Below are 144,179 nucleotides of genomic sequence, written 5' to 3'. Positions count from 1 at the left end.
TAAGATATGATGGCCATTAGGATTTATTTATTTATAATAATATGGGCAATTGAACTGCTGTATGAGTGCCGATTTCTATACAGCCCAAAAGGTTAGAAGATTTAAGGTTAAAATTAAAAGGTAATTGTGACTTCACCATTGGTGCTTTATGTCACATAATTGACTTTTTATGTCTTTTTATGACTTTTTATCTCACAACTTTACTATACAAATATTTATTTATTTAGTGATTTATTTTTTCTCTGAAGTGGAAATATTCTTCTATATTCTAATTTCCTGTGTTGATGTATTTAATATTGAGACAGTAAATTTGGACAGACATCGAAGGGCTTCTCCATTTTTATTTTAAAACTAGATGATGTTACTAAAGCTAAACTAGCTGCTTTCAGTGGTTTAAGGGTGGGGCATTCTCATTCTAGAGAGAATCTGATTGGACAAAAACCTGATTAGTACAGGATTTTATTCACAACAAATCGGCATATTATAATGATTTCTGAAGGATCATGTGACACTGATTATGTTTACATGGACATCAGTAATCTAATTATTTACTTTTTTCTGAATAAGACAATATTTATAATAGTTACTTTTAGAATATGCCTTTCACGTTCCTGTTTTATATGTCATAGTACATGGATCGATTAATGGCTCACATCAGTACGTTCCCACATGATCCCATCAGACGTTCCCTCCAGAATTTCACATGTCAACATACAGTTTATCTTCGGTACAGACAGTTTAGGGTATATGGTGTTTCATTTTAAATTTTATGAATTTGATGAAAATGATTTCGAATTTTATGAAAGCTTCAAGTGCAGTTAATTATCAAGATGACAAAGGATAAAAATGGGCCTTCTTGTTTGAAGTCATGCTCTTTTTTTTTTTCTTTTGCCGTCAGATGGTTGACCACTGCTGTGTGCTGTAATACTGTGATTAAGGTGTGTACATGTCTATTCTGCACTTCAATAATGCGACTAAATCAGGAATACTCCACATTTCTTCATTTGATTTGTGTTTACTTCATGTATGATTTTTTGCCGGATTAAGGTAATAGAAAATCTCTGTTTACTTTCTTATATGGTATAGTATTGTCTTAATCATGTTAATATTGGAATATTGTTATCTATGTTAACGTGCTCACTGTAGACTGAACTTGATTGGAATATAAATTGCATGAAATTGTATAAATTATGACCCCAAACTTCTGAATGTGTATAACTTGTAAAAGTGAATTTTGTCAACACTTTAAGGTCTTTCAACTGCCCTTGGAGATTTTACAAGTGGTGGATGATTTCCAACACAAGAAATTTTCTTTTCAATAATGAGTAGACATCAGAAAGCTCTGTTAAACTATTAAAATCTACACTCAGACTGAATTAATGTTTTCAAACTGCTCTGTGGAGACTCTGAATGACACACTTTAAGATCCAACAATAACAAATCTGCTCATGATTTCCCCGGTGACTTTCTTTCACCTCAGATAACCTCCTCTAGGAGGAAGTTCAGGAGATGAGCTGTGACTGAGGGTCTATTCCCTCTCTTCCCACATCACTGCTCTGTTATATTTATGTATGTATGTATATATATATGTATGTATGAACTAATTCATATGTATGAGGACCATGATGTAAATATGAATCAGCTGTGTTTACATAATTCTTGAATCTTAAACTGTAGTCCTTTCTCATCTCTTTTATGAATCTGATGTAGAGATACAGTAACTCTTTAAAACCTACAGGCCTGGAGACTCATCTCGTCTGTCACTCTCAGTGGGTTTTTCTTTTCGATCGCACAAGGCTAATTTGCAACCACAGCATCACTCTTCCAGCACAATGAGAGAGAGAGAGAGATAGAGAGAGAGAGAGAGCAGCCAGGCCAAACGGTTTGTGTTTGCTGGCCAAAGCTTTTGATGGCTGTCTTCACACACACTGACCCGTGTCCAAAGCTGGTGACTTTGTTAATCAACAGAACACATTAAACTGCTATTTATATAAACACTGCTGATTTATTCATCTTTACCAGTTTGTTTTTGTCTTTGACCTCCTAGTCTACTTTTTCCAAGGTAGAAATTGGAATATATACTTTTGTTCATAGGCTGTGTATAAAACACATGCATAGGTTGTGTCATGCTCTATCGTAGGTTAAGTTAAATGTCCAATAAAACAAACGTTTAGTTTCTCTAGCAGTTGTTTTGTATGCTGGTTTCAAATATCCTCTATATATAGTTCAAAACCCTCTACAACTAGAACAATTATATCTTTTTTTGTATGTAAATCTTATGTACATACAGTAAATGGTAAACAAGTGAACACAATACAATTGATTATTTTAAATTGAAAATTGAATTGTGTTGTCTTATTTGGCCAAACTGTCACATGTGCTTTAAATACATTCAATACTTAATTTAATTAAAATTAATTTTATCAAATATTTGTTGGCCAAAACAGTGTTTTGATGATTGTAATATTTGAATTTGACCCGAAATAATGTGTTATCATGTCCCACTACAATTCCAAACTCGAATATAATATTGCCTAAGAAAGGGGTCACCAGCTTCGGTCCTAGAGGGCCGGTCTCCTGCAAAGTTTAGCTCCAAGCCTAATCAAACACTCCTGAACAGAGCTAATCAAGGACTTAGGTATACTTGTAACTTCCAGGCAGGTGTGTTGAAGCACGTTGGAGTTAAACAATGCAGGGACTGAGTTTGGTGACCCCTGTCTTGGGCGATTTGGGAATTTGGTACCTATTTTACCATTTATTTTATTAATTTGGTTGTTTAAAAAAAAAAAAAAAATCTGTTCCTTTTTCTAATTAAAAAGGTTTGATACTTGTGACGTTCATGTTAAAGGTTTTTTTTTTTTTTTTGGTACAGGATCACAGTGCTGGCCTCAGGGTGGGATGTGGACTTTGTATACAAGCATATGGGGTTAATTAAGAGGGACTTTGCTCCTGGACAAGATTGAGTTGATCCACAATGGAGACCGTCAGAATTGGTGGTCTGTGGTCATTTGGCAAGGCCAGATTAGCCAAGATGTAGGGCTGATAAATGTATCAGGTATTGGCCAGCAAATGATCAAGAACAGAAGAAACAGTGAGACCAGACTGGTTGGTCAAGCTTTTAGTCACCAGGGGATCCTTTGTTTTTTTACTGTGAAACACAAAAAGAGAGATGTAAATGTATGGTTAGTTAGTCACTCTTTTCATACAATTGAATGGAAAAAGAGATTTCCAAGGTTAAAAAAGAACACAAAAGTACAAATAAAATTATCATACAATGGATCACATGACTTGTGTACTTACATCTTCTGAAATTGATGGCATAATGTGGGAAACAGACCAAAGTTGGGTAATTATTGACTGAAATCTTGATATCCGTGCTAGCTCAAGAAAGAAGTTAAATTCTTGAAAGAATAATTAATTTGAGTTCTTTTAAATGATTCAGTGGATCAGGTCTCAATGGTTCTTTTACACAATTTTTGATTCCCTTCTCAAACTTAACGATCCAGTCACAAAGGTTGACATCACACTGGAGGGGAAGATTTTCAGTTAATAAATTACCTAAATTGAATTCTATATGATTGTATGACTGTAAGACATGGGACAAAAAATTGACAACTTTTATGATACTTCCTTGCCACTTTTACATGATTTTCAGGTCTTGAAAGGCCCCAATGGGATACAACTGCCTTCAAAAAAAAATTGTTTTAGGTGAACTTTTCCTTTATGGCCAGACTTTGCAAAACATGTCAGGTCTTGCTGATGCTGTACATTTAAATGTCCCCCCACCCCACCCCATCCCCCGGTGACCCTTTTATTAATTCAACCAGGCTACAGATATTTGCAGTCTTCTTTGTGAGGTCCCCACAGGGAAAGGTCTGCGCAGAATAACTAAAAACATCCCCAGTAGCAGTAAATGTAATTTTTTTCCCCATTTGTGGTGAGCTAAATTCTTTAATCAAAACTCCAAGCTCTAGTCAAACGACCCTACATAATATTCTGCACATGCTAAAAGATCTAGCTCTGGCCTACTAGAGTTGCATTTGAGGTAAACCTAATATATAGTAAAATAGAATAATGTATTCCATGAGACGGTAGTAGAGGATGAGAGCATATTTTTGGACAGGGATCAGTTGGGTGACTGCGGATTGAAATCAAATGCACGGCCGCATGCCATGCTGTATGTAAATATTGCCTTCCACTGAAATGCGCCAGCATCTTTCCAAGTTCACGCAAACAAGGGACTCATGGTCTCTGTGAGTGTGGCATTCTCTTACGGAAGTGTTTAAGAAACAAAACTAATTCAAGAACGACGTGCCACTCGATGAACTGCCAAGCCAAGGGGTCCCCTTTTACAGCTCACTGTCTCTCCTTGCCAACAAATTGTCAGAAAGACAAAAAATAAAATAAAATCACCATTCTCTCTCGCTCGTGTTGCGACAAAACGACCTTTATTTATTTATCTACTTTTTTTTTGCAGCGGTGACCTTTCTCTTCCTCATGCATCTTTCATGCTCCCGCTGAAAACACCTTTGAGAGGAAAAGGGCTTGGGAAGGAAGGAGAGGAAAAGAAAATGTCCCACAGTGTACAGTATTTTCATTATGTGTCCGTACACCGTTTGTGTGCTTGAAAAGAACAGAGCCGCATACACATTTGTGTGTCGGAGGCTTCCGCTGGATCAGGTACAGCTGTCCCTTTCAAGCTTCCGCCATTTATGTCACTGCTGGTCTCCTGTCATCCCAACCCGACCCAGAAAAACGCAATATCCCATAAAAGAATAATGAAAAAGTGGCCCAGCACCTGCAGGTAGAGGTGGACCAGAGAGATATTCTCCTGGACTCGGTGACAATCCCGCAGGCTTACATTCTGGGTAATGTCTCCACTTCCACCCCCACCATCCGCCACGGGCAGCTTTGTCTCAGGATCACACTCTGTTCTAGGTGACCGCTCAGGAGATGCAGGGGAGCGGAAGGCACTGCACTTCCCTGCTGACATTTAGATCTCTTTATTTTCCTCCGGTTTCAGTCCACCAACAACAACTGGCCACAGCAAAGTGGGAAATGCCAGGGAGTCTGGCCTGGACATGGAGGGGGAGGAGGTTCTCGCTTTCTCATAGGGGGTTAGAGTGACAGAAAGTGCAAGAAGTTCCTGGTATATGCTTTTTTGAGCATGTGTTCATCAGTGTCTGTACATAAGTGGCGATGGGAGGGAGCATATGATGCTTGAGTTGGACGCAGTGTCCTCATTTTAGGAATATTTTCAGTTCAGAATGTAACAGCGATTCCTGTTAAGTTCTCTTTTGCTGTTGTTATGCTGGCTCATGGACAGGCAGCACACAGGGATATTTATTTCTATTCCTTTCTTTGCCCTCATCAGAACAATCCTGAACTGTAAATAATGCCGCTCTTATGATCTGCAGCTGTGCCTTCCAGACCAGGACAACTAGGACGAAGAGCAACATCCTGCTCAAAACAAAAGATATACAATGACAGCTATTATGATTTTGTATTAAAAGTAGGGATGTCAATTTAATGTGTTAATGTAGTTAATTTATAGTATAAACAATGCACTCATGCCCTGTGACCCGTAAACAAATTCTGTAATAATGAATTTTCCTACAAGTATACTGTAAGTTGACCTCAGAGATTGATTGCAAAACGGATCATTATGGACTGTCGCCAGTAATAGGCTTATGTTCAATGAAATGGAGATAAACCAAAAATATATTGACTTTTAAAGCCAGTTTTTGTCTGTTCAATGATTTACTCATCTGCTGAATTAATGTAATGTCTTTATCTTCATTTGAGGGTTTTTCTCAGCAAATGCAGCAATATATGTCAGGGTAACCAAAGAAAAACACCCTTAAAACCCTCAAAAGTATCAAGTTTCACAGAAATGTCTCAAATGAGAAAATGTCATTAGAACAAAAAAGTAAGCCGGGTTAATCAGCATACTATCAAATTAATTTAATTACATTTTAGCCAATTGACAGCAACAATCACAATATTTTACCTCATGCACTGGGTTTAATTAGCAAAATGGATCATTGTGAACTGGCGACCAGCAATAGAATTATTTACAATGAAATGGAAACAAAACAAAGCATAATGTGTTTTTGTTTATTTGATGAACTCATCTGCTTTAATAATGTCATATCTTTGAATTATCTTCATTTGAAGGCTTTTCTCACCAACTGCATTAGTATGACTCATTTTGATCATTTTGACAGAACATTATGCTAACGTTTTCATGAACGCTCAAGCAACCAAAGAAAATATTCCTAAAATAAATAAATAAATAAATGAACATAGAACTGTCTCAAATAACGGAATGGGAATGGTAAGAAAATGTAATTAGCAAATAACATTTTAAGCTGGGTTAGTCAGCATTTGATCAAATTAATTTAATTACATTTTTTTTTTGTACAGATTGTGTAGCTTTTTATCCATCTCATATCTTCAGTAAGGACAATAGTGCCAAGACACACAGCATTTTCCTGATAGAACTCTGGTATTAGTAAAGAATGTTCTGAAAGTGGCCATAATTAATAACCAGATGTGTTGATTCATCGCTAATGAACGGAAAGTACACACATGTGATCTTTCATTCCCACATCCATCGCATACTTGTCTTGATGTTGGCTAAGGACTTTACACACAGTCTCTCTCTTTCTCACATAATTTCACACACAAAAAATAATGAGGATTTATGCAATAGATACCTAGAGACTTGTTCTGAAGAACTGCAGTATGAAGATTAAACTAAACACAAACAAATGAGTAAAAGGAGGGAAGAAAACGCCATAAAAACGAACAAGCTGGAAATACCTCATATCCCTTGCCAAATACGCAACATTCAATAAGAATTAAATCATATATATCTTATCTATGGTGACACTTATATCTACATGTATAACTCAAAGAAAGACAATAAAATACATTTTCTTAATGCGTTAATGTAAAACATATCTGTGAGATTTAAATCTTCTGCAGTATTTACAGTTGTGAGCTTCTCAACCCTGTTCCTCCAGGTCCACCCACACAATCCCTCAGACAGAGAAATGAATATGAAACAGACATGAGAGTAACCATAGTCTGAGTGCATTCAAATGAACCAAGCATTGAATTGCACCTCTCTTCTGCTTCGAGGGCAGCTCGGTTGACACAATGGCCTCCCAGGAATGCCTGCCATCTTGAGTGCTATGCTGACTGCCGGATTAGTTCATTCTATGTTTAATGTAAGCGCTGATGGAGCGCCCATTCACATTATCACATGAATCCTTCTCTCCACATATATAGCTGTGTTGATGCTCTACAAGTCATTCTGTTATTTCAGTTGATCAATAAGGAGAAAAATATCAGGGGTGTGAATGACTGTCATGGAATGTCAAAATGACAACGACTGCAGGTCTGGAAGTAGGTCAGATGTTCAGCAGATTGTTCACCTAAAATGTTTCCTCTGAATGAAACTAAGAAGAGTATTATGGTCTACATTAAAAGTCATGAAGATGAGGGTTGATAGACTTTAAAGTTTTGCTTTTAAAGTTTGTTTTTCTTACCCCATTGGCAAAAAATGTTTTTTTTTCCTTGTTTAAAGCATATATCTAACAACATTTTGTACGTTTTATGCTTACAAGAAGAAAAAAGTATTTGCCAACAGAGTAAAAAAAAAAGAAGAAAAAAAATAATAATAATATTTAACTAAATTCAATATATATTTTCGGAAAACAGAATGCTCCTCAAATAAATGTATCCTTTAAATACATAAATAAATACATTAGTAAGATATTTTTAATGGAAAACAAGAAAAAAAATCTGAATGAAAATTCCTGAGAATCCTGAAATAAAGATATTATAATTTCCACAAAAATATTAAGCAGCTGCTGCTTGATTTTTGTGGAAACCACACAACTGTTTTTTTTTTTATTGATGATAATAAAGAAATGTTTCTTCAGCACCAAATCTGCATTTAAGATTCTTTAAGAAAAATATTACAAAATATTTCTGACTGAAAACTTTTGAACAACAGTGCATTATGACAGAGCAGAGCACAATATAGTATGGTATAGTAGGCTATGTTATGGCATAATATAAATGGTAAATGGACAGCATTTACGTAGCGCTTTCAACAGACCACATGGCCATCCAAAGCACTTTACAATTTGCCTCACATTCACCCATTCACACACCAACTGCGGTGTCAGCCATTCAAGACACCATCCAGCTCGTCGGGAACAGCTGCTCAAGGACACCTCGACACTTGGAGCCGGGGATTGAACCAACAACCTGCCAGTTTGTAGACAACCTACATGAACCACTGAGCCACTACTGCCCCACAACATAACATAGCAAAATACAGTACAATATAGTAGTATAGACAAAACTGTTATTACAAATGCTTATTTATAATTAGATGATCAAATATCCACTCCACCTTTACATATAAAGTATTATTATACAGAATTAAAATCATGTTAACTATAAAGGTTAAATTGACCATATAAATGGAGTTACAGCTACTGTTAATCATATGGAGAATTAACCGTACAGTTTTTTTTTTCAAGGACAAAATGTAAGAGAAATCATGTGGAGTTTCTGTATTGGAAACTAAGACAGAATGATGCTCTTGAGGATGACAAGCAGGAATGTGCATAGCTGAAAAGAACTTATACATCTCAATTGCCATCAGCCTGATAAGGCCCCATTTCACGGCCTGTTGAATGTGTGTGCAAAGCAGTAAGCATATCTGTGTGTGTCCAATGTACATAGGTGCTTATTTGTGTGTGTGTGTGTGTGTGTGTGTATCCACTGCTCTCCTCTTTCAGAGCAAAGAAACAGAGCAACTTTTCTGTGGACAGACCCGTGGAGCTGCCGAATGGAGTCTGGTGATAGGATTGGTTTACCTTCACAAGCCTGCCTTTGTTATCCAATCTGCAGCACGCAGGGAGACGAAGCAGAGTCAACCCCACTTTAATTCACACAAGATGTCCAATCAGCACCATCCGTCATTATTATGTTCTTGTGTCCCTGTGCCTGGTCCCTCAATAGCCTTAGATGAGAAGGGATCCGGTTCTCCTTAGAGGAACGTCTGGTCCTGGCTTTATTTATGCAAGTAAACACACACACATACATAGACACATCAGCTTTGTTAAGTGTTTCCTTCGAGCGTAAAGAGCAGCGACAGCATGGGCCAGGCTTGGAGGAAGGTGATATCTGCCATTTGTCTATGCCAAGGCTTGCAGTGCTGAGGCTGTTGAAGAAAGTGAAGATTTTCACTCTGCAGAGGAGGCTCCTTTGTGTCTTTCCCTGCCTTGACGTCCCTCTTCAATTTCTCTCTTTCTGCATTCCCCTCTCCCTGGAGGCTGAGTTGTAATGATTGAAATGTGTGTGGATTCTCAGCATGCTTAGCGCTCATTATCAGACTGGATTCATCAGCGTCCACTCAGCAGACCCACTCGAGCGAAACAGCTGGCCCTCATATATACCTAATAAGTCCACAAATATTCAGCTCAGTCCAAAATTTCGAAGTTCTGCTGTAATCCCGAGAGATGAATACTGGGAGATGAATTTAAAAATGTGTTTCATGAATATTCATTGAATAGTTAAATATAAAAGTCTTAAATATCACATCAAGGCCAGTAAGAAAGATCTTTATAAAATCAAAGACACCACTGACAACTTTTTTCGTTATAAAATAATGAATCTTCCTCTTAAATCTTAAAGCAAGCAAGTTATTGTTTTAAAGTGATTAGGTAAACTGACTGAATGGGATTAAATATGTTCTGTGTTATTCTCTTCTAAAGTAAATTTTAAAAGATGCAAATTAATTTTAAAAAGGGAAATTAACATTAATTAATTGAGCAGCAAATTCAATCATGAAAAAAAAAAAAAACAAATTTCAGTTTTCCAAATTTTTATATTTCCCACTTTTATTATTCAGCTATGAATTGTGATTACATAAAAAATATATATATATATATAGCTCAGTTTTTCTTAATAGGAAGCAGGCTTGCTGAAACAATGAGGATAGATAGATAGATAGATAGATAGATAGATAGATAGATAGATAGATAGATAGATAGATAGATAGATAGATAGATAGATAGATAGATAGATAGATAGATAGATAGATAGATAGATGGATGAACACTTCCACATCAATAAAAAGTGTGTACCACTCTCAGTACACGAGTGCATAAATAACTGGAGTGCATTTCACTGCGAATGAGCCAGATAATATGACACAGTAGCCAACCAAAAAAGGAAAATGACAAAATCACAGGAAGAATAGTGAGCAGTGGAGGGAGGGTGTGCAAATTAACGAAAGAATCAATCACAAACCCACATCTGATTATGTGAAGCAGACCATCAACACAGCTCATGATCTCTCTCTGTCAACTCCATGGCCACATTAATCACGTCAGGCATTGCCAAGCCAAACACGAGAATACTAATGATATTGGATTAGGGTTCAGAGACCGGGTGCCTAGCAGGCTTGATTTCATTCATTGTACGAGAGGGGAAATATAGCGAGACAGAGCCCTGGGCTGGTGCAAGGTTATCCCCTCCTCTCTTCCCTCTGAGTTCCCCCCGGTCTTCTAATTCGGCTAATACCGCGAGTTTCCAGGGATGTTATTAATCAATACAGTCCCTAATGAGACAAACAGCCTGGGGGAAGTCTACACCAGGGGGCCCCACCGCGACCCATCTATTGTGTTTGAACTTCTTTCGTAAGCACTTTTTTTGACACTTTTTTTTTTTTTTGGCTCTCTAATCCACAAATCATTTTTTTTCTCTCATTGGTAAAATTTGAGCCTCTATGCTTTGCTGAGAAGCTCCTGATTACTTTGACTCTCAATTTACATGTACATCTCACCGCAACGATCCGCTTACTGGCATCCTCGCTTCCCTGATTGCTGTTTGCTGGCAGCCACATGACGATTGTGTGCAATGAGTGCTAACGGCCCCCTCAATCCCTTCGTAACGGTGCAATATGTGTTTATTTGATGCCGTGCGGAACACGAAGAACGGCACCTGCAGTTCAAGGAGATACAGTTGCACTTGTGGTTGTATCGGACGTGGGGGAGACGCGCGTGTTCTCTGATGTAGTGGGAGGGCTGAACATTTTCAGAGGGGTTCAAAAGAATAAAGCCCTTTAATGTTAGGAACACAGCTGTGTTTACGTAAATGCCATTAGAGGAAAAAGAGAGAGGGTTAGAGAAAGACAGAAAAAACGACGTGGATGGGATGATGTAATGAGCCTGGGGAAGAAATGCTGGGTGACCTTTGACATCTCAGCTCTTTTCTTGTTAGCGCTGTCCTCATAGCCGTGCAGCATACCTTGAAACTTGGCACACCTGAGCAGGTGAATGAGGTGATGTGAAGTTCAGGTACTCGCTTGTGTACTGTGGATGACGCTGAGGAGATGGAGGGGGACAGAGAGAATAAGCTGGAGGATTTTGACATTGTGTCCAACTGGGGAACAGGAAATATTTCCTCTGGTGTCAGTGCAATCCAGGTATACTGCAACCAAATGTACAGTGCAGATGCTTTTTTGCAGAGATGAAAATGTATGCAAAAATTACTGGTTGCTTAATAGTGAAACATCAGTTACAGCAGGCAAACAACACTGACTATTGTGAATAAGTGAATCTATAATAAGCCTAATTTACATAAAAGGAGGCGTGATTGCTCTGAAAAATTGTAGCGGCTTAACTATTTAAAACCCATGGCACAGTACTAGTTCAGCGCATTTAAAGCATTTGGAACTAGATTATGCCTGCTTATTGAGTAAAACTTAAATATTACATGCAAAAGTAGTTCATTTGCAAAAAAAAAACAAAAAACATGGTAGGTGCATAAAATTACAAAGTATTTAAAAAAAAAAATTCTATACCTATGAACATGAAGCCATGGGGGCAAAAAAACTAAACAAAACAAAACAAACGTGCAAAGCAACTTAATAATCTGTTCCCTCATTTAAGGTAAATAGTGGTAATAGGCTAGTTTTAATATTGTGGCCATGATTTAACTACATTAAATCAAGGGAACAAATTAGTACAACACTGACATAGTTTAACTAAAATAAGAAAACAAGTTAAAGGGTTAGTTCAGCCAAAAATGAAAATTAAGCCATAAATTACTATTCTCCTGAAGTCATCCTAGGTGTTCCTGACTTTCTTCTTTCAGACGAATTCGGTTGGAGTTATTTAAAGAATTGTCGGTTGGATGCTGACATCATACGTCATGCTCCCTGAGCTGCTTCCGTTTTACAACTGTGGGCCCAAGCTAGATTAAAGTGATTATTATATTTTGAATATGGATATTTTTCTTACAAAAACTCATCGATGCACTACAGAAGGCCTTTGTTCACCCCCCAGAGCCATGTGAGACACTTTTTTTCAATGGATGTGCTTTATATTAAACTCATCATGGGCCAATGGAGTGCAACACCCGCTGAGCTTGAAAGATCAAAGACAATTTTTTAAGAAACTCCAACCAAATTCTCTGAAAGATGAAAGTCATCAAGACACCTAGGAAGACATCAGGGTAATTTATGGCTAATTTTCCTTTTTGTCTGAACTAACCCTTTAATAAGACATTGCCACTAATTAATAAGTCATGGGAACAAAATCTTATTTATTTATTTTATTATATATATATATATATATATATATATATATATTATATATATTTTTTTCCTCAAACTGAAGATATGAACTCACAAAAATAGCAATTTTGCAAAGACATTTTTCATCCATTTGAGGGAAATAGTAATATCACAAAATGATTTCGCCTGTTTGTAATTCACAGGTCATTTCACAATTCATAGGTCTTATGGTTAGTTATAAAATTTTTAGTAGGCATAAAAAAACATCTGCACATAAACTTCCACACAGACAGACAGATGACAGTAATTCAATAAAGGACAGCGAGGGCTTTTAAAGATTTTACTGAGGGACCATTATTCTTCTTGAAGAACACAGAGAGAGCACAGGAGAGAGAGTGAGGGAAAAACAGACAGGGACAGAAAGAAAGAGGGAGCTTAAGTCTGGACAAATAGGTAGACTAGAAGGCAAGCGGGTTAGAATCAATAAAAGAGAGAGAGAGAGAGAGAGAGAGAGAAAAGATGAATCTAGGGAGTCTGTAACATGGGCTAAATGATGTGAAGGAATGTTGTTTTAATAAGAAGGACAGAGAAAGAGAGCAAGAATGGATTAAAATAATAGTTGTGTTAACGTGTACGCTGATGCTTATTTTCTGTAGCCCTGTGTTTATTATCTATCCATTATGTCTTGCTGTGTTTGCACTGCTGAACTAAACAGCTTGACCGTCCCCCTGCTGTCTATTGTACTGCTGAGACCACTGTAACCCCCGACCACACACACACACACACACACACGCGCACACATGCACACACAAACAAACACAAAAATGCACGCATGTACACACACACACACACACACACTCAGTGCAGGTGCTATCTGTAGCCCATTCCAGCGGTGAGTGTGTGCCTTCATGTGTTAAATTGGCCGTACACTGTCCTCCCTTTCCTCCCAGAGATCCTGATAAGGCGTATTAACTCACATAAAGGGGGAGACACACCGTTTGATCCACACATACACACTCACAATGCCACTGTGATGTCATATACAGAATGCGCCAAACGACATCTATATTAATGTATTTCAACCTGCACCCACCTTCATTTTATTTGTATTTTTTATTTCTAAGGAAACTTTTGTCTTTTTTGGTTGAATTTACTTTTTTAGTGTTATTTCTAATAATAATAATAATAATCGAACATTAAACCAACATCGCAAATAAATATGTCTGAAAACCTATAGGCCAAGGCTCCAAGGTTCCTTTTAATTATTATTATTATTTTTATTTAATTTATTTATTTTAGAAAAACACAGGAAACAGGAAAACATGAGATGAAGAATTTTAAAATTATGTATGTATTACATAGCTCCAGACAAATAACCAGCCATATACAAAACGGAAGACACCACAAATCTCACTATCTCAAAAATATTTTACTCCTCTTCTCAGTCAAGTACTGACAGCATCTTCCAAACACCTTGATTGTTAGATATCTCTACACTATTACGTCACACATGTACACAAATCTCACACACACAGACAGGCCTCTCACTCAAGGTCGGACTATGGTACTCATCTGTCTAGTTCACATATTTCTTTCGGTTTCTGGAGCTTCCAGTCGAGGCAGACGGCTCGGCGAGGGGCTGAAGTCTCTCCAGTCTGTCTGGGTGTATTTTTAGAGCCTCAGCACCAGAAATTCTCAGAGACTTGACAGTTTGAATGTGCACACAGGCTTTCAGAAAATGTTTATAAATTTCTCTAACAATTTGGCAAGAACGACAGGACGTGACCATGTAGCAAGTCAGAATAAATAAAGAAATAATCCCTCACAAAGCCAGGAACTCCAGACTGTTTCAGAACAGAGTAAAGATTTTCACACTTTGAGCATATAAAGCGCTCTCTGGGGAAGGATAACATTAATATTTTAGATTTCATTGGGGAAAATGGATTTTCTGTGTAGATCTATATAATATCCTTAACCCAGGAACACTTTTTTCAAAATTGCATCAGTAAGCAAAGACGTCCAGGTAACGTTTATCCAAAGAAAGAGCTGAAGATGATGGATTTTTTGTCAGTGGCCAGAGTAAAAATAGTAATAGTAATGTTTAAACTTAGCCTTTCAGCGGTAAACGGCTGGTATGTGCTGCATTGCTTTTCATATGATGTTGAATTGAGACATCATAAACAAAGCGATGCTGTCTGACGGGCCCACAATGGAAGCAGAGAGGCGAAGGATTGGATCAGCCGACTCAAATATTGACTTTGAGACACATAAGCAAAACCATTCACCCTTGCTCTAAAAAACCTCTAATTTAGGGTCTGTCATTTGGATGACCTTTTCCTAATTTGTATTTAAATCCCCTAATTAAAATATCCAGAGTGTTTAACCCTCTGCCACACACCACGGCAGATTAAGACATGGCATGGAAAAGATCTGGGTGTCACACAACAGGTCACTAATTGGATATTATTTATTAAAAATTGCCTCTTAAGTGAAATGTAATGCAAAGTTTAATCAAATAAGACCACTTAATCCATCCCAATTTGGAAGAATTTTCTGCTCAAGAAACATTTATTATTATAAATGTTGAAAACAGTTATGCTACTTATTATTGTGGAAACCATTATCTTTTTTTTTTTTTTTTTTTTTTTTTTTTTTAGGATTCTTTGATGAATAGTTCAAAAGAATAGCATTTATTTGAAATAGAAATCTTTTGTAAGAATGTAAAAATCTTTAGTGTGACTTTTTATAATTTTAATGCATACTTGCTGAATAATTCTTAAAAAAAATAAAATAAAAAAGTAGTATATAATTTAATAATATGTCATTTTTTAAAAGCTGTTTTTAATTAAAATTGTTTGCTTAGCACCATATGTCTTTTTCATCTTTTTTTATTGAAAAATCTATTTTGTCTCATACAGTACTTTGACTTTTGCCAAAAACAGGGTTGTCCCTGAGACACTAACAGCAGCAGTAAAATGCTGTACTCTCACACTCCGGAATGTCGGAGGCCAGTTCTTTCTGGCAATGAGGAGGGCAGAAAGTCACACTCTCCAGGGGTCCTTCCAAGAATAATTTGGCCACAAGGTTGAGTTTCACTGCAGTGGAATCACGGGAGGTTTGGGTCAAAGGGCTGTCTGAAGGGTAATAATCCATTAGAGCCCAAATCACTCATATCTCACATATTTACAACCAACAAGGGTATCTAAAGTGAACGTGGCAACTCCCGGTATACCTGAGCACTGATATGAAATAGCACACCACGAGTGCTATTCTTTTGGGGAATGAATACGAGCAGGCCGAGTTCACAAAGAGCCGAGGCTGGAAGAGAACAAACAGTAGGCTGCAAAAGAGTCGCTTTTATTATAATTGAGAAATGAGCCTCGCCGTCTGGCCTTTACTGCTGGCCTGAGATGACTTACACTCGTGCAGATGTAAAATGGTTTCATTTTGCATGTTTAAATTGCCTCCATTCTAATCTGTTTTCAAAGCCAGTCCCTTTAGCCTATCAGGTGAAATATTAATTGTCTGAGGGGGAGTGTATGCCTATCAGGCTGAAATCAGATCCTGTAGTTACTCCCTTCTGAAACAACAAAGGGGATGGCTTTTTTTGCACAAGCGATTGTTAGGGCAGCGTGATTGTGAGACGACAGAGGAAATGAGAGGGGAGAGATTTATGTGTTTATATGAGTTGTCAGTGACACACCATAATAACACATCATTTCCTCAAAGATCGTATGGATGGTGCCGTTAATTTGATATGTCATTTGTGGAGGTCAGAAATTTTATATTGCGTACGCAGATGATTTAAAAGATACAAGGCACTGAGCTGTAAACATTCAACCATAAATATCTGACCAATCATAAACACCTCATTAGAGCAAGTCATCAAGCTAGAACATTAAATATGAATCTCTGCAATTATGTTACTATATTAAAAGCACATGTGCCGATTTATACAACTGACAATACATTTAAGATTTAGCCAATAAAGGTCACATCTAGATTTTTTACCCTAAACCTGGTTATTATGGCAATGATTTGTATATTATAATACAATTAGCATGCAAGCAACAGTGAATAGGCCACTTAACAATACTACTCAATTTATGCTATGATGGTGACTTGGAAATAAGCACTACTCATCAAATTATGTACACAAACCATAATTGCAAGACACACACACACACACAAAAAAAGCTATTCAATGATTTTGGCATAATTATTTTATTTATTGATTATTATTTTTGTTACACTTAATACTTAAAGCCTTTATATATAATGCATTATAAAAGTAGTTTTAATGCATTAATTATGCCTTATAATGCACCATATGATGCATTGTATGATCTCATGAGTAATTGTAATGAAAGTTTAAACACATAATGACCTGTTCATTTAGAAAGTAAAATGACTTATATGTGATCACACACACACACACACACACACACACACACACACACACACACACACACACACACACACACACACACACACACACACACACACACACACACACACCTATAACTTTGGTATCACTTAAAGGCTTTTTAAAATTGTTTCAATATTTACAAAAGATCAGTGTTTCAATATATATATTTCAAAAATATATCACAATACATACACTGTAGAATATATATTGCAATAATTTTGTCAATGGTTCTGGATTGTAACATTTTAAAAGCTACAGCTGAAGTTATATTCACCATTTGTAACTGAAGTACATGGGCCGTTGTAACTCTTCAAACATAAAATACTCCACAACACATAAATCACAACAAACTAACAAGACAAGCAAAGATACGCTATGAGATGTACATATTATATGCGCGTGTCCCAGCAGATTTGAACTCTATGCCGCAACAGATTTTATCTCTGACATTTGACAAGGTAAAGAACACCCGAGATTAGTCTCTGGTGACCACGGGCAGTAGTACCTGACAGAAAATACCATGCACATCTCATTTCTTAGTGGGTCATCAGCCTGCTCCATCGACGGGCCAGAGAACTCGAAACAACTGGAGATGCCACTCTCATGTCAAAGAAACGGTTCGTGTTTTGCTCTGTCACAACGTGTCTGTAACATCCATTGTTGCAGACTGAAGAAACAGCAGGAATGACAGGAAAGAACTCGGCGGGGCTTCTCCAAACTTACTGCAGCGTATGAAAAATTTTGTGGATTGCCATTGATCGCTAAAATGTTGTGCCTTAGAAATTACTTGGAGAACATTTCCAGGAAGGCGTCCTCGTGAGCGAATCAATCTCACTCACACAGTGAGCCAACCTGGAGCAGTCAGCTTCAATTTCATTCACAATGCTTACCCGCCAACCTAGCGCTGAGTTCCCTACGCTGGTAATTGAGGAACTTGTGTAAATTGCAAACAAAGTTTGCCCTTTTGTCTTTTCATCAAGAGTGAACATAATGGCCTTATCTGAGCCTTTCCTATATAGAAATTCAAAGGCTTCTTTTTCTACTTTCATAGTCACTTATTAACTCCAGAAACCGGCAGCCATTTGTTTTACTAAACCATTTTTAACACTGAGATTGACAGGTTTGACACTGTTATTCTGTGTGGACAACAAAAGCCAAAAATGAGATTCCAGCTCATCTTTATTTTGTTGAGCTGACAGTGTGCAGTGAGAACAATCGTTGAATTGCTGTGAAAGAGGTTGTGTGTGTATGTGTGTGTGTGTATGTGTGTGTGTGAAAAAGAGACAGTGATGTTGTGGTGTGCCCCAGGGCCTGGCTAACTGCAAGGGATGAGGCAGTGAAATTGCTGCACGGGAGATCAACCGTATCTGGTGTGAAACATGAACGTGTCTTCCAGGTTAAACTGAGATTTTCATGTTTCCTGTGGCCTGGGCGAGTAACAGACACACATCACATACGCTCTTCTCCCCTTCAGCTATTGTCAATCAAGAGTAAAGGTAATCGTATAAAAACTGGCTCTGCTCGGGGGAGAATGTAACACAGTTGGTACAACATTAAACAAAATGACAGAAAATGGAAAAGACTTTAAACATCTGTTATTGGAGATCCAGCTACTCCGGGGCGAATTCACTAAATAGTCGTGTCACGGTATTTTGGCACAAAAAAGTACTATAATCCGTAAACACTCACAATCAAGTTTAACCAGATGCTAAACGCACTATAATAGATGTACGCTGGGTATTTACGTCATTATCAATATTATACTGTTTAGTCTAAATAAATGTAAAAAAAAATTAAACATTAAAAACAAAAATCACTGATCAAAACATTTCAAAAGTACAGTATGTATAATCCATTTTTGTGTTTTTAATTAGAGGGTAAGTTCACCCAAAAATGTAAATTATGTCTTAATTTACATGTGATTTCAAAATAATTTGACTAAAATAAAATAAAATAAGTGTTACATTGTTTCTTTCTTTCTTTCTTTCTTTTTTTTTTGATAAAATTACTGAAATTTCAATTTGGAGCAAACTATGACTTTAAATGAATGTTAGATTGATTGTACATGTGCAATTAAATATAAAATATTGATTGATACAGATTAAAAAAAGGTAACAATTACCATGAAGCCAATATTTATAACACATTATAAGATTATTCTTAAGTCATTATAATGACTGCATACTGTATTATAAAAGACCTTATAATATGTTGTATCATCTCATGAGTAATCATAACAATATTTGTAATGCATTATAATATTTACTTACTGTATTTGTGGTTATAGATTTTAGGATTATGATGATTTATAATTTATAAATGTATCACTTAATTTACATTGGATTATATTTCCTATAGTTATAATGCATTATAAGTCTCATATCTTGCCATTGTTAATGTCTAACTTTACTTAAAGCAGACAAAGACTGATAACACTTTAAAATAAGGTTTCATTAATTAATGTTAGTTAACTACTTTAGTTAACATGAACTAAGCAAGAACATTCCTTCTACAGCATTTAGTAATCTTAGTTAATGTTAATTTCAACATTAACCAAGAAAAATTAAAACATTAACTAATGAAGCCTTATTCTAAACTGTTACCCAAAGACTACTTATAAATAATAATAACATCAACAATGACAACAACAATAATAATGATAATAATGATGATAATAATAATAATAATAATAATAATAATACAAATTTTTCTTAAACAGCCATAATTGGATTTGACATGGTGTTTATTATGTTAATGATGAGAATTATCATTCTCATAAAAGTTATAACAACAAATAAGTACTTTTTATAATGTATAATAATGTTGTTATGGTTATTTATGATATTATAAGTGTTTTATAATGCATCATGCATTCACTATAATTCTAAAAGAATAGCGTAATAATGTGTTATAAAAATTGTCTTCATAGAAAGTGTTACCAAAAAAATCTCTAACATCAGCTGATAACCAACATGGTACTGGTATATTGTGCATCTCTACTGATTTGCATTGCTCCTTTTTTCCGACTATGTGCACACATTCCTAATGTCTGTTTTTATTTCACAGTGGCTCAGGGGAAGTGTAATGTGACGGGATAGGCGAGTAAACATACTAATCTTTCCATGATCAATACAGAATTCCAGTGTTTCTCTCTCTAAGTTCTTTTTCTCTCTCTCACCCTCTTCATATGTTTTCTTTCTTGTCTTTCTTTCTGTGGAGACCTGCTGCAGTTCAGTGGCCTTGGGGACTGGATGAAGTGCCAGAGGCTCGTCTCTTTCTGACATCCAGAACAGATGCCTTATACTAACAAACACAAGCGCCAGCCTCAGCCTCCCCAGAAGAACACCCTCACACTCTCTCTCACCTCACCAGCGATACTGACACTCCAGGAAGTCCCCTAAAGCCTCTGAATGTGCAGCTGGCACAGTAGGGAGGACTCATCCCAAAGCTAATCTGGACAGGTGACGTGCAAAACAGCACAGCACCTCTGGACATGTTTCTACTTTATGTTGCTCTTTTCTAAATCCCACACTGAACGGCTGTTCTTTAAGTCTCTTGGCAGATATTCAGGGTATCTGCACATGGATGTCACTCAAAAATGTAATGGCTATTTTTGTCTCTCCTTTATTCTCATTCCTCTCTTTTCAAACAGTACTTTCAAGTGCAAATCTAAATTTTATGTGGGAAGTACAAAGGGGCTACTTGAGTATGTTTAAATATGCTTATCATTAAATTTAGTTGAAAGACCAACGCACACAGCTGATGACTTTGATGTCAATATTTGCAACATGCCGTTTTCTTTTAAGTTGTTTGTCTTTTGTTGTAGTTGTAACTGTTTGACCCTATGTTGTCTTAGAACGTTGCTGGGAGTGTTTACACTTGGGTGCTTTGTGTGTTTTTACTGCTGGGATGCATTCGAGATGGAGAAGACCTCATGAGATGGTTTCGAGACCAGAGAAGCTCAAAATACACTACAGTTCAAAAGATTTGAATGAAATTAAGTCAGCAAAGATGCATTTTGACAGTAAAGACATTTGCTACAAGATTTATATTTCAGATATTCAGAAGTTTTTATTCATCAAAGGATCCTGTGGAAAAAGTATCACAGTTTCCACACACACACACACGTTTGTTTTTGTGAAAAGTGGGGACATCCCATAGGCGTAATGGTTTTTATAATGTAGAAACTGTATATTCTATCGCCCTTCACCAACCCTAACCCTAACCCTCACAGGAAACTTTGTGCATTTTTACTTTCTCAAAAAAACCTCATTCTGTATGATTTATAAGCATTTTGAAAAATGGGGACATGGGTTATGTCCTCATAAGTCACCCTCTCCTTGTAATACCTGTGTCATACTCATGTCATTATACAAAGTTGTGTCCTGATATGTCACAAAAACATGCCCACACACACACACACACACACACACACAAAGAAAAAAAGCATCTTCATTACCACATAGCTTCATATTATAACGGTTTCTAAAGGATCATATGACACTGAAGATTGGAGTAATAGAAGATGGTAAGTAAAATGCAGATTTAATGAGCAAAACAGATTTCGTAAAAAAAAAATAAAAAAAAAAAAAAAAATTAAAACACCTCTAAACACTATATTTCAGACCCCAAAATATAACATTAGTTATAGAGACTGTTATATTAATGTTAACTTTTTTCACATTAAGATTACAGTATACTATTTTTGTCATCTAAAAAGTTCAACTTTTAAAACACCAATAAAATAATTAATAACACTTTTAAATTGACTGAATATACATTTTTCATAGCCTATAATTTTGTGATCCCTATATTCACTTGTAGCATTTAAAATGACTTATGTTAGTTTTTACGGTTTTATTTTTTAGATAAAGTAGTATAGAATATTAATGTCAGCTACTTATTCTCACAACAAAAAATATGCTTATTAGCTCATCTGTATCACACAGACAGATTTCAATATGGCTCCATCCCAGCTGGTGACAGATACAAGATGTAACCCAACCAATTGTAAATGCCTCTGATTGTTCACTCAAACAAAACCAGCTCCCCCATGGAAGTTCAGGAACTCAAAGACAACAGGAAAATAAGGCACATAACAGCTGTTGCCTTTGGTAAAGCAATCATCAAAGCAATTTTTGCAATCTTTGCCACCTCCTGTTCTTAGTTTTGTGAGACACATCAGCACAAACATGTCAACAGCCCAAATACTGCTCACCTGATAATTTACACTCAAAGTATAAAACCTTGAATTTATCAGGTTCGGCCAAAGTTCACAGAACCCTCAGAGGCATTAAAAGAAGCCACAAACACATTTAATTAATCTGCCGTGAATGTGTTACACGTATCCTCCTTTAATGCTGGGTTATTATTTAGTATCTAGCGTTATGGTTAAATTAAGAAGAGAAACAGGCGCAGCTTGTCTGCATTTTAATTATCCCCCTCTGCAGGCAAAACAAACCCACTTCTCATCCTCTGCCAAGTGTTCCATCACCTACAGGAAAGCAGCAATGCTTCAGTTCTGGAGAGAGCTGCTCAGCTCAGCTCAAGCTCCCAGAGTGCCATTGCAAATGTGACCTACAGATGGGCGGGATGGAGTCAGTCGATGGTCCTTGGTGACAGTCGTGATGTTGTTGGCTATCAAAACACACGATGAAAAACACAGAGGATTGAATTAAAGCAACGAATCACGAATCACCTAAATGAGTATGCAGAGACTTTTTGTGCATGTAATATTAAAATGTACTCCAGCATAGCTACACAGCATCATGTGATACAACAAGCTGAGATTTTTTTGGCAACAGTGGTACGTTTAACAGTATAGGAAGACAAAAAACATTGAGATATCATTAAATGGAAAGCTCAGATTCAAGCCTCTGCATATCAGATGTCTATTCTAAAAAAAACAAAACAAGTAATCTTTCACATGTCTCCTAGAATACAACTGTTATGGTCTATGAAATAAAGGCAATGAAGATGAAGATAATCCACAAAATGACTTATAATCCACATGAATACAAGTAACTCTGCATAAACACATTCCATTACACCAAATACTCAAAATAATGTTCTTTTTAGCAGTGTTCATATTACCCCTTTAAGTAATGGCAACTACATTTTTTGTTTTTTTTTGTTTACGTACTATAGTTTCAGGTTCATCAAACATAAACATTGTTGTTTTTAAATTAATACTTGCGAGTTCCTTGAGCCACATATGTTTTATTACTATTATTATTATTATTATTATTATTTAAAAATTTATTCAATCTGTATTTGCATATTTATAGATTTATATATATATATATATATATATATATATATATATATATATATATATATATAAATAAAAAAACTGGGATTCTGTCATAATAACCTTCATGGCTAGAGAAAAATCTGCCCCCCTCCCCCTTTACTTCTTTTATAAAGAAATGAGAATTCCCTTCACCTTGTTTGGAGTCTTTTTTTTAATAAGTTATCAATTGACCCAGCTGCCTGCTTGAGCCCGTGAGCTCTTGCACAAACACGCACCTCGCCATGTCTGAGATTTTCAGGACAAAAGCAGAACTAAAAGGAGCAGCAGAGGTCGGGCCTGAGTACTTGTCTTGTTCCCCTTCTGTTTTAAGCTGATTCACAAGCATTCTAATCAGCTTAAGACCTCAGACTTCTCCCGAAACCTTTGAGAACCAGGCAGGCTCCTTAAATTCCCAGCATCCCTTTACAGATTCTCGGTTCCGCCTGGTTTGATTGAGACGTAAACCCACGAAAGTGTGTGTACGAGTGCTCGCGAGTATCTGCCGTCTGCACTCAGGTCGTCAGGTGTCATGTCAAGTTACACGGCTGGTCAAAATGTCTCTCTGCAGCACTTTCAAGAGTGCCGCGACTCGGTGGAGGTTTAATTGTTGGCTAAGAGGAATCACAAAGGGGTGAGAGTCAAAGAGGGTGAATTATACTATGACTCAGTGCACTGCACAATTATTCCAAATAGCCAACAGTACCACAGTGCTGGAGTATGACCTCGAGCACGAAATATCCAATTCTTGATACTCTGTGAATGAAGTACTGTGACCACAGATGAGCTTTTCACTCACGAGAGTTTATTATCTCATCTTTATTGAATTGAATATCTTAGCGGTTATATCAAAAGATTGTGCTGCTGGTGCTCAGATATTGCTCAGATAGTGAAAGACTAACAGACTTGCGTGTTCTGTAAAACAGGTCCCATCACTTCCGGTTCAGGTCTTTTATATGTGCTTTAAGTATAGAGCTGTTTAACTCGAGATGCCTTCAAAGCATCTATAAGAGATGAGCATGACCGATGTCTATTATTCTTCTCATATTCTTCAATTTCATATAATCAGCTAACAAAAAGGTTAGCTGATTATATGAAAAGTCCAGTCAGTTCATACTGCTGTTCAAGTGCCGGATTGCAGTCCTTTTCGATCCCACCCTCCTCTCTCAACCCACGCCATGTCCACGTCCACTTTCCGTATTGTCCCATTTGGAAAAAGGTCAAATATCCCAAAAATAAACCCACTGAAGACCATAAAAAAATACAACAAGATGATAAAAAGGCAGACAAATGCTATATATATTGCAACCTACTGTATGTGTCAAAAGATGACAGCATTTACTGTAAAACTGTGCACAGAGAGCTAATGTACAAAACGTGCTGGATGTTTCTCAAAAATAGCACCAAAAATTGAAATTTAATAGACTGAAAAACACAGAGATATTAATTTTAGAAAATGCTATATAAAAATAAAACTAGGGCTGTCAAAAATAGCGCGTTAACAACGTTAATTAGTTGTTTGTCGTTAATTACGTTAAATTTTTTAACGCATTTCACGCATGCGCAGTGTGACAAATTATTCAGGTCAGGAAAGTCTCGTTGATCTCTGAATTCTTAAGATAGTAAAAAACATCGGCGAGCGCCGCGACGAAAACACCGAAGAAGCTTAAGGTTTTACCCCAGTTACTCTCAAATACATTCATGCCAAGCTCGATAAACAGAGACGACTCTGGTATCTGATACGCTGGAGCTTCTTCCTGTTATAGCGTCCTGTGTTTCACACTGCGCATGCGCAGAACGCCTACATGTAATGTAGTGAAAATTACAGCTGTTTGGAGAAGCATATGCATTTTTACTTGGTTTTACTGGCACTTGAAACCTTCAGAACGTGAAAATATCGATCCTAAAGTATTGTGGCAGAGCAAATGAACACCTCCCAAAAACAAGAGTGCCCAGAGTGCAGAGGGCGCATGCTTGTGTTTCTGAGTTCATTCTTTCGAGTTTCTCTATGCATAATTTCATAGATATGTGGCTATATTTAACCACTGGTTCACCTAAAACTCTTACACTATCTGTAGTTAAATGGCGTGGTTTGATATAGTGCTCAGGTAAATTTGATCTAAGTAAATGTTAAACTTTTGAAATTCAGAAAAAAAGAACCACATATTGATGAATCAATACATGAAAATTATGTATCTGTGTCCTGTTATTTATCTTTTGGTATGCATTTCAGAAAAAAAATGGTTAGGATTCAGGTGTAATTGCAAATAGTGATTAATCATGATTAATCCACTGAAAATTCTGATTAATTTGATAAAAAATTGTAATCATTTGACAGCCCTAAATAAAACCCAAGAATTGTGTGTAAACCAAGGAATGTGCTTGTAAGAAAGAGAAAAAAAAAAGAAAGAAAAGTAACTGAAATGACTGTATGTCAAATTTAGGATGTACATTGTGAACCACTGGACTAGCATGTATTAAAGTCATGCATTTTTGGCATTTGTCTATTTATACTCTCTTATTGTGTAATTTACAGCTGTAAATTAAAGAACAGTTGCTTTATATTAATCCTCTGCTATAGTTAGATCTACCTGCTTCAAATTATACAAACATTCAATTGTAATCTTGACTGGGAAAACACAGCTTTCTCATTTCCTCCTTTTCTTTCCACTATCAGTTATATCCGGACAAAGAGATACTTATCATGTTGCAGTGTTTTGACTAATGTTGTGGCTGTTTTTTTAACTGGTCATGCTGATCAATCTGCCATCACGTTTTTAAAAAAAACCAGCTTGACCACTTCACTAGCTGCAAGCTTAATCTAGATTTTCCAGCAGGTGAGGCCTCATTTATTAATTAACACCCTATTGTCGTTGTTTATACACATATCCTCATGTAGGCAGTCTCAGTATTCAAGCCTCGGCCTGCTCAGCAATTTATTCCAGTATTCACTGACAGCACACCTTTAAATTACAGCAAGATCCTCCAGTCTCACACACACCAGCATACGACTATGGAATTCTAAGGTGCACTTCTGAGACAGGAAACAGCACTATGCCATGACAACCACAGGCCCAGCGCTTGATGTGATGTCAGCCACAGTGACAGGTGGGTTTCGAAGCTCTACAGGGTACAGACAGGCCAGCCTCAGCCCCTGACAGGATCTGTCTTTAGGGGAAAAGCCGCTTCTGTCCAGACGGTCTGGCAGCCTGACCTCTGTGCCCTTGTGCACGTTGTTTACCTTCAGAACTTGGCACCCGGACAAACACGGGGCTCTGACTGGTCGGCCAGGGCTAGAGGCTGGAATTGACATGGCAGAAGGGGGTTGGAACACCTCTCTTCAGTTCCCCTCGGGTCTGACAAAAACTGGAGGAGAGAAGTGTAGATTTACTGACCACAGAGTCAGCTCAGACTCACTACTGTGCTGCATTTGAGAATAGCAGAAAATACGTTTGGTCTGACTTTGAGCTGGTGAACGTTTTCACTAATTAGATCCATCCCAATGAACAGAGCTGGCTGAGTTTGTCTCATCGGCTGTATAGATATATAGAATTACGAGTCTGAATCGCTAACCATTAGGCCACGAGTTCCCCGACTTCCCCTCTTAAAAAAATTAAATAAAAATAACACGCAAACCCTCTCTGTTTTATGGGTTTATGATCCATGCTTTAGATTCTCATGGGGAACATTAACACATAAATTATTATGCAAAGTTATTCAATAGATCCATTATTATGCAAAGTTATTTCAAATGACATCCAAGTCTTTTGCTTCATGTTCATTGTTTTGCAAATGTGGCTGATGATTCTGTTATCTGTCTCTTGCTTAGCAACACCTGTTAAGTGTAATTAAAACAAACTTTGACATGGGATTTTGACTTGGCAATCAAGACAATCTTAAAGCACACTCAAATCTCGATAATGATGGTGTAATGGCTTCCCTTAGATGAATTTCCAAACATTGCATTTTCAAGCCTCGACAAAGCTTTCATAGCTCCTGCCTCGCAGAGCGAGAGAATGAGCTGTAGAACAATTCACACAACTTTGCTCTAGTTCAGTGATTGAGTCTTGCTTTTACCCGAGGCAGCAAGTTACACAAACTGAACAGTCACAGACAATGAGTCACTGTGAGAATGTTGGATTATGTTGTTTTTAAAGCAAACCTATTGTGATTCACCTTTTTGGCCTTGTCTGGCCATTCTTTGAAAAAGTCAGTGGTAAGTGTTACTGGAATCCAATATTAGTTAGCAAGTCAGAAACTAGCTACAAACATATCTTGATTTTGTCAGTAAAATTATTCATTAACAAAGGGTTTTCTATTATTGTTTTGCAAACAACAAGGATGAGATGAAAATTGTGTATCACATGGAAGCCCATTTCTTCCACAGAATAAAAAAAAAAATGTAATTACGACTTCTCGCGCAATTTATCCTTTTTCTTGCAATTTAATAAATATCTTTTTTTTTTAAGTTAAGTGCTACATTTTATCTCACAATCCTGACTTTTTTCCCTCAGAAATACACTCAAGTCTGAATTCTGAGATAAAAGTTTCCTTAAAAAATAAATATAATTAAAAATAAAAATTATTATTATTATTTTTTTTTTTAAACAGACTTCTATTGTATCATAAAAAAGAAATAATTTTAAATAAAACATTTAATCATAATATATTAACCAAGCTCTAACAATGTTGTTTGAAGAATTTGATTAAAATTGTCTTAAAGCAGTGAACATGACATGATGGAACAGAAAAAAAAATGTTTCTCACAGTGCATTCTGGCACTAAAAAGGCTGGTTTAAATCATATTTATCAAACATGACTTAATATCATACCAGCACACTCCTTTTATTATCATCGGGCATCTGTCTTCATTACTTTTCAAATCCAGTGCTTTCTAATAATCCTTTTGTCAGCTTGAACAGAGTGAAAAATATGATCAGGGATTGTGCCAGTCCTGTATGAATCAGTTAAATTGGTACTTGGTTAGGGAAATGCTTGATGTCCCTTTAATGAACTGCAGCATTTAAACACTGCTCAAATAGCATGCAACCCCATGAACTTTCTTGGCTCTCTCATTTACTGCAAGCTCCAAATGTAGTCCAAGTGTGAAACAGCATCTTTGAGGGTAAACATCTTTGAGGGATATCTCTTTATAGTTTTCTAAGGATGAAGCACAGTAAGCGAGAACAGAAATAAAGTGAAGTTTGATAATCCCACAGGCTAAACGGTAATGTAAGTTAAATCCGACCTAATAGCTCATGCCCAGCTCTCAAAGGGTCAAAGTCAATAACCTATTACATGGATTAAAGGAAACCCTCCCTCTCACATACTGCTCTTCACCAGCCAACAAATAGCTTTTGATTTTTATTCATTAGTTTCTATCACAGGGAGATAGTTGGTAAAGAATGTGTCAGAATCAATCTATGGTCAGATACAGAGACTCCAAAGCATGCCAGTCCCATGCTGTTCTCTTTAACACCGAATCCTCCACACATGCACAGAGAGGCAGACAGAGCAAGAACTGAATGGAAAGAGCAAGAGAATTTCCATTCAGTTTACTATCTTATGTAACTAAGGACAAACCAGCGGTGAACACAATCCCAAGAAGATCAGGCAGTTGGTGAAATGCTGAAAAACACCTAGAGTTTAAAGGTACAGATCACTCAAAAGTAAAAATAAATAAATAATAAATAAATAAATACGATGACATTTAGTAGAATGTACCAGCTGTTCTTTTCTAAATAATGACTACAGCTGTCCTGGTCCTGATTATATGTCAATGTATGGAAAATAGCAGCTTGCACATAATATTTGATTTTTAAGAAAAAATATATTTTATAAATAATATTCTAAGAAAAATACCCCTATAAATTTTATAAAGCCCTATAAATAATATATATATTAAATTTAACAGATAATTATATCTAATTTTTATAAGTTACTGTTTTCAAACTGATGAAGATGTTTTCTTCATTTGCTGGTGTTTTTTAAGTTTGCATGTGTTTTCTTAAGTTGCAGCGTGTTGAGCTCTCTCGGCCACCGTAGTTTCCCCTGGGAATCAAACCCATGACCTTGGCATTTCTAGTGCCATGTTCTACTGTTGACATCACAAAAAATTTTAGAAAATTATCACATTAAACAAGTTGCATCATTGCTTGTAGGCCGAATCTAAAAAACAGAAAGGCATATCACATATCAACAATTATTGAAAAATGCAGTAACGTATTAAAAATCCCCCCAGTAGGACAGTGATCATCAAGATTGCACACTTGTCATTTTTTGGAGTTTAAGCATGCATAATTACAAAAGCCTCTCAGACACAAACACAATATTGGGCTCCTGTAACTGTTTTATTGCACAAACAATATACTTAATTTGTGCAAACAGTTTATTGTCCACTGGGCTTGTAGTGGCCTATAATTGATTCATGTGAGTGATTTTCTTAAATGACTCACTGCTCTTCTGGGAAAGGTGCTACTATGGGCTAATTAAAGGAGGTGATTATTGCATAGCTACAATGGGATAGTCAGGTTGGGAAAGGGTTGCAGCGCATGCAAAGGTTAATGATTATCTTCTCCAACACTATAATGAGATCACTAATCACCTGAGGCAAGGAGAACTTCAATACGCTCTCACAACTAATATAAGTATGCCTTGCTGAATCCAGATATCTTATCGAACAACTAAACTATCAACATCTTGATGTAAACAAGCTCTTTGTCATTCTAAACTCTAAATTTAGGTGTGTTTACCTTCACGAGGGGATTTCGCTCCATGAGGGGTGTAATATATCCTGACATCCTGTTTACTACTGTCTGATGATTTTTGCGAGATGAGTTGGATTAAAGTTTCAGATGAAAGGAGGAAACATAAAGAAGGAAAGTGTTAGATTCTGCAATGCTCCAAGCAGGAACTTCTTGGCAGAGTTCCGTCCACAGGAAAATGAAATACATTGATGTGCTTGAGTGGGCGCCAGGACTTGTGCCTGAAATAACAATCAAGCTTTGCTGACAGCCATCCACTTTTCTACCTGTAAACATGCACATGTCCAGATAGAACGAGCAACAGTGGGGTTCAATGTCTTGACATAGTCAAACCGGCACAGAAAGAAGGAGAGAGCAAAAGAGGTCGAGAGAATGCTAATTTTTGAATTCGGTAATGCTCAGAAATTGATTTTCTTTCATAAAATGTCAGCAAAGAGCAGTCGGATTTGGGCAACCATTAGCGGAACTCGAATACTGGCACAGTTTCTCAACCGCACTCGTATGAGCCAAAGGAAATGACAGGCTCCATTCGCCAACATCCCTTATAAATTGACAAGACAAATAAGCTGGAAAATGAGAATGAAAATTCAGAGCTCAGAGCATTACCCAGGGTCTGAGTCAGAGTAAGAGCGCAAGATTAGAACCATGGGGTTGGGAGATGGATGTAGACCACTGAATGGGAGAATGTACCTTAGCGATTTGTACCTGCTGGGTCATCTGGCAGGAGGAGCTTTGTTTATGCAGTCCACTTCCTCAACAGCCCCACCATGTCTAGAGCAGCAGGACTCTCTAAACTACCAACGGATGCACAGATGGAGCATTGTTATGTTCAGCCTCAGTGCTGTGTGTATGGCTACCAGTGGCCTACTATATGGCCTATGGAGCAGGAGAGGGCTGGAAGATGGGATAATGATTATAAGAAAGTGTTAATCATCAGAATAATAATAAAAAGGAATATTGTTTTTATAAACTAGTTTAAAGTAGTACACATGTAGTATAAAGGTGTACACATGTTTTTTTTTAACTAGAGTTATGATTTTACGAAAGATTTCCATAGCATGTAAATGCTGTTCTTTTGAACATTATATTCATCAGACACCTAAAAAGTATCAAATTTAATTAATAATAAAAAGAGATTGTTCTAGAGCACCAATTGTAATATTACAATAATTTCTGAAGGCACTGAAGACTTGATATATAGTAATATTTAAAAATGTGTATTTTAAAATAGAAAACTTGCATTAACTTTTGTAATAACAGTTCATTAATTTTGCTCAAAAAATTGCAGTCTTGGTAAGCATAAGATAATTCTTAAAAACAAACAAACAACAACAACAACAAAATCTCCCTACCAACCACAAACCTTTGAATAGTAATACAATTAATATTTTACAAAATAAGGAATTCTTAATTCATAATAATGATATACTGTATATATATATATATATATATATATATATATATATATATATATATATATATATATATATATATATATATATATATATATATATATATATATATATATATATATATATATATATATATGTATATATATATATATACAGTGTATATAAGCCATGTCATAAAATTTTCAAAATGATCTGAAATTTCATGGACCTTTAAATAAATTCACGAGGATCTGTTTCTGTCCTATATGACATAATTACCTTTTTTCATGTTTTAGAACTTCCACTTTGTCCATTGTAGAAAAGGCAATACATATCAAGTCAGTGCAAGGTAATACATATTCAAGTCAGTGCATGTATAAATTGCTTTATTTATTTATTTAAATAAATGTTTATAGAGAACAAAAATTGAGCGCTGTGTCACTGATCCTGTATTTACCAGGCTATTCTGGATTGATTACCTGCTAAATACCCTCTTCTCCTTCCTTTTCAGAACCTTATCAGCGTCAGCACCAGTCACAACCTGAAAAACAGTGGCTACTTTTCAACTGGACAGAGTTTCCGCCAAGCCTGAATTATCATATTTGCCAAGAGCGCTGCATATTATTTACTATTTTCATTTGTTTTGCTATAGCCATGTTCTTCAGAGTTTCCAGGGCAAGAAACTAATGAAGAGTTAATAGGTGGGCAACGAATGAGCAGAGTAGACCTTATGCATTGATAAATCTGTGAAGTCTCTCATATCTGTTGGATTGTCGAAACCTTGCCTCCAGCGGTCTGTAATAAAGACACAGGGGAGTTTCATTATAAATAAGATTCTTCCTGACTGCCATATGCCATCACATTTGAGTAGATATAGCTGTTTGGTAGTCAGTGTGCTTTTGTTGTTGTCGCAGAGAAACCCAGCAGGTCATAATTATGTGTTGAACACTTTATTTCCAGGTCTGGAGGTAAGGGCATTATTTTGTTTATAATAAAAATTAAAGGGATACTCCATTGCAAAATAAAAATTTAGTCATTAATCACAATTTAAAATATTTTGGACGAAACCGATAGGCTTGAGATGTAGTGCCAGCTTTTGACAAATCTGAGCAGTACACAGGTGGCGTACGCTCTTCTGTGTCAGCCGCACTATAAAGGATATGTTTTTTTATGTGTATTTACACTTTGGTCTGAATGAAAATCACTCATTGGCCATAATGGCACCACAGAGGAGACACAGAGGAGACAAATTGTTGAATAAAGTCATTATTTTTGTTTCAAAAGTATTCTCGCCGCTTCATAACATTACGGTTGAATCACTGATGGCAGATGGACTATTCTGGCAATGCTTTCCATACTTTCCTGGACCTTCACAGTGGTAAAGCCTACTGTTTTTCATCCAAAATATCTTAAATTGTGTTTTGAAGACGAACTAAGCTTTCATAGGTTTGGAACTATACGGGGGTTAGTGATTAATGACAAAATTTTCATTTTGCGGTGGAGTAACCCTTTAACATTTTATACTAATGGTACAGGTCATCATGTGAAATACAACTGGTGAGAATATTTATGGGTGCATGTCTGTGTTTAACTATTAAAAATTCTTAGGATTTTACACTGATTTTATTTTAAATACTGCAGGCCTTATTTCAAAACTGACAGCAAATCAATTTTAAATGTAAAAGTATTTTCTCAGATGGTAAGAGTAAAATGTGACCGTAGAGCATTTTTTTTTTAAATATTGGTGTGGTGGTATAGCCTTTGAATCTTAATATCAGTCCCACCCCAGTCTGATTTCAAATGTCCTTCACTGTTTTATGGATCAATGCTGGTTGAAAGGCATACTTTCTACTGTTTATGTAGTTTCACATGCCACAAATTCCATGCTTTCACCTCTCTCTTGCACTCTCTTTACATGATACATCCAATTGTATTTGTTCAAAGCAGCATATCTCCAGTCTCTCAACATCATCATAAATACAGTGATCCGGATTCCTGAAATGACAGCAACAGCAATGGTGATGAGTTGATGTTAAAAAGAATAGTTCAACCAAAAATTCTGTCATCATTTGCTCAGCTTAATGTCACTCCAAACCTGTATGACTTTCTTTGTTCCAATGAATATATATATAAAAAAAATAAAAAAAATTAAGAACATTGGGGTCCGAATATTCATTCTGGAATGACATGGGGGTGAGTAAATTAGGACACAATTTTCATTTTTAGGTGAACTATCCCTTAAAAAAAACGTGTATTATTTTGACTGAAAAAGCATGTTTGGTTTAAAACACATGATCTATTGTCACACAGCTTTACAGCGGTTAGTGCAAGTATGTGACTGCAGTGCATCATGGGAAAGAATGAGGTGTCCTCTGGACAGCCTTTGCCTTTTCACAAGCGCAGGCAGAGTAGATAACACAATGAATGTTGACAGAGATTGCTATCAAGATCTGAAAGAACAGAAAAGAAAATCCGAGAGAAAAATTGTTGTTTTATGTTTTCCTTTTTCTTTTTGCATGGCTGCACATGGAACCAGACGCGTGTGAAACTATGCAAACATGAAGAGAACTTTTAAATTGCTTGTTTTCGTAGCAAAACAAAGAACCCAACGATGTAAAACATGACCATGGCTGTATGAGTTTCTAGCATTATTTACAAAGAGTTTTATTCATAAAATTCTTTATCCGTCCTGTAGAAGTGTGACTTTTGCTAAGATTGAGGTCAGATATTCCACTTCATGTCATCAAACGTATCATTCGCTTACAGATCCGGCTTTGATAGGATGTTGTTTAGGGCTCTGTTTCTAAAGCATCCAGGGGAGTAAACACTTATCCAAACAAATCTATTTTCATCCTCTTTTTCCTCACAGCCATCTACAGATATTAACTCAGGGATGCATGGGTGGAAAATGAGGCCTAATACCTGTCTCTGCATGTCAATCAAGTGTCGAGATTTGACAGATGCATTATCCTCCTGGCCTCTCAGGTTCACGATGTCCACGGCCCTAGGACTAAGCTTCCGGAAGGGGAATGACTGATGAGCTGTGAAAATGACTTATTAAGTTTTCAGATGCCATATCTGTTATGTCAGGGGATCTGAATTTAATAGAAAAAAAGAAGGTATTTTATACCTATTCAGAGGCAAAGTGCAAACTTTGAGGACCTACATAGCCGGCAATGTTGAAGAGCTCTCAGAATAAGGAATAATTGCTAATCTTGCCCTCCATGACAACGAGCTCTCTGATTCCTCTGATGCTAAGTTATCCCTGGGAATTAAAATGATTTTTTTCTTTTTTGAGGCTTTGTGTCTCCCAGAGAGACTAAGTCAGAGATGTTAAGAAGACATAAACCACAATTGTTTCTTGATTTAATTATCTGATATCATTGTGCGGCTGATGCTTCTTCAATTAAATTCATGTTTCAAAGCAGCTTTGCCACTCGCTGCCTAAACCGAAATCATTTTACCATCCATATAAATCTCTTCGTCCTCAAGGTCCGGCAGATTATTACTTTGCGGTGACTGTCATTGCATTTCTAGAACATTCTCCTTGTCAGGAAACACAAATCTACTTTTAGATCAGAATCGCACCGAAGGCTAAGCTTTGAACATTTGTGCAATTGGAATGTAAGTTTTAGTATGTTCTACAATGATGTGTTCCAGTACATCACCTGAAGCTCCCTCATGTAAATAGTCAATGTTTGCCTGCATTGCTGCAAGGATAAAAAAAAAAAACCTATTAATAATTTAGCTGTGCAGCACACTCCACTTGCTACATCTATTATGACTCATCATAACTAACTCTCCTAATATTATAAAGAGTTTGAATGATGTGGGGGTTAACACAAGGTTTTAATAATTTAGTTTTATTGACCAAAAGACTCTCTCTTGATTTAACACTGCCCTGTCACTTTGAAAGAACACACACACCTGCTGAATACATTAATTACTGCACACAAATACAGGCCTGGACACCATTTAGAATTTAGGATTCATTTACAAAATGAATCTTATATATATATATATATATATATATATATATATATATATATATATATATATATATATATATATATATATATATATATATGTTGAAAAATTTCAGAGTAGGTTTAGTAAGCACGGACACTTACTGTACAGTATGTGGTACAGGGTCAACACTGCCTATTTGTACACAGCAGTGTGTTTGGAATACGCTTGGGAAAACTAGCTGCCAGCTAACTGGGATGTGGCTCTGGAGTCTTCCTGTCAGCATCAGTATGTTATGCCCCACTGTGATGGAAAGTGGGGTGTAGAGAAGAGCAAACAGTGAAAACAACATGTGAGGTGACAGCAGCAACAAAAACAAGAGAAAGAGTGAAAGAGCACTGCGTTTGGTAATGAGAGAGAAAGTGTGAATGAAAGACTGTCAGAAGGAAGAAGGGGTGAGGGAAGAGTGAAATGAAGGAGAAGGACGAAGCGGAAGAGCACAAATGAAAGAGAAAGAGTATTTTCAGCCGGCAGTCAGCGTTTTCACCTCCTCCTTTACCCTACAAAGAATTAACTGAATCAAAAGATGAAACAAGGCAGAGGAACTGGGATGCATGTGCTCCAATCCCCTCAAAGCTTATGTAATCCCTCTTTTCTTTCCCTCAAGGAAATTTCACCTATGCTTAAAGTCAAAAGTCCATGTGGGTGCCTTAATGATGGAGATGACTCCAAACTTTGCTGAGAGCTGTTGGCATCTCATTATGGGTTCTCAGACTATCAGTAAGGGCTAAAGCAGTTCTCTTCCCCTCTCCCTCGCCTTCCTGCCTTTTTATGTGTTCATTTTCATGTGTTCATCCAAGAAGATACAAAAAAAAAACAAAAACATTATTTTCTATTGCTTTCCTTCTAAAGTGGCATAAAAAAAGAGAAATTATATGGCAGTTGTAAAGATTATGAAAGTTTGTTCAATTGTTTTTTTATGAAAAATGATTAATTAAAAAAAAATGCTCTACACAAAGACGGATTACGGACTAAACTATAGGGGCCATTGCCCCAGGGCATATGACTGCTAGGGGCCTCAAGCTTAGATTGGCACAATGTGAAGTCAATATAGTTGGCACAGTGTGAAATAAACAAAGCTCTTCTGGCAGCTTTGATTTTGCGTACTAGATGTACTCTGTCATCTCTCTCTCTCTCTCTCTCTCTCTCTCTTTTAAGCACACAGTATGTTCATTTTTATGATGAGGATTTTGATCTTGTGATGGTGGTATATATATCATGTATATTATATTATAATAATAATAATTGTTTGTTTTTTAACTGTTGGACTATAGCCTCCATATTGGCTGTTAAGACTTCTCCCATTAATTTTTATATGAACATCTACTTTGTCTCTGGATACAACTAAAGCAATGTGTTGATGTGTAATGAGCTCATGGAAACATAATGGCAGTCTTCAAAACCTGGATTGCTGGGAATCAGTGTTGTTTGCTTTCAACACTACAGATGCTTGAGTGCATGTCATTGAAATGTGTGTACGTGTGTGTGTTTGTGTGTTCAATGGCTTTCCCTGAAGTCAGCTCATTTGGACCTGTGTTTTATGTCATTAGCCTTCTGATTGAACAATAATTGCTGAAGGTTTGTGGATCCCTATTGGTTGTGCTTTTGTGAAATTAAAAATCAATATGCTTCATATTTGCTACACGCCTCAAGGACAGCAAATTCACACCTAAATTTCCCTCTCAGCCTGATAATGACAGCTGTTTTTATTACATTATTTGAAGTTGTTATGTTCATACATAATAAATTTAGCTAATAATTGTAGTCATAAAATGAAACGTATTGTGTTGGTTCGTAAGTCATGGGGGAGATTTTATGAAGCCTTTAATGTCTAATCATACAGCATTTGCACAAACAAATTAGCATTAATTCCAAGGGATAGATGCATGGATAACACACACATGCGGATGGCAGCACTGCGATGTGATGCAACGTGGCTGGTGGGTCACGGATCAGAAAAATTAAGTACTGTCAGCATTTAAGGGCTGCCTGAGGCAGCTGGGGCAACACTGAAACTATACACCTTTCTGCTAGCCATCCTTCACATTCAAACAGGGGCCACCGTCTACTATTTCACACCATGGAATACCCACACAGGCTGTTTTCTCTCTCTCTTTCTCTCATGCCTGGTTGATTTATAAGAGTTGGCTGAGTAATGTTAGACCGTTGCTACATTTGGTTCATGCCTGTCTGCTGTACCTGGGCAGGAGGTTTGTATGAAAGGTAAGCTAAGAGCTGAACAGCTGTGTCCTGTTAAAGATCTAAAGAACATAAGTGCAAGACTGAACTGATTCAAATGAACCCTTGTGTTGATATGTAATTGTGCAATTATATCAATATAATCAATATAACTTGTATAACAGTTGTGATGAGTTGTGATATTTTGATGCTTAAAAAATATCACATAATCTTTTTGGAACATGTGGTCATGGAAGTGACACATAAAAGGCTGTTGGCCAGTTTTCTCCATTATACTATTAAAATGTCTCAGTAAGTACATTTACATGTGCAGTTATAATTGAGCTACATGATTACGTGATTAACAGTATTAAAGCATTGACAGCTAATAATACATAAATTATTTACATATGAACAACTTTATAAATGCACATGAATCCTTAAGAATGCTGAATTCACTGAATTAATCAGTTGATACTATTTTTTAGCTATTATTTTATATTTTTAGCTTTATTTTTTCTAATCTTTATGATTATATTTTCCATTGCATTAGTTTAACACAGTTGACTTGTTTACTTGAATTGAAATTGTAACATTTTATTCTGTTCTGTGTGACTTCTGGTGCCAACTAGTTTCAAACAATTACGTAATGTTGACAAGAATTACCATAAAATACACCAAAAACAAATAAATTAATTTGAACTGTGCATTCAGACATTCAGAATCCATATGATTGCATTATGTGAGGAACAGACCGCAATCAACGTTGAATTAATCAGTCTTTAATCAACAATCTTCATCTCCATTCTCAGTAGTGACTGTAATTGTCAAATCCGAACCTCATAAAGTGTTACAAGGTTTTATGTCAGTGATATCAAATGCTCAATAGCTCTCGTCTGCTTCGACACCAATTGCAACATGTCGATGTATATGTTTTAATGAAATGTGTGCACATTCAAGGAATGGATTAGGAAAAAAAATTGGATGATTTAACAACAAAAATTCTGCTCTAGACCTAGGCATGTTTACATACACTTCAATTTCAGTCCGACTAAATAAATAATTTGGCTTCTTTAAAATATTGTGTAAATGCTTTAGTCTGACTGAAATTGTACCAGTATTTGTTGCAAAAATGTCAAAAAGTAGTACCAAAGTAGTCCAAATAACATTGCATGAAGTCTATTTCAAAGAAATTCTGTTTACAATGCAGCCATATTTGCAGTGCTTTTGGGAAGCCACTTCATTCAAGACCAGTTCTAAGATGAACATTCTTGAATGAGGAAATACCAAAATTTCTAAAAATGCTTGCCAAACTCACATTTGACCAACATGAAATGTTGTTTATTGTATGCTTTCTTAATGCTAATTGAGCATATTTAAGGTTGTTCAAGGTGATTGTTGCAATGAAGTGCATTTACACATAATTTTTTTTTTTACACATAACTTTCTCCCATTCAGAATAATCTGAGTAAACCGTCTTGGTATATAGATGCAATCTTTGGCTCCATGCTTCCTTTAGCACGAGTGCTAGGTTTTACCTTTAAGCTAAAAGGAATTTGTGTTGTAAATCACTCAGGCAGTTTTACTTTTCGTTCCTAGCTTTCATCTCCATTGACTGTGAAGGGAGCAAGACACACGAGTTGGAGTAAAATCTTTTCATACAGTCATCTTGATGAAAGTCCAAATTTCTGCTTGTGATTTTGAAAGCCTGAGCACTATTCATCTCCAGATGTGCGCATCAGACGCCTCCACACTTGCGTTTCAAGATGTGATTTGTCTGTTTATCCTGGGACTAAGTGGTAACGTAGCACGCTAAGCTTGTAGAATGACATGAAAGGCCAAAATAGGCATCATCAAATGGCCATAACCCTGCTTAGTTCTACATGCTGGACTAGCGTAGCAGGCTAGTGTGGCTAGCTCCGCGCAGCCATCTGGATGTCTTCATCTGTCAACTACAAAATCTGTGTACAACTGCGCAAGTGTCCCTGTAGTCCGAACAGACCAGCAAACTGACACATAAGGAAATAGAGATAGTCATGTTGTTGACATGATAATCACGAGAGCAGTGCCTGGGAAATTATATAATTCTGACAATTTTTTAATCTTTTCATAAACAGGCATTTCATTTCAGGGTAAACCGAACAGCTCCCCATAAAGAGTATATTTAAAGACGCAGTTATATATAGCGCTTATACATGCCTGTGACATGAATCCACAGAAACACTGAGGCAGGACACAAGTCTTAAAGTCGCAGGGGAAGCTTCGTCTGACAAGCAAATGTTTTTAAAGACATATATAGAGTATGACAGATGACAGATAAACTCCCCATGTTGTATAAAACCGCAGATTTCACTCTTTCACACATATTTTGAGTGCAATACAAGCTGTGGTTTAAAGCTTTTGTTTGACTAATAATAATGCTCACATAAGAAACAAGAGCAGGCTTTGGTTCTTCACTTGAATGGGCGCAGATCAATCAATGCATGGAGTTTATTGCCGCCTCTGGTGACAGACTCACATAGCTCAAGATACAGTCCCTCTTCTGTCTCTGATTTGTACTGCATGGCGACTGCTTCTCTGTACATAATTCAATTACAGATAAAAAGAGCTTTGTTTTTCATGTTACTCTGACAATTAGTGGAGTTAAACAGCTTTGCTGTCTAAACTGACAGATCACTGCAACATGCTTTCACCGACACAAATGAGGTGTCATTGTCTTTCCTCTAGACAAACACTGTGGGAGTGACCTGCCACAACAGACGCTTGAAATTGATGCACATGTTAAATTTCATTAATTGTTCTTTTTGAAAAGGGTAAAAGGAGATATGATTGAATTCCTTCAGTTCGCTTTAGCCTGAAAAATAATGGTTGCTTTCCGAAAATGTGTACAGTCTAAAGGGCAATCTATAATTGAAAAAGCTGATAGGCCATTTGTGATAGTGGGCCCCAAAAAAATCGGAACTATGCTGTTCAAAAGTTTGTAATATTTAATATTTATGATATCAAATATGATATAAAATGTATTCCTGTAAGGCCAATGTTAGTCAGCATGCAACAATCCATGAGTAAACACCCTTGATTTTGTCTGGATCTGTTGGGACACTATATTATTTACCAATAAAAAGGACCAAAAATTTCCCGCAAAGTGCTCACTAAGCCCATTCGTCCAGCAAGCTTTCAGTTCCTCTGGATATTAAATCTCTGGGTGGTTTTCCCTTCAAGTCCTCAAAGAATCCAGACAGCCCGGCTGTGCTCCGCCCTGAGTGAGTGAAGGGATCAAGCCGACAGCCTTCCGCTCTGAAGGTGTTCCACTCTCGCTATAAACAATTGGAAAATATATATTATCGTATTTAATAGTACTTTTAGCCTGGTCATCCATTTATTTCGGCTCAGTTGTTCAGATGCTGTAGATTGACTGAGAAACTATTAAAAAACATGCAGTCCTGAAGGAAAATAAAGGAATAGAATCGCATGTTATTGCATGCTGATGAATCTAGATCTAGTGTATGTCCTTCGTGCTCTGAAAAACGCCACAAATAAATGCCAAAAAGATCAGACATAATAAGAACACCTTGAACAAGTCATGTCCTAGTTTTTTTTTCACGCCTTTTTTGTTAGTTACAAGCACTTGAGTTTAGACTGACATTTATAAATGTGGTAATTTCGCTCGCTTCAAGTGGTATCCCCTGAGGGTCATCCTGTTTGTCACAGTTTTTGGAATAAAATTGCCCAATAAAGTCCCAAATAAACATTTTTATGACCTCATAGTGGTGCATGATCACCACTTGAGCAATGTAGGTCATTTCTAAAATACTTTAGTAGTCCAGTACACTTGACCAAACATTTTTATTTCAAATTAATTTTGGTAAAATGACAATAATGGTTTGTGTTATCACTGACAGATGGTAATTCTTCTCAGGGAAGACGTACTAAAGACCTACTCAGAATGAAGTACCCTTTAAAATGATTAGCTCTTTGTGAGGGCTCAGCTTAGAGCTCTATGTGGAGTCAGGTATAACATCGCTTACACAAACCATCATCTCCACATGACTACTACAGCCTAATCCCAATTCAAACAAAAGAATTCAATTAACTGATGTCATGGCGACATTAAGCTGATGAGGAGGACTCACCAACGTAGCTTCTAAACGCTTATTCTGAGTTGCAATGTGAAGATTTTTTTTTCTTCAGTGAAACAAAAATGAGGAAAAGTGCAATTAGTTTGTGAACAACCTGGAAAGCTTGGCGCTATCACTCGAGATTCAGCTGAATGACAATGTTAATGCACATTTTGTTAATTATAAATATCCAAACATGAATTCATACATGCATACATGGCTCGTTTCAATCTAGCTCAGATGATGATATTCATATGAGCAAAACAAATGTTGAATATCTCGTCATTTTCAGTCAAGTGGGCTGATTTGAACTATTTTAAGATATTGGCTACTAAATTATGTCCATCCAAAACATTACTAATTTAAGCTAGTTTAATAAGCCAATAATAAGCAACATGGAAATGTGCAACACAGGAGCGTGCACCGAGGGTAAAGAGGATTATAAATAATTTGCATAATAAACAGGCCAAAAAACAAACAAAGAAATAAAAAAGAAAAAAAACAGAGGTAAATAAACCTTGAAATGAGTCCTTGTCTACCTCCATCTTTCCATCAAGTTTATTAATCAATATTTGTGTGGCATAATTACAGATGTTTTACTCATTTTAGGAAATGGAGATTCATAAGTGACCTGTAACAAATGCATTATACGTTGGCGGGGTAATGAGGGCCCTTTCATGCTTTCATTTATCAGTGATTTGGCAAGTCATCTGAGCAGCAGGAAATTAACTTTACACTTCTTAATTGTGTTTTGTGTTTATCTTGATTCCATGGTGCAGCTTAAAACCCCAGCAGCTCAATCTTCACAGTGAACATTTCTTGAGCAGTAACGCATATAATGAATCAATGCGTCTACACCCATCGCCCATCAGCAGGGAACTTCCTTCATCAGGTGGCCTTCTAAAAAACACAGTAGTCAATGTTTATCTGTGTTTGTCTGTTTGGATGTAGACCCCATGCCCTGGGGTGTGTATACAATGTGTATATTTGACAAAGAAATGACACTTGTGAAAAATCCTTGTCTATGAGTTCCAAATGCCTAAACTTGTATGCATACATGCATAAATAAAAAAATTAATGAAGTAATAAAGGACTTAATAACACAAATATTAATTGACTAATTGAATGTATATATGAGATTTATATATATAAATATATAATTTATTTATTTTTATTAGACCATAAACATAACACACAATAAGTACAATAACATGACATCCAAAAAGATAACAATCAACAATATTGATTTTACAATATGATATTTGCTAAGGATTTGTCTGCTGATGATGCAATGACTTCGGGAAAATATAAGCATTTCCTCGGATGTCGTGACATGCTTGGCTGCCCTACCCAAGGTTCAAGTCTTATCTTGATAGGCTTCCGTGCAAGTGGTGTTGCAAGGAAAAGTATCTCACTAACGTTAGTTCTCAAACTTTGTTTTGATGTAGCCTACTTAACTGTTTTCATTTAACCCATAGCTTTTAACTTAGCATAAAACCCTGTACAGTATCTCGAGCCGAAAATTATAATATTATTTATTTTTCAGAATATAAACTATATTCTACATTATCCAATAAAGTTAAATAATATAGTTTGTGGATCCACACGGTCGGTTTCTGACTACATTTGAGGATCCGCCTTCGCATCGAGATGATTCGTCCGCGTTTTTACACCGACAGCCTTTCGCGCGCCAAATGTGGGTGTGTGCTCTGTCAGTCAAGATGAGTGACATGCCGAATGCTCTAAGTCCCGCCTCCCAGCTACCGATGCTATTTGAGTGAGAGACGGCTGTTTTATTCACCCAGAGCTGGTTGCCGGAGCGTCGTCAATGGGAAGGAAACGCCGCGTTGGAAAAAGCGCACATTGTTTAGCCAAATTTCAACTGCACCATGGTTTGCGGCTCAGTTCCGTGTTTGTGGACTATATTTTGCCTTCATCTATGTTTTTATGTGAACACTGGAATAGCACAGAACACAAGAGAGGGTGAGTGCTAAAGTTTCCTTCATTGCATCCTGACAGCGCGAGAACGAGCAAATCAGTAGTTAGGGCAGATACAGTGTCGACAATCTGACAGACAGGATTTGTATTCATGTTATTATTATCATCACATAAGACAACGAAATACGCCTGACTGTTTGATATCATGAGTAGCCTGTGTATTTCCTTGACGCACAGACTTTCGCTAATCACGCACGAAGACGAGTGTTTTATAACTGCACACTAAATACGACCGACACAATTTGATCCTGTTAAGGGTAACCCTCTTAGTCCTCTTTCTTCTCGTTATCACGTTCTTGTTTTATCGGGAAACACTATGTGCTTCATTTTTACTGCAAAGAGACATCAGCAACACCAAACTTGAAAAGATCGCTTGATGTGCCTAGTTAACCCACCGGACAGCAGGTAATTCTGCAACTTGACTGCAACATGTAACAGTTATCACGCTTATTATTTTAAAATAGCCTACTCATGGGATCACCTTCAGTTAGTAGTAGTCAAATTGTCTGGGATGAAAATCTCCAGCAATCATTAAGCAACAGAAGTGCTTCTGTATTAGCTTAAAAAGTTATCCAGTACAGATTTAGCAGAGCAGTGTCTTTCTCTGCACTGCAAGTATGTATATCACACATCAACATCAAATATATTAGCTACAGCCTGAGCCGAAGGTATCCTGCCTCCTCTCTGAAATATGAAATTAAAGGATCAAATCTGTATATGGTACTATAAATACTGCTCTAGCTGATCTTATGCTTGTGTGTTGTAGTTCAATACATTTCTGTAGTTCAGAGATTTATTGATTGAACACACTCAATGACGAATTTATTTAGGCTGTCAAATTGATTTTAATTATTATTATTATTATTTAATTAAGGCACTGATCTCATAATGTCCTTTTGAGAGTTTGTAATTACAATATTTAATCAAGTTAATTATTTTATTATTTAACCAGCTCAATTTAGTCATATGACTACGAAAAAAGAAAAAGAAAAGATAACGCTTCAACGAAATGTATTTAAATAACAAAACAGCGATTAATTTTTGCACGCGACGAAGCCGTTCTGTGCGCGCGCGTGCGTATCCGCGTAATACTCAGCGGTTCAAACAAAGGAACTTTACCGATTTCTCGACGTAGTTACATCAAAAGCGAAAGCGTGCCCGTCGGTTATATTGACTCATGAACAGGTGTCGCGCAGGTTTCAGATGCGCGAGGTGCTTTTTGCCATACATCTCCACCGCTGTCTGCTGAAAAATGGGTCAAACTCGCGCGCTCTCTCTCATTTGGTTTGTATATGCGCTCGCTCACGATGTAAAATGCTTCTGGAATATGAGCGAGATGTGTGCCAAACATTAATCCCAATTAAAGATGCATTATTGTAAGTGTGCTCTTTATGTGTCGTCGGCAGTGATCCTGCTGGATTCAAAGGCGCAGCAGACAGAGCTGGAATGGATATCGTCTCCTCCAAGCGGGGTAAGCTGGACACTTTCCAACTTTTATTTTACAGCAAACATTTATGATTTTCACCTCTTCTGTAATGCGTTTACTGCTCGCAGTATTTTGTGTACCCTAAAATTATGTATGTGTTGTTCTTTTTCCAGTTTTGAGGCTTTGCACCACATCTTAATGTTTCTAAAACGCTAAACAGTGTATACTTTGGTTTTACTTTATGGTTTTGTTTCTCATAAAAGTTGTTTGTCGATCCTAAACTAGTTTTAAAAACTTTTAAGGAAGGCGTGTAAAACACAGACGCGTTTGTTTTGGAGTCGTTCAACTAAGGCCAACAACGTGATTTTCTACTGAATTTAGTGTATTAATTAATTTTCTTAATTATGTTTAGTTTTTTTTATAAGTCTTAGGCATTTAAACAATTAATTAGTACACAAAATAACTTTTAAAAGTAATGACTTAAAAAAAGTAACAGCAATTTAAACGTTTAGAATGCAGATTTTATGTTGTTAGTCATGTGATTTGAGTGCATCCAATCTTATTTAGACTTTAAAAATGTTTTTATCTTTTGTAACAACATGTTTGGTTTTATTCTTTTAACTTGTCATAATTTCTGTCAGTTCTGCCCTCTTTTATTTTTAACTTGCATTCAGTGTGGTAAAAAAAGTAGTATTTTGTGTTTGTATAAATTAAAAACTTTTTAATGAGTTAAAACAAATAATAAAAGACACACAACCATTAAGTGTCCAGCATACATGGAATATAAGTATCCCAAGTTCTTTAAAAGAAGCCCGGAAAATTACTTTTGCCGGTGTAACCTAAAGTAGTCATTCAATCCTGTTCATATTAAATAATGTTTTTGACTGAATTAAGAGCAGTTAAATTTGATGTCATCACATGTTAGCACACTTTTTTTTTTACTTTTTTTTTATACTTTACAAGATATTTTTATAGTGAAGTTTGAAAACATTTTGATTGGTAATGCACATTGTTACTTCTGGGCATAATGCATTTTTTTATTTGTCTATTTTTTAAATGTACTTATTAGTGTTTTCATTGATTGACAGATAACAACAATTATCCGAACTGCACATATAATTCTAGATCACAAATAATGATGTTTTAGGTTAATACTCTCAGCAAGAATTTCAAAGTCTTAATTCATGCAAAAGATGTAAAATAAATAAATAAATAAGCACCTGGTTGCAGATTAATTCATGTAGATCATCTTATATCGAGGAGCATTTGTGCATTTGTTCACACGGAGGCCAGTTTTAACATGCTGCAATATTCTCTCTTGCGTTTATTTCTGAGTATTTTAGTACAGCACATGGTGATAATGATGATCAACTGCATTTTGCTTTTTTCTCAGTGGGAAGAGATCAGCGGCTTAGATGAAAACTACACACCCATTCGCACATACCAGGTCTGCCAGGTCATGGAGCCAAATCAGAACAACTGGCTACGGACTAACTGGGTTGAGAAGGGCGATGCCCAGAGGATTTTTGTGGAGCTGAAGTTTACCTTGAGGGATTGTAACAGCCTTCCAGGGGTGGTAGGCTCTTGCAAGGAGACGTTCAACTTGTACTACCAGGAAACCGACGTGGAGGTGGGCAGGAATATAAGGGAGAGTCAGTATGTGAAAATTGACACTATAGCGGCGGACGAGAGCTTCACTCAGGGTGACCTGGGGGAAAGAAAGATGAAGCTCAACACGGAGCTGCGTATAATCGGGCCCCTATCCCGCCGAGGCTTCTACCTGGCCTTTCAGGATGTAGGTGCCTGCATCGCTTTGGTCTCTGTCAAAGTGTATTACAAGAAGTGTTGGTCGATTATTGAGAACCTGGCCACGTTCCCAGATACAGTGACGGGATCTGAGTTTTCATCGCTGGTGGAAGTGGAGGGCACATGTGTCAATGATGCAGAAGAGGAGGCCGACAACTCTCCCAAAATGCACTGCAGCGCAGAAGGAGAGTGGCTTGTACCCATTGGGAAATGTATATGCAAAGCTGGATTTCACCAGAAGGGAGATGCATGTGAACGTGAGTACTTTATTTTCATTTGCATACATCTGTTGGCATGTACTAGAGCACTGCTGATTAACCTTACATGAGACAGAAGAAAAGACAATGAAGCAATCAATAAGTTATTATTATGTGTAAGACTCGCTTATGTGTCCATTTACCAAGCCATTTCTTGTTCCAATTGTTTGACTGAGAGCATAAAGCATAGAATTACCCCAACGCGAGGTAATTCATCCGAATTACAGCAAAGCAATGCAATAACAAAACAAACCATGCTGAAAAATACAAAGCAGATGAGGAACAGTTAATAAAATGAAAAGCAGAGTAAAAAAAAAAAACAAACAAAAAAATGCGCTTATTGGGCGGAGATAATAATGATGAATTAAATGCGGGAGCAAAAATCCTTGGCACAATAATTGGAATCCCTGTTAGTCGTTTGATTTGTGGGCTCTTAATTTATAACCTTATGCATGTTGACACTAGAATTAAATGATAACTAGCACCCCAGCCTAGTTCTCAGAAGCAGCCCGCTCTCTTTCTTCTTCTCTTTTATTCTCTTTCCATCTGGCGCCGAGCCAAACCATTCGCTCGCAAGCGACACTGTGTCTGGAGGAGGCTCAGCTCGTTGCCCAGTTTCTCTCTGGACCTTTCAAATGACCCTGACAGAGAGAGAGAAAACAAACAGCCAAGGCCTGGGGTTATTTAGGAACTGTCCAAACCGGAAACGGAATTACAGTTGCCTCTGATATACTCTGAAATTAAGACTAAAACACTCCAAGTGCCATCACTGTCACTAATGGTGCTAAGCGTTGTTTTTTGGCCGTCCACCCTTTCTTCTGCCGATCTGGGTCACCTCGCCTCCACCTCTATAGATTATCAAGTGTGCAAACCAGTAATGATTTATCAGTTATCTCTGGAAGGTTTGGATAGCTTTTATGCGGTGCACATACACGTCTGGATTATTAAGTTATCATGTAAAAGGTGCTTCAGAACACTATTATGTTATCAATAGCTAAAATGGGCAAGGCAGCTTCACGCTGAGAGGTTGTTGCAAAGCTGAAAGCCATTTCAAAAGCCAGAAAGGGAGCAAAGGAGAAAGCTGATGGTGCTTCTATGTAATATGGGCTATTTGGCACAGATTAAGCATAATAAAAGGATGCATTTTATGTCTTCTTTTTTAACCTATTAAACATTTAAAAGTTTTTACTCACTCAATTGAAAAATACATAAATAAATAAAAGTGAAATATGCATGCGGTTTGAAGCAATGCCGAACTCTCAGAAAGTCTCGAATGCTTTTCCAGAGAATTAATTGCTGTTCACGAAGCCATCTTACATTCCTCAAAAACAATGTTGCGTTTTTTCTCGGCAAGCCGGCAACAAACAAACCCTGTCGCCCATTTAGATTCCTGACCCCTTCCATTGTCACTTTATGAGTTGTGCGTCGCTCCTGGCATAAGTGGCTGTGATATTACTGCTGTAGTTAATCTAAATAAAATGAGCATGAGACTGCAGCATCAGCACTTCCTTTTAGCGATCCTCCTGTTATTAAATTGCCTGTTCAGTTTTCCCCTGAGCACCAACCAGACTGAAAAATACTGGTGTGTTTTCCCCTTCTGTCAGAGAAACAGCAATGCAGTGCACGGTATCTGGGGCTGAAGGCCTGTGAGTGACAGGGGTCTTTTTAATATGGAGGACTGATCTTTCCAGGTGTATACAGCTCATGTTGCAGCTCTCTCTGTCTTTTTCTTTCTCTTTTCTTTCTCTTTCTCCCCTCAGGAGCTTGGCCAAGGTACTGTGACCCTGTTGCCTTCAAAAGCTCCTGGTTTTACACCACCTTATCGTGTTCTGTTATAAAATCTGCACTATTTATATAAGGATACGTACACAAACAGATGCTCATGCATAGAGGATAAAGTCTAAAATTTCTTGCATTAAAAATTGAGTGGCGAAACTTAAGGAGGGCCATGAAAATGTGTTTTGACCATCTCAGTCATCAGATGCCTGATGGAGGATTGTGTGTCTTTCATTTCTTCCTCCTTTTTCTCATTCCTTTTCCTTTAAGCGGGCATTCGCACAACACACTCTTGCATCTGTTGGTACAGTATTTTAATTGTTTTCTTACATAACACAAATTAAGCAGATGGTTTTGACGAGTCTTGAGCCATGAGTGTGATATGTTTGGGACGCCACCAACTTTTAAACTATCAAAGTTTTTAAAGACCTCTTAAACTGTCTTTTGTGAACAGTAAACTTTTAAAGGGATGGTTCACCCTAAAATGAAAATTTTATCAATTATTTTCTTTCTTCTGTAGAGCACAATATAAGCTATTTTGAAATATATACAATAAATGTCAATGGGTTCCAAAGACCCCACTTACTTCCATTGAATAAACAGAAACCTTCTTCAAAATACCAACTTTTGTGTTCCACAGAAAAAAAGAAAGTCATACAGGTTTGGAATGACATCAAATTTTGTTCATCCCATAACTTTTTTTTCTCCATTCCTTCATGCTTTTCCAGGGATCCGCTCATCACAGTAAAAATAATTAGTGTTACGAATGTTGAAAAAAAAAAAAGCAATTTGAAGTATTCAGCAGCATGCCACAGTTTATTTGCATAGAGCTCAATCAAAAATAGTATCTATTCAATTGCAAAGTTCTGTTCAACAGTGGTTACTCTGAGAAAATGGAGACACTAAGTCCTTTGGAAGCAGAAAAAGACTCCTTGTAGACAGACATTGATCTCTTTGTTTTCGTTAAGCTTTTGCGAACAATCAGTGGAATGTATGTTGCTCAGTCACATCACGTCATGTTAATAACCATATCTTGTCTAAAGAAATGGCAAATATTAACCGATAGTTGACCTACTCTCACAGTTTGCGTTATTTAAAAGGCAAGTCTTTGTTTATTATTCTAAAGGGGAAAAGACGAGCTAGTGTTGGCTAACATGCTAACAGGAGGAGGTACTGGCAACGACAGGCGCTGACACCATCCATCTCCCAGATGTCAAATAGTTGGACAGAAGTTAGTCAAAGCCTGATAGATTGCCAGATCACAGAAGGACGGCACTAGTTGTGGAGACAAGCTGCAGAAGTAGCTGGGGTGGAGGGAAACAAGAGCAAGACCGTGCTTTGCATTTCAAATGATCCTACCAGGAGCTGGGTGCGGGCAGATTGTAGAAAGCCCTGACACACAAGTGATTGATAAGGTGTGAAAGTAAAGGCTGCAAACGGTCATCTGTTAGAGAACTGTAAGTGGGCTTAATTATTCAAACTGAGGCAAGTTCCTCGGGGAAGCCCGTTGGGTCTGAAGCTGTCAGGGTTAGAATCATGCGCTGATGGATAATGGCCTCCTCGCCCGGCCAGGGTCTCGGAGAAGAGCGGCGTGCTCCCGGAGCACTGCTTGATTTCCCCCTACGGTTTAGTCAGATAGAAGGTGGCTTTGAACATGAGCAGAGCTGTTATTTTGTTGTGTCGTCAGTCAGGCCTGTCAGTTGGCGGCAGTCCAGTTATTGATGTGTTGTAGAGGAGCTTCATGTTCTCAATCACATTTCCTGTTGTTTCATTGGATCAAAAAAAGTTCTTAGGTAAAATGCAAAATGGTTATTAAACTGTTATTCATAATTAAAACACTATTCACTAGATTCTCACTAGATTCTTCTAAAAATAATTATATAAAATAATAATATTTAATAACAAACAAACAAACAAATAAATAAAATATAGATGAGATGGCATTCACACCATGTTTGCAAAAAATAAAAATAAAACTAAATAAAAAGCTTAAAAAATAACACTGTGCTGTAATTTCCTATTCTGGAACAAATTACTCTTTTGAACGGGTTCTTTTTTTTTAAACAATCCAAACAATTCATGTAATAGTCTTGTACTTACTGGCAACTTAGTGGTTTAGACTCCCTCGCTCAATGATTCATGCAGCTAGTAGCTACTGGGTTCACTGAATGGGTTAAAAAGGGTTATTTTCTAGCATAAAGAATACAAGGTTGATTTGAATAAAGTGAGTTGAATACACAGAATTTTTGCAACTGTTGTAGACTAACTGATAGTCTAACAATTGTAACCACAGCCTGATCACAGCAGATAATTGTGATTAACCATGAGCATTGACAACAGCAGTTCTGAACAACCATCTATATCGAGCAATTCTGTAATTTGTCAGCAAAGCTACCCAATGAACCATTATTGGAGCCAATGACTCACATGTCAATTTCAGGAATCCAGCTTGTGATATTAGCACAGTAAAAAAGGATTTTTTTTTTAAATACTACAACAAGCATCCTAAGACTTCCTTCCTTCCTTCCTTCCTTCTCTCTATCTCTATCTCTCTCTCCCTCTCTCTGTAAAAGAGAAAAGTGTTCAGTTATGTAATAAGTTATTGATTTAGCTCTTAGGGAGAGATTGAGCTGCTGAGTCTCCTGCTCTGCTGCTCTCCCAGAGGAGAGTCACTCTGACAACAGACCCTCCCTGATGCTCACTGAGTGTTAAGGCCTTCAACCTGGTCACATATCACTTTCACCCGGTCGCCTCGGGCTAAAGCTCCTCTGAACACACACACACACACACACATGCACGCACATGGCTGCTTTGTTGCTTTTAACACAGTGTCCGCTTGTCCAATTGCATCCATTAGTACGGATGAGCAGATAGCAATTCGAAAAGAGAAGTGTGTGTGCCAGCGTTTAGGCAGCTAAAGGGGGTAAGCCTGCCATAGTGTGTGAATGCATGCATAAAAGAGCGTTTGCTTGGGTTTGTCGGGCTAAAAAGACTAAGCCTATCAAAATCTATTTGCGTGTGTGTGCATGCATGCAAGGGTTGATGGAGATGTCGGGACCTGTTAGTGCTGCTGGAGTTGCAAGGCAGGGTGGTTGCTGGTAGGGGGTCTTTGTTCACAGGGGAAAGAAGCCATAGAGCTGGCTCCTCAGGCAAGCCAAGGGTCAACTGCTCGGCTCATCCATCTTCCAGCCTGGCAGTGACCTGTCAGCTCAGCTGCTCACGTTACTAAGCAGAGCAGGCAGGCCTGCATTGTGCAAGCTGCTCTGTTTGCAACCATGTGTAAATGAAGTTAATATTCACTGACCCCATGCCCAGCCCGTGAGCGACCCCGGTGACACCACGAAAATCACAACGTTACAACAAAATGGCAAAGATTCCTGGCTATTCACCTCGACATATTTCACATCGCTTCAGTGTTTTTGTTCTCGCTGTAAAAATATGCGTGCTTGATCTAATGCTGCATTTCCCTGCTGAGTCAAAAAAAAAAAAAAATTTCTCTGCTGACTGAGTCATGTTCAGCTTTATTGTGGTGAACTGAAGTTGTGCATTAAACATAACAGAAATAACTGGTTTTCAACTCTGGTGAATCATGAAGGCCCATGCAAAAGCAAAGCTGAGTTTGTGTACTGTATTTTAAAACAAAAAATGGCTGGATATTTGTTATCTGATGTTTTGTGAATAAGAGAGTAAAATTTACAGAATTTTAAGGCTGTTGGGTAAATCTAATTTAATATGCAAAACTTTGTACACAGGACATTGAAGCAATGTTTTAGAAATTATATTACTATGTAATACCAATGTAAATGTTCTAAATAAAACATAAAAAAGTAAAAAAAAAAAAAAAAAAAAAAAAAAAAAAAAATATATATATATATATATATATATATATATATATATATATATATATATATATATATATATATATATATATATATATATATTATGATTTAAAATCATTTTTGTTTTACATGAATTTAAATGGTTAATTTTATTTGTACTTATACAATTATTTATTTCAGGATATAATTGCAATTTAATTACCAGAAGCACTCGTGGAAAAGGATTAAATTTATTAAGAAATTTTAAAATAAACAAACTATATTTGCATAAAAGGCATCAGTAATTTGACGTTTTTCAGAAGTCACACTAGTGTACTTTTACAGTCGAATCCTCTGTGATCAATGTTTAAACAAATAGCATACTTATTGAAACTTTCCAAATTCACATTCAAAGTCATTCCACATTCACGGTCCTCTGCTGGGGCAGAGATGCTGTTTGTTAATGAGAAGCAGACCAAATTCTCTCCTGCTCATAAAATGAGATTAAAGAGAAGAAATGTCACAGACACAGAGTGATGTCTCTTAGCCAAGTTATTACTAAATGTAACTCGAAGTGAACACATCGTGCCAAAGAAGAATCAATAAAATTAGAATGTAATGCTGTTCTTCTACTTTTGTGGGGACGGCTACGAGCGTCATCAAGACTACATGAAACGATCATTTGTCTGAGGAGATGATTATTGGAAGATAGAAATGTGTGCCACATGTTCGTTTTTCATGGATCACCAGCAGTGATGCTGGGAAGTGATTGAGTGCTGTATCATTCAGTCTGTAGGCAGGGATAGAGGCGAGCGTTAGAGTGAGCGTGGGTGGCTTTGGGTGTGCGTGGATGTGCATGTGTTTAAATGGGTGAGTGTTCGTGCAGATTCGGACAGGTCACGGCTGTGTTTGGCTTCGTAATGAGGGACCTCTGCCGGTTCGCCATTGTGCGTTCACTTTGTCACCTCTGTCAAAGCTGCAAGGTCATCCAGACTGCATGACTCTCCGTGTCTGTGAGAGGGTTGTTCAGGAGATCTTTCACTTTTTATCTTTCAAGAAAAGACCACATTTTGGGGTTGTGACAGCTGTGCTTCACTTCAGAACAAAATCTTTGTTGAAAACAAAAAAAGATGATTATGCAAAACAAGTTTAAGGAGGAGGAATGAAAGTGTCAATATAATTGCTGGAAGCTAAAAGTGTGTATGTTTATACTAATGTTTGTCAATCTGAATGAATACAATCCAATTTCGGATTCTGAAAGTTCTGCTGATGACGTGTGCGGTCATTTCTTTAATATTAAAATCCTCTTTGTTTTCTATTTGCTAATCAATGCAGTAAATCAGGACGAATGACGTAGAAGGACAAGTGCAGTTGCCTCAGGATGTGCTTACATTTTCTATTTTGCAACCAGCTACAAACAAGCAACCAGCATTTACACTTGGAAGGAAGCATTTCATCTGAGGCATTTGAAATTCTGGTGGAAGCCCAAAACCTTATTTCCTAAAAGGCTGCTTTTTTTTTTTTTAAAGCGCTTCTTTTCACTGTAAAAGTGACATTTAATGTTTCCTTCTTTTCTGCTATCACAGAACATATCATATGCCAGGAAAGCCATCTGGGTAGATGCTATAGGGATGCGTTGAGCTGTTGTACAGTATTTAACTGAAATGGATCTCTCCTTCTTTTTTTGGTCTGTTTAACAGCAATAACATTTTACAGATTCCTTCTTTCAGTATTTTGCCATAATTTTATGTCCATTCAGACCGTATTTCCAGTGTAATCACATTTTTTTAGCATTCTGCCTCACATGAGAAATGAGGAGCGTTGAAAGATCTCTTCTTGGCAGTGACGATGTCCACCTCCAGCCAACACAAATGTGACTGTCAAAGCATAATGCATTCAGCAGTAATTGCAGAGATAATATGTTCCTGTCCTATTCTGTTTAAAATATACATGTAAAAGAGAAGCATTGTTGTGCCATTGTGTTATGCACAAAAGATGCTATTAAATATATTTTAAAATGTATTTAGCTTAGCAGCATGCAAATGATTTTAACAGCTGCTTTTCCTGAAGGTTTGTGCCAGATCATTTTCCTCAGTGTTTGTTTTTACCCCCCCCCCCTTCCTCCCAACCCTTTCACATGAAAATTTGTTATCAGTGTTTCATTCATAGACCTAATTTTCGAGAAATCATGTAGTCTGTTTTTGCACTGAAGTGTCTTTTTCAAGCGAACAGCTGTTTTCTGGCACGTTTCATAATGTTAACATTTTAACTATATTTAGGAGAGGACTCTGACAGGCTTTGATCTGTTCTTTCTGCACAAGTCTCTCTTGTGCCTCTCCGAGGGCTTCAGAGGATATCCCGATGTGTCCTTCAGCACAGTGAAAGAAAATGCTAATCTTCTCTTTGTTTCTGATGGAAAGCTACTTATCTCTCCTCGACACAGGTAGCTGCCATGAATGAGATTCTTGTCTGCATGTAAAGGAACACACCCCTAATCCAACCTGTTCACTCCCGGTAATGTGTGGGGCACTGTGCGAATAGCTCCGAACAAGATCCATCTTTTAACATTTTAAACTGACATTTTCACAACCCTCTAATCCAACTTTCATCTTTCTTTCTTTTCTTTAACTGTTACGGCTTCCAGTCTCAGTCTAGCAGTTGTATGAGAAATGCAAAGGCTGCAGGGCCAAAACTAGACTTTTGATTCTTTCCTTTCCTTTGTACCCTCGGCCTGTTTCCTGTAGTTGGGTAGATTTCTAACCCTCTTAGGGGAAAAGATTAAAATGCTTGCCACAAGGGCTGAGAGTTTGAAAGGCTTTAGTTTCTTTCATCAGGGGTGGAAATAACAGTAACTATTGATTACTACTTCTTTTCATAGCCAAAAGTGCGCTATTCAAGAGTAAACATATAATGCTTATCTTGTGTTTGTTTACTTTTTTTACAGCATGAAGCAGAGAAAAGTTTTAATATGATTAATTTTATGACTCCCATAGATGTCAGCAGATAACCTGTAAAATGTATTATTATGGAAATAATACACTTTCTTTTAGAAATTATACACTTTAATATACTTGCTAACTGCAACACTAAATTGCACTAAACTACAGGTTACGTAAAGTAAAACTTAAAACGAAAAATCTACTGACTATTACAAAATGCACGACGTTTTAAAAGTGTACTTAAGTGTGTTCAGAAACACAGTCATGAAGGTGTGTACTGTGTATCCTGTAAGTAGCTGTAACTGTTCCATTCTGAACATAGCCTGAGATCAGAAAATAATATGCTGAGGTCTAAAAAGGGATGTACAGAGGTTTTTAGGAAATTCATCGAAAGAAAGCCAACAAGAGAAAACTACTGACAACACAAGACCAAGAGAAAAAAACTGCACTTTCTTTAGGAAAGCCTGTGATCAGGGCATTTCTTCACCCTCCCTAGAGGGAGAACTGTTAGAGAATTTCGTGGTCAAAACGCTAATTTTAGACAAGTCAGCAGTCTGTGCAGTTCAGCTGGACATTGTCTTGAATTTCACTTCTGAGTTGCTATTACATCTCTCGAATAAGTCTTTAAAAATGAGGAGGGATTTGTTGCCGCAAAGGCCAAAGCTGATTTTGAGGAAATCAGTATCTAAACCCTTCAGAAGTTTCGTTACAAATGTCTAGACATGCTTTTTGTGTGACTGGCTTGTGCAGAATACATATTAGAGATTGAGATATTATAGTGTTAAAGTCTTCCTCTATTATCAGTGCCATGTAAGGAACGCTGAGAGACTTGTTTTTTCCCCTTTAGCTGAACCAGAGGGCTTGACCACTAAAAAAGTAAATTACAGATGCTGGCACCCGCCACCTGCTAAAAACTCTGGGAGGACTGTCAGGCTGTTTTAATCTCTTTCTCTGTTTTTCTGTTTAACCTCAACCTGTGTTTCTAAGGGGCCGACTAATTTCTTTGTGCAGTAAATGAGGTTGCTATTGCCTGCTCTGCGTGCCCATGTCAACAAGCACATCCCATTAGCACGCCTTCATGCTAGTGACAGCTCCAACAAGCCTGTGCTCACCAAGTCCTTCAGCTAACTTTTCAAAACCTGCCTAAGCTATAGTGTTTTTCCTTTCTGCTTCACCATTTAGCAGCCAAGCGTTTATGTTGGCAGGACATGTTTTCAACTCGGAACCGAAATGGGCAGTTAAGTGGAGGATATCGTCTCAGTGTCACGTTCATAGATCGGTTACCATGCTCTCAAGAGCCTCTGGCACACGGGGTCATGTAGCGCTAATTCAGTCATGATTACATGCTAGCAGGCATTATGCAGCGTGGCAGAAGAAGGCATAATTGGGCAAGCCTCATCTTTTTACTCCCGTAGAAATAAAGCTGTCAGGAAGGGGAAAACAAAGCTATCATTTATCTCTGCAGTGGTGGGTTACCACATTAGCACAATGGTAGTGTGTTTCTTTGACTAGTTCAGTGACAGTATTTGCACGTCTGTGTTGGGAGGGCAGGAATTTGGGCTTCAGAAATGACTGTGTTTGTGCATGTCACTCGTAGTAAAACCAGAGAGGTGGAGTGGAGACAGGTTCTCAGGCAGGCCCACATGTCAGCGCTACATTTGATTTGAGGCCTAATTTGCTGGTTGGTTGCTTGTGTAAACAACTCAGGGATACTTGGGCTTCTCAGACACCGTGCTAAACAAATCCTGATCACACGGATGTAAAAATAAACCGTCCCTGCTTCAGAGACGTAAAAAGCCAGTCTAGTCGGCAGTCGAGAGTCCTCCTGTTTTGGTGATTTGCAATGGCACTAATCTTAGTGTGTTCACGAGAGAGCCATTGAGTGCTCGCAGCCAGCTTTTGAGCTCTCTAGCTCAGGCAGGATCTTTTCCCCATACAGATTGGCTCAGAGCTGAAAACTAAAGTTAACAGACACACTGACTTACCAGGAAAATGGTTTCTGTCTTTCTTGTCCTATTTCTTTTTTCTCCTTTCCTTTCCTTTCCTTTCCTTTCCTTTCCTTTCCTTTCCTTTCCTTTCCTTTCCCTTAACTGTCCTGTTTTTTTTAATTCCTCCCCTGTTCATTTTGTTTCCTGGTTTGTCCTTTTACTTAATTTTTGTTCTTTCTCTTGTTTATCTTCCTTACATGTCCTTTTTTTGTTCATATTGCTAGCATTTCCTGTTTCTGGACCTGTCTTTTTCATTTTCCTCTTCCCTTCCCTTTAACAGGTTATTTTACTTGTCTTTCCCTTCCTTTCCCTCCTATATTCAACATTTCATTGTCCTGTTCCTTCTCCTGTTAATTTTACCTCTGCTTCTTTCCTCTCCTTCTTTCCTCTCCTTTCAAATGGTTTGAAACCTTTTGTTCAGTGATAAATGGAAAGAAATCTTAATATGTTTTGACTATACACATGTTGTTGAGTATTTTCATTTACACATTGAAAAATGAGTCAAGACTATTAATTAAATGAACACTACATTGAAAAATTCAAATATACCATTAAACCATGGCTATTTCATGGTAAACTCTGCCAGCACCACCTCCTTTCAACAAGAACTAGACCTGCTGCATTCAATTACAAGTCCTCACTGGTTGAGAAAGATCCCAGATAAAATCACATCCCTTTCCTCCACTTCTCAGCCTCAGAAGGCTCTTGTCCTTTACGTTGCACGGCCACACCATGCCATGCTTCCGAACTAAATACACAGTGACAGAGCTTTCGTGTAGCTGAAATGGGGATACGGTATTCATCAGCCACCCCTCATCTCAACTAGGTGGTGTTTAAAATGAGGAATTCAGCTGCCCTCCTGCGCTACCTCCGTTTTAGTCGTGTCACGGAAAGCTGCAGTATTTCTTTTCCCTTTTTTTGCAGGCCTTGAAACAATAATGCAACTACTTAAATCCAAAAACTGGGTTTGGATTTGAAAATCAGTAGTGTTGTGTCCCTGGTAATAATCATTAAAATGCATAGCTGTGAACAAAGTAATATTTATCCAGGGAATGCGGGTGTGGTTGGGGTTTAAGAAAAATCATGTGGGCCAGATTCCCTCTTTAGGCTGAAGGGGGTTTTAAGCAAACAGCTGCTAAGTGTGGATTAGTGGCTCTCAGCAGTGCCGACCGAAAAGCCAAACCGAAAATAGTTTATTTCTCTTTGCTTACTGATGTGAACCAGAAAAATACCTCAGCCCGTGGAATCACCCCAGACTTGTTCTCTGCTGGTTTTTTTTTTTTCGCTTTTTGAAAGGTTGATTAACACCAAAGTTTGTAGTGATGAATAAAGGGGAAAAATAATTTTATTATGTATTTAATGTTGACTAATTATAATGCAAATAGTAATACATGATGATGGCACTTCATTGGCAGTTCAGCCCGTATGGGCATATGAAAAACAGTTTGGGAGTAAATGACTCGTTGTCATTGGAACGTGTGATGGTGATTCTTGTGCATAGCCTAAAGCGATCTGGCCCTAATTTCTGCTTTGTCTCTGATCCCTGGCTGCCTGTGGGATGTCCTTTTTTCCCCTCATAAAAGGTGAAATACTGAAATAATCCATTTAAGTTTCATATTTTCCACAGTAACCTTGCCTCTAGGACATTTCTAGAGGTGGTGTAACAGCAGGCAAGCTAGTCCTTTTGGGGTGATCAGGAATATTAGACCCCTGCTTGATGCAACATATGAGTGTTGTTAATGATAGTGCTCAGAGATCCATCCTTTTATATTTCTTAATTATTTTCATTCATTTATTTGTATCTAAGTTTTACCTTTCGTCTTAAAACATCTTAGGTGGAAAAAAATGAATAATATGAGAAAATTATTGACAAAATACCTGCTGTAATATTAAATTATATTTAGCTTTATTTTATTTATTTTATAGTAATTTTAATTACAACAATTTAAACTTACTCCAGGTAAATTTCCGAGGAAAAAATTCAAATTTCAGTTTTCAAATTTTATTTTATTTTACAAATATTATTCTCAGTTTTAGTTTTAGTTAACTATCACAACACTGGCTATAAACATCAAACTATCATTTGTTTAGCACATTTGCACCTGAGAAAACTGAATTCATATTAAAAATCAATTTTAAATGCATATGCTGAGATCTGTTCTAATATTAATATCTGAGTTACATATGACCATGGTCTGAGAATCTGAGAAGCTGAAAAGTCTCCATTTGCACTCCACTGAATCCCAAATCCCAGTTGTGTCTATAAGAAACAATTGAAATATTAAAGAGATTGTTTTATTATTTCATTTTTATGAGAGTGCTTAAGGGGCAGTCTGATCCAAACACTTGATGATACAAAATATGAACACATGCTGATTCTCCCTCTCTTTCTCTCCATCACCATACAGCCTGTGGTCGTGGATTCTACAAGTCTTCATCCCAGGATCTTCAGTGTTCCCGTTGTCCCGCGCACAGTTATAACGACAGAGAGGGCTCATGGAGATGTGACTGTGAAGACGGCTATTACAGAGCCCTCTCCGACCCCCCATCAGTCGCCTGCACTAGTGAGTGAGCTGTTTGTGAATCTCTTCCTTTTCTTTTCTTCCCTTATATATGTCTATATATCTGCAAACTGGTGTATCTCATTCCCAATCCCAAGCAATTGTCTGTTTCATGTCAGATGAGATTTTAATTACTAGAGGCACCAGGCACCTCTGTATTTTAGGGGCAATCATGGTCTAATGATTTGTAACCCAAAGGTCGTGGGTTTGAGTCTCGGTATCGGCAGTGATTGTAGGTGGAGAGAGTGAATGACCAGTGCTCTCTTCCACCCTCAATAACACGAATAAGCTGAGACCCTCTAGCAAAGCACAGTACCCCAAACAGCTCCCTGGCACCACTGAAGAAATGGCTGCCCACTGCTCCGGGTGTGTGTTCACTGTGTGTGTTTGTTCACTACTCACTAATGTGTGTGTGTGTGCACTTGGATGGGTTAAATGCAGAGTTCAAATTCTGAGTATGGGACACAATACTTGGCTAAAAGTCACGTTACTTTTATTTTGAGGTGCACTGTGGCAGTCCTGGCACACTTGGCACCAAGGCAAAAAAAAAAAAAAAATATATATATATATATATATATATATATATATATATATATATATATATATATATATATATATATAAAAGAAAAATAATACCTTTTACTTGCTGAGTAGTTTTTACTTAATTTAAGAATCAGACATGATAATCCAGTCTTATTGTTTTAGTGTAACATGATTTTTTTTAAAATAATAAAATCAACTTAGCTCAAACATCTGAGTAGGCAGGTGTTTGGATTCAGTTTGAATAGGCATAATGATTGCGGTAATTACAGTCGGGACGAACGGAAGCAGGTCTCAGCAGTTCTTTCCTCTCCCCTCCCTTCTAATAACCACCTGTCCTCTTCTTTCCTCTCCCCGGCCATCTCTCTTTTTGAATAGCACAGCTATTCCACAGCCATTGATGACTTATTTACACAGGCCAGACAAGGGTGAAGAGAGGCGGGGAGGGAGTTCAGGGCGAGTCGATCTGCCTGGAAATATGCTCAAGGACAGGTTCAATCAGGTAGGATCCCAGGATGTGCTTCACTTCCTGAAGACAAAAAGATAGAGAGAGTGTATTAAAGCAAGGATTAGTGCTGTACAATATAAAAAAAGAAACAAACGAAACAACTTTTTAAAAAGTTATTTTGACAAACATTGTGAATTGAGCTGCAGTATAAACACAAAGCCATAAAATGACATTGAAACAAAAATTACAAACTAACAAGTGCTTTTGACAAAGAAGTAAGTTATATGTTGCCCACACTGTGCTGCCTATAGAAATTACTCTAGCCATCACAATTTACTTTTTTAAATTAATTATTTATTAGTATATTATATTATATTATTGTAATATAATGTTGTCTATTTATTATTATTATTATCTATCCCGAGTCCCTTTTGTATTTTAATCATAGCACAAAGGCATATGGTGATGATTTTAATTTGGTTAATTGTGCTATGATGCTACAAGAGACAACAGAGAATGACTAATGGATTTGTGTAGATGAGAGGAACATATTAGACCCTAGCTGTGCTGTTTCGGATCAGGGCAAATGTGCAGATGACACATATGTCATGCATTAATCATTCAACTACACTTTACCTCTACAGTACTTTCCACTCTTCTTTATTCCATTACAGTAACTCTCCAACATTTGTCTCACCACTGCCTTCCAAAAAGAGATGATCACACTAAAACACGATAGTCTAATTGTTGCCCATTGCCCCCCCTCAGTCAGAGAACAGAAATTCACCACACAATTACTCTCGTCGCCTCTGCCTTCCTCTTTCTCTTTCCCACCAAATACACATCAGAACTGTTACTCGCCTGACCGCGGTCTGGCTGTTGTTACTCTGTCTGGGCATGAAAACATTGCTGAAAAATGAACAAAGAATGCAGGCATCTAGTTTCTCTCGATGGCTTACAGAGGGAAAATTAATGGTGAAGTCATGCGAGTTGTACAATGTGGAAATGAGATAATACACAGGTGTTTTTTTTTTGTGAGAGAGAGATATAAGTTTTTCCACAAAGAACACAAATGTTTCTTGAGCACTAAATCAGCATATGCAAATTATTTCTGAATGATCATGTGACACTAAAGGCTGGAATAATAGCTGCTGAAAATTCAGCTTAGCATTCAATGACATTTTAAAATATATTCAAACAGAAAAAGACCACAAAGATACATAAAGAATTAAGGGAGGATTCTAAATCAGAATGAGTCATAAAGGATGTGGCAGGAGTTTGAGATAATAAGTATGTGAATGGAGGTAAAAAAAAAATGCAGATCAAGGGAGTAAAACAAAAAACTTTTAACAAACAAAAATTGCATCTCTTTTGAAGTGTTGAGCATTCAAAATACTGTCCTCACCAGACTTGTCTTAATTATCTCGGGATTAAGTTATTGTGACCATCTGAATTGTCTGGGCTGAAGATTTCTTCTTCTTTTTTTTGGAGTGGGTTAGGGTGGGGGGGTTTGAAGCCGCATGGAACTGAATGGTAATTGGGGGTGAATTTACATTCGCTGAATAAACACCCTGATGGACAGCTTTTTAAATGAGCGACGTGTAAACCTACCGGATCTTAAGCTCTGTCAATACGCACTCAGCTCTTCAGAATGCGGATTAAGAGTGGCCTAAATTAAATGTAGATTTCCAGAGTGAAAGGAATTAATATTCACTTGAAGAAAGGTCTGTCATTGTTGAAAGGAAGAAGAAAAAATTGCACGACGATTTTCTGAAATATTCACTTTTTTTAGATTTTTAGCTACAGCACAAAATAACGCCAATGGCATAGCATAAATTCACCCAGTTTACCATAACCTGTGAGGCATCAAGATAAATGGGCGATACTTAGGAAAGCCTGCTGCATACTAGAGAAGTTTTTTTATTTTATTTTTTAGATAGAACGAAAGAAGGGAGTTCTTGACAGCTTTCCTAGATAACATCAATCACTCGACAGCTGCGTGTGGTGTCGGCACTAGCAAAGGTCTGGAATGGGCGGTAGGAGGGTGGGACTTTGTGACAGAGAGAAAAAGAGGAAAAGGGAGAGCAGGAGACATTGAAAAAGTGAGAAAGTAAGAGAAAGAGATAAAGCGGGAGCGCATAACCTACATCCTTTCTTTTGAGCTCTCTTCAACCCCATGGAATCATCACCTCTATTCGTTGACATGTCCCTGAGGGTGAGACTTTCTTTTTCTCCCAGTTGCTAAGGGACAGGAGTACAGTAATAAAACCAGCCTCTCTCGACCATCTCTCTCCAGCTCCATCCCTCAATCTTTGGTGCTTGGTACCAGTGAAGCCAAAGGTCAGGTACCATGTTTGTAGATTAAGGTTTAGTGGCGAGACTGTTTAAACACGGTTCATCTGGGACCCTCATCAGAGTGGATAGTCCATCAAAAAATGAAAATTATAATTTACTCACCCTATAACTTAATATAAAGATTTAATATAATGTATGTATTTTAAATAAATGCTGTCATTGTGAACAGTATATACATCAAAGTATTCTGAACACAAAATTTCAGAAATGAAAAAAAAAACAAAACATTTTTTTAACTAGCTGTTGAAAATTCAGCTTTGCCATCACAAGAATAAATTTATTAAATGACATTTCACAATATATTCAAATAGAACAAGTATTTTAAACTGAAGTAATATCTCACAGTATTGCTGTTTTTATTGTATTTTTTATCAAATAAATGCAAAAAAACAAAAACAAAACAAAAACAAAAACAAAAAAACCTTCCAATATCATTTGAATGGAAGAACATATGTTGTTATCTTTTTTTGTAAAAAGCAGACCAAAATTAAAGTCATTATTCACTTCAAAATTGACCACAAAAGACATGTAGTCGACAAAAATGTAACATGAAAACCATTAACTAATTCAATTGAAAATATGATATTTCTAAATTTCACCACCTGTATTCCAGAGAAAGTAATTAAGTCAAACAGGATTGGAACGGCATGTTTGGGAGTAAATAACACAAACTTGGGGTGAATTCTCCTTCACTAGGAGGACCACCAAGACAGCCAAGAGCAGCTCAGTAAGCAGATAAAAACTGGATTCCTGAGCTAAGCTCCAGTGCTGCTTGGCGTGAGACTTCAGGCTTCACACACACATACACAAACAATCAGCAGGTTGACCTAATTAACATTCTCTCACAGGAAAACAGCAAGGGTAAGAATCGTGAACATATTTTCCATCTTTTTTCACATTAATTATCTCAGTTTTTGGATTGAAAGGATATTCAGATCCTTTACGTAGTAAAATCATTGTTAAAAATGTGGCACTTAATCTTATCTGCCGGACTTTTGATTAAAGGCTTAAAGTTTGATCCACATTGCTGCTCATTCTGGCCAAGAACTGCCTACTGAAAATGTCTATCATAAGCTATTATACACTACTGCAAATCAGGATCAAGACATGCATATAAAGGGATCATTGACTTTTTTTTTTACATGCCATTTAAGGGCGGGTTTATCCGAAATAGATTATACCACAACAATAGACCATTGTTGAAAAAAATCATTCAAATGGCACGGCCCTTTCCGTGAACGACTGTACACAGGAAAAAATAGAAGTTAGCCGTTTTGTTTATAATCTTCATCAGATATTCCGTGAACAGACTGTGGGAGGTTTGAGGCTAAACAATCTATAAAGTGTGGGTTTAAAAACACTTGCAAAGAATGCAAAGTGAACGAGTGTAAAAGAGTGTTCCCGGGCTTTAAGCAAACTCTATACCCATTAAAAGAATAGTTTGGTTTGTGGTGTAGAGAATCAAGCTCTCTGTGGCAGATATTTGTCCCAGTTTCCCCCAGACTTCCTCCAGTGTCCCTGCAGAATCAGTCTCAAAGCAGACTGCAGAGGAGGTGACAGATTACATATATAGAAACACATATGCACTTGTGTGTGAAAGAGCAAATGAGAGCAGTAAACTCGGACAGCATTTTGTTGTTAACCAGCAGACGATGATACTGTGTATGAAAAAAAAAATGACTACAGGACTCTCCAGACACCAGATGTACACTCAATAGGAAGGTCTTGCTTCAGCCGTTTTCACTCTATACTCATTGTTTTACCCTGTACTCTAAAGAAGAAAATGAAAGAAAATTTGAAGAAAATTGTTTCATTAATGTCAAATGTTCTATTATGATTCTATTACAGATAAATTGTACTGTTTTAATCATAATAATAATAAAAAAGTTACATTATGCATTTGCAATATGCATTTACAATAGAGAAATGTCTATTGCATTCATTAAATATTTGCTTGGATGTCTAAAACTCGTGGCGTGGTGCCTTGTAAGCCGTTTGAAAACAATTTCCCTTGAAGCTATCGTACCTTCAGGCAAAAAAACATTGTGCATTAAGTGACTGACAGACTGGCAGTTTTGTACAAAGCTTGAAATTATGAAATTAGAACAACATCATGGGTTGTTATTGGATTACAGCAGAGATGGGCACTTGAGTTACATGGTAAATAGGATTTTTAATGATGAGCATTTCTTTGCAACATGTAATGAAATGACTCCAGACTTATGATGAAAGACTTCAGACCTGAGTCTGAGTCCATCTTAAAGATTTCAGACTTGGTGGACATGTCTGGATTATAATGCTTTTATTTAACGTTTTGCGAGAATTAAATCAATAGGACCACTCCATGGTGATCATTGAATAGTGATTCATCTCAGTGCTACCTTGTCACTTAAATTAGTGTCAATACCGTTAACATTAACGAAAACTATGACTATAGCCCTATTCGGACGGGACTAGTTTTACAGGGGGTCGTTAGAGAAATCTGTGTTTCACAGACGTACTTGGTGATTTTAATCCCGTCCGAATCTGCCACATCTGTGTTTTTCTCACACAACCTCTGTGATAATTCCAGAGCAAATTACCTACTGTTTTTCAGCAAACTCAGTGATCCTCTGAGAAAACTAATCCCGTCCGAATGCGAATGTCTGTGATTGCCGGTGATATTTTATTTCACAACGCGGTTCCTTGTGTGTTTTGGCCAACGTGAATTACCGTAGATGTTCTTACCGCGCGGATGTTTGATATATTTGCTTAGTTGCAAATAAATAATAATAAAAAAATAATACAAATAATAAAATCAAGAGCAAGATCGCTTAAACTGTTAATACCGGCTGTTGTAATATCAAATAAAAGATTACTCACGTTCATTTATGTACTCAGTTACATAATGTTTTAATTACATTTAATAAAAAAAAGAAAAAAAAAGAAGGAAAACAAGTTAAACTAAAGGAACCACACATTAATATGGTTTTGTTATACTAGCCATTTAGTATTTATTGTGTAATAATACTAAGGCAGTCATTCTGAATGAATGTAATGCACGCATAAAGAGCGCGTGATCTCTGTGACGCCCAGATGCACAAATCAGACCCTCCCACCTCTGTAATAAACACGGAGATGTTAGTCCCGTCCGAATTGGTACATGAAAATCACAGACGTCAGGTGATAAGAATCGAAACTCAAACGTAGTTTAGAAAACTAGTCCCGTCCGAATAGTGCTTATGTAAATGTTCATTGACAAGCTTTTTTCCCATGACTAAGACGAGACGACAATAAAGTAAATAAATGATAACTAAGACTATATCAACATGCAGTTTTGTTCAGTTCAGACGAAATAAGACGAGACTAAGATGTATTAAAAAAAAGATAAAAACTTTACCAAAAACCTATTTAAATTTTCATTAAAAAAAAGGAGACAAAATGTTGTTGCAGACTACTCTACACGCCTCTACTACGTGAGCTTTCATGAGTGCGGTTTGTTTATTTGTTTATTTATTTGGGTCCCCATTAGCTTCCACAATGTGGTTGCTAGTCTTCCTGGGGCCCATAATTCATACATTTTCTGCCAGATGTGTTTTGCTTATTTTAAGCAATCTGGCAACCATTTGCAAAATTAATACTGCTGTTTGGTTAATTAATAATTATCTTATCATTGAAATGTCAAGTTTTCATTGACTAAAACTAGACTAAAATGTTAAGACTTTTAGTTGACTAAAACTCGACTAAAACTAAATAGGATAAGGTTGACTAAATATGATAAAAACAAACAAGGACATTTTAGCCTTGGAATAAGATTAAGGCTAAAATGAAAATAGCTGACTAAATGAACACTAGCTTGAATAGATATGGTCAATCACAGCTTGACTTGAGGCCCTTCCTGTCTCAGCTGTCCATATAAAGATAAACAATCCCTTGATCTCTTCCACTCAAGAGCAGAATGAGAAGGCCCTGCCAAATGCAGCCATTAGTGTTATTATTGTTATTCTTACAGGTATCCATAGAAATAGAATGATAAGTCCCTGGAGGATGAGTCTCCCCGTGTGTGTGTGTGTGTGAGTGTGTGTGTGTGTGTTGCAGCTTTCCCAGAGGGGAATGGAGTAGGGGGCACATCATTAGCATCAGTATATAGAGTTCTGCTTAGAGCTCGAGAGATGGATGCAGAGAAGAGAGAGATGGAGAGACAGACCACATCTCTTCACCTTCCACAGGTGGCCCTTTCATCTCCTCCGTTCACTCGTTCCCCTCCTACTTTGATGAATATGGATGGATGTGTGTGCCATTAGCTTTAATGAGGAGTAAACTTTAAGTGTCATATTAACCATTCACACAATTCTAATGCTTGCTCTTTCCCCTCATGCATATGTAGCAATTGTTTTGTTAGTAAATGTCCCCTGTTTTGCAGACTGTTGGCACTGGTGACACGACCCAAGGGGGCATTTACACTGGCAGTGTTTTGTAGCGACAAAACAACCCTGACATAAGTTAAAAATTGCAAACTTTATTTCAGAATGCCCAATGCCCCAGTATACTACACAACATAGACAGCATATGCACAATATTCTGGTACAATATTATTTATCAGTCCATATTAGAGATACAGCATTTAATTTATCCGTTTTGGATGATACTTTAAATTTGCTTGCTCATACTCAGTTACACAATTTTTACATTTAGATGACCTTTGCCATCCTCTAACACTCACTTAAAATTAATATTTAAATGAACAATTTTAAAACAACCATTATTAAAAATAATTTAGAAACAGTGCAATGTTATCTTAAAAATCTCTATAATGAAAAAAAACTCAAAATGAATATCAATTTTTGTCCATCATATTTTAAAGTTATTTTTATTCATTAATTGCATTTATTAATATATTATAAATGTATTTAGTCAGAATAGTATAGGAGATATTTTCTATTTTGATAATCCATCAAATATATAAAAAAATGATAGAGTTTAGTTTTAATGTTTCATTTCATGTAAACAAAACAGTATAGTTTTAATGTTTTATAAATTATCTGTAAACTAAAAAAAAAAAAAAACACTCATCAGATGCTCTGTTGCCAATCCCACAATTCCACTCACGAGCCTGTTTCTCAGCTCCCATAGAAAACAGATTGAAAGCACCTATTCAGCTCCCCTTTGAGGTACAAAATCGAACCTCTCCAAAATGGCAAACCCATGATGCAAGACCATCACAAAACAAGTTCTAATAAAAGAGATATTGAACAGGCAGCGGTGCCCGTTATAAAAACATTAGGGTGATAAAAGCAAGGGCTTGGTGGTTGGATAAAAGTAGCAAAGTATAAATCATTGCTTTATGAGACGTGCCAAATTCCTTGGCACTGGCGGGGATTAGGGGATGATGGGTTGTTTTCCACTGTGGTCATCCGTCTGTGAGCTGGTTATTGTAGGCTGAGCGGAATCCTGCGCTGTTGCTATTGTCAGGGCGATAACTCGCTCATGATCTGACTCTTAAATTCCGAAAGTGTCTCAGACTCCCTGTCTTCCATGGCTTAGACTTCAGCCCTGGCAGTCAAAAAAAAAAAAAGTGTAAATTGTTTTGCCAATTGTATCACCTCTTTTTTTTCCACAGGAAACTCATAACTCTCTGGATCAGTAATTAAATGCTACCAAGTAGATGAGTACCAAGTAGGAGGAAGACGGTTTAATCTCAAGATTTTCTACCTTGAAATTGTATCTCATTGTTCTCAATTTCATTGTTTTGCTACATCCCTGGTCTACATCGACCTTGGCAGTGCTCAAGTTCAACTCCCCAGCATTCTTGAGCATAACATCTCTATGTATCTAGGTTACGGTATAATTGAATGTCAGGATTTGCCAAAGGCCCAGATTTCTCAAATTTCCGTTGGGGTTTTGTCTCAAGAAAAGAAAGAGGAAAAATAGTGCTATTAAATATGTTACATGTTCTTCTAAGCATCCCCCTCTTTTCTTACTACAGGGCCACCATCAGCTCCTCAGAACATGCTTTACAACATCAACCACACCACTGTCAGCCTAGAGTGGACCCCGCCAGCCGACACGGGCGGCCGTAATGACGTGACGTACCGGATTATTTGCCGCCGATGTACCTGGGAGCCAGAAGAGTGCTTTCCTTGTGGGAGCAACGTTGGCTACTTGCCACAGCAGAGTGGATTAATGGACACCTACGTCACCATCACCGATCTGTTAGCTCATGCAAACTACACCTTTGAGGTTGAGGCCGTGAACGGCGTGTCCGACCTTAGCCGTACCCAGCGACTGTTTGCAGCCGTCAGCATCGCGACCAGCCAAGCAGGTAAGAGGGTTTGCACTTCTGTGGCAATTCGACTGCAGATCTAAAAGGTTTTTAGATGCAAATCCGCATTATACATATGTATATTTGCATCATTTTGCTTTTTGACTCCATTGTGTTATGCTTTGGATGCATGTTTAACGCTAGAAGGAAGTTCTGGTGTTTTCATGTTGGAAGCCTGTATAATCTCAAGCCTGTGTAATTTCCGAATGCTGCATTTACATTTCTGCACTTACCGCCATCGGAATAATTTAACAAATGATCTGGCAACCGTTTTCCTGCAGTTCATAATTTGTGGTTTTCTGGTGACGGCACTGGTGAACAGCAACAGATGATAAATAATAGAAGTCACGCACAAGAATTCCTCTCCCGTTTCCCCTTCAGTTTTTTTTTATTGTCTGCCAGAGGAACCGCCACCTTTAAATATCACTTACAGTCGCCATGGTTGACATTTCCGCAAGACTCTTTGTTGAATTCCTGATAAATGATTTGAGCTTTCGCTTTATCCCCTGAAATTAAATGGGTGGCAAATGCTTGCACTGGTGCTGAAGTCATGGCCGCAAACATTATTAGCTCGACGAGTGGTTGCCTGTGTTTGGCTCTCCCTCTTTCTCTCATGCTCACTCTCTCGGGAGTTGGCCATAATTTAAGAGCTGTTTCTGAGACTGCACATGCTAGAGAAATGCATATTTTTTAATGAACTTTTTTTTTATGGATCTGCAAAACAAGATTTCTCTTTCATGCCCAAGCATCCATGAAATACAATTTGCCTTCAAATGCATACTGGTTCTGGTCATTAACAAGAGGTTAGTAGACAGTGATAGCTTAGCACCATGCTTTGGAGTGTAGTGTTGTTGTACATGCACACATACAAACAAGTACAGTATTTGACTATATTGTTGTAAGGAAAAAAAATCTAGGGATGGTCACAGTGGGTGAATTTATCTAGACATGTGGTCACTAGTTTAAGACTACATTTTTTATCTAGATGATTTATCTAGAAAATGTATAATTATTTTATCTTGACATGAGAATGCTGACTAGTTTATCTTTTATTGTCTACATAATGTGTACTATTTTTCTATTTTAAAGATACACGTAGTCTATTTTCTCTTTTAGGAGATTATTATATATTATTCTTATCTAGGCACCATTCTAAGTAAAGCACCACCGTTAAGGTCTTTAAAACAGATATTTTTGGCTGTTGCATTGCACCTTGAGGATCCGGCTTCCTGTTTTATTCTGTTGTGCTTAGTTCAGCTGTTTTAGAATGCAGGAACATGTTTTATGTACACACTCTCAAAGAAATACAAAATTTTAATTTTTAATCTAGACCAATTAGTCATCCACTCATTCAGGTAACTTACAGACTAGTTGATTCTGAGAGTGTGTCGTTTTGTACGTCCCTAGTGTTTCACCACCTGCATTCAAAAGTCAAGTTCTTATTTGCATTTTTGTTGTTTTTGTGGTTTGCAAACAAAACAAGGTCAGTGACAGGATAACACAAGCAGCTCATGCATGCACTTGTTCACAGAGAGATGAGGGAAGAGACACAGAGGGAGAGGCGATAATGACCAGCAGGCAGTTAAATGAGAGAGGAACGGAGCCGAGGAGGAAGGGGAGAGGGAATGATGTATGTTTCATGACAGGGATCGTGACAGAGACACTCGCTGGAGTAAGGAGCCACAAGGACGCATAAACACCTTGGTTTGTTGGGGGGAGAAGCTAGATAAGGGACAGCGAGAGGGGGAAAAGACCCTTGTCTCAAAGTGAGAGCCATGCCTAATTATGTCTGGCATACTGACAACAGACAATTAATTACACAAGCAACTCTGGGCAAAATTTAGTCATTAGTTATTGTCAGATTGAGAAAATGTATTATTAAAGTCCTGTTTTCTGTTGTGGCAGTATTATCAGTTTCATTGTCATGTCTTCCAAACTACAGAGTAGGCCATGGATACTAAAAAAAATGGAGTACAGAATAAAATATTCCTTTATGCACTTCATTCAGCTGAATTTTGAACTTGGGAATCTTCTTAGTCCCTGTAAGAATGGCATCTGATTGTGGTCAGGCAAATATGACTTATTATACAGGACTACCAAAGGAACGAATCAACCACACGTCCTTGCTTCTCTCTTTGCACATATCTCCATTAGAATGAAAATGAAATGGATGCCCACTCAAGTACTCATAGATTTAAAGATTCACCTTTAATAAGTAAGAACAGGCTCCATTTGAATACAGTAGGATCGTTGTGGTGGCAAACCGATAGGAGCCCTGGACAATCAGCCCCTTGTTTAGAGCTGAGATGAGAAAATTTAACCCTATCAGAGCATGCTCAATTCTCTGCTCGCTCGAGCCTTACAGGCGCAATTTTACCCCTGGGTTACTACGGCAATGGATGACTACCTCATAAGGGACGAGAATAGAACTTCCTGAAACAGTAAGATGCCAGCCGGTCAGACAGAGCAGGACACTCATTAACACTGATGACTTTATCACAGCCTTCAGAGTAGAAAAAAAAGTTATAAAGAGAGGGAACAGAAAGTGTATAAAGAGAGGGAACAGAAAGATGAAGAGCAGTTGGGGTGAGGAACAAGAATTAAAACTGATCGAATATATATTTTCATGTAATTTCTCAAATATCAGCATCGGACGATGGCAGGACTTTTAGGCAGGACTTTTATTTTGATGCTGCTGAGAGCAGAACACAGTGCTCACACTCTCGTTGTTGTTGTTAACAGTTGTGTCTAATACGGATAGAAGTCTGTCTATTAATCAGATAGAACGGTTAAACAAAGGAATTAATATATACAGTAAATATTATAAGGATTGCTTTTATATTAGGCCTATTAGTAATAGAAAGGCAAACATTATAATACTTTCTCGTTTGCCATCAGCATTAAGCAAATACACATTTATATAATTTGATGCCCCATTGATTGCAGTGTTTACTTCCTTTTTATTATATTTTCATTAAATATTTTTGGGTTTTTATTTGTGAAAAATACCTTGTCATATAAAATATAAGTCATATAAAGTAAAGTATTTTACACATTTATTTTTTTAATTGCCAAATGATAAAAAAGGCCCCCCTGCTCTCCAAGATATTGGCATCGGCTGTCAAAAATCACACGGCGGTCAACCACTAATTAAAAACTGACAGTAAAGACATTTATACATTAAAAAAGATGGATATTTAATATTTTTGAACCTTCTGTTCTTCAAAGAGTCATGAAAGAGTCCACAAAAATATTAAGCAACAGAACAAATGTTTTCTACAGTGATAATAATAAGAAATGTTTCTTGAGCAGCAAATCAACACACACACACACACACACACACACAAAATGCCACCACAGGAATAAATGTCTTTAAATATATTAAAATAGAAAAGTTATTTTAAACTGTAATAATTTTGCTGTGTTAATAATTACTGTTTTTAATGTATTTTGAACAAAAAATGTACCAAACCTGAACTGTTGAACATTCTGTTGTGCTTTAGCATTAACAGCAGAAAAGAACCAAGAAAAGAAAAGGCAGTGAGAAAACAAGGGGGGAATGAGACCCTCTCGTCTCTTCTCCATCTGCATGAGAAAAAGTCGGCGATTCAGGCACCAAGCGTAGGAGTAGAAACAGTAAGGACAGCAGAAAGCTAAGGTGTGGAGCCCGAATCCAGATGGCCAGATATGCAACTGAAGAGGAATTTTGGAATCCTCCCTTTAATTATCATTCCACTACTGAGCGATGTGAGAAAAAAGATATGAGAGAGGGGTTACTTGGAGTACTCCTTGTTCCTTCAAAGCATAATTACTTCCCTGCTCTCCATGAAATGGTTTTAAATAGCGAATGCTCTTGTATCGGAAGGTTGCTCATCATCATCATTTATTTTTTTAATGTTCTTTTTTGCTCCATTGATGCCCCTTGCCATCCCCCCTGCAGACGAATGTGAATTCTCTCTCTCTTTAATGGCAACCCCCTCACACACACTTTCTAGAGGACTGCATGGGAAGTTTGGTGAAGAGCATTTCAATCAGTATTCTTTTGTCACTTGACATCTCCGAAGAGATGCCCTTGGATGCGTCACTCTCTTTTTCCTTCACTCGCTTCATCTCTCTATGTGTGTCTGTCTAAACAACACCCATTGTTCTTCCCAATGCTCTTGAGCGGAAATAGCTCAAAGAATAGCCATTAATATTTATTCAGGAAAGTCTTTCTGAGGAAAACAGTATGGAATCAGGCACCAAACAGCCCTTTCCACGCCGCAGAATTTAGCAGCCAGATGTGAGACGTGCGTTTTAGATGCAAACAGCATGCGCGGTAAACAGAATCAAAGCGAGGGAGGGCGAGAAGCTGTGGAAATGGATTTTTAATGCTTAGGTTACATGTCAGAAGAGCACGATGTGCATGCTGCCCGCTGATAGCTGCCTCTGACTGTGGCCCACTCTGTCTAGGATGTTGCGAAGTTGTTTAAGTGTTTGATAGGGAAGCACATTAACCCTGTACTTCGCTACGCTGCACTTGTTTTCTGCTTTAGAGGGGAAATGGCTTTAAATAAGAAATTCTATTTGTTGAGGCACATGGATTCCATACATAGCCCAGTTTTTCCAATGCTACTAGATTCCAGTTGGGTTATTTCGTCTCATCTCTCGAGGAGAAGCGTTCTGTAGCTCACACCGTACTTTGATCTCAAGAACCTCTGTGTTTCGAGCTGCACGACTGAAGTAAACAACAGAAAATGTGTCTCTTGTTCAGGGCAGTCTGGTCACATTAGCAGGAACTGCTTTGTCACTGCCCGTGTTTTAAAAACGGAGAAAATGTAAACTGTGATCTTTTCTTTCCTAATGCTAGAAAATATTAGGTGATTATTAGGTAAAAAATTAGGTAAGGTGATTGATTTTGTCGATCTGGAATTGATTGGATCGTTGGATCACTCTTGTTTGCTAATTGCTGTGGTCTCAAATAAGTGACTGATGGTATGTTTTTGATTAAAAATTATGAAGACACATGGATTTAAAACAATGTCCACAGATAAATCATTTATAATAAACACAGCAATAAGTTGTAACTTCAAAAGAAGCTGAACTCTGAGAACCCAAACCGAGCTTGTTTTCTTCTGCAAGCTTCAAGCGATGTCCCAATGTGTCGCGCCAAGCATTATAAAGTGCGAAAAAGCATTCCTATGCCCCAGATTGAAAGACGATGCTCCTGGCATTTCTCCTGTAATTAATACGGCCACCTCTTCGACACGTTGTCACTGCAAAATGGATCCCGTTCAATACCCCTGAGAAGAATCACACTTTGGGGAACAATAAGGTCATTGATTGATCTCGGCAAAATCCTAATCTGTGGCAGGGAGGTTAAACAGAATGGATTGTTTGATTCCCAGGATTCCCAGTCGGCCAGTGCTAGGTGGTGTCATTTTCTAGTTAAGCGGATCCCTCAAGCCTCTTTTGTAGCATTTGTATGCTTTTTTTATGTTACCTGAGAGGCCTTCCTCCCTCTCTCTTGCCACTCTCTCTCTCTTTCTGTCTTCCATCTGTGGTAATTTGATAAGAGCTGGACCAGTCGCTACAATTTAACAGCTGTGGTTAAATAGCTGGTGGTCTGGCTCACAGTGGCCTCGGCGGCCTTACTCTGGGCACTTAACCTGTGGCATTGTGCGGAATGCCTCACAATTCGTCCGTCACCCAATCCGTCAGCACTGAATAATTTTCATGGAAGGTGCACTTTAATTACTTTCCCATTTAAGTGGCATTGCGGTGGCCTATCTAGGTCATTAATCTCAGTGAGGATCCTGTTGCAAGCCTTTTATTGCTGGCAAACGAAGCCCCCCAAATCCCCCAGAATCTTTTCTGCTTGACTGACTGCAGACTCCCAGCAGCCACTGCTCCAGTCTGTCCTTCTGAACTGGCCACTGTTGCGGAAGTGAGAGACACAGACAGAGAGAAAAAGAAAGAGAGATCTACACTTGTCTCTCAGCATGAGCGAGAGGGTGGAGGGGAAGTTTGCCAGCCACCTTGAAGGGACCTGTTGGACTCCAAGAAGTAGTGTCCAAGAAGTAGAATCAAGCACGGCTGGCTGTTCAGAGATTTGCCAGATCGACTGTACTTAAGTACTTGTTAATACTAATTAACAACAGCATTATTTTTAGTTTAGGGCTTTAAAATGACATTTTTTATATTAGTTAAATTTAAACAAAAACGTAAAGCGAAGCAAATATTTACTTTGCTGGTCAATTTTTACAGTTAAATTGACAATACTTGTCGTATGCACAGAGAATCTATATTTTTTTGGAGGACATGTTTACAAGAAAAACTATTTTAGTCATTCTTATTCTACATTACAATGTGTAATATAATTTATAGTAAAATTAGGTACATTTTTCATCTTTTTTTTCTGTGAAGGATTAGGGCAGGTATGAAAATCATAACTTGAATCTATTTGGGTTCACTTCATTGTTCTGTGCCTCTGTCACCAACTCGCTCAATTATTTAGATTCCTGTGAGGCAAGCAACAAAGTTTTCAGACAAAGTCCCTCCCCCGACCTCTTCCATCCCCTGTTTTTGACATCAAATGTGTTGTCTCTGTCTGAGCAAAAGAGTATCAGTCTTTCCAAATTACCATCAATATTTTTTGCGAGGTCCAGGTGCCTACCATGCATAAAAGTTGGAGGATTTAGTCCCCTTGTAATTGTCACCACCTTATGAACTCTCCGAGCCTTTTACCCGAATGTCCTCAGATGTGCCGTCAGCAGAGAAATATAAATTGGAACAAAAATGGAAGCATCAAATAATGCTGGTGGCCTTCATGACGTGAGGTTATTAATGGCCAGTTCTAACTGACAGGCGTTAATTGAACATTCTGACTGGATAATTCATAGATGCTTTGAAGAAACTGTTTCAGCTCACAATGTGTCTGATATAAAGAGGTTATGAGGATATTTGAAACCCAGAAGCAGTCCATTGTGTCAGGCACTTCTGTACAGGCTAGCCACATATTTATTTTCTGCGTGAAGATGGAATATAAGAGGTAATCTTATTTTGTTGAAAATATAATCATATATTTATATTTAAAAGTTAAAACACATACTCTAACATGATGGTTGTGACCAAAAACATGGGAAATAAAAATACCAGGTAGCAATATATAATACATTTATTTTATATACATACTTTTTCCCAACTTATGACTCCATTTCTAATTTTTTATTTATTTATTCATTATGCTATTGGACTTTTGGATACAACCAACACATTTGTTTTAACTGCTAGGCCACAGCTTCAGCCTGACATTATTTAGCCAAATATATGTATATATATATAATATGTATATATACATTTTGTCACATATGCAAGTGATTTACTTGCAATTTAGAGGATTGACATAGTCGCACATACAAACAAACGCACCTGTGCCACTCTGTCCTCCTGTTTACATGCAATTGTTTTAGGCTGTTCTGGGGTTAGAGTGTTTCATTTCCTGCTGCAGAAGGGTTAAATCATAGGGGAAGCAGTACTGTGGTAGTGTGCAACTGAATTGAGCTATGTGTCAGCGGTGCCCGAGACCAGCTGCCGCAACCTACCACACTCAAGAACAAACTCATCGCCTTAACAGCTCACACTTGTAATGTGTGACTGTGAGAGAGAAATTGTGTGCATGTGCATTAAAAGTGTGTGTGTGCTTGGATGTGAAATACAGCTGTAGAGCGGCAAATCCTTTAAAACTGTCTGTTGCCTGTGTGATAAGCAGAAATCTGCGTGCCAAACTGAACAGCAGACTGGCACATCTGATATCATACTTCTTTATAACAGCCTTGTCAAGCTTGTCAGACACTTCATACATATACACACCTTTTGCTGGTAAAGTAAAGAAAAGATGGTTATATTACATAATTGTGGTTGGGCTGTTCATTTGATTTTTTTTTTTTTTTTTTTTGTGAGTGACGTGACGTGACATACGGCCAAGTATGGTGACCCTTATTCAGAATTCATGCTCTGCATTTAACCCATCCAAAGTGCACACATACAGCAGTGAGCACACACCCGGAGCAGTGGGCAGCCATTTATGCTGCACACCCGGGGAAAAGTTGTGGGTTCAGGGCTTTGCTGAAGGGCACCTCAGTCGTGGTATTGAAGGTTGAGAGAGCACTGCACATTCACTCCCCCAACTACAACTCCTACAGGCCCGAGACTTGAACTCACAACCTTTGGATTACGAGTCCAAATCTCCAACCGCCACGACTTCCCCGTTATTTAATGATTATTTATTATTTATTGATTTAAAACAGAACAATCGTAATATAATAATCGTAAACATCATAGCATCCCTTTTTTTAGGCACTGACCTTTTTTTTTTACCTGATTAAAGACCAGAAGATGATGGAAAAGTTCGCCTTTTCCTCATTATTCTGTTGTTCATTGTCTCATCAACGCACCGTCTCCTGTGGAGAAAGAAACTAATTATGTCTTCATCCCTTCCTGTTCGCGCCTCCTCCTATTCTCTCCATTAGCCAAAGAACTTCTAATGAGTTTTAGTCTAGCTACTTTTGGCATGGGAATAAGTGAAGTAGAATAAACGTTCACTAGAATACAATAGGAGACAAATCAAAATCATTTGTTCCACGATTGGCACCTGCACAGAATCGTCAACTTTTTTGACATCTTTTAGCTGTTTCCTAAGCGTAACTTGATTTTTTTCCTGTCTCACACCTGCTGGTTTCTGTAAGCTATATGTGACACTAACACATACACACACACACACTGTGCCTCTCAGCCATATTGCTCTGGTGCCTTTTCATCAAAGCTGCAGGACGATATGAGGGCCATCTGCTCTCCTGGCTTTTAATGTTTATAGTATAAAACAACAATAAAAAGATTACAGCATCCACAGACTGAGTGAGAGGAATCTATTCAGAAGACAGATGGAGAACACAGCTGGACTGGACACTGTAAAAAAGGGTAACAGGAAGCAGAGAGGATGCTGGGATGGCGGATAGTGACCATCAGATTTGAAAAACATATTTTTGTCTTATCCAACAGCTGGTGTTCTGTCACTGCATTTGACAGGAAAGGCTTGCTGCTTTTTGTTTAGGACAAGCTTTGTTTTGCCACAATTAAAATCTTCTGTCACTTGTGATATGGGACAGGAGGCTTTTCTTTATCTTTTTGTGTCCATTTATGTCATTTTGGATTAGTTATCATGGCTCTGCAGTAAGAAAGGTCAGATAGCACGGAGCCAGTGTGAGAGTGTTTCGGGCCAGTTGAGGAAATTGTCACGCACCCCCCAAAAGGATGTAAACTTTTTTTATTTATTTAAGATTTATATAGATGTAATCCTCTCTTAAACGTTAATTAATAAATAAAAGTGTGTATTTATTTATTTTTTATTAATTTTAAAATTGTATTACTATTATTATTATTATTTTTAAATAAAGTTTCCTTAGCAAAACAAAAGCAAAAATGTTAATAAATATATATATTTTTAGAACTGTAAATAACATTTAAAAAAGTATTTAAAATGTAAATTAATGTATCTATTTCAGACAATCATATTTTTTTAGTTGTTTGAATTATTCTTATTCTTATTCTTATTCTTATTCTTATTCTTATTCTTATTCTTATTCTTATTCTTATTCTTATTCTTATTCTTATTTTTATTTTATTTTTGCAGTGGGACCATTGAAAATATTGTTTAGGCAAAGACAAATCTTAACTTAAAAAGAAATACAAATCTTCCTTATTGTTGAGCCCTGGTTATGAAAACATAAATATATTTGTTAAATATACACAAAGGTTAAATATTTAACCTCATGCTTGAATTTGTAAATGGTTCCAAACAATGGCATATAGCATAATCATATTCTACTAACAACCACATGCAATGTACCTGATTTGAGCAAAATAATATTTTTAAATGCTCTTTTGTTGCTTTCATACGTTTCCTTCTGGTTTATTTATAGAACACATTCCTTTTATATTTTCCTTTGCCGAGTGGAATGTGATTTTTCATCCCTGACAGTACAGAGGAAAAAACTGAAAATGGGAAAATGTAGAGAATTCCCCCCCCCCCCCCTGCTTCAGCGAAGAGCAGGCTTTAAAACAAAACAAAACAAAACACAAACCGCCACCTTTGTGTTGCTTTGTCTGTTTTTGCTGACCTTTCCTCTGTCTGTAGAAAAGAAAGAACGGGGGATTCCGCATGCTTTTGACAGGTGTGTTTCCTCACAAGTCTTTATTCAGGTTAAACCCCTCACCCGAAGCCTCAGTGACAGATATATTAACTAGCTGAAAAATTATTTAAATGGATCATAAATTATATATTTATTTGAATAATTATTATTAAAAAATACATATTATTAATTTCTATTTTTTTTTATATTGCTCCAAATGCAGGATTAAAATCTGGCAAGCATCTCTCAAATTTCTGGTTGCCAAAATGCCATTGATATCCCCCATTCCAGGAGATATATACATTATTGCAACAGACGCGAGAGAAGTACAACTTATAAACATCTCAATACACTGATTCCATGTTTTCATGAGCCTGGCAGTACATTGTGACCACCCAGTCTGGATATCATTGATAGAAATGTCAGCCACGATGTCTCTTTAGGCAGGTGTGGGAACAGAGCAGGGGCATTGAAATGCTTTTCTTACTCTTTCACCCCTAATTAACGGAAGAGGTGGCTCTCTTTAAATGAAGTGAAAACTTTTCCTATTTGCATAATAGAAAAGCAGCATCCTCCAATTAACTGCTGACAAAGTGGATTTAGTTCCCTTAAGAAAACAAGGCTAGAGCACAAAGAAAGGCCAAAGCTTCGTTCTAACCATCATTGTGCTTGGAAAAGCTAGGGGCGGACTTGACCACAATTTATTCAGCAAGCACTGCTCCTGCCTGGTCCCCCCACTTACGACCAGGCTCATGTTAGATCACCAATTACAGTAAAGCTATTCAGTCCCCACATAGTGCCTGAGGAAAAAGTAACACCAGTTAAGTTCTTATCCGCTAGTGTGGCCTGATCTATGGCTTGTCACATCTGTTTCTCTCTTGGCCCTTTATCTAGGCTGTGTTCATTGTGTTCATACGAGGACCCAGTGTATGTTTAAAAGCCACAGGAGATACAGTGATGGTGGTCTTTGTGTCCTGATTGGCTCAGTCTGACACAGGGGGAGGGATTTTGGATTTGAAAGGCTATTGGTCTGGTTTAATGGTGAGGGATTATAGTAATTTAAGTCAATAAACAGACTAGACTAGAACAGCTTTTTTTTTTTTATTGATTAATGGTGCTTGTGTTAGGCGGACCACTTTTAGAGGCAGCGGCGTTAAGAGTGCTTCACAGCATTGGTTACTGATTAGTTCTGTATGGACGGAGAGTTCATCTGACCGGAAATTCCCAGACATCTTTGTGTGTTGTTCTGCGCTTCTGCATTTTTATGCATTGTCCATCTTTTCCAAGGGGGAAAATGCTGAATTTTTCATCTAAGCTTGAGGTTTTGAATCTGGCTACTCTCCAGACTTTAATCAGACTTCAAAGGATCCGCAAGACCTCTCTACCCCCCTCCACAACTCAATACTTTCCACTTGCCGTCCTCTCCAACTTATAGATGTACAGAAGGAGACAAAGAGAGCGGGAAGGGCAATGATTCATCTCACACGCTGAGCAGCATTTTATTTGACTCGTTTTGAAGAAACCCGCAATAACGTCCTCCACCGGTTGGCAGGGGAGTCTAGCTTTGATCCTAAATTAGAAAACATTATCCATTTAATGGAGCAATTTCGGCAAGTACCCACAATAATTACTTAATGACACAAGGTATGTTATCTAGAGACCACCATATTTATAGGACTATTTGTGGAGTTCTTCAAGTGAAGTAGCTCTAAGCCGACCTGAGCTGCACTGTGTGCTTCTGATGGCCAACCATTTCCTCATGTGATATTTCAACGAATTTTTCAATGGTTCACTATGTTTTTTCTTCACCACAGTAGACATTTTAGGTCTAACATTTCTGTGTTTGAATTGATATTTATTAATTAATTAATTTATGTATAAATTTCCATCTGGAAATACAGCGTTTTAACAATAACTTAATGTGATGCATATTTGTCAGTCATACATAAATGACATTGGATAGATTTCTGCACTCAAACAACAACAACAACAACATCAAAAAATATGGCATAGTTTATTCTTAACAGATTGCATCTATTTGATTTTAAATAATCATACTGTCAAAGTGCATTCTAATTGTGAACGATTGCATTTATTCAAAAGTATGAATGTGAGACTGAAAGATATTGGTTTTATTGATAAATATGTACATTACCAATACTATGTATATATAAATTGTTATTGTGTATTGAAAATACACTTTCTCAGTACTATTAGAGAAATCTTGATTGAAGATAAGTTTTGCATTACGTTTATTAGTGTGCAGTTCAAATACATAAATATTACATTTAGACCTAAATAGTTTATATTGCAGTTAATCATACATCACTGTGGGGTTTTATGAAGTCAGACAGTTTAATAAGGACTCATAAAAACTGCTACTACTAATAATGAATAATATAAATGTACTCAAAACATGGAGTCAGTATCTAGTCCATTAGAGGAGATGGGCTTTAAAAGCTCACTTTTATTGTCTTCACTGACTCTGACTAGTATGTTAATATGACACTGATTTATTAGCGAATAATGACGCTAGTGAAATTCGACACTGAAGGCTTTCACATCCTAGACCTATTAAAAATGTGCTCCACTGCATTACTGAAACAGAGTACGGTGACTGTTTGCAGAAGCCGTGCTAAAACCAGCGATATGGGGAAAATACAGTTCTGTGAGTTAAAGGTGAATGTGAAGATGAGATTTCATATGCAAACTTCTGGTAATATCACATCAGTGCTCACATCAACACACACACACACAAACACACATTGTATATAAATACTAATTTATTGCAGTGATAGCTGATATGTTTTCCTCAGGAATAGCTTTCTACCACACACAGGTCAGAGTTCAGGCCTCCCGGACGAGCCTGGCTTAAAAGAGACCCCTTCCAGCAGCGAGGTGAATGTTGCCACCGCTTTATCCATCAGAATATTGTTATTCTCATTTCATAAAAGGACAGAAAATAGGATAAGGGGCCAGCTATCCTGGGGGATGAGAGTCAACTGGCCCTCTCTTTTATCTCTGGACTGTGCGCTGGGAGCTTGGACTGCTCACAGGCACTTTCAATTGGAGTGATTAAGTTGGCTGAATCTGCAATGTACAGAGCGAGAGATATAGAGATATGAAGGGACACAGGGAAGAGACAGGGGAATATACTTAACTGTCTGTCATCTGAAAGCATGTTTGAGTATAGCGTTTTGACCTAGAAAGCTGAGAATAAAGAAAGACAAAAGAGAGAGGGAAAAAAAAGATTGTTTATATAATGGGATCCAAAGAATATTGAGAATATATGGAAATTTGACATTCCAAATCGAATTTAAACACCAGTAAACAAAAGTTTGAATTACGGGATTATTAAAAACAAATCCAAATTGAATAAGAAATATATAAGCATTTCTACACTGTTTTATGTCACTAATTAAAAAAATTCATATACATTATTGGAATATTATATTTAACATAAATATCAAGTATTTTAATATGTGCGTATGTATTGAATTTATTTCTCTTAATATTTACTTGTATAATATTTAAGATAACATTCAGTAAACTTTACAACATTTTTTTTTATTAAAAACATTATTCATTTTTCAAGGTTGCCTGTGAGATAAAAACTACAAAATGTATATATTTTAATTTGATAATTTTTTAATGTTAAAATATTTATTTATAAATAAAAAAAAGAGTAATTTTCACTAGTTATTTAAACTTTTGGACTTGTTATATTTTCAAGGTTTCCTGTGAGTTAAAATCCAACATGTTTGACTCATGTTTTTTCTGTTTTCGATTTGACTCATTTAATGAGAAAGGGTGTAAGAGCGTTTTGGTTAACCACGGCTGAGTAAGAGAGAGCTTTGTTGTAGCTTGTTGAGGATCCGTCAGCAGCGCTCAGGTTCTCACACTAAAGGGAGCCAGATGGATACTAGAATTCTCTTCTCTTCAGACAGAGAGAATAATCAGCTCTTTCTCACTCTGATCACCCTATTCTCAGGCCAGAGAGAACAAAACCGAAGAGAAGAATAAAAGCACTGAAATCAGCTTGAACTTTCAGCCCCTGTTGCAGAGTACGGTTCCCTCAAACGTCTGTTTCCCTCGAGGCAGAGTTAATTGAGCCATGAATCATCTGATTGAGACTAAAGTAAACATTCTGATCAAAACAGATCTACTGACCAACCACTAAAAACTTACATAGTCATTTTTTTAATAGGAAAGCCTCATTAACAAATCTGTTTGTTTCTGGTTCCATTTCAACTCGACATTAATCACAATCAACACAACTTTCTGTTGCGCTAACAGAACAGAGCAGTGGGTCTTTCTGGGCCTCATTATTTGTAATGTAACAGTAATATCGCAGGCCAACAGAAGCAAGAGCACTTGGAATAGATTTCAGGAGGCAATACATCTGTAAGTACCGACAAGGGCTTTGTCTAAACACGCTAAAAAAGAAAGATGTGGCGGCTTTTTATACACAGCTGCGTGTCATAGAAGGGATTCCTTCATGCTGGGTTCTGTGCGTCTGTAAAGAAGACGTCAAGTCCAGATGAGACATTAAACTGTTAGTGTTGTTCACCTGCGATGACAGATACATGCAAACAAACATGATCCGCACCCGGATGACTCAGAAGTTTTGCGCAACGTTCGCCACTGTGGCTGACGAACAGCTGGTGCTGGTGTACGAGCGTGTCTGGAATTAGTTTAATGTTAGTTAAGATGACCTCCATCAAAGTCTGTTCACTGCAGCACAGATGAGCAAAACCAGACGCATCTCTAAACAAGCCAAATGGAATGTTGAGTCATCCCTTCAGCCTGACTATGATAACAAGGATTCTGCTCACAAGCAATTTGTCTGTTCACACGGATCATGAAAGTAAGGCATGCCGCGACACAGTCAATCTCAAAACACGGCCAATAAGAACGGTTCTGTCTTTGAACACTCTTATACAACTGAAAAATGCAAACTAAGGGCACATACCACACAGGACTGTGTGTTGTGGCTTTTTCCTGTGGGACTGGATGAATTTAAAACATATCTCTCTTCATTCATGTTGGATGTTTTATATACATAAGAAGTATTACAAATTGTGTGATTTATACATGTTCAGTTGAGTTCTAGAGAACCTAATGCTGTATGTGTAAAAATAATAATATAATAATAATAAATTGTTAATCGCAATAACAATAATTTCTTATTTTTATTATTATTCAAATCCTAGTTTACTAATATAGCAAGATCCTATTTTACCGTCAAATTCCTTTAATAGGTTTAATTTAATAATACATTATTGTTATTTACATTGAGAATGATGAATAATCCTCATCATTATTAGAATCATATTAAAGGAATATAATCTTGATAAAAATAATAATGTTATTATTAATAAAAAAATATTAATATATATATATATATATATATATATATATATATAATAGAATATATTATTTAAGTTAATATAATAATACATCAAAATCCTATTTTGTCTTCAAATTATTTTAATATGTGTGTGACTTATATGTTAATATGTTTTTATTAATTCCTTTGACACATTATTTTTTTTATTTTTTTTTTTCAAAAATAAAAAACAGGCATACGTTATTGAAGCTGTACATGATTAAAGAGAGTGTTACTTGAAATAACCAGAACCAATATTAACAAGGTTTGTTGGAGCCCAGCTGAGCACACACACACACACACACTCAGAGCGGAAACATGCACATGTGCGTACACACTGAATGGTATGTATCTGTTTGTTGCCAGGTGTGTTCGGCTGAATGAGTGCCTATATAGCATGTCACTGTGGAGATATGTTAAACACGAAACCTGAGCGAGTGTCCGCGCTTATCTTTGTGGTGTAACAGTGACAACAACCTAAGCAAATGTTCTCTCCATCACTAGCAGGATAACAGAGGTCATTAAAAGGAGAGAGAGGGGCACGAGCAGGGTCGACACTGTAGGTTGCAAAATAAATTTGGCCTCTTTGTGGAAGGAAAAAGTTTTTTCTTTGTTTGGTTTTTAGGCCCAGACAGCCTCCTCTGTTTTTCCTTTCATATTTTCTCAGGCTGCAGGCGGAATTGGAGTGTATGTTGAACAAGAGCAGTTCTCTCTTACCCTTCAATCTCTCATCTGTCTCTCTCTCATTTTCTCTACCTCTCTCACTCGCTTTGATGCCAATTTGGCTGGAGCGGAGCATGTCCAGGCTTTTGCAGATGTGTCCCTCTCCCTGCCTCTGATTGCAGTGTTGAGGCCAAATAAAACATCACATACAAGCCCATCTCTCTCTCTCTCTGCCTTTCTTCTCTTTCTCCTCATCACTCACCGTCTTAGAAAGCAGGGATGCAAAAAAAGAAAGAGCATCCATCAGAATCGGAAGATTAAAATTAATCTAAAAATACAGTTGTTCTGTATTTTTATATAAAAAGAATGGTGTAATATATAAAAATAATTATTACACACACACACACACACACACACACACACACACACACACACACATTCAAAATGAAAGCATCTGTGGGTCTAATCTTACCATATTTGTTTGTGTGATTTTGACTTTGCTCACTTGACTCTGCATGTTCTGCATGTTTTTCTGTTGTTGTTTTTTTAGGAAAGATCAGTGACTGTGATTTTTGGTTTAGTCAGCTCTCGGTGAGTGACTAACCCTTGGCGCTCACACAAGCTTTAATAAGAGCCATGCATGTAACCAGTGAAAATACGGAAAACGGAGCAGTGGATCTGGTTCCACCCATGTGGACGGCATCCAAAGCTGTGATTAAAGAGCATATGATGTCTGATTAATACAGTCGTATTGCTGATGACAGATGCTTTGGGATAATAAATGGCTATTTACGATAGCATCATTTTCAAAAGTGCTCATGGAGTTTTAGTTTGAGATTTTACAATTCCTCAATCAGGTGCAAGATGTATGATTTATTGAGTGGTGAAAAAGGATGAATTCACCAAACATTATCTACTAGCACCATAAAGTCTCATAAAGTGTCTTTCTAATCCAACACCATCTTTTTTCTGTGTTCCACAAAAAAAAAAAAAAGTCATTGGCTACATGTTTGAAATTACACAAGGTTGAGTAAATGATAGGATTTTCACTTATGGGTGAACTTTCTATAAGAAATAGTCAGAGGAACTGAACTGATGGTAAAACTAATATAAGTAGCCTTGAATGCATGCAAAATCTAAAATAATAGCTTTTGCTATATGCCTCTGACCCTGAAAAACCCATCAGTTTAAAGCACAGCTTGTTTCTTGAATAATCTTCGCTTTTCAGTTCCGCTGCGGCTCAGACATGCAATCATCACGGCATGTGAGTGTGAATGTGTTGCACAGGCCTGAGGCATTACTTTGACATTTCACTGAGATGAGAAGGTTGAGGTCCTTCTGCCTGTTTAGTGAGCCCTTCAAATGCGAATTGTCACGCATCCTCCGCTTTATTAAGACAAACGATAAAAAGCATGGCACGTGTTAACACTCAGAGAATTGTCTTGTAGTCGTGTAGTTTCTTGTATAGCCAAAGGTCAGGCTGGCAGCAGATAAACTGGAAGAGTTGGCTGAAATTGGACGCTGTCCCAGGACCTTCATCCCTCATTTGGATTGCATCACTTTTGGGGTCGGCTGTTCGCTCCAACAGGCCGTGTGGTCAGGATCATTGTATGAAACGCCCAGTGAGAGAGGGTCTGTGGCATATTTTTATCATTACATCACAACCCTTAACCCCACCACTGCACTCTGCGTTCCTGAAAAGTCTGTAATTAGAGTGAAGCTTGCGTGTGTGTGTGTGTGTGTGTGTGTTTAGGGCTGCATGATGTGTCGTTTAAGCATCGATATCGCGATGTACGAATCCACGATAGTCACATCGCAGGATGTGCGATGTAGGCTGTCGTAGTTGATCCGTTATTCATTAACTGTATGGGCCAGCTGCTCCCCGGCCCTTGACGAATGCGATTCGCGGAGAGCGCGAGAGAGAGTGTGTGAGAGCGCGCGTGCGCAAGAGAGAGAGAGAGAGAGAGAGAGAGAGAGAGAGCGAGCACGCGCGTGCAAGAGAGAGACAGAGGGAGAGAGAGAGAGAGAGAGCGCTTCAAACATCACGAGCGCTGTCTTGCTCTCTCTCCCTCGCGCATATTAATCAATTGACACGATGGTGTTTAAATCATTTAAAATGAGAATGTAAATCTGCTAACCCCATTTTTGTTTGTAAGAAAAAATTAGATTAGATTTCATATAGCAATATATATAGCAGAAAAATAAAATATCGCAATGTCATTTTTTCCCAATATCGTGCAGCCCTAGTGTGTGTGTGTGTGTGCATATTTAACCATATTTTGGGAACAAATTTGTGAGTATAACCTGACCTTCTTTTAAGGAGATTCTCATTAGTAAAAATGGTATATAATAAAAACAACTTGTTTAGAGTTATGGTGTGGGTTAGGATTAAGTTGCAATATTTATAACTAGCTGTAAATAAAACATTAGGAATTTATGCAGTGTCTAAATTTAGATAACTAAGTCAGTGTGTGTGTGTCTGTGTGTGTTTGTACATGCTGAAAGCAGAGGCCAGTCTAAGCATGTGTGAACTTCCAATGAAGTCCAAAAAAAAACAGCCTCCAAACTCAATTACATATTTTCAAGCATGTCATATCAGCAGAAATCCAGATCAAAGATCAAGATCATCTAAAGCAGTTTTGCATTTATGCAAACTCAGCCATTTGATTTTGATTGGTGATTTGCTGGTAAGTCACATGGGCGGCTCGTGGCGCAGGTGGGGAGTATAATGTCAGAAACACTCTGAGGGTTTCTCCCACAGAAGCTGCGGTGGAGTTGGGAATTGAACGTGGAGCGCTGATGTGTGTATTGTGGAGATGATGAGGTGCTTATGGCTGAGGCCATCACGCTTGAGTGGAGCGGATGCTGGGTTGCCTGTTAAAGTTCGCAGTGCTGTGTTTTCTAACACATGGGAGTCGAGTCATAATCACATGATTTCTATTTCTTCTCTCTTCACCCAGAGTGGAGACTCAGGGATGCACACGGATGTCTCTCATTCTCTCCTTTAACGATTACTCATCTTAGGAAATGAGAACATAATTCTGCTGTTGCATGTTTTGTAACATCTCTGTATTGATAATGGTTTCTCATTGTGTTTATGTACTGTGCTTTATCTTCCAAATCTTTTTTGCTTTCTTATTAAGTCTTATTGATTTATGGATGTTTGTATTACAGGAAATATGAAATAACATTAATAATACATTACAAAGATGAAAAAGTGTGAAACTAGAGGGGAAAACTTTTGATTGTGCTGTACAAATCCTATTTAATATACAGTAAGGCCCAAAAGTCTGAGACCACTTTAAAGTCTGACATTCAAGGTATAAATTAAATTGAAAAGGAAACAAAGTTTGAGGACTTTTATAAATGAGAAAACAAAGAAACATTCTGATGTAAAATGAACACAAAATATTTGAGATTCTATTTCAAGGTTATACAAAGAAGTAAATTTGTGATTGATCATGTGATTATTTGTACTTATTGTCCAGTGTTTACCACTGATCATCTTTGGATTATCAGAACTGACACAGACGTATGTGCTGTTGTCATTAAAGCAAAAAGAGTGTCAAACTAAAGTGCAAACGAAATACTAGGACCGTCTGAAATTCATGTTAATTTTTTTGTATTCAACTCTTAACTAAAATTGCTACGCTGATAATATGAAGCAGGTTAGAAGCATTTTCATTAGTGGTCTTTGACATTTGGACCTCACAGTATATGGAGAGTGTCAGTAATCGTGTATGATTATATATCAGTAAATGAATGGTTCGGATGCGGGTCAGGTGACCCTGTCTGGGGTTAGAAGGAGCAGTGATGGCTGATAATAGGCTGCAACTGCTAGACTCTAATTTATGTAAGGAAGTCTGGAGAGGGACTTCACCAGGTTTGCTTTAGGCATCAGGCATTTCAGCATATGCTACCCGACTTAATGACATTTCAAACTTAGTTTATTTAAAGAACCTTGATTGTCAGATTAGAATTATTTTAGAGATATTAGCGGCTTTGATAAACCTTTGTTTGTTTGTCTGCTATCTTTTGTTTTGCCGATTTCATTTTGACTTAAAAAACAAAAAAGCCTTTGCTGTCTGGGTACAGTAGCTGCTTTTGAACTGGATTCCACTACTCTCTACAGCCCTTTAGGAGAGTTCAAAATCCTGAGATCCAGCTATCCTAATAGCAAAAACACCCCTCTAAAGCAGAGGATGTGTCATAAGGGACTCTCAAAAAGAATTTTTCCCATTAGCATTCAAAAAGAACTGAAAGTGAGGAGGGAGAAGTGGGGAAAATGCTTTCAGCTTTTCAGATATTAAAGCAAATTATTACAGTTGAAAAAGTTTCAGTTACTTACATTTACATCATTTAAAGAAAACACCAAAGCAAACGAAATGTACTTTACTGACCCAATACTGTACTTTATACTTTCAGATTCAGCTGTAAGTGTGAGTTTCAGTGGCCTTTTCACTTCTAAAGCATCTCACGGTTTGCCGAAAAGCTCGGATTTCGATCCCTGAGAGAAATGAAAGTGTTACTTAGCAGCTTGAGCGGTTCCTGTGTGGAGCGCCAAATCGGAGCATCCCCCTGGCCTCGCTCTAACTGAAAGTGACAAAGCTCTTGGTAACGTTGGTTGGGAAAGCACATTTCTGTTTGGTAGTGTGCAGCGGGAGGACGCTGGGCTGGGGGTCAAGGGACAGACAGCGACCGAGCGAAGGAGAGACAGCATAAGACAGCAAAAAGAGAAAACCTTGTCGTGGCAATTCTGCCGGTTGCCTCAACATTCATCAAAAACAGTGGGCCATCAACTTCTACCTACTTTATTTTCTGAGTCACTGAGCCTCTACTGACGGAGTGAATTCTCCTGTCTTTGCTTTCTTTCCCTTTCTGGTTTCTGTCTCTTTATTTTTCTCAGTTTTGTCCTCTCTTTCTCTTTCCCACTCAGTTTTTCTAATGTTTGCACTCAACTATATCCACTGTCTACTGAGTGAGTGAATAACCTTCAGTGTAAGACCAGTCTCAGCATACACAGCCACGAGTGGATTCTTCAGCTGCTTTTACCCAGATTTTATATTTGACTTTACCAAATTAAACAAAGAAGTAAAAATCAATTGACATTATGAATATTATTTATTTATTTATTTATTTATTTTTTATTGTTTATAATAACATAATTTATTAGAATTTAATATTGAATAGTTTTAAAAATCTTTAATATTATTCAGTATTTTTTATTTGATTAATTTCATGTCATTTATTGACTTTTATGTCATTTATCTATTTAAAATTATGGGGCAAACTCTGTTACTTTAAAATGTGCTGAATAAATAATCTCTGACATGCCTTGATTGTCATTGTAATCTGCATAGGCAGTGTGCTTATTTATTTATTTATTTATTTATTTATCTGTTTTTTTTCTCCATCATTTTGGGGTCATAATGCACCATTTGAGACCCTCTGATATAAATTACACACACATACACACAATCTCATGTCTGAGACTCATTATGCAGGTTAGTCTAAATAAGTACGCACAGACACACACACACAGAGAGAGAGAGAGAGAGAGAGAGCATTTTCTTGGACTTGTGAAGCAGTGGCAGACATCAGGAACAAGAGGACATTTTCTCCTTCACTCACACACACACACACACACACACACACACACACACACACACATTGTGGTAGCCAGGGGCAATAATGAGGCAGATCTAACACCTGTGCTTTCTGTCCCCGTTCACATATTAATTTACACACACTCACACATCGGTTCATTCTCTCCTTGAGGTTTTTTTTTATACTGCTCCATCTCTTCTGTGGGCCTTTTTTCTTTTCCGGCTCGGAGTCAAAATGTCAAGCTAAGTAATGCTGATTACGTCAGTCTTCGTTAGTGTTTGTCCGACGAGAACTCTGTCGCCAATCTCAATGTTTTTATAGGGCTCTGGAAAAGCCGTCTGTGGGAGGCCCAGCTCCATTAAAACCTAGCGCTCCAGCTGAGAGAAGACCGTAAATATAAAAAATATCCAACTAATGACAGGAATCGGTAGAGAGGCCGTCTCACCCACCAGGTGCGTCTGCAGCATTTCTTTAGTCACGCGTCAAACTGTCACACATTTAAAGCCATATTGATTATTATAACACTAAAAAAAAACAGTTTAAAAGTCATCCCTGTCACTTTCTTTCATTTTGTTGAGGTTTTTTGCTTTTACTGAAATATAACTAAAAATTAACAGTGTAGCCAGCCACTTAAAATGACATTTATTTGTAAGTTTAGTTTATTTGTTTCAAATTGTACAGTACTTTGCATCAACCTCTGTTAAATTGTACTAAATAAATTACTTGACTCTGTGACTGTAAACTTCATAGGTCCGTCAATATTCTGAAATTTTTAATTTACACATTATTAAACTGCATTACACTTAAAGCCATACTGAATCTTTTTTTGTGCACTAATAATTTAGCCAGCCACCTGAACAGGACAGCTTACAGCCAAGCAGAAGCATCCGCTGAATGTTAGTAGTATCTCAAGACAAACTCAGCACCTACCTGCTTTACAGCAAACCAGTTAGAACTACTGGGCAAACATTACATCGCCTCATTAATATTCATGAGCCAGGCTGATAACGTTATAATGTGCATCTCAGATCGTTCCTACGCCCTTGGCTAAAGCGAAACCTCCATTCTTCCATCTCAGGCTTCTGTCAAAGAATAGGAACTGCAATGCAGCAGTTAAGCACATGTTTGTGGCACGGTTTCAGTTGGTGTCTCTTGATAAGAGCTCAGAGTTGTTCAATAGTTTTGAGGTGGATGAAAAAAAATCGGTGACTTGAGTGTCAGCCTTGACTTAAGTGGCTGGATAATTAAAATACTTCAAAGTTAATACTGTGCAAGCAAACCAGAGAGAGAGAATGATTTCCGTTATATAATTGCATTCTAGTGTGCTTTCAGATACCCTAGAAACGCCACAGCCAGCCAAAAGAGGGAAAGAGAGAAAGGAGCTAAGAGTATATAAAAACATCCATGCATAATGTATTCCTAATGTATTTTAATGCAGAACATGATAGACGCTTGCATCTTTTTGAATTAACTTATGCATTAGGATGTTCAAGAAGGTCACTAATATCTGCTTTTATGTCACCCAACCACTGCACACAAAATGCCCCCCGCACAACCGCTTCAGGACAGGCAGAACAATTATATGATTTTCTTATTCGCTAGGTGTGCGATAAAAGTGGGAGTGGGTTGACTTGCTCTGAGGTAAGCATGTCATTAAGGGTTGTTATAGGGCAGTGAGGGACACATTTCCTCCTTATTAACACTGAACTCAGGGTCTCTCTTCCAGTTTGCAGATTTGACTCGATATGAGTACTGTCACTACGCTCGATTCTCAATTACCCAGTTGGAAATGTACAAAGTATCTTCATGGAACATGATCTTTACGTAATATCCTAATGATTTTTGGCATAAAAGAACATACCCGTACAATGTATTTTTGGCTATTGCTACAAATATAGCCCAGCAACTTAAGACTGCTTTTGTGGTCCAGGGTCACTTTTTTTTATTTGTTTCAGACCCCATAGAAATTAGCTTGATTAGGCCAGTTTCTATCTTTTCTAAAAGCTTCAAAACTCCTGTTTTTTAATAATATTTAATATTTTATTTATTTAAAATGATCAGTTATCAATGAAGGGACACAACATATCTTGGTATCATAAGTTAATGCCCAATATAAGGTTTTTATTTTATTTATTTAAATCAATTACAGCTGATATTGTATAATTATTGTCTTATTTACTTTATTTTTACATTTTGAATATTTTTTTTTATATGTATCAACACTCTTAAGGATAATCTTTAGCAAGATAATTGAATTCACTTGTAGCATTAAAAATCATTATTTTTCTTTTAAATATATATTTATAAACATTTTGAAAAAAATGATAAGTTCACAGACATAACTTTAATGTAATTATCGGTATATAATATCAGTTTATCTCTTCACTATCTTATGGCCTGTAATTTAACAGACTAAAAGCCTTGGACTAAAAGACTATTTGGATTTGAAAGGGTTTTTAAGAACTTCTTTCTTGTCTAGTTTCTCTACAAACACATCTACCCATGTACCATTCTACATTGAGGCTAACATATTTGAAGCCAAACTTACTATTATTTGGCTTTATTCTTAACAAGTGGCCACCAGCTGTTGTCAAAACTAGCAAAATCTTTTTATCTTGGGACCAAAGTTTAGTGCTTTTACAAGTAAATACAAGTGACTTACAGACTGACTTGTCAACGGAAATGTGCCTCGGAGATCCCAAAAGCAGCGTACATGTGTTTGTATAGTGTAACTAAATTCAGAAGTCAAAGGGTGTGCTGGATATGAAAATAGATATACAAAAATAACAAGAAAACACTTCATGTGGGAAAAGTAACTGCAGAGAAACAGTCACAACTTTCATTTCCCAGATCAGGTTAAAAGGATTGAAGCTATTACTCCAAGAGACAGTCAAGCACCTCATACGCACTACTACAAAAGAAGCAGTCAGTTGAAAGGGGCAAAAGATCCAATTACTCCAGTACAACTGGTTCAGTGCTGTACAAGTGTGCTCTTTAAACTGCTATGTCCTGCTTGCATCGCCCCTTTCCTCATGGGTAATTGACACTCTCAGCATACAATGAATGTGGACAGAGAGGAAAAACAAACACAGATTCTGAGACGCTCAGACTGCTTTGACTACAGCTGAAAGTAGGAAATCACTCCGGTTCAAAAAGCCGGTTCAGCACAGTTTCCAACCGAGGGAGTTTTAAACACTTTGAGTATGTAACATCCCTAAATGCATCAGTATGATTACAGGGGTTTGGATTGAATAGCCTCTTAAGGAGAGCGAAGAATTTGGAGACTGTTACAAATGAGCATGTAGGCCGGCACAGTGCGGTGTGCGTTCATGTCTGAGTCAGTCTGGCCAAACTGATCTGGATGGGAAATTAGATTATTTCAGTTTGGATTACACTAGATATGTCAAAACACACTCTGACTGGAGTGGTTTTGGATCTGTGCTGCCATCCATGGTCCTGTAATCAGGGTTTAATCCATGAATAGCTCATTACCACGAGGTCAGCACAAAACAAAATCCCCAGTCAAACGAGGTTGTGACCCTAAACCTCGCTCCTCAGTGGATCACTGGGAACGATACGTATGTGTATGTTGAGAATGGACACTCATTAATGCCGTATGCATGAACACTACTTTTCCATACACTTCTTCTAGAACGTCCTTATCTGAAGGTTAACTTCTAAATTCCGAACAGATCTTATTTCTGAAGTTATTAAAAACAAGGAATTTAATTTGGGTTACCCACCAGCTTCTCATTTAAAATTCACACAGCATTTGCAAATGGTATACCGAATTGTACAAAGTGTGCAATAACTGTGTAATTTATAGACAATTATGGGACACTGGATAAGAAGATGTATAGGAGGCACACGTGGATCTGGAATCGGTGCTAAAGGGAGGGAATAAATGAGACACCGGGAAAGTCAACGGGAGGGTTAGGGTACATTTCTCTAAAATGCACTTCCGCATGTATCGGCAGATTTCATTTGACTTAATTGACATTCATAAGCCAGACGTTGCTGTTTTACTCTGAGTGGGATAAGGCTGTCTTCTGCTGTTTGCTCAGTAATTGAAATTTCCATTATGAGGTGTAAACATTTAGCAGCCACCAAGTGAATATTCATCAGCAGGAGCATTAGTGACACAAGATTCTGTCTGTGTGTATTTGTGCCAACCATGTACTGAATTTGCATTAAAGCAAGGGAATAGGGTACTTTGTATGCATATATGAATATATTAAGTTGCTGTTTGCTCAGTATGAGGTTGATTTGTTTTAAGTTCTTTGATCCAATCCCCATCTAATATTATAAGTAATAATCTTCCCTATTATTTATCATTATTTATATGTTTTTGTTTACAGGTGTTTAACACGTTATCTTAAATGTAGGTAATTACTTGACTTGACAATTAAAAAATTTACGTTAATGTGGTTTTAAATATGAATCAATAAAAATACAAAATACTAAGCTTTGTTGAGATGAACAAATATCAATGAATTACAAAAAAATTAATTAATTAAAATGCATGGCGTGTCAATTTTATTATATAAGATTCTGTTTTGTTTTAAATTGTACTAGTCGAATATGTGGACAGAATTACTAAAACTCAGTATCTTCCCTGTTTTCTTTCTTTCAGCCCCATCGCAAGTGAGTGAGGTGATAAAGGAGCGAGTTCAGCAGCACAGCATTCAGCTCTCCTGGCAGGAACCAGAGCAGCCCAACGGCGTCATCACCGAATATGAGATCAAGTACTATGAGAAAGTGAGTACACACCACCTGCTCCAGAGCATAAGCTATTAATGAATATATGTCTGTGTTTCAGAAAATGAAAGACAAAGCGAGACAATGACTGTGTCTACCTGTCTGTCAGCATCCCAATTCCCATGCAACCCATCCTATCCTGTATTTTTCTTTTTTTTTTTTCTTTTTCATGATTTGCATTCTCTGAGCATGAAGCTCGCAGTCAAATGCTCCGGTCTGAGTGGATCCTTCCCCTCTAATTGCTGTAATGAATGAGACACTCTTAAGATTTTAATTAGACTGAGGTCCTTCACCAATCCCACACAAACATACACAGGACCGTCTCTGTTTACCACAGCCACACTTGTACACGTCTAAGTCCACTTCAGACATGCACACACGAGAGCAGCACACATACGTCTGGTATTGTTCCTGAGCATCTGTTCAGTGAAAAACAACCCAAAGCCAATCCCTTGTAGGCACGCACACGCTGCAACTAAAACATTCATTGGAATTGTACTCCCAAGAAACATGAACACAAACACATACACACAATTAATTTCTTTCACCTCAGCTCCTTCTCTTGACAATCCCACTCCCATCCATTATAAAGCATTGCTTCATAGTGTCTACCTTCAGACTCATATATAGCTAGTCAGGCATTAGCAGAAAGGTCCAGTGTGTTTGATTCTGGTCTCTTAGGCAATGTGAAAGCAGAATTAGTCTCCTGAGCAGTGCTCTCTGGCTGTAGTCCATCCTGTTTGAAAATTAGAAGCAAGCTTGACTTCACTCCTAACAGCCTGTGGCATTCCATTTAAGGTTTTTTTTTCTGTTCTGAAGTCAATGAGAGATAATTTACAGATCAGTGGGAAAATGTTGTGGTTCAGCATTGGTGCAGATGCTTTTCTTATGTTGTAGCTGTGGTGTTCAAACAGGGGATGCAGGTTTGAATCAGTTGCGTGCACAGTATGAAATGCACATTTTCAAGTTATTATTATTATTATTTTTGTTGTTTGATTGTTTTCTCCTTTTAAGTCTCTTATGCTCACCAAGGCTGCATTTATCTGATCAAAAATATAACAAAACAGTGGTATTATAAAATATTGTTACAATTTATATACAATTAATATGTAATTTAAAAATGTGATTTATTCCTGCCATGGCAAAGCTGAATTGTCAGCAGTCATCACGGCAATCTTTAGTGTCACATGATTCTTCAGAAATTATGCTAATTTGGCACTCAAGTAACAAATTGAACTTTTCTGATCATTTGCTGTGTATAACAAATGTGATATATCAATGTGACTATATTGCAATTATCTCTTTATCTCACAATGAATAATTTTTTTCTGTTTTATTGCAACCTTTTTTCTGTAATAGCCACTCTGCATCTTACAATTTCCAGTTTATTTCTCTTAGTTCGTGTCTTTACACCTCACGATTGATTTCTTATTCTTAACATTATCTGAAAATAACTGAATTCATTATCTAATTTCAAACATTTACAAAAGTTGTGGTAGTAGATCCAGTTCAAGCTGCTTTCTTTTTTGTTCCAGTGCACAATATTTATAAAAAAATAAAATAAAATAATATAAAAAATCTACTAAAAATAGGACAGACATTTTCAGCCATCTTTTGCATTCAATTGTGACACACTAGTCTTAATCTCGCCTACTATATACAGTAGGATGGATAGCATGCACATTGGTATCAGCCATAAACTCTGTGTTGGTGTGCATGTGTTTGTGTTTCCTCAAGCTCTCTTTGACGTTCCAATTGTAAATGAAGCACCAGTTCCTTGTGAACAGCTTGCTTCTGGTTACCTAGGTTACGGATGAAATAGTGTGATATTGCCTCTGCTTGAACTCTTTGCGTGTGAAAAAGGCCAAATGCTGCAGTATTAGCTGCCAAACACTTCAGCGTAACAACCCCTCTCTGTAAAGAATTTGTGCAATTTGTGCTTTTGATACCCTGTGACACAATTGTTACTCTGTTTTCTTTTCTTTTTTTGAACCTGAAGGACCAGAAGGATCGCATTTACTCCACCGTGAAGTCAAAGTCTACTTCAGCCACAGTCAATAATCTGAAGCCAAGCACAGCGTACATCTTTCAGATCCGAGCATTCACCGCCGCAGGATATGGCACCTTCGGTCCCAGAGTAGAGGTCACCACCAAGGAAGAATCCACTGGATCTGGTGAGCTAATCAGTATGTGAAACAGCTATTTTAAGGATTTTTTAAAATCTATTTTTTGTTAATTGGCCCACTAATTTATCTCCAGTTTAGCAAGGTTTTTCATTATGATCTATCCAATTACACTTAAAGGCAAGGTCCAGTTTCTTCCAGATAAAATCTCTGACCCAAACTCTACCTAAGACTTTTTTGATAAGATGTTCCGTTTCGGTTCCCTCTGCAGTTTGTCAATGAGCGCAGTATTTTCAATTCAGAGAAACAAACCTAATGAGAAACAGTCTAACCTGAATGTGTCATTGTTTCAAATGCAGGCCACTGTATTACCATCTGGGACTATTAAGCCAAATTTCAGAAACAGTAGAACTGTGCACTCAGCGAGACCCTAAAATAGAGTCAGCCCCTCCCTGCAGCAGAGAGAGGATAAAAAGGGGGTTACAACCGTTCATGCTTTTTCAGTGGAGCTCTGCTTTAAGCTTTTCTGCTGTCTGCTTTTGCCAAATAGTTAATTAGAGATGCACAAATATAACAATGCTAAATGATTATAGTAAGGAAATAATTATATTCATGTTATCATATATGGCTGATTTTAAAACATTTTATTTTGTATAAATGAATTAAAAAAGAACACTAAAATCCACAAAGCACAACACATGACATGCGGGGAAAAAAGTCAAAAATCATGAATTAAGAATGTGTTCCTGTGATTTATTTATTAGTCTAGGTAAACTGTAAACTGGCACGCTATTCATTCACATAAATTATGTTATTATTCACTGGATTTAATTAAATTGTGGCCATCATTTAATTGAATTAAAACAAAGGGAGGAATTAGTACAAAGTGTTCACAATTAAGCTAAAACAAGACTGAATGAAAAAGTCTTGAGAAGAAATTCTGAATTAAAGAAATATATTTTCTATCTAATAATCTTTTACTTCAACAAGTGAATGTATGCATCCCAACTTAATTGTACAGTATGGATATTAATTTTGACATTTGCTAAATATTCCATTCAATAGTTATTTTATTTTATTATTAAATTGTTAGTGTAGTTACAACCTGAGTCTTAGATGACAGAATAGGTAACCCAAATGAAAGAGCATGGAATATTAATACAAAATGATACATTTATAAAAATCTTGAATATTGGCTGTGGACAACTTCATGGTATCAATATATTGTGAATATATTGTTTTTTAATTGCAGCTACAGTTATATCGAGTGAGCAGAATCCAGTCATCATCATCGCTGTGGTGGCGGTAGCCGGTACCATCATCCTGGTCTTCATGGTGTTTGGTTTCATCATAGGGAGAAGGTACGCTCTCGCGGCCCCCATTGACTCTCCACTACTGTGAGTCTCATATGCTCTCTCAGTTTGCCTTTCTGTCCCTCAAAGGCCACCATATCTGTGGAGTTCACACCCTTGCCCACTTGCGTGTGATCACACCCACCCACCATCATGTCATACACTGTGGGAATGTGACCTCTGATACATTTTCCCCCTCACAAGCTCATGCTGCTAGCATACACCCAGAATGGGATTCACAACTGCTGATCCTTCCTCTCAATATCACCTTTTTTACCTGTTTTTCATGATTGAACCAAGAACGCCAGTGTTTTGCCTTCTGAAGACTTCACTCATGATGTTTGTCATATAACTGGAATAAGCTAATTCTCATGAATCCTTCCCGAACACGTATTACTGTCCTGCATGTCCATCAACACTGAATGCTCTGAATGCTTTGGTGTTCCATATCAGTTCAATTCATTATGGAGTTATTTCCAATCAACTGGCAAGATCATTTCCAGATTGCAGATCATTTACTAATTCTTGATGTTTGTTCTTCCTATATCTGTTAATTAAAGCCATTCTGAAAGACAATTTGCCAACACAAACACACACACACACAAATGAATCTAATTGATTAATTTATATCCAAGCTCATTCCTTGGAACAGAACGGAACAGGAATTCCATGCATTTCTGTTTCGTGTCAAGAAAAACATTCTCATTAACATTTACGATTTCACCATTTCTTCAGGTTGTGCTAAGATGTGTTGCCCTCTATAGTCCTACTATGTTTGAAATCGCACATCTGGTCACTGCAGGTCTTTGACTAGTTTCGTTTTGTTCCCTTTGTAGACACTGTGGCTACAGTAAGGCCGATCAGGAAGGGGACGAGGAACTTTACTTTCAATGTGAGTGCTAGCTTTCATCTGCTCATTATACACACGCTCATCAGTGGTGCTCAGCCGCGCTCCTGGAAACCGTCCTGCAGAGTTTAGTTCCAACTCTAATCAAACACCTGAACCAACTTATCAAGGTCTTCAGGCTCACGCTTGAAAATTACAGGCAGGTGTTTTAAAGCAGGACTGGAACTAAACTTAACAGGAGGGGAGGAGCTGGACTGAGCCATGCTGTACATCACTGATCATCTTCTGGTAAACCATTACAGCTGTGCCTTCTTATGAAATGTCTAGAACCTTTCCTTGAAATCCTCATATACAGAGTTCATTTTAGGTTAATGCTTTCAGCTAGCGATAAGAGTAGGGATGCACCAACATTGACATTAAATAATTATTTTCATGTTATGCTCGGTAATTGAGAAATGGCCTGTTGTTAATAGGGCTGAAATGATTAGTTGACATTAGGGACAACGTTGACAATAAAAAATTGTCTACAAATATTTATCTCATATGAGCTAATGTAAGAGACTGCAATAATGCAGTTTGACCAGTGTGGCGCTGTAGCAAAAGACTGCGATTCAGCTCTCCGAATGCAATTCAAGAGAAGACACAGTGGCAATGCTTCAGTGCAAACGCAGCCAAACCTGAGGCTGCTGACCAGTATTTGGATGAATATGTAAATATATACTGTGCACTTTCCTCTCAATAACAAAATAAACACATCAAAAACTGACAGCGGTGAGAAAGCAGCAGTTTAAAACACATCTGAGTAGTGATGTGGATGTTTGCATGAGCTCTGCAGTTCAGTACCCCAGTAAGTCCATTCACAAAATTCATGACAGCATTCATTGGCCAAGGCCCATCCATGAGGCCATTTGACCGACATGTCAAACAACCAATCAGTTTTTTAGTTCATCATCAAGTTTCGATGCGTGCAAATGTCACCACAATAACACACAGGTGTGCAAAACTCTCTGACATATTTTAAAGATTCTATTCCGCAAACTTTAAATATTTTACATACCTTTGAAAAGCCAGCGTTTAGTTGATCCTCATAAGCGCTCATCGTCACAGTTGTAAACACGATAGTTTCCTTCTTTCCTGGTGCCATGGTATCTTTGTTTCCAGGCGGAGCATTAAAGAGAACGACACACACATCTCACGGAAATCCTGTAGAATTCAACCAATCTAATGATGACTTCGACACTCCTGAAGCGTTTCCACTTTTGTGTCCCATATGCATTAAACGTTTAGCCAACAATCCGTGGGTGTGACGTCTGAGGCTGAGACTAGATGGACTGCTATTAAAGAGATGAGAAAGAGAATCCATTACACATTTTTCCCCCCTTAAAACCAGTGTTAACATTTTGTCTAGGCCCACCAATAACTGTATGGTCCTACTGTTGATGCTCTGAACTGTTACATAATCACTAGAATACATGTCTAGCATCGCCTATGGCGTAAAGCTAGGCCATAATCCTACAGAAACATTCCCCCTCAACTCCAGATCTTCATCTAAAGAGAGCTTTCAGAGATGTCAGCATTAAGAGATTCCTCTAGGTGGTTGCCTTCTCTTAAATTCTGAACCCCTGCGCCCAGGCCTCTCGGCCAGTAAGATGTTTTCTCTCAGCAGTCCCTAATGAAGCCCCTGGAGATAGCGCTGGCGACTGCCTCTTTAGACTTGCTCTGCTAATGATCAGTGCTGTAGGCAAACTGCTGATTTGGAAACAAAGGTTCAAGGTGGCACAGCTTGCTTGTACAGGGGCAGCTCAACCTTACTAACGTTCTTGCCCACACGCTAAGGCTTACAGCTTGCCATATTCTCGCCGCTGGGCAGCCTTGCCAAAAACAGCACCAGACGCTACAGACAGCATCTGCTTATAAAAAGAACCTGCTCAGCAATGCAAAAGCACAATATGCTGGCTGGTTTTACAAAAGGCAGATAAGGCATGCACCATACTCGTGTGCCAAATTTGTTGCTCGTGTTGTGCTGGCAACAGTTTTACTGACAGCTTAGATGGACGAAGCAATTACAGCAGGCAAGAAGAAGGGAAATGACTGGAGCACAATGCTGTCCGATTGCTTATGTCAACGTGTAGGCCGACACAACCGTGAAGGAGCTGGGGGATATTAGGAGAAAGTGCTCTCCCTGTTCCTCGGCATTGTTTTTGTTACAAATTAGTTTATTTAATTACTCGTTAGCAACAGTCCATTTTAGTTGTTTTCATCCCAGCGTGATGTAGCTTATTAGTTTTTGCATCTCATTAAATGGAGCTTAATGTTGAAGTTGACAGGTAGCAATGTAATTATAGGATTTGATTAGATACAAAAAATTGGGCGAACACATTAATTGGGCCTAAAGTGTTACATATGTATAAAAGAAAGTTAAATATTGCTAACTGGGCTTTTTTAATATATTAATATAATTAGTGTTTTATCCATAATTTTAATAAATTAGTTATTAACATTGTTAATTTATTATGAACAATAAAATTCATACTTATTACTAATTATTAACAATTAACAATACAATGACTAATTTAGGTATTACTATGAATGATTAATCAGTGTTATTTTTATTCATAATAACAATTATTAAAACTATAATAGAAATAATTCATACTTTTAATAATAATACTATAATTTTTGAATGTTGTTGATTTAAATATTATATATATTTTTTATTATTAATAATAATAATCGTTTTTACAATGAATAATTAATTCCATCAACGCCCTTTTAAAATAATTTATAATAACATTGATAACTATTAACAATATTGATGATGATGATAATAATAATAATAATAATGTAATTGTTAAATGTTGATAATGTTAAATAAATAATAATAATAATAAATATTTACATGTAATATTTAACATTATCAACATTTAACAAATACATTTCTATTAATATTAATAATAATAATAATAATAATTTTATTAATAATAATTAATTCCTTGGAAGACATTAAAAAAACAATAAATCGTAATATTGATAACTGTTAATGTATTAATGTTAAGAAGAAGAGGAAGAATAGAATAGTCTAATTTTGTTTGTTTCATGGTCATATGCAGTGAAATGTTCAGTAATAGTTCAGTCTTGTGAAACCCATTATCCAGTGAGTGACAGCTACGAATGTTGCTGCCATGTTGTACGGCTAATACACCGTCGGCTCCATTGTGAGAAGGTTAACAAGAAAATGTAATAGTGCTTTCATGAAATATGTGGGAAAAAATAAAAGCATAGGTTTTATTGTTTGATGAAAGAGACCTTTTGACATGCTATCTTCCATCACAGTGTGCTGTTTAGCCCACAGCCCCGCGCCTCTACCCTCCAGTAATCGCATCATTCCATCAAGGGCTCTGTGTGAGTGTGGCATGCATATTTAATCGTAACAGTAATCCTCTTACCCTTCTACAGTTAAATTTCCAGGCACCAAAACCTACATTGACCCTGAAACCTACGAAGACCCAAACAGGGCTGTCCATCAGTTCGCAAAGGAGCTGGATGCCTCTTGCATTAAGATTGAGAGGGTTATCGGCGCAGGTGAGCTCTTCCCTTGTCTTCTCCGCTGCCTCGCTTTAGTCACACACCTCTCTCATTTATCACAATGACAACCAAATATTTACACTCTTGATAGCGGCCAGAGCATCTCTCCAACCCCTTGTTATTGATAGCGCTGCTGTAGGATTGGTTTATAATTAATATGTCTTCTCCTAAGGCCAGGATAGTCATAAATACATCGCCATTGATGAATTGCTGCCGCATCTCTTTGAGATACAAACCGTATAAGTGTGTTAGCGTGTCCTCTATATAGCATATCCAATTATCTGCACTCCCCTGTGTACTGATGCATGGCATCATATAATGCTGAATCCTGCTGTTAGTGTGACTGATATGTATTAAGCTGCATAGGTTTAGATAACGGTGTCAAACGTGGCCTGGATCCCTAGAACTCAGCTTGTGGGTGGTTGTGTGCTTCACAGGAGAGTTTGGAGAGGTGTGCAGCGGACGACTGAAGCTGCCCGGAAAGAGGGATGTGCCGGTGGCCATAAAAACACTGAAAGTAGGCTACACTGAAAAACAAAGGCGGGACTTCCTGTGCGAGGCCAGCATAATGGGCCAGTTTGATCACCCGAATGTGGTCCATCTAGAGGGTGTCGTCACCAGAGGTGGGCAAGTCCGATGAACATGACATGACATGACATGATTTAAATCTGTTAGTATGACTTGGCAAAAACCAGACTGGTCCGATTTCAATCAGACTAAAGTGTTTACGTGACATTTAACCAAGACAAATCACTGTTTCAGTCCGACCGATACTGAACTTTTAAAGCGTGCTATAAATCTTCTAAGCTAAGGAGAGTTATGACTTACCGTAAGCTCAGTTGTGAAGTCATATTGTTATGATTTGATCTTGTAATTGGGATAATATTATTTGTGGCTCAGGGTTGTTTATTATTATTTTTGGAGAGCGTACACTATGAAATGCCCGGCCGACAGACTAAAGAGATTCCAGTGTTGTAGAATTATCTGTGAATTGTTTCTCATTACTGCTTTCATACAGTGTGTGTTGGCCACGCTTCACTTTAATGGAGTCTGTTCTTTGCTCTTTCAGGAAAACCAGTCATGATAGTAATTGAATACATGGAAAATGGCTCATTAGATGCATTCCTCAGGGTATGTATAAACCACCCTACACTGTAAAAAAAAACTGTTAATTTACGGAATTTTACTGTTTTATTTTACAGTTTTTTTCACGTAATTTTGAAATACAGTTTAAAATTGTAAAATTACAGAAAAAGACTGTAAATGTACATATCCCATGTAAAATGAAAAACATGTAAATGTGCATAATGGCCCAAAAATATTTTTTGATGATTTTTTCCACATAACACACCAAAATCAGTGTGCTATATATATTTGTATTTGTGTGTGTGACATTAATAATATAATTTCATATTTATTAGAAAATATATATAACAGCTGTACAAAGGTTCACTGAGCTTATCAGGAGGTACTGTATTTAGTACTATTTACTGTAATAAAGCATGTCTTAATGAAGACATTTCTTTATAAATAAACAGATCAGCACATTTATATGTAGCCGAAGGTCTATTTTTTATTTAATCTTTATAAAAAAATAAATAAAAAAAAAGGACATTGCAACGCTGGATTGTCGCGTTTTTAACACAAAGGAACCAAACTGTCCCTGTTGAAATGTAAATATACGTCTGTGGTGTGAGATGTTTCCAAATTGATTGCAAAAGTATGGATCCTGGCAAAAGGCAGTGCAGGCATGTCATCACACTCTCAAATTACGCCTTGAATTTCCATTATTTGTCTCAAGCCAACACAGGTTTTTCTTTTGTCAGCTTATTCTAAGCAGAGTCTCAATAACTCGTTAACCTAGGATTTGTCATCTTCTTAACGTGTTTTCATAGTTTATGAAACTTATAGTTATACAACTCATAGTTGTTGAAAACTTACTTCCCAAAGGAATCAATTCGATCAAAGAATCGTATTTCCATACTTCTGTCAACTGACTGAACACATCTTCTTCCGCTTGTCAAAGTAGTTCTGCTCAGTTTAGTGTTTTACGCATTTATTCTCACAGTATCGTTTCATAATGTGATATAATAATATAATAAGCTGATATTTAATTGTAAAATATATATATATATATTTTAAATATTCGAACTGAAGGAATTCCCGCCCTAGCGCAAGGATACATTCTCATCAGTGGGGCTGCTGCGCGCGCCAAAGGAATCACTCGACCTTCAGTTTCACGCAACGGTCAATCTTCGATGTGAGATGAAAATAAGCAGGTAAAGTTCATGTTTTATCATTTTTGTCATTATTATATGTTATTTTTACTATATCGGAGTTCTAGCATTTAGAATGTTTACCCTTTTGAATCTTTAAACCAGCGTTTCAAACTTTGGCGCTTTGACCAGTGCCCTTAGTCATTTAAAATCTTCAAAAGTTTCAAATATAACGTTGGGTATTGTGTCGTTTTTTATTTTATTTTTTTATTATTATTATTTTTTGCTAGAATTTATCCGAATCTTACCACATACTTTTTGTAGTTGTAGGTTTTGTTAAGCTATATTGTCCCTGAGGGAAAACTGGATGGCTTTGAGGAAAATTAAGTCTTTAACTGTTAAGTTACGATTCATAATCGTAGGCGTCGTCTAAAAGCTCAAAATATTTTATTTTCCTAGGCGAGATTGGATGAAAATTCTGAATTCAAAATCAGATTCATGAGAACAAGCGCTTAAAGTGACTGAACTCCTCCGAGGACGATATGAAGCGTTAGTAATGTTATGTTCTTAGGCACTTTTCCCTCTTCGAGCAGCTTCTGTTTTAAGACACTTTTAATCAACCTTCTATATTAAAGCACTGTTATTGAAGCTGATAGGGATTATTGATAGGGACTCGCTGATAGGAATTCACAGGTGACACAGACAGGGTTCAGAACTATAGATACAGTATTGTTCAAAATAATAGCAGTACAATGTGACTAACCAGAATAATCAAGGTTTTTCGTATATTTTTTTATTGCTACGTGGCAAACAAGTTACCAGTAGGTTCAGTAGATTCTCAGAAAACAAATGAGACCCAGCATTCATGATATGCACGCTCTTAAGGCTGTGCAATTGGGCAATTAGTTGAATTAGTTGAAAGGGGTGTGTTCAAAAAAATAGCAGTGTGGCATTCAATCACTGAGGTCATCAATTTTGTGAAGAAACAGGTGTGAATCAGGTGGCCCCTATTTAAGGATGAAGCCAACACTTGTTGAACATGCATTTGAAAGCTGAGGAAAATGGGTCGTTCAAGACATTGTTCAGAAGAACAGCGTACTTTGATTAAAAAGTTGATTAGAGAGGGGAAAACCTATAAAGAGGTGCAAAAAAATGATAGGCTGTTCAGCTAAAATGATCTCCAATGCCTTAAAATGGAGAGCAAAACCAGAGAGACGTGGAAGAAAACGGAAGACAACCATCAAAATGGATAGAAGAATAACCAGAATGGCAAAGGCTCAGCCAATGATCACCTCCAGGATGATCAAAGACAGTCTGGAGTTACCTGTAAGTACTGTGACAGTTAGAAGACGTCTGTGTGAAGCTAATCTATTTTCAAGAATCCCCCGCAAAGTCCCTCTGTTAAAAAAAAAGGCATGTGCAGAAGAGGTTACAATTTGCCAAAGAACACATCAACTGGCCTAAAGAGAAATGGAGGAACATTTTGTGGACTGATGAGAGTAAAATTGTTCTTTTTGGGTCCAAGGGCCACAGGCAGTTTGTGAGACGACCCCCAAACTCTGAATTCAAGCCACAGTACACAGTGAAGACAGTGAAGCATGGAGGTGCAAGCATCATGATATGGGCATGTTTCTCCTACTATGGTGTTGGGCCTATTTATCGCATACCAGGGATCATGGATCAGTTTGCATATGTTAAAATACTTGAAGAGGTCATGTTGCCCTATGCTGAAGAGGACATGCCCTTGAAATGGTTGTTTCAACAAGACAATGACCCAAAACACACTAGTAAACGGGCAAAGTCTTGGTTCCAAACCAACAAAATTAATGTTATGGAGTGGCCAGCCCAATCTCCAGACCTTAATCCAATTGAGAACTTGTGGGGTGATATCAAAAATGCTGTTTCTGAAGCAAAACCAAGAAATGTGAATGAATTGTGGAATGTTGTTAAAGAATCATGGAGTGGAATAACAGCTGAGAGGTGCCACAAGTTGGTTGACTCCATGCCACACAGATGTCAAGCAGTTTTAAAAAACTGTGGTCATACAACTAAATATTAGTTTAGTGATTCACAGGATTGCTAAATCCCAGAAAAAAAAAATGTTTGTACAAAATAGTTTTGAGTTTGTACAGTCAAAGGTAGACACTGCTATTTTTTTGAACACACCCCTTTCAACTAATTGCCCAATTGCACAGCCTTAAGAGCGTGCATATCATGAATGCTGGGTCTTGTTTGTTTTCTGACAATCTACTGAACCTACTGGTAACTTGTTTGCCACGTAGCAATAAAAAATATACTAAAAACCTTGATTATTCTGGTTAGTCACATTGTACTGCTATTATTTTGAACAATACTGTATAATACATTTGTCAATATTTTTCTTTGTATTTTTGTAGATTGGCTAAAATTTCATATATTTACATGCTTTTTTTTCTCCTTACAGATAACTTCTGTAAGACTGGTAGTGAGTGAAATATTAACAGTATGTCCAACACCTGTTAAAAAACACATCACTGAGATTGCATGGAAGATGGCCATGGCTTATCCTGAAGCATTCAAAGATATTATTGAAGGGGAAGTTGTTGGAAGTGGGTATGATTCAGTCATCAAACAGCTGATTAACAGACTGGACAATGTGAGGAGAGGAAAGACATCACTTTCTTTAAAGAGACAAGCAGCTGGCAACAGTGAAGAAGATACTTTGTGTAGAAAGAAGAGACTAGATAGCTACGGGTGTAAAAACTGGCAACCAGTGCAGCTACCAGCTAATGAAACGCCTGACACCCAGATATCTGTAAAGCAGGAAATGAAGAAAATGAAAAAAGAACAGTTCCATGATGCCAAAATTGTTGAGAATATGATGAGGGCCACCTTCTTTACTCAGCGAAAAGACATCATAAATGGGGTTGAAACCTCTGATCTGTTGCACGAATGGCCATATTTGTTTAAAACATCTGGCATGATGACTCACTTTAAAGAGCTAACTGCGATAGACTTTGAAGACAAAACTATAGCAAGTAAGTGTGCTAGAGTTGTTTCATACTTCAGATGTACTGACAAGACAGCAAAGATGCAGACCATCTTCAGGGAAATGGAAAAATCAAGCAAGAACTTGGATGATATCAACGCTGCTGGATTTCTTCAGCTACTTCTCAAGTACTTCAGCGAGAGAGAGGACCAGATGTTCCATAAAGTGGATCAAACAACCTTGCCATCTGAAGTAGACTGTGCCAAACTTCCGAGTACACCCTGCATAATTGTGTGTGGTATGTTTGAATATTTTTAAAGAAAAACTATTTAATATTTGCAGTAAGTTTATCACAGTGTTACTGATCTCTTCTTTTTCTTATGCATAACAACAGGAAGTTCACCTTTGACCGCAGAGAACTTCATGTTTTCTGTTGACCAAGTCGTCGTTAACGGCCACATCACCATCTTCTGTGATGCTCTGAAGTTGATGTTTGCTTCATATTACTGTTTGAACATTTCATACCCAGTAGACCAAGGAGGAACGCTAGAGTTTGTGCAAAGGTAAAAACACACACTCATACAATCACACTCACACTTGTGTCCTTACACACACACTCACACAAAACACTTTTTTCAACACGCACTGACTCACACATTCTTACATACACACACACACACACACAGTCACATATGCATCCTCACACTCTCACACACACACACACACATCCTTACACTCACACACTATCACATACACATTCTCTCACATGCATTCTCACACACTCGCATACAGTCACACATGCATCCTCACACCCTCACATATACACACTGTCACACACATCCTCACACTCTCCCATACACACTCACACAGGCATCTTCACACTCACTCTCAGATACACACACACACTCTCTCACACACATCCTCACACTCACACACACTCTCTCACACAGGCATCCTCACACACACACACTCTCACACACATCCTCACGCATCCTCACACTCAAATACACACTCTCTCAAACGTATCCTCACACTCACACACTCTCACATACACACTCACACAGGCACACTTACACACTCTCACATACACACTCACACAGGCACACTCACACACTCTCAAATGCATCCTCACACTCACTCTCAGATACACACACACTCTCACACACATCCTCACACTCACATACACACACTCTCTCAAACGCATCCTCATAGACACACAGGCATCCTCACACTCTCACATACACACACTCACACAGGCATCCTCACACTCACACACTCTCACATATACACACTCACACAGGCATCCTCACACTCACTCTCAGATACATACACACACACTCTCACACACATCCTCAGACTCACATACACACACTCTCAAACGCAAACTCACACTCGCACAATCTCACATATACACACACACACAGGCATCCTCACACTCACATACACACTCTTAAACGCAAACTCACACTCGCACACTCTCACATATACACACTCACACAGGCATCCTCACACTCACTCTCAGATACACACACACTCTCGCACACATCCTCACACTCACATACACACACTCTGTCAAACGCATCCTCACACTCACACACTCTCACATATACACACTCACACAGGCATCCTCACACTCACTCTCAGATACATACACACACACTCTCTCACACACATCCTCACACTCACACACACACTCTCTCACACACATCCTCACACTCACACATATACACACTCACACAGGTATCCTCACACTCACACAGGCATCTTCACACTCACACACTCTCACATATACACACTCACACAGGTATCCTCACACTCTCACACACATCCTCACACTCACATACACACACTCTCAAACGCAAACTCACACTCGCACACTCTCACATATACACACTCACACAGGCATCCTCACACACACACACACACACACACACACACATCCTCACACTCACATACACACACTCTTAAACGCAAACTCACACTCACACACTCTCACATATACACACTCACACAGGCATCCTCACACTCACTCTCAGATACACACACACTCTCAAATGCATCCTCACACTCACACACTCTCACATACACACACTCACACAGGCATCCTCACACTCACTCTCAGATACATACACACACACTCTCTCACACACATCCTCACCCTCACACACACACTCTCTCAAACGCATCCTCACACTCACTCTCAGATACATACACACTCTCACACACATCCTCACACTCACACTCTCACATATACACACTCACACAGGCATCTTCACACTCACACAGGCATCCTCACACTCACACACACACACACAGGCATCCTCACTCACATACACACACTCTTAAACGCAAACTCACACTCGCACACTCTCACATATACACACTCACACAGGCATCCTCACACTCACTCTCAGATACACACACACTCTCACACACATCCTCACACTCACATACACACACTCTGTCAAACGCATCCTCACACTCACACAGGCATCCTCACACTCACTCTCAGATACATACACACACACTCTCTCACACACATCCTCACACACACACTCTCTCAAACGCATCCTCACACTCACTCTCAGATACATACACACTCTCACACACATCCTCACACTCACATACACACACTCTGTCAAACGCATCCTCACACTCACACACTCTCACATACACACACTCACACAGGCATCCTCACACTCACTCTCAGATACATACACACACACTCTCTCACACACATCCTCACACTCACACACACACACTCTCTCAAACGCATCCTCACACTCACTCTCAGATACACACACACTCTCACACACATTTTCACACTCACACACACACTCTCTCAAACGCATCCTCACACTCACTCTCAGATACATACACACTCTCACACACATCCTCACACTCACACTCTCACATATACACACTCACACAGGCATCCTCACACTCACACACACACACACAGGCATCCTCACACTCACATACACACACTCTTAAATGCATCCTCACACTCACACACTCTCACATACACACACTCACACAGGCATCCACACACTCACTCTCAGATACATACACACACACTCTCTCACACACATCCTCACACTCACACACACACACACACTCTCTCAAACGCATCCTCACACTCACTCTCAGATACACACACACTCTCACACACATTTTCACACTCACACAAACACTCTCTCAAACGCATCCTCACACTCACTCTCAGATACATACACACTCTCACACACTTCCTCACACTCACACTCTCACATATACACACTCACACAGGCATCCTCACACTCACACAGGTATCCTCACACTCACAGGCATCTTCACACTCACACACTCTCACATATACACACTCACACAGGCATCCTCACACTCACTTTCAGATACATACACACACACACACTCTCACACACATCCTCACACTCACATACACACACTCTCAAACGCAAACTCACACTCGCACACTCACATACACGCACTCTCACATGCATACTCTGTCACACATGCACTCACATACACAAGTACACACACACACATCATCACACTAGCACACTCTCACATGCAGTCAAACACACACACACACACACTTTCACATATACTAAATGATTATGAATGTGATATTGCATAGCTTGTCAGTGAACATACACACTCTCACAAATGCATCCTTACACTCGCACTCTCACATACACATTCTCATACACACATCCTCACACTCACACATGCATCCGCACACTCAAACACTTTCACATACACTCTCAAAAACGCATCCTCACACTCTCACAAGCATACTCTCTCACACAAACACACACACTTAGACATTTTCACATACACTCCCACAAATGCATCATCACCCTCGCACACTCACACACATCCTCATGCAAACATCCTAACATACACACTCACACATACAGTCACGCGTGTATCCTCACACTCACACACTCTCTCAAACTTATCCTCACACACACTCACATACACATTGTCACACATGCATCTAGGGCTGCATGATTAATTGCATGCATTTGTAATGCCTGTCTCATTAGTAAAGCCGGTCCTGTGATTAGTAGTACATATCCATCACTTGTTTTCAAATGGAGAATGATCAAGTTCATAATCGAATGCGATTCATCTGCAGATGCATCTGACAATTGCATGCGATTAATTGTAAAGCCCTAAATGCATCCTCACTCACATCGCCACACAACACACTCTCTTACATAGTCATAACACTCTCAGTCTGCCTCACACACAACCTCTCACGTCTTTATAGCAAAAATCCACCACAAGCAGGCCCTTGGCAAGTTCTTATTATTCTACTTTTATTTTTAATATATTCACAGCATATGTTACAGTCCATGTTATATTACTAAGTAATTTTTTTTTCCATTCAACAGATGCCTTTTTAAGATGAACCCCGAGAAGGGATCAAAAGTGGAGAAGACAACATCAAGAAAGCAATCAGCAGTCAGTCCAAAGGTTCTTTCACTGATTAGCAAAATTGCAAACTATGAATGGATGGATTAAAAACTTTAAGTGTCAGATCTTCCATTGACTTAAAATACTGATAATTTTCTTTCGTGGTTGAATTATTTGTTGCTGTCTGTACACACACACACACACACACACACACACCTACACACACACACACACTCATATGACAGCACATGGTTGAGATCCCTGATGTTAAGATGCCATTCGTCTGGGAGTCGTCTCTTTCTGTTCTGTGTAGAACGGATGCTTCCTGAACTCTACAGCTACACATACACATCTGACTGATGTTATTAGTGCACTGAGGATCAGTCTGAGGATTGAGTTGTGAGCGTCAGAGTGTTACTTTACTATCATCTCTACACTATTAGAGCATATATCTGTTGTCGAGGTGAATAATTTCTTCACAGGTGGTTCAGTTAAATTAAAGGACAATTTTAGTATAAATTGTTGTGTTTACCAAAATTGTTTTTACTGTGTGCTGTTGCATTTATGATTTTTTTTTAAATATTTTTATTCTGTTTTGGCCATGAACAAAATGAATTGTAATATTGTTGAAGTTATGATTATTGGAAAATCATTGAACTTGTGCTATAATAATCTTTATACTTGTATATTGTTGCAGTCTTGAATATAGAATATTAAGAGTAAATTGCAGTTTTGAACAAAATGTATTGGTATGTTCTTGCAGATAGGGCAATAAATTATTAAAACACTATCTTGCACCTATGTCTGATTATTTAAATTAAAGCAGTGTTAAATAATTTTGATTAAAAAAATAACTTCATGATAATTTAATGGTTTCCACAAAATTCATGTAAAACATCTTATTGAACATTAAAAGTGAAGAAAATACAGAAAATCTCATGTAAAATTACAGCAAAAAACTGTATTTTTGAATTACGGAAAATTACTGTTATGTAATGTGCCTGTTATTTTACGGTATTTTTCCGGCACCCCAGCTGCCGGAATTTTACCGTTTTTTTACGGGATTTTTTTTTACAGTGTAGACAATCTGGTCAGTGAATACAATATCTTGTCTGTTCTGTTCATTACACCCACTGCGATTTACCATTTCATTGCTCATTCTCGGGCCGTGTTACTCAGCCCCACCACGTAGTGGTTGGAGTGTGTGTCTGTTGTGCGCTGGTGATGGATAGACAACATTTCTCTGTTTGTGCTTGCACAGAAACATGATGGGCAGTTCACTGTGATTCAGCTGGTGGGAATGCTGCGCGGCATCGCGGCCGGCATGAGATACCTCTCAGACATGGGCTACGTCCATCGCGATCTGGCGGCGCGAAACATCCTTGTCAACAGCAATCTCGTATGTAAAGTGTCCGACTTCGGCCTGTCCAGAGTGATTGACGACGATCCCGAAGCTGTCTACACAACGACGGTGAGTCAATTAAGCCACTGTCTCATCGTACCTGCCTTGGAAGCCCACGGCACTCTCAGAATAAACAAATCAATCCGTGCATCAGATAGGAGTACAAATATAGATACTGTCTGTGCTGCATTGGGATGCTAGAATGTTACTGAACATCAATACAGTGCTCTCTAACTCTTCTCAGAAGTCAGAAGTCAGAAAGAGCTTTGTTACCAAGTATGTTTACACACACCAGGAATTTGAAGGAATTCTCTAGTTGACGGAGAGTGTAGTGATTGTGAATTTTACTCCACAGGGTGGAAAGATCCCAGTTCGGTGGACAGCAATGGAAGCCATCCAGTATCGTAAATTCACATCAGCTAGTGATGTATGGAGCTACGGGATTGTCATGTGGGAGGTCATGTCCTACGGAGAACGACCTTACTGGGACATGTCCAATCAAGATGTAAGTTTCTCTTTTTGTACATTCAAATCAAATGGTTTCTGAATAAAATAAGAAACATAAGAACATAAGAAAATCCATATAAAATTATATATAAAAAAATACAATAGATATGTATTAATTCCATGTATTAGTTTTTTTATTTAATATATTTATTTTTAAATCATGCTTATATCAGTTCAATAAATCAGCAGTAAACCAATCATCATTACAATATCAGTCATCACTGCTCTAATGCATCAAGGCATATGTTGGTTCTGTGATCATCTTGTTTTAAATTCCTTCTACATGAAATCATGTTTTTTTCATTTTTTTTTTTCAACCAGCCATCATCCATATTTGATCAGTTTCAAACGTTTCTCATGTGGGTTAAATTAAAAAGTCGGAAACTAAAATGCTTTCCACGTCCTTTCAACTTCATCAAGGCACTTTTAGTCTCTCATTCGTTCAGCTTACTTTATAGTCTTGTAAAACCACAGCTTGCGCCAAAAGGCCTGTTTTTACTCTGTGAACAGAATTTGTAGGTATTCAAGTATTAGGACAGTTACGCACATCTGACACTTTGAATTTTCAACTGGATATCAACACAGGTGTCAAGAGTGACCTTGTTTTAATGACACATTTTGAGGATAAAAAGGTTTAATGGATCTGCGGAAAGGAATGGAGTGTTTTGCTTGTGGATTTCCTTTTTGTATTCTGCTACACTTTCAACCTTTATAATGAGAAATGATAATGCGAGCCAAATTCATCATTAGCGGAGTTCAATCAATTTAAAGATATCTGCTTAGCCATGCAAAACCTTCTAAACGATCTGCCGAGCCCAGCTTTTCTGACGGGCTGAGCTTTTGTCTCAAAGAAATTGGGACTGCAAAGTGCCTTTCATCATTCTGATCACATGCGTGCATGGTTTTCAAGTTGAAGCGGATTGAAATTCAGATATGGTCACGGCAGTGTTGTTAATCTGCCGCTGTATGTAGGCACTTGTCTTGTATATGCTGCACTGTTAGGCAGATTCTTTGTCAAAATTACACAAGCTTGAACATCCTCAGAGAAGTTAAACAACCTTTATCAGTGAGACTAATGATGACTTATAATTCTCTACTCACTAGTGAACATTAGCTCTCCATGGTAGTGTCTAACTTGTATCAGCCTTTAATGTTATTTTTTGCAAAGGAACATTTGCATCGGTGGAGTCTTGATACTTGTCAGGCATCAGCGTCAGATGTTTTTATACCCTTTTGAGGGGGAGGCGAAAAACTCCTTGAGGGCTGCTAAAAAAGAAGGAAATATTTACATTTCTTCAACTCTTTCTGTTTTGACACTTTCCTTTCTGTATCTCAAGCCTTGTGACAAGAATAGCAGATGAGGATTTGGGGAAAATAAACAGTCTCCTTCTAGACGAGTAGACGATGGGGAAAACCCTAGATCTGGACAAGCCTTTTCTGTCAGTTTAGCTGCTAGTTGTGAATCCACATTTCTGAAAGTTTATTTTGCTCATTATAGCTGCATTTGTTTTTATTAAAATACAGTAAAATCGGTAATATTGTGGAATATTACCATTTCAATTGTTTTCCATTTTAAAATGCATTTTTTTTTTATTGGTTTAGGGTCCCTTTACATCCATAAACCCCGACATGTGGAGCTAGTCATCTGCACAGACACCCAAGTGACAATGCGTTCATGGTTTAGCTAGTTAATTACATAGACTCATGATAGTTTGACAGTCACAAGCAGCTGTTGAGCAGACGGCTTTTAGTGCACTTGCTTCATTCACATCCAGTTTTGGCAGTTCCCTTTTTTATTGCACTCTGGCTCCCTCCAATAACCAGTGCAAGAATAATCACATCTGGTTAGCCTACTTTTCCTCTTTTGTAGTTTATAATGCTGGAGGTAAACCACAACAGATTTATCCAGCAAAGCTGCTGTTTACAGAGTCCTGATTAGAGGATGAGCAAATGGAGAGCTGGAGGTGCAGGCAGGGCTTTGTGTGCATTTCGTTCTGGATGCTAATGGCTAAGCTGCTTGATTTTCCATTGGCTTTTTGTATTTCTGTCTCTAAACCTATTGGTTTCTTTTCAAGCCTTTTTTAATTTTCCATCTCTGACTCTGATCTTGCAGGTCATAAAGGCTATCGAGGAGGGATATCGTCTTCCCGCCCCCATGGACTGCCCTCCTGGCCTCCATCAGCTCATGCTGGACTGCTGGCAGAAAGACCGAGCAGACCGACCCAAATTCGATCAGATCGTCGGCATCCTGGACAAAATGATCCGCAATCCTAACACCTTAAAAACGCCAATGGGAACGTGTACGCGGTGAGGACGCCCATTATTTGTATTTTTTTTTACTGCCCACCGTTATCCATCTCTGCTCAAGGAAAATGATGCCGTTCACAGACCAGCTTTGCTTTTACGACGCATGGAAGTTGCTTGTTATGTTTTATACTCCTGCACCTCCCTGCAATGTCTCTGAGCCCTTTTATAGGTTCACGGGTAAATTTGCGAACAATTCCATCTGTCCGGCATTTGATTTATCCGCTAGGTTTTACTGATGAAAAATAAATCCCGGGGAATCATTAAAGTGAAACAGCCTCCATGCCTTCATGTTCGATAACAAGGACTTTAAATCAATTGTCATAATGAGTGTTTGAGACTTTAAAGCCTTGTGGGAACTCCATTCCCCAGTGTGGTTTTAGACAGAGGAAGTGTGTTTACAATCATAACTGGATCTGTGTCTCACATTGAAGATATGACTTTTAAAGCTTTGGAAAGCCCTTGGTCCACCTAACCATTTTCACAAGTAATGCAAAGCAACAGTTCACTAAATCGATATGAAGGAAATACAATAAACCATGTGTTTTTGTCTGCACAACACCAATATCAGTGAGACTTCATTATTCTCAGTTTCAGTACTGCTACAAGAATAGTATGCTGTTGAAACCCTTTTATTTAAAATTCTTATTAATTTCACAAATTAAACTATAACAATGTCATGCAGCCTTCAATATTTCTAAATTAAGTAAAGAATTCAGTTTTTCAGCTTTAAGTTGTAAATGTAATTGAATTAGACACTATTTACAAACAGTATAACAGATCAAAATTAATGATGCAGACCAAGATTATTATTATTATTATTATTATTTAATAACAGCTGTATCAACTATTAAAACAAATTAAATTAAATACAAAAAGTAATCAAATGTTAAAAAAAACTGTTGACATTATTGGCATGGACTGTACTACATTCTTCTAAAATATAATACATTGTCCATGGCAGGAAATTTAAATTAGCTGGGCAGGATAAGATAGATAGATAGATAGATAGATAGATAGATAGATAGACAGACAGACAGACAGACAGACAGACAGACAGACAGACAGACTACATGCATACTTTTGCCAATAAAGGTCAACTGAGGACAGTATCATATACCAGTACCTTGAAATAATGGTTCTGTGCCCACATAACATTCATATTTGTTTCTTCCTTTTTCTTAGACCCATAAGCCCACTGCTTGATCAGAACACTCCAGATTTCACGTCTTTCCGATTGGTCAGTGAGTGGTTGGAAGCCATCAAGATGGAGAGATATGTGGACAGCTTCACAGCTGCAGGCTACAGCTCGCTCGAATCTGTTGCTAGAATGACTATCGAGTAAGAGCCCTTTGCTATGATCTTTCCTGCACACTGCCATGCTCTATAGAAATGCATGATCTTTCTAGGAGTAATTTCAGCCCTCAGCTCTCATTCACAATACAATACAGACATTGTGCTGCATTTTAATCAGATCCCTTTGACTCATACTCAGACTCATCGTGTTGTGTTTAATATGGCCTTTTCTCAGTTTCTTTTTGCCTAGGTAATGAAATACCTCTCAGGTGTTTCACGCTCCATTTCTGTGATTTATGAATGTTGTGTTTCTGCTTTAGGGATGTAATGAGTTTGGGAATCTCCTTGGTGGGCCATCAGAAGAAGATCATGAGCAGTATACAGACTATGAGAGCCCAGATGCTGCATCTTCACGGGACGGGCATTCAAGTTTGATGGGCATCGGCAGCACTCCCCGATTTGATGAATCAGAACTCTTCAGGACAGCACCGCAAAATGTGTGACACAGCAAAAATAATAAATAAATAAAAAAACAACGTTCCGTTTTTAACCTTCCAGAACTGACAGGACAGAATCATTCCTTTGTTAATGGCGAAGGATTTTGGTGAAGGTGCTGGAAACCAAGAGACAGAGAGACATGGAAAACGCAGACAGACAAGAGAGAGAGAGAGAATCTTAAACGGACAGTGACCACAGGATGCTCTAAAGAACTCATCATGTCATTGAGACGGAGCATTCGGGAGGATTTTTATGCTTTGTATGGACCTTGTTTATCGTCACAGATTTGCTCATAGTTGCTATAGATTTCACTGATTACTTTTTTAAATCAAGGGTGAATATAAAAATAAGCAAATCCAATTCATAAGGAGTTCTTTTGCTTTGGTTTGTAATATCCACACTAAGGCAGTGTGGGACGTTACTCTTCTACTCGATTGATTTGTGTTAGCTTGTTTTCGCGGATTGTGTTACGGAACTGACAACAGGGTAAACCGTCTCATCTGGAGAGAAAGAGACAGAACCAGAGGCTGAAAACCGACAGAAGAGGTATGTCTTCTCCAGCCAGCACTTTCTACATGAAGCTCTCTCCAGACTGAAGCATTGGCAGAGAAAGAGAGTCAGGCCGACTTGGTCTTTTATATCGAGCAGAAATATCCCACTGCTTGGTCACGTGAAGCTCCTGAGAGTGATTGGTTGTGTTTAAGAACAGCCCGAGCAGATGTTAGGTATATTTTATGATCCTACACGACAATTCAGATGTGAATAAGTACAAAGAGAATTGCTAACCACTTCAGGTGGAGTTTTTTTTTTTTTATGTAAGAACTATTACAGTGGCAATATTCTTTCTAAGTTTATATTTACCACATGAATGGATTTATCAGTGCTGTTGTTGAATGTGTACTTTTTATTATTGATATCATTTATCATAAATACATGTTTCCATAAAGAATGGGAAAAAAAAGAAAAAAAAAAAGAAAGAAAGCAATTTTGATTTAATTGTTTAAGCAACAGTTTCATTTTTGTTCAGTATCAGTTGGTTTCCTAGCAGGTGACTGACTTGAAAATCATACAATGTTGTGGTGTAAAGGAGTAATACTGCCTTAAAACAAGTCAACTATTGCTCTTATTTTTAGGTACTGAGATTCTTTGTGAGATCACAGCTGAGTTGGGGAGAGACTGACTAATATGAGCAATAATTTGAGGTGCTGTATAGACTTTTACTCACGTACTGCTTGGAAATCAGCAGCAGTGCTGTGAAATTTGATCAAAGAGAGTTGGTGGATTTATATACGAGGATCTCTTCACCCAGACTGAGATGCTTCCCTGTGTTTCTTCCACCCTGTTGTTGTGCTGAGCTCAAAGATGAGGTTTACACTGAAGTATTAGTGCCATTACAGCCTTCCACTCTCAACTGAATGTTTCATTGACAAGTAAATGTTACGCATTTTAGTGTTAAGTACTTTAAAGGGTGCTGTATACCTTTTTAGACTTGTTTTGCTGGGCTGCCACAAAACTCTACCATTTTATTCAGCTTTGAGCTGATGCAATTTTGTTTTATTTACTACAAAACCTTAATGTGACACATTCTAAACACACACAACACGTTTTTCATTATTTTGAGGAACCAATGCCATTTTAACCGCAACAGCCGTGCCAACATGTGGCGAAGGCGGAGCCGTTGGAGCGCAGCATCACTGGAGGATTTAGCCAAACGTTTGGTGCTTCAAAAAAGCCATCGTTTACCATGCCGTCTCCATTGTGAACCCAGCTGGTGTGTGTGTGCGTGCGTCTCATCCGGATCATATCGTACCCTGGTTAGAGGCCCAGCTCTGCTCCACTATCCTTCCATCTCGCTAACCTCAGCATTGAGCCCACGCCAGGCCTTTGAATTGAATGTGAGCAGAAAGGCTCTCGGTCAGCACAAACCCCGTGCTTCGTAACTGCAGCCACTCAGATCAGCCCCCCGGCGCGCTCTGATCTCACACTCCGGCCTCCCGGGGGCCCCTCGCAGGCCCTTACCCTCTCCGTTCAGATCCGGGGCCCCTGTAGAGACAGCAATTTGAGCCACTTTGAGATTAACGCGTGGATTCAATCAATCCCACATTAAGGCCACTGTACGGGTCAATGACAAATCTGTCAATTTTTCTGCTTTGTGCCGTTTCTAACTTTTCTGGTTTGATATAGTGGAGTTTTCGGTCAAGACAGTTTGTGCTGTGGATTGATTGAGTTCACGGTGCAGCAGGGTTTTATAGACTTCTGGAAAGACGCTAGAGAGCCCACCTAGACAAAAAGTGAAGTGGAATATTCCAAAGAGTTCAGCACTGTTGATTGTGTCAGAGTAATCGCAAACCAGAGGACAATTTGTATATGTTTTAGCTGTAAAACTTGTATATTTTATTTATAATTGTCATTTCTTTATTTTTCACTTAAGTACTCTGTAGTGAGCTCATTGAAAATGCACTATATTTTTCTATCTCACATGCAGCTGATTCTCGTCACCCTCACTCTTTCAGTTGTACATACTTTCTCATTTAGGACCAAAGAGAGCTAATAGGTTTCCATTTTAGAAGAGTATTTTTTTCTTTTCTCTTTAAGGTCGGAAAAAATGTACAGTTCAAAGGAATTGTTGATTTATTATTTATTTTTCTGTGACAAGAGTATGGAGAGTATTCATTGGTCAAAAAAAAAAAAGTATTTTCCTCAGTTGAGAAACTGTATGGTCATTTACCTAGATGATTTCTTGTTACATAGACCTTTTTTTTTTCTTTTGCTTTGTAAGCTTTGTAATAGACTGTACATATATTTTTGGAAATATAATGCAATCTTTATAGCGGTGTCTGTGCCTTCAATTTCTGTTTCTCCATGATGAGCCTGGGCTCTATGATTTACAGGGTTATGTGCCATTCAGAACTGAATACAAATTCAATTTAGTTTTTTACACATTATTATTAACACATGTAATTAACATACTTTAAACTACAACATCTGTCATGAAATGACCATAAATGTTAATTCTGCTTTTTTCTAACACATTTCTCTGGTTGGTGTAGCCAATACACACGTGTGGTCCCAAGCGAGTTAGAGCCTCACATGGATTCAGTGACTTTTTGGATTCATGGATTTTCAGTGATATTTTAGATCATATTTCATATCCACACTGAATTCGCAATTCAGTAAATCCCTCTTATTTAATTTCAAATGAGCTTCCTGACTGAATTCAGTTCAAATTTACACACGGAAGTGAGATTCTTCAATTCTGAATTTTGCTCATCCCAAATTTTTTATGATATAAATATTACATTGTAACATTGTAATTTTTGTGTGATTCAGCAAACAAACGGAGAAAGAGCTAATGGGACCATTGAGAATTGTTTGGACCCCCGTTAAAGCGCTTTGACTTTAATAATAACATTATGCTGTGACAAGTGCGTGAGAAGAAGAGAGGGTGGGAGATTTGTTTGAAGACCCTGCTCATGACAGAATCCTGGATAGTGTCACTAAAAAGACATTACCCAAAGCCTTCGACATGGGAAAGTTAAACCATGGCCCCCTTGGGAGTTAAACAAAGAGGTCCTAATGGATTTATGAAGATTATATCTCTGCAGATACTCTTAACCTCATCATGTCCCAGAAGATTAATACAAAAGACTCTAGCAGAAGTAGATATGCTCTGAATGAGCGAGATGTTTTCTCTGATGACAGAACATCTCTAATCTCTGCTAATCTTGTTTCCATCAACAGTTACCAAGCTGTTGTGCTCTTTTGGTGGAAGCAAAACAATGCAGCTGATTCCGTGACATTTACAGTTTAGTGTTTGTTCATTTGAGATTATACTTCGGAAGAACAAAATGAAAGCGATCAAGATCCTGTAAACAACGAGCTTTTGACAAGTCAGAAGAATGCTTGCGTTGCAAAAGATTTAGGGAGGAAAAATAGTTGAACAATAAGCTCAAGCTTCAATAATCCTGCAATTGACATTTAATAAAACCCTTGATAATGAAATAATTCCTCGAGATAAAACAGCTTGGTATATACAGAGAAAAGGAATCTCTCTCCATAATTTCCCCCACTTAATGAAGGATTACGACCCGCTGGTTTCGATGACTAATGTACACATCGATCTGTTCATTCAGATGTTCTCCAGCTGTTGATTTAAACCAGACGTTGTTTGTGTGTTCAGTCCAATTTCAAGTACTCCAAAGTGCACTACAGTCTGTTTCAAGTTTCTTTGTCCTTTAAACCAATACACTGTGTTTGCACACAGTTTGCAATTAATGCAGTTCTGTAAAGTCGCCCAGAGTTTCAAACAACAGCATTTGCAGGATTAAACTGATCAAAAGTGAGAGAGAAAAAAATATATGGTAATGTTACAAAAGAGTTCTAGTAGCATCAAGTAGATGCTGCTCTCTTGAGCTTTCCATTCATCAAAGAATCCCGTTTTCAACATTGAGAATAATACTGAATGTTTCTTGAGCACCAAATCAGCATATAAGAAGATCATGTGACACTGAAGACTGGAGTAATAGCTGCTTTGCTATCACAGAAATAAATTACATTTTAAAATACATTAAAATAGAGAACTGTTTTTTTTATTTATTTATTTATTTTTTTTTTTTTTTGTAATGTTTTAAAATGCAGCTGTGGTTTTATTGTATTTTTTGATAAATGCAAATAAATGCAGCATCAGTGAGCATGATACATCTTTAAAAAAAACTTCAATTTGTATTTTAAAATTATTTAAAATCTAATTCTAATTGTTTAACATAAAATTTTATAAATATAAAAATTTGCAAATAAAAATATTTTGACATAAATACATAAATAATATTTAAAAACATTGAAATTAATACCTTTTAAAGTTCAGATTAAGACTGCTGTGTTAGACCTTGTACTCTTTTGCTCCTGCCATCATTTTGCCAGGTGTCATTCTCAACCTCCACTAATTGATGCACTTTAGCAGGGTTTGAACACTGATCCGTGCCATATTCCCTCACACACATCAAACACCTCACACAGATCTTCCACAGATTGTCAAGTAAGAACATGGCCTGTGAGTGTCCTGGCATCTACATAAAGGTGAGAAAGTGAGGGGAAAATATTAGACACTGCTTATTGTGCTTGAGTGCAGACGTGGAGCTATGTGTGTGTTTGACATTAATGAATGAGGGAGATGTCATATAGCCTTCATTCTGTCAGGTGTACAAGCTCTACATGACTTGAACGCATTCAGATGTCAGCTTTAATGAAAACAGCTCAGTGTGAAACCTGCTCAAAGTTTCCCAAGAGATTTAATCCAGCTCGCTCTACGACACAGCACTAAGACACTGAAAGTTAGAATAAGATCAACTAAAGGCAGTTGATTAGCAGCCATTCTGTTTCATTAAAGGAATATTCCGGGTTCAGTGCATGATGTTGATTAGCACAATAGTTAATTTCCAAATGTTCCTCATTGTCCAAAAAAGAGAGAGAAAAAAAAAAAATTAGAATTAAAAACATTTTCAATGGATGTAAATTGGGCCAATATGTTAATGTTAAAATACTCACAATTTCCATAGTACCGCCTGAGGTTATTAACATTAACATTCATAAATAAATAAAGAAAATACTAAATACTAATACTAAATACTTAAATACTAATATAATATAATATAATATAATATAATATAATATAATATAATATAATATAATATAATATAATATAATATAATATAATATAATATATAAAAATAAAAGTTGTCAATTATTTTGTTTTTATATGAAGTTTTCAGTTATATTAAAATTACAAAAAGAAAGAAAGAAAGAAAGAAAGAAAAAAGAAAGAACGTAAGAGAAATATGTTAACATGATTTTAGTCTGAAAAAAAAATATCTTTGTAAGTTTCTTTATGTGAAATTAGATCTAATTTTACACCTTTTTTCACATTACAATGTCATAAACTCTAAAATGTCTCTACAAATTATTATGCTCAAATAATAAACATTTTTACATAAAGATTGTGTTATTATTATTATTATTATTATTATTATTATTATTATTATTATTATTATTACAGGCTTATATTTCTGTTTTTAAAGAAAACAAAGGATGAGTTAATTTCATTTATTTGTGGTAATCAACATTATAATGCCTTCAACGGAGCTTAGCGTGTACTAAGCCCAGAATATTCTTTTAATGGTACTGTCAGCACATGCAGCTACACTAATACAGTCTGATATATGTGTGCATCTATTGCACATTTGTGTGTGTTGTCCGTTCTTCCTGTATTATTATTATTATTATTATTATTATTATTATTATTATTATTATTTTATATATATATATATATATATATATATATATATATATATATATATATATATATATATATATATATATATATATATATATATATATATATATATATATATATATATATATATATACTCATTCCTTGTTGGTTATATAATACCCATGGGAACGTGATGTACCATATAATTGGAAAGGTGAAGAAAAGTTTCTGGCTAGTAATTACCATCCCCTGCACTGTGATGCAATAATGATAGCTGAGCACTTTCTTTGCCAGGGGTTCCAGCGCGCCTGTTATAATAACATTAATAATCAGCCATTCATATCAACATGCGGAAAAGGAGACATCTTCCCCCCTCGATCGCACGCTGACCGATGGCACTAGGCTCAAGATCACATGCATCTCCATTTCCAATGCAAACATATTGTGGAATTCAAAGTCAATATTATAGCTTTTGCTCTTTAATACAACAGGTTTGGTGAATGGAGAGTGGTAGTGTGACTGGACCTTGGGATATTGTATTGTTTATTAAAAGCCTTTCAGATGCTCTTATCATATCCCTGCTACACCTAAAGGCAATTTCAGTCTGAGCGCTTTGACTGTCATGGATCTGAATTTTTATTTTTTTATTTGTTTTACGGCCGGGCTCATGGAACCTTATGACATTAAGTATTTAAAGGAGCCAGTAAAATATGTCCCCTCTCAGCCATCCTCTCCCATCTCCTGAGCAGATGATCAATTTCACAGGCTGGCTGATGCCTCCTCTGATGGATCTGGCAGATATGATGGTTTCCTCAAAGGCATGCGGGTGCAGGATGAGTAATAGAGGTGCAGCCATTAGCTGGCCTGTGGCATGGACAGTTCATATTTGGATGGACAGAGATTTCATTTATGATGACGAAATGACTGCAGGTGTGGATACAGCTGAAAATGACGGCCCGACCACAGCGTTTACGGCATCTGAGGCCTGAAGAGATTTCAAAGGTCAGCAAGATAAACTGATTAGCATTGCATTTCCAGAACTGAGAAACAAAACCGGCCCTTATGAATTTTAGACTGGTTTTAATTTGAAAATATTGCATTGTTTTCATCCTCGCCCCTATATTGTGCAAGATTGTTATTGTGTGACTGAAAACTGAAGTAATCGAGACTGTAGAGTCAGGTTAGCCAATTAAAAATGAGCTACAGGGAAAATCACATGACCGCCAACCTCCTGAGACGACAGTAGAAGATGTAAAACACACACACACACACACACACACACTCACTATATATACTCAGGTACAAAGATTTATCTTTTGGGTACCGTTCTAGTGACAGATTTCTTTTTTTCTGTGAGAATATATATAGCAGAAGTTATGTATAGCAGAAGAAGAAATATATTATCATTATTATTTTATTTGTTTGTTACAATTTCTACTGTCATATCAGGAGACTGGTGCCCAATTTTACAATAAGCAAATAGATAGTATTGAATATTTCATTTTATAATAATAATAATAATAATAATAATAATAATAAATTTAATATATTGGAAAAAAATAAATTGTATTATTATTATTATTATTATTATTAGAAGAAGAAGAAGAAGAATGTATGTTTCCTATACATTTATTTTGAAATAATTTAATAACATGAGGGTGCACAGGCCACATTGATGGGTATGACATAATATTGAAGTATTTTTAAATTATGACAGTACATTTGACCACAATGCATAAAACCACAAAACCCATTTTAGTTTCAGCTGAATTTACAGTGTTTAAATGAAAAGCGAGTCTAGCAGGACGAGTGCTGGTTTTGTGTGTGCTCTTCTGGATGCAGAGGGTCAGAGACATTCAAAGCACGGAATACTCAGGAGAATAATCCATTGTGGATAAGGCTTGGGGAGAGATGTGTGACAGCATTGTGACACCATTATCAGTTCATCTTTCAAAAGATGATATGATATTACTCATAATAATAGACAGTACAGAGAATCCCAGAGGCTTTGATGGTCTGGGATACTAGATGAATAAAGAAGATCACAGAAGTGCACTATTCAAACTTTGACTAAGGTAGATAGACAGAAAGACAAATAAATCAATCAATAAGTTCAACAGTCAATGTTTCATGCATTCTGATGCCTTTAGGCTTTTAAAGGATGACATACTCAGTATTTGACCCCAACAGTTTGACCAATCACGTGTTATGATGCTAATTATGCACAAAGCACATATTTGCAATCAATTCTTTGATCTTATATCTTACCCTTGGCAAATGTTCTTCTTGAATTTCATCATACTGCCATGTGAAGTTTAGCTATGGATGAAAGCCCAAACTGACGAGTTTCATTCCTCCGAACAGCGCTGAGAAAGACATCTGGTACACCGACGCTGAACTGTTTGACAATTTTGTATTGCTATTCCTATCCCTATGCAATTTGCCTTGTTTTACTCATCTCACTAATTACACATTGCTGGAAAAACCACACGACAATCAGCCTGAATGACTAACATGGAGGAAAACAGACATAAGTTAGATCTGCTGAATGTGTGATGATTTATCTGCACGGCAGCAGTAGAGGCAGAGGTGCTAACAGATGTTTGGCTGATGCTCTGGTAGGATGGCAGGTTCGGATAAAAACAGCTGATAACAACTCAACTGCAGCAAATAATCACAGCTGAACATCATAGTCTTCCACTACAAGAGGAAGAGCCAGTTCCATTAAGACAGGATGATACGAAGGTGCTTAGAAAGAAACTAATTTTTTTATTCAAAAACTAATTTAATATGCAATTCATCCATGCAATAACTTGAATACAAGTTAGGATGAATTTCTATGTAAATTTTAGTTTTTTAGAGACTAAAATGTCAAGGTGAGATCAAATCATAATGATGAAAAAGTGCTTATTAAAAAAATGAAATTATAGAAAAGAAAATCTAAAATAAATTAAAGGGGGAAATCTTAAATTTGGAGTAATCTTCATATTGTTTATTATAGGAAAATCGGACCCACTTTATATTAAGTGGCCTTAACTACTATGTACTTACATTTTAATTAATAATTTAGTACAATGTACTTATTGTGTACATACATGTTTTTACATTGTACTTATATTTTAAAAAACTACATGTAATTACATCTGTATTTAATTTCTGTAGTTACATTTATAATTACACTGTTGACCCATACTTTACACCTTAACCCACCCCTAAACTTACCCATACCTCAAACCCTCTCCCTAACCTTACCCCTATCCCACCTCAATAGCAGCAAAAGTGTTTTACAATACAATATGAGCACAATAAGTACATTGTACTTTGTTTTTTTATGTAAGTACATAGTAGTTAAGGCCACCTAATATAAAGTGGGACCGGGAAATCTATTTATTATGATGATGATTGATGATGATGATGATGATGATGATGAAGATGATGATGATGATTGAGGATGATAATGGCATTGATGAATTGTTATTAGATCATTTGACCAAGGCAACATTAGTTCAGGTTGTAAAATGTCATGTGATGCATCCCCCCATAATTTTTTTTTTTTTTTTTTTTTTTTAATGTTGATATTTAGATAAAATAATAATAATAATAATAATAATAATAATAATAATAATAATAATAATAATAATAATAATAATAATAATAATAATAAAGTTAAGTACTTTGGCATAATATTTTATTATTATAAAAATGATTTAAAATATTATTATAAAATATAAGAAAATAAGAAGGAAAAAAGGAAAAAGAAAAAGGAAGATTATTACTATTATTATTACTGTTATTATGGTTATTATATAAAGGACTTGAGATTTTGAAACTTGTGATTTTCTTTTCGATAATTTCATTCTTTTAATGAACCTTTTCCCCCTTCATTTTATGTTCTTTATTTATTTCTTATAGGAATATATATATAAATTATTATGATGATGATGATGATTGAGGATGATAATATGATGATGATAATGAATTGTTATTTTTCAAGTCACTTAAAATATTAGAAAATTTGACTAAGGCAGCATTAGGTGTAAAATGGCATGTGGTGCCACCCCTCAAAACATTAATAATTCAATATAAAAGTATTAAATCATCTTAAAAAGAAGTTTTTTTTTTTAATAAAAGAAAAGAAAACAAAAATCAAAGAAAAAGAAAAGAACAGGCGACTGGAGCTGTATAGCACCCGGTGAGTGGAGTGGGTCGATACCCTGATGTCTCTGTAGGGGGTGGTGATACTGACGCCATTGATTGGGTCCCAGTGTGTTACTGATGTGTTTAAATGAGAACACAGCTGAACTTTGAGAAGGGAAGCGGAGTTCTGAGAGGCAACAACAGACATTCGGTATTGATTACTCCCAGGGGTATGAGGCAGTGTAATCCCACCACAGCACGACGGAATTTGCCAGAAAATTCTCCTTAATTGAGCTATCTTCAAGATCAAGGAGGGACTATTATGGCTCTCGCTGCTGGCGTATCATATTACAAATTTAGCCATCGTTGTTATCAATGATGAATGCTTCCATGATTAATAGAGAGTATGCAAGTGCTTTGGCTAAATGATAAGCAGCAGCAGTAGGTAGCAAATAAATCATTTTTATGGTTTATTATTAGGAAAAAATGTGTAGTGCTCCAAACCACTTTATTATTGAAATCCAAACTAATGACTCTGTGAGTGTGCATTATTTCTGTTCTTGGGTTTGTTTTCCAAAGGAAGATGCATGTTAACAGACTAGACTATGACGACTAAAATAAAATGCTTCTGGCTTGAAATGTTTCTATAGTTCCACAACAACGTAAAAAGCCTGTATTTCTCTATAGTGCTTAGTCAACCTCCAGTGTATTGTCCTTGTTTGAAAAACTGCCTTGATGATATATGGTTTACATGTCTCCTCTTCACCTCATGTGGTGTGTTTTTATTGTAAACTGGGTTAGCTTATTGCCACCTTTACCTATGGAACATTGTGCATGGTGATAAGGATCATGGGAAACCACGTCCCCCTTGACCAGAGCTCATGATGTTCTGGGTCTAGCATTGGAACCTGAGCAACACAGGTGCAGCAAAACCTGTTCCTGTGGGGGAAACAAAATAGATACATTTTCAAACAATGCAGTTCACATTCCCAAACTCTTTAGGCCCATTCACACCAATGATAACTATAATGATAACAGCAAAAAAAATTCTCCCAGCTGCTGAATTATAAAAAATATATAAATATTCCATCTTGAAACACATTGTGTGTCGTGAATATCAGCAAGTTTACATAATTGATTAAAGCTTCCATTTATGCAGATTTCATGATTAGTAAATTGACCTCTTGGCCTCTATTCAGAAGAAATTGTTCAGGAGAAATCTTGATTTAGTTTATGACTGTTAATTCTGTTCTGGTGAGTAATGCAGCTGTCAGCTGTGTTGTACATCTGTCAAGGCAGGGTAAGTGCGTCAGCGTTACAGCAAGGAAGAATGTTCTGGAAAATGATACAAATGGTTTAGCGACGGCTCTTAACGGAGGAATGTTAGTTTGACATATCCACGGCACTTAAAGCAGAGATTTGTCAAGAACTCACACATCTATCAGAGAGGCCAGCAAGACCGTTGAACAGTCGTGAACGTGGCACTTACTGTCACATTCATTATCCTCTGAAATAAACGAAACACTTTTTGTTCCACAAGACTATATTTAATAATTGCAGTGGCTGGTGAAATAGTTTCCTATTCTCACTAAATAAAGAATACGGCCTAGGCTTCCCATCCATGGAAGAAAGAAGCATAATTTGATATTTTTCGCAGTCTCCATGGACACAAATACCGCAGAGTCGGATATTTCCTCGTCGCATTGACATAACAGGCTTCATGGCATGTGTCCCAGGCAAAATGAAACCCCTAAAATACATCACTGAGATTTGCATACGATTACTTCCCTTTGCTTGCTTGTTATATGTTATATGTGCGTTAATTATTTTATGGGACAGAGACAGTGGGAGAGAATCGTTACGAGGGAACAATTTGCTGTCCAGGAAGCCATCCTGACAAACATGCAGGTTTTGGGTTTTATAAATGGAACTAAAACCCTTTTTCAGATTCTATCCCTGGACTGGACAGTTGTACTGACAGGGCTGTTGGCTGCTGGTCATTTCTCTCATCCAGGCTGTTACTGCACATGAGCTGAACCCCTGTGCTCAGTGTCTGACGCTTCCCTCACCCCATGTAGTTGACTCTTTACAGACCTCTTACATTTATCCATTCAGATCTCACCTATCGTCCTAAAGTAACCTGGAACTGACTGCATTTAGTCCAGCTTTTTTTTTTTTATGCAGGACAAACTATCTGATTATTTATATGGCAATGTCAAATAATCCATATAAGGTATTTATATTATTATTATTATTTTGTGCTTCTGTAATATTTAGTGATTTTTTGCATTGTCATTGAGAATGAACGCGTTGAGTTGAGCGCATTTTAATTAACCACAGGTTAATTAACCACTTTATTAACCACAGGTTTTATCCCTGGGTTAAGCAACATTTCAAATCATTTTAAAATCAGGCTGGCGTGATGCTATGCCACATTGTATTCAGAAAGATGAGATATGAACATTGTGAAACAATATCAAAATTGGGAAAAGTTTAATAATGTATATAAAATGTATTTATACACCAGCATCCAAAGTTTTTTTTTTTTCCCTCTTTTTTTTTTTTTTTTGTCACTTATGCTCACCAAGTCTGCATATTTTTAACCAAAAATAGAGTAAAAACAGTCAAATTGTGAAATATTTGTACACAGTAACTTTTCCATTGTAACAGATTTTAAAATGTAATTTATTCCTGCAACGGGCAGATGTGGCCTAACGGTTACAGAGTTGGACTTGTAACTTGAAGGTTGCAAGTTCGAGTCTCTGTACCAGTAGGAGCTGTAGGTGGGGAGATTGAATGAACAGCACTCTCTTTCACCCTCAATACCCATGACTGAAGTGCCCATGAGAAAAGGCACTGAACCCCCAGTTGCTCCCCGGGAAAATAGCTGCCTGGTGTGTGTGTGTGTGTGTTCCCTACTCACTGCTGTGTGTGTGCACCTGGATGGGTTAAATGCAGAGCACCAGTTCTGAGTCTGGGTTACCATACTTGGCAAATGTTATGACTTTCACTTTCAAAGATGAATTTTCGACAGCCATTAGTCCAGTGTCACATGACCCTTCAGAAATCATCCTATTATTTTATTTATCTATTAAGAAACTGTGATACATTTTCCATGATTCTTTGTTGAATAGAATGTAAAAAAAAAAAAAAAAAAAAAAAAAAGTAACCAAAAGACTTAACTGCCAATTTGAACGGTAGTGTATATGAGTGTGAACTGAGTGTAAAACATGAGCGATGAATGATGGCTGATGGGTGTAAAACATGAACTGCCTGCAATGTACAAGAGAAGTATTACAGGAAATTGGTGCACTGTGTTCTGGATTTTATTCATATGATTTGCCAAATGTTGCATCACGGTAATGTATTTTAATGTGATGTTCATGAGTCCCTCCAGCTTCTGGCATGTAAACATCTGTATATGCGTGTTCTCACATTGTGAAATCAATGAGATGAGTGAGATGAAAATATATCATAGCAGCCATCCTGCATGACGTACAGTGCTTTAATTTTGCAGCCTTGTGTTTATGCTGAAGGAACTCATTTCTTTCAGAAATGAGCTCGGAAATAGCAATCAGTATGCTGTGGGGCATCTCAAAATACAATCGGCTGATCTCTGAGCAATTTCTGTATGTTGCCGCATGTAATGATAACTATCGTTCTGCGGGGAGGCAGTCTTTGGTTTGGCATCTGTAGGTCACAGGAGATATTGACAGAAAATGTTTCCTCACATATAACCACAGCTAATTCCTCCATTTCAGAGGTCAATGCCGGAGGACGCCTCTGCTTCTGTATTACCAAATAGTAATGTGTCAGTTGGAGATTGAAATTGGTTTTCTTTTGAATCTGCCAGTTTTCCTTTTAAAGGAATAGTACACCCAAAAATGAGAAACCTGTATCGATTTACCCACCAACATCTCATTCCAAACCTGCCCTATAAGAGTTTTTCCTCCATGGAACACACAAGCTTTTAAACTTCAAAAAAGACATAAATGTATAATAGAAATGGTCCATATGATGTTATTCACTAAAAATGTTATTTTCAGCCATTAACCGCTGCAACCAGAACAACCCAGTGAATTGAACTCAAGAACTGGGTCAGCCTTTGAAAATGAATCATTCTGACCACTTTTGTGAATTGGATGAATCAACTGAGAAAAATACACAAATAAATATTTATATTAAGTAGCCTTAACTACTATGTACTTACATTTTAATTAATAATTTAGTACAATGTACTTATTGTGTACATAAATATTTTTATATTGTACTTATACTTAAAAAGAACTACGTGTAATTACATCAGTATTTAATTTCTGTAATTACATTTATAGTTACAACTTAACCCACCCCTAAACTTACCCATACCTCCAACCCTCTCCCTAACCTTACCCCATCCCACCTCAATAGCAGCAAAAGTGTTTTACAATACAATATGAACACAATAAGTACATTGTACTTACTTTTTTATGTAAGTACATAGTAGTTAAGGCCACCTAATATAAAGTGGGACAAATAAATAATATAATAATCCTACAGTATGGGCCACATTTATGGTGCTTTTGCATGTTTTTAACCAGTGTAACTATATACTTTTAATTTTGGGGTGAATAAATTCTTCTCTGTCTAAGGTATAATAATAATAATAATAATAATAATAATAATAATAATAATAATACACTATTTTCCCCCTCACATTTAGCAAATTTAGCAAAAAATAAATAAATAAAATAAAATAAATTAAATTAAATTAAATTAAATTAAATTAAATTAAATTAAATTAAATTAAATTTCCACAATATTTTCCCCACATGAGTGAACTCTGTGAAAGTATTACCCGGTAGGTTTGGGCAAAACACAGCCCCATCCACCCTGCCAAGCACCCACTCAGTGATGTGTAAAGAGAAAACGGCTGTCAGTACAGTACTGGAATTTCATTGGATGCACATAGTTTGTTCTGGATTCTAATACTAATTGCATTTTAATGTGTCATTAAAATAAACCCATAAATCACCAAATAGCACAGTAATTGGGGTTTAGAGATCTACTGGCCTCAGTGGATACGTAATCCTACTTTTCTGGACAGGAGTGCATGGACGGGAGCATGAGACTCCTGGCAAACATGAGAGAAACCGACATTGTTTTTCCTTTTCCTTTTTTTCCTCTTTCCACGATTACCAATCTCAATGCCACTTCAGTTGAGAGGAATTCCTTAGTAGACTGAATCTTGGGCACCGCAGAGAAAGATCGAGGTGTCAGAATGCAAAGTGGATATAAAACTTTTCTGCTTTGAGGGATTAGACATAAAATGATAGCAATAAAAAATTTCATTGAAATGGATGGTTCATCAAAAAATGAAAATTCTTTCATCACTTACTCACCCTCATGTCATTTCAAACCTATATGACTTGGAACAAAATGACATTTTGAAAAACATTTTCGTCAAATTTTCTAGGGCTACATGATATATTAAAATTACTGAAATGTCCCAAATGTAAAAAGTGGTGATATGCATATTGCAACAGCTAGCAATAACTGAATGATTTTAATACCTCAAAAAGTTGCAAAAGTCAAAGTTTTAGGTCAATGCTGATAGCTGAGATTAAACTGAGCACACATTGTTTGGATGTATGTTTGCAAGATGATCTTTCAGAAGCTTTAGTGATGATTTCTTTTCCCAGAGAGAATATCTGGGAATTCACATTAGGCATGGTAAACACTTGTGTGAACTGTAAAACACTAGCCAAGATCATCAGAGTAGTTCGCAGAAAAATACGACTACTCTCGGTGTGGACACAACTCATACTATTTGGGGTTTTGGTAGCATTAGAGGATGTTCCTGGGCTCAGACATTGCTTTGGGTGAATGGCTTGGAATAGCAGTGTCTCTTAAATATTCCATGCATTTCCAGGGCAGATGAGTGTGCAAAAGAATCATGGGTTTATGGACACACATTTTAAGACAGCTGGATGAGGAATGCACAACACTGTCCTGCTTTAATTACAGGGATGCATATTAACGCTCACCCTGTGATAATCAAATTAAATACATTCCAATCTTATTACAGTACAAACAAAAATACTGGCTAAGGGAACATTTTATTATTCTATGCATTTTCTAGGACACTTAAATTTAAAAAATACCTTTATGTCCATTTTCAACTGATCATGACAACATTAAGTCATTATTTATTTTTCAGTTCATATTTTTATTTTATTATTATTACTACTTGCAAAAATAGTACAGATTTTTTTATATCAGCAGCCATTTATTCATCAGCTATAACACCTAAAATAATTATCATATCTACCATCATATTGATACTCTGCGGATCCCTGGTTATGGCGATTTATAATGTTACTATGAATAATGTTACTATGGTCCTGTATTAAGATATGGTAATTAATAACGTTTCCAGATAAATAATCTAAATCTTATCCTAACTAACATAAATCAGTTTATCAGTGTCAAGGCATTTGAAGAAATGAATGTGCCTCCGGAACATTTTAAAAAGTTGTTTATTTGATCAGTTATTGCAGCTTTCCCGTACATCCCATTAACTGGCATCAGAGAGGCATATATTTGTGATTCATCTAATGCAAATCATTATGATAAATCAATAGTGCATTAGAGTAAAAGTTCAGTGTGCTCAGTTCGGTCTCCAAGCTCGAGACTGGGCTAAAATCATTAACAGACAAGTGTTAGAATGGGTTTGGTGATGTATAGAGGTGTTATTTGTCCATTCCCTCTTTGAGCAGTGTCATATTCACCAATAACCCAAAATCAGCAACACTGGATGGTTGGGAAAGGGGAAAAAATCATAATTTGTACAAGTCTCCCACAGCTATGTGTCTTTTGTCAAACTGTTTTTTCCATCAGGTACATTCCAGTCCAAAGACAGCCTCCATCCCCTCCGGGAGATTTTATGGTGACTTTACTCCCTCTATCCTGTCCTCCATTTACTAGAGAAATGGAGGGAGGTGGGTTGAAAGGCATCGCAGCTCTAACAGGTGCACCGTGACAATAAAAGCACATTAACCTGCTAGCATGAGCTCCCTGCTCATTACAGCTGCAGAGCTTAGCGGGTCAGGGTCAGCGGGGCCAGCGAGCTCAGCACCAGGACTGCAGCTCTCAGCCGCTGGAGATGGAAGTCTGGCTGAGGCCTTTGAATAAAGATGTCAGGCACACTGATGGATTCCAAGCCCATTTCGAATTAGCCATATCCAAGAATAATAAAATATAAAATCCATAGCCACCAGCTCTGCAACCGCCTCCTTTGCTAAAGTTGTCAACAAAAGAGAGGATAGTAGCTGACCATAGACAAGACCCAGGGACCCTACTCCCAGCATGCACCTTTCCTCACAAAAGCCTTTTCAGACTCACATCTAGAGACTTTGGCACTGTGACCTAAAAGGAGCTGCTGGGAAATTAAATGCAGGCAAGGGTAACAATGCTGCAGAAGATTTTGGACCCATACCCGTAGCCAAACCAAGAGCGTTAATGTCCACAGACAGACTTTTGTCCGGCACTGCAGTGTTGATTCCTTGAAAATTTTGGAATGTCCTCAATTATGATCTTCTTCACCACAGGGGTGATTCCGCCTCCCTCACACCTCGCTCTAATCTCCAGCTACGCCAACGGGACTGACCAATGAGAGCGGGGCATTCCGCACCCCTCACACCCACACAGAACGGAGATAATTAGGCCAGGATTTCTCTTATACCCAAAGTTCCTCACATCTCTCCTAGAGAATCAGCCTTTTGTCAAAGGCACACTCGCCCTGCCTGCAGGAGACATAATTACACAGCCTTGTTTTTCCCTGCAGAAGACCCCACACTCCACAATAGGTTTGAGGGGGATGCGGATTTGTTTTAAAGAAATGCCCCTGCATAATCCTTCATTTGATTATTTCTCAGATGTTATTCAACTACTATTTTGCTTGGCTCAGAAGCTCAAAATGGAGCACCTGGGTATTTTTCAAGTGGCAAGCAAGCCATAAAGTTTTACATATATATATTATATTTTATATTATATATATATATATATATATATATATATATATTATATTTTATATTTTATATATATATATATATATATATATATATATATATATATATATATATATATATATATATATATATATTTTTTTTTTTTTATTATTATTTATTTATTTGCATCTAATAACTAACAGAATTGAGCAAACAACTTTAGATAAATGATTCAGTGTGAGCTTGGCTATTAAGGGATATGATTAATATCCCCTACAGCTTTTAATTAAAAACAAATGAAAACTTGGGCTCACAATCAATTTAAGATCGAATAGAAGTAATCGTCCCATATGCTCCTTAAATAATTACTTAAATAAACCACTTAAGCTCTTATATCAGGATTAAAAAAAAGTCCACGACAATCCATTTCGCAATCAAGTATCAGTCTGTAGTATTTTATTAAAACTGTCAATTTATACACCAATTTAGAATTGTTGTTAATAATAATAATAATAATAATCATCATCATCATCATCATCATCAAATCTTAAATAAATTATGATTTTATTAAGACGATTAATTTAACAAATTAAATTATTATATTAAATATTTTAATAAAATACTATTTGCAATTATGTAAATAATAAATAATAAACACAACTAAGCCCCGACTATCTGTGAATTGGTGATAATAATAACAATAACAACAATATTATCATTATTACTATTAACAATTATTTTAATAATTATTAAAAAAAAATTATGCCCCATATTGTATATAAATATTTATTATTATTATTATTATTATTATTATTATTATTATTCATAAATGTTAATGAAAAAAAATATGTAAATGCAAATATCTTTCTAAACTACTACTTTTACTACTACTACTGCTACAGTAATTATTTTTTAGCACTATATTAGTATTAAATTAATAGTCTTGATAAAAATATATCAACAAATGATACTAAGGTCTCCACCTACCTCCCAGTTACTTCACTCTCATTGTGCAGAGAATAGAACAGCAGAGGAATGGTCACTGCATACTGTAAAGGGAAGTGACAAACCCACAGTGCAACAGTGGTGCTAAAGGCCTACAGTGTTCCTGCAGGACCACACAAATTCCCGTCCTAGTCATGAGGACAATGCCTCAGTTCCTACTAGTAACATTAGGAAAGACACAGAATCAGTGAGAGAGAAGGATGGGTCTCCTAGGACTTGGGATCCTTCCCTTTCCCTCGGCCACCTGAGAAGTGAAAACTTTGAATCTGTGCTGGAGTCTGGAAACTGGGTCAGTCAGCTGCCGCCGCTGCCACACTGCTGCATGCATCTTTGCATTTCAAAAATGGATGCAGAAAAAGTGCTGCAGCAGTAGTATTCAGCACAATGACACCTGGCTGCTTATAGATACATTTTGCATGTTATGTCTATATACACTTATGAAACTCGCTTCCTCTCGAGTTCTGCGGCGGTTAGCATGTGGTAATGACCCAGCGAGCTGCATATAAATCAGTTTACTTTGCTCCTCTGGGAACACCTGTATGTGTTTCTCTCATTAAAAGCTGTTACTGCAGAAAAGAGCTAAATTATATGTAAAATAAATAAATAAACATAAATAAGGTGATAAGCCATCTGGTCCCTGGTGGGCCGTCAAGTTATTATAGGTGAGCTTACCTACAAGAGCAGCAACAGCTGTGGAGAAGCAAACATCTGATACTGTAGGTTCACAAGATTAGTTACTTTCAAAATTACAAAGGAACAAAAAAGACTCTCTTAGTATAATTTTTTTCCTCCAGTGCATTTCAGAGATATTTCGAAAGAATAATGAATTAACCACAAGCCCTGCTTCTAAAAACTGTCTGGTTGGCAGTGGGAAGGATGTGGTGTTCTGTAAAGCCCAAAGTGGGGCTGTTAGTTAGTTTAAGTACAGACAGAAGTGTAAGGGTGCAGTTACTCTGGAGGAATGCTGCACACCACATCCAAGAGTTGTCAAACTACTAAACTCTGCATAGCTTATTTTTCTTCGACCAAAGTCGTCAGCCTGTCAGCCCACCATGACACTCAAAGCACAAATAAATTCCAGCACCAATTTATTGAAAAAAAAAAAAAAAAAAAACAACCAACCAAAAAAATAAAACAATATATATAGGCAATTTCAGTTCCCTGCTGTACAAATTACACTTCACCTTTTAATTTTTTAATAAATATATTAGCAAAATGTAAGATTGATAAATGATATATTTATGAAATACATGATATAACACAAAATTCTGGCAGCTCAAACAATAGAGCACGACACTGGAAACACCAAGGTCATGGGTTTGATTCCCAGGGAATTCATGAACTGATAAAATGCATATCTTTGGATAAAGGAGTCTGCTAAAATGCATAAACACACAAATAAATAATCAATTGTTCTATGACCTTAATAGTGCTTGTTTTAAAATGAACATCATATAATCAAGACAGAAAAGTTCAGAAGTTCAGATAAACTGTAATGCGGTAGCTGTTTAGAGATGTGCATGTCCCTGCTGTTTTGAATATTGCCTTATTGTTTTTAAAATGGGCAAAAAAGAAGAAGAATACACTGGGAGCCTCAAATCTTGGTACAGATGACAGCTTTGTTTACTGTAACACACTCATGAACACATGAACACATAAAAAAAAAACACATTTTCTGATATTCTACTGAGAGATTGTCCCTATAGGCAACTGGAATTTCTTCATTATTAATATCCCTGCATTTAAAACATAATGGCTGAATCATCACAAAGCAGGCCTTCCTTTTAAAAAATGAAGTTCACCTGAAGCTTAAAGTGCACCTACAGTATTATTCAAAATCCACTTTTACAAGGTGTTTGGACAGAAATGTGTGTTGGAATTGTGTGTACACAGCCATCTTACAATGATAAAAATCCACCCAATCTTTTTATTTATTTATTTATTTATTATTATTTTAATCTTCATAAAATCAAACCAGTCTCAAAAGACGAGCAGTTTGGATCCGGTCTACAATATGACATATTTTGATAGCCCCGCCCTCCACTATTGAGGACAATAGCAATAGCCTAAAATTGTTTCTTCTGCTGTCCGGTTCGGACATATGCGGCCTCTCGCTCATGTTGTTTCTCCTCTCTGTTTATTGCCATATGCAAAGCAGAGATGTTTAGGCTACGGCCCTTCTGGAGTCGGGTAGGAAGTTGCAGCTCATTTTCATCTAAGGGTACACACCCCTGAAACAGCACTTTTTAGTCCTGCCCCAAAAACAACAGTTTTCAACATGTTATAGTAAACGATGGTATTTAGAGCTGAAACTTCACAGGCACATTCAGGAGAGCCATAAGATTAATATTACATTTTGTAAAAAAGGGGCATAATAGATGCCATTTAAAGGTGCCATAGAGTGCATTGATACAATATTTAAAATTGTTCTCTGATGTCCCCAGAGTGTGTCTGTGAAGTTTTATCTCAAAATACCCTACAGATCATTTTTTAATAGCTTGTTAAAATTGCCACTCATTTGAGAGAGTGTCACAAATGGGTGGGACTTTCCCCGACTATGTCGCCATAGTAGTGAGAAACTTGGAACTGATTGTGTGGAGAGATAGTTTATGAATTATTGGTATTCTAAAACAGTGGGTGGATTTTTACCATTATAGGCTGGTTGTTTTCACAAACTGCAGCAACACAACTGTGTTCAAACACCTTATAAAAGTGATCGTTGGGTTCTATAGCACCTTTAATATATTTGTTAAAATGCCTGAAGATTTGAGAAACTTATGGTGGGAAACCACTCTGATTATGAATGTACTCATTGTACTCATATGTTTTTAAGAAATTAACCATGATGTGTGATACTGATTTCTCACTATCCTATAGCTGTTTTCTTCCATAAATCAATAAAAATACTTGCTGGAAAACAATGATGCTACGCATTACTGACAAGTTCGTAGTTTTCAAAAGTTTTAGAGATGCTTTAAAGACATTCACAAGTAATTTCTGCTAATTCAACAAACTTCATTTGTCAGTAGTTTACATGTCGGTGATCAGCAGAACAGCATAGAATACTACACCAAAAAAATTTAAGTACAAGACAAATGAATGCAAAACTGGCCAAAAGAAAAAGCGATCATTCCATCAGCTGCCTGATTCTCTCACACTGGTCCTGGGACAGGGGCCATGCTTAATTGTTGAGCCCTGTAGCTTATACTGTATCAACACACAGTTTCTGTCTTTTTCTTGGAAGGATCTTGCTAGTTCTGTACAAGCCAACCCTCTTCAAAAAAAGTGTGTGACACTATTTAAATGGCTATTCTCTTACACAAACAAAACAATATGGTAATTGCCCTTGCAGGTGGTTGGAAGAGTTTTGGAGAAGCTGGCCGAACTTCTGTTTTTCTCATGACCTGCAGAGAAAAGGCCACAAAGCATTTGTTCAATCCTACCACAAAAGCCTTGAGCAAACATCCCAAGAAGAGGGAGGCAAAGTGGCGAAACCTAAACAACGATTTTGAAACGCTTTGGACATTTGAATGTGAAGGACGGTTTAATGACCCCTGTCAAGTACTCCCGCAATTCAGCCTGCGTTTTGTTGCCTTTGTAATTTGACTTTCAGTCAAACTCCCCAAGATCCTTGTAATTACAGACCATAATTAGGTTTGCAGCAATGTGATGCACAGCCAGGTCTGGGGAAAGCCGAGCACTTGTAATGTTTGTGCCGTGCATTGACATTGATGCAGAGCTGCCAAGACAACAAGCATGGTGTGCTATTTAAATGTTCAGGAGAGTGAAATGAGAGGTGACACTTCAGAGTTAGAGAAAAGGGGTGTGTTCAACCGCCGACTCGTCCCGGGTGCTTGTAATTAACTTTCTCGGTGATGGGTTCACAATTAATGCACTACGGTGTTTGTGACAGTTCCGCTAACGTTCACACGCTGCTCATGGCAGAACTTACGGGGAGAGCTTTGGGCTTTTATCTAAAAGGCTTTAATCGGGTGTTCCTCCCTCCTGTTTGCTCAGACCTTCTCAGCGTGATCGTCCCCCACACCTACTTTCTTGGCAGTTTGCCTTTGTCAAAATGAAACCTTGTTCAATTTGTGACAACTCACCTGCAAGGCAAGTGGCACAGGCAGAAAAAGAAAGAGAAGACAGATTTAAAGCTCTGTCTGACTCTATGTCTACACAATTGTCGTGCTATTGGGGCTTCTCAAAAAGGCAGTGAGGAACAAGTGTGGGACACACCAGTAGGTCAAATGGGACCAGATGGTCTTGTTGTCCAAGCCCTGGTAGTCTTCCCTGTGGTTGTGGACCAACCCCTGAAGCAACATGCTTGCAGATCTCTTCCAGGTCAATAACCAGCTGTACAAATGTGTGCGAGAAATGAGTGTGAAGATCTAGCCAGACGATAAAGACTAACCTGTCTCTTCTTTGCTATTTGCCCTCAGTCTGGTCCCTGCCAGCTCCTCACTCAGCATGCCAAGCGCCAAGTGCTCATGGCAATGTCCCTGGGAATGAGCTGCTCAGACAAGACATATTGAGATAGGCTGGAGCTAAACTTCTGGCCCATCCCATGGATGCCAAAAAAAAGCATGGATGTTTGTTAGAGAGGTCACTGAGATCACTCATTAGACGAGTTAATAGTGTGCACAGCTGTCCTCACTTA

The 144,179-nt window shown here is 37.3% G+C and overlaps 2 protein-coding genes across 6 annotated transcripts; both read left to right on the top strand.

The window, feature by feature from the left end:
- Positions 1-43,598: 43,598 nt before the first annotated feature.
- LOC127938759 (ephrin type-A receptor 7) lies at positions 43,599-122,951 on the top strand. 4 transcript variants are annotated; one of them, XM_052535608.1, is made up of 17 exons: positions 43,599-43,785; positions 45,207-45,271; positions 46,620-47,289; positions 60,219-60,374; positions 69,680-70,015; positions 96,477-96,601; positions 98,601-98,775; positions 99,977-100,085; positions 100,913-100,968; positions 104,392-104,505; positions 104,946-105,131; positions 105,578-105,639; positions 115,376-115,585; positions 115,872-116,021; positions 118,137-118,330; positions 119,513-119,668; positions 119,944-122,951. In XM_052535608.1, the coding sequence occupies exons 1-17, from the start codon at positions 43,692-43,694 to the stop codon at positions 120,056-120,058; spliced, it is 2,973 nt and encodes a 990-aa protein (XP_052391568.1). In that variant the 5' UTR covers positions 43,599-43,691; the 3' UTR covers positions 120,059-122,951. The 4 variants fall into 4 exon arrangements, with proteins under 4 accessions (XP_052391568.1, XP_052391566.1, XP_052391567.1 ...); XM_052535606.1 differs by having other exon boundaries at positions 104,380-104,505; XM_052535607.1 differs by having other exon boundaries at positions 98,601-98,787.
- LOC127938760 (uncharacterized) lies at positions 106,711-115,190 on the top strand. Of its 2 annotated transcripts, XM_052535610.1 has the most exons (4): positions 106,711-106,787; positions 109,168-109,990; positions 110,087-110,255; positions 114,093-115,190. In XM_052535610.1, exons 2-4 carry the CDS (start codon positions 109,255-109,257, stop codon positions 114,220-114,222), a joined length of 1,035 nt encoding a protein of 344 aa, XP_052391570.1. In that variant the 5' UTR covers positions 106,711-106,787; positions 109,168-109,254; the 3' UTR covers positions 114,223-115,190. The 2 variants fall into 2 exon arrangements, with proteins under 2 accessions (XP_052391570.1, XP_052391569.1); XM_052535609.1 differs by lacking the exon at positions 106,711-106,787 and having other exon boundaries at positions 109,088-109,990.
- Positions 122,952-144,179: the final 21,228 nt, after the last annotated feature.

This window comes from Carassius gibelio, chromosome A20 (assembly GCF_023724105.1).
Source record: "Carassius gibelio isolate Cgi1373 ecotype wild population from Czech Republic chromosome A20, carGib1.2-hapl.c, whole genome shotgun sequence".
NCBI classification, from domain to species: Eukaryota; Metazoa; Chordata; class Actinopteri; order Cypriniformes; family Cyprinidae; genus Carassius; species Carassius gibelio.
Note: the sequence above shows the minus strand (reverse complement) of the source record. Positions and strands in the feature narration are given on the sequence as shown.

Bases quoted from the DNA above. Each gene is read 5' to 3' on its own strand.
- LOC127938759 (XM_052535605.1), top strand. From the start codon at position 43,692: ATGGTTTGCGGCTCAGTTCCGTGTTTGTGGACTATATTTTGCCTTCAT. The intron at 100,086-100,912 runs GTACGCTCTCGC...TTCCCTTTGTAG, and splicing joins GGTTTCATCATAGGGAGAAG to ACACTGTGGCTACAGTAAGG. The intron at 105,640-115,375 runs GTATGTATAAAC...GTGCTTGCACAG, and splicing joins CATTAGATGCATTCCTCAGG to AAACATGATGGGCAGTTCAC.
- LOC127938760 (XM_052535610.1), top strand. From the start codon at position 109,255: ATGGCCATGGCTTATCCTGAAGCATTCAAAGATATTATTGAAGGGGAA. The intron at 109,991-110,086 runs GTATGTTTGAAT...GCATAACAACAG, and splicing joins ACCCTGCATAATTGTGTGTG to GAAGTTCACCTTTGACCGCA. The intron at 110,256-114,092 runs GTAAAAACACAC...TCCATTCAACAG, and splicing joins ACGCTAGAGTTTGTGCAAAG to ATGCCTTTTTAAGATGAACC.